General features: G+C 31.9%; 6 protein-coding genes across 8 annotated transcripts; 2 read left to right on the top strand and 4 right to left on the bottom strand.

Moving 5' to 3' along the window:
* The first annotated feature begins 5,867 nt into the window (after nucleotides 1–5,867).
* Nucleotides 5,868–11,362, top strand: LOC132936110 (receptor expression-enhancing protein 1-like). The gene is made up of 6 exons (XM_061002797.1): nucleotides 5,868–6,800; nucleotides 6,910–6,982; nucleotides 8,746–8,825; nucleotides 8,894–9,014; nucleotides 9,090–9,200; nucleotides 10,247–11,362. The coding sequence occupies exons 1-6, from the start codon at nucleotides 6,769–6,771 to the stop codon at nucleotides 10,499–10,501; spliced, it is 672 nt and encodes a 223-aa protein (XP_060858780.1). The 5' UTR covers nucleotides 5,868–6,768; the 3' UTR covers nucleotides 10,502–11,362.
* An 8,154-nt stretch (nucleotides 11,363–19,516) lies between these two features.
* On the bottom strand, nucleotides 19,517–20,122 carry LOC132953597 (uncharacterized). Its single transcript, XM_061025977.1, has one exon. The coding sequence runs from the start codon at nucleotides 20,120–20,122 to the stop codon at nucleotides 19,517–19,519; it is 606 nt and encodes a 201-aa protein (XP_060881960.1).
* Nucleotides 20,123–22,599: 2,477 nt separating this feature from the next.
* LOC132935746 (U-scoloptoxin(05)-Cw1a-like) lies at nucleotides 22,600–25,023 on the bottom strand. The gene is made up of 3 exons (XM_061002360.1): nucleotides 24,465–25,023; nucleotides 24,221–24,376; nucleotides 22,600–24,150 (listed from the first exon to the last, which is right to left on the bottom strand). The coding sequence occupies exons 1-3, from the start codon at nucleotides 24,526–24,528 to the stop codon at nucleotides 23,945–23,947; spliced, it is 426 nt and encodes a 141-aa protein (XP_060858343.1). The 5' UTR covers nucleotides 24,529–25,023; the 3' UTR covers nucleotides 22,600–23,944.
* Nucleotides 25,024–34,440: 9,417 nt separating this feature from the next.
* Nucleotides 34,441–87,704, bottom strand: LOC132935104 (homeobox protein OTX1-like). 3 transcript variants are annotated; one of them, XM_061001562.1, is made up of 7 exons: nucleotides 87,595–87,704; nucleotides 64,087–64,128; nucleotides 57,197–57,486; nucleotides 45,554–45,708; nucleotides 40,604–41,012; nucleotides 39,595–39,896; nucleotides 34,441–38,647 (listed from the first exon to the last, which is right to left on the bottom strand). In XM_061001562.1, the coding sequence occupies exons 1-7, from the start codon at nucleotides 87,621–87,623 to the stop codon at nucleotides 38,564–38,566; spliced, it is 1,311 nt and encodes a 436-aa protein (XP_060857545.1). In that variant the 5' UTR covers nucleotides 87,624–87,704; the 3' UTR covers nucleotides 34,441–38,563. The 3 variants fall into 3 exon arrangements, with proteins under 3 accessions (XP_060857545.1, XP_060857548.1, XP_060857546.1); XM_061001565.1 differs by lacking the exon at nucleotides 87,595–87,704 and adding an exon at nucleotides 74,055–74,587; XM_061001563.1 differs by lacking the exon at nucleotides 87,595–87,704 and adding an exon at nucleotides 69,080–69,322.
* On the top strand, nucleotides 78,162–81,420 carry LOC132934890 (uncharacterized). Its single transcript, XM_061001292.1, has 2 exons — nucleotides 78,162–78,236; nucleotides 80,193–81,420. Exon 2 carries the CDS (start codon nucleotides 80,320–80,322, stop codon nucleotides 80,824–80,826), a length of 507 nt encoding a protein of 168 aa, XP_060857275.1. The 5' UTR covers nucleotides 78,162–78,236; nucleotides 80,193–80,319; the 3' UTR covers nucleotides 80,827–81,420.
* On the bottom strand, nucleotides 81,479–82,020 carry LOC132934891 (uncharacterized). Its single transcript, XM_061001293.1, has one exon. The coding sequence runs from the start codon at nucleotides 81,795–81,797 to the stop codon at nucleotides 81,489–81,491; it is 309 nt and encodes a 102-aa protein (XP_060857276.1). The 5' UTR covers nucleotides 81,798–82,020; the 3' UTR covers nucleotides 81,479–81,488.
* Nucleotides 87,705–144,179: the final 56,475 nt, after the last annotated feature.

Genomic DNA, 144,179 nt, shown 5'->3' with positions numbered 1-144,179 from the left:
ATAAATACAATAAATAAAAACTTTTTAACCGTCTATGTAATGTTTTTGTTACTGTGACACAATATTGATTATTGCTCAAATTACCTATATTATTGTTTTTTTGTTAATTAAAAAAAATTGAAGTAAACAAAAAAGCTAATCATTCGTTGTAGTTTTAGAAATATTTTAAATTTAAAATCATCACAGTAGCCCACATACAGTTAAACTATATAACTTAAGTATTCAAAATATGTTAAACAAATATGATTCCTTACCGAATTGCTAAATTTGTACATATAATTATGGTATAACGCAATGTATGGTTTTAATGATGATTCGTAGTAATTTTTTGTCCCTATAACTTTAACAAAATTCAACCAACCTTAGTCTCAGCATATAACTTAAGACAAATCAAAAGTTATTTAATACACCAACTCCTAAATCTTTTCGTTCAACTAACATATCAACAGATAGTTTCCAACAAAGTGTATCTGAAGATAAATCCAGCACATCAACCGACTTGAGAGTTGCTATAAAAAAACCTTCCAGCACCAACAGCAAACACAAAATTAATATGGCGTGTTATCATTTTTGGTCCATGCCGCAATCGGTTGATTTTTGATTCATACCATTCTGTATATGCACAGCTCAGTTAGTGTCTTTCAAATAAGACACATTTCATTTGAATTCAACAATAACACAGAGAAAACTGAACCGGAGAAGGTGTAGCAGATAAATGTCAATCTCATAAATTTCTGAAAAGGATACAATTTAAAAACATAAAGTAAGTAATTAAATACAATATCCTTTCACATATAATCATCCAAACTAATATACGATTGTATTGCACATTCACTCAAATTTTATTTTTGAATTAACTTTTTAACATTCAACTAATTTTATCACAAGTCACTTGTAAAGATCAATTTAATTATGATATTTGTGCATTGTGAAAAATCCATTGATAAACACACTAGGGTAGATCGAAGCAATATTTATTTTGAATTTAGTTATAAAGCTCTAGGCTTAATAGTTAGAGACCCATAACACAAGATTCTAAATACTAATCAAATATAATGGAATGTTCCATTGTTACATCTATACAAGTTCTATAAAAATTTCAGTTCAGTCTTACCATGCAGGATTGTAATATTACGCATCGTCATGGTTGAATATTAATGTCAGTACATTGTGCGCAAGTAATGAGTTTAACCTAAAAGATATATGCAAATTCAAATAATTTAAAGAAACCACATAAATACAATAAATAAAAACTTTTTAACCGTCTATGTAATGTTTTTGTTACTGTGACACAATATTGATTATTGCTCAAATTACCTATATTATTGTTTTTTTGTTAATTAAAAAAAATTGAAGTAAACAAAAAAGCTAATCATTCGTTGTAGTTTTAGAAATATTTTAAATTTAAAATCATCACAGTAGCCCACATACAGTTAAACTATATAACTTTAGTATTCAAAATATGTTAAACAAATATGATTCCTTACCGAATTGCTAAATTTGTACATATAATTATGGTATAACGCAATGTATGGTTTTAATGATGATTCGTAGTAATTTTTTGTCCCTATAACTTTAACAAAATTTAACTGACTATTATTTTTCAGGTAGCACAAGCCACACAGCGTTGGCTCAGTTGGTGTCGTATTAGAAGTACTTTGTATGAAAATAGTGCAGGAGTTTTTGACCGCAGCTTGTGGGTACTGAAGAATGGCGTCTGGTATCCATATGCCATGCTTCAATACAGCGATCAAAAACTTCTGCACTATTTAAATATAAGGCATATTTAGTTCCACAAATTCAACCAACCTTAGTCTCAGCATATAACTTAAGACAAATCAAAAGTTATTTAATACACCAACTCCTAAATCTTTTCGTTCAACTAACATATCAACAGATAGTTTCCAACAAAGTGTATCTGAAGATAAATCCAGCACATCAACCGACTTGAGAGTTGCTATAAAAAAACCTTCCAGCACCAACAGCAAACACAAAATTAATATGGCGTGTTATCATTTTTGGTCCATGCCGCAATCGGTTGATTTTTGATTCATACCATTCTGTATATGCACAGCTCAGTTAGTGTCTTTCAAATAAGACACATTTCATTTGAATTCAACAATAACACAGAGAAAACTAAATTGGATACCAACTTGTAACGTTATTTATGAGTTTTGAAAACTTTATTGGTAAACTTACTAGGGTCGTTCAAAGCAATTATTAATATAAACTTCTTTTCTGTTTATGTTACGTTTTTGTTACTGATCAAAAATATTTAATATTGTTCAAATTACCTATAATAGTCATTATTGTTAATTTATTATCATATATTATGATTATAATATTTTAATAATATATTAACGAAAAAAGTATTTAGGACTCCTAGGTGTAGATTTTCAAACACATTCTAGTATACAAATACAAAATACTGTGGTAACAATACAAATGCTTATTAAATAGTTATTTAAATATGAAAAAATATATTTATTAGTACAATTTTATTGTCTTGGTAAGCTAACAAAAAATTTAAATTAAATTATTTTGACAATAGATTATCTTTCTGAGACCAAAATGTCAAGTAAATTTTGTTTTTCAGTATGGGACCCTTTAAGAAAACGGATCCATGGGCTTTTGATGTCACAGGCCAATACTGGGAGTTAGGTAAAGTTACTATTTAATATTTGAGTTTAAACATGGAGAAATATTATTGTCTTTTGGTGCATAATATTTCAAAAATGCTGATTTTACTATTTAAAGTATTTGCAGTATAGTTTTTATGTTAAACTGTAATACAAAGTACAAAAATAAATATTAGGGAAACTATATAAAATAAATAGAATATGGTGGTAACCAGACAATGATTTTGATTATTAAAAATGTGAATGACATTAAAATGTATGTGTAAGTAGCAGTGTTTTGCAATTTCCTCATAAAATGGAATTCGTTCTGTTCCTTGTTCCACAAAAAAAAATTATTGTTCCTTCGAAAAATAAACAAGTTCTTTTTTTAGTTCCAAATAAAATAAAAATTCTAATTTAATCATTTATGTTTTTTTTTTCATATGTATACTTCTGTATTTTTTAACTATAATTTATACCTAGAAGTAAGTACTTACATATTTTATAATTCTAGTTTGAGATTGTCTCCAAATTGTTGGCTAGGTACTCATTAGTTATTTCTATCATAAGCGTGCGTGCAGGGGGGGCCAGGTGGGCTATTGCCTACCCTGCGAGATGTACCGAAATTAGTATACATAGTAACACATGATCTAAACATCACGATTTTTGATTTTTTTAAATCATAAAACATTAATAGTTAGGTAGGTGAAAAAAAACATTGATACTCAATGATAATAAATAATTATAAATTAAATGTCTTTAAAAATAAATTGATAACATATTACCATTATAGATTGCGAAATTGTATTTATTTAAAATTTAAAACTGTGTTGACAATTAAAATATTTCTTTTTTAATTTTTAAAAAATATGTATCTGTTTTTTATCATATGAATGATTTGTGCCTTAAATAGTGGGTGATTATGAGTAAGTAAATTAAGGTTCACGTTTCTTAATCTTTATTGACTTAGCCCACCCTGCCTCAAATGTCTGCGCACGCCTATGATTTCTATTTAAATACTAAGTAGGTTAATTATTAGAGAATGGGTAATAATTTAAATTTGAAAAGTAAATATATAATATAAAATATGGAACAAAGAGATGAGACATACATTGATTAAATGTCAGGGTGACCTTAATGTTAAATTTTCGGTTCGGTTCCATAATCTGTTTTTAAACTTTATTTGCGATAAGCATTAAATCAAGCTATGTTCAACAAACGGTTATAGATATAACGTTATAATTTAAATGGTTCACTGAACATTTTACTAAAAAAAAGGTTAAAATTATTTATTTTTTTTTGAAAATTTTGCCAAAAAAATGTTAAAAAATTTAAAGTTCTTGAATGATTAAACATTGTTAAGTTATTCGTTCTTGTAAATTTAATCAGAAGAACGTTTTGAAATAATATGTTCTTTTACATTTGATCAGAAGAACGTGTGACAGTAATACGTTCGAATTGTTGAATTGCTATAATATGTTAACCATTGTAAGACAGACACAATAAGGGCAGGCGCTAAATAAAATAGGTAATATTTTGTTAAAGTATGCCATTTATATTTACATAAATATAAGATTATATTTTAATCAATGGGCATACTAATATACTACGCAGAATGTGCAAATAAAATCAAAAAATAGCTAGAACTTTAAGAATGCAATGGAATTTAAAATATGTGAAATTATATTTTATATAGTTATAAAATATTATTTTATAGGTGACTATTACATTTATAATTAAGTCTACACCATTAAGAGAATCAGTGCCAGTTTTTAATATGTTATACAATTCTATAAAATTCGAAAATTGTATTTTGTATTTTAGCTGCCACTTGCCAGTAATAATACTTTTCTACTAATCTTCTGCCAGATACCTATTTAGGAATCAGTACTGTGTACTATATTAACAAAAATAACCACAGAAAAAACTTTCAGGCCTCATAGAATTGTCGGATATTGATAACTGTTTCTTTTTATCTGAAAGAAGACAACTTTCTTCGAACCGCATTGAACTCAGATATTTTATTGTATTCCAAATGGTATAAAATACTATATAAAAAAAATACTGGTTGTTTTTTTTCAAAGACATTATAATGGTTGTGATTAAAATATTCAAAAACATAGTTTAATGTGGTTTATATTCTGCAGGGTAATATTACCCTCTATTATAAAAAAAAATCAAATTTAGTTGATTCTATAGGACAAGATCACTATTTGCATGGTGTGTTTGTGAGGACAAAATTACTTTAGCACTGGGCGACTTAATCCTTTGTTAACTCAAAATGTCTATGATAATAACTTTTGAGTTTTAACATATACACTGAACTAGGCAGGAAATATAATTAAATTATACAATTTCAGTATACAATGTATTAAACCAGTCATTAATATTAACAACTCAATTGATCATAACTCATAGCCAATAGGTTTGAATCATATAGTGCTTTTCTTTAATTTAAAAAATATATATTTACAATCTTTACGACAAGGTATAAAATAAATAAGTGGTGACATAAAATAACATTAATTGTAGAGTAGGAAGGATCCCAGCAGTGCCACCTGACAAGAAATATAATATAGTACCTACATAATAAGTAATAACTAATATGGTATAGGTACATCTACTATCTGAGCAATTGTGATTAAAACATTTGGGACTTTAGAGTTATGGATCAGCTAAATTATCAGTCATAAAAAAAAACAATATTTGTTAAATAAAATACTTAATACCTACTTATTAGAGTTTTTTTTTGAAAATACAAGACAATTTATTAATTATATTCAGTTAGTTTTTGCCGTGTCAAAGTTTGTAAAGCATCTTAAGCGATCTGAAGTCAGTCTTATGTACTATACGTCTATAATCTAATGTTGTTATTATTTTAACAAATGTAGAAAGTAACACAGACGTTAGCTGTTTTTATTATAATATTATTACGAATTGTTAATTGTCATTTATTTTATTAAAAAATTAGAAATTACAATACACCTTTAAAATTTATATCAAAAGTGTTCAACCAGCAAGCAGTGCTTTCCAAAAAAAGTGGATGACAATTGAGTTTGAAAACAACTTTAACTCCGTATGCGCAACTGCAAAGTTGAGTCGACTGAGTCAATTAGTGTTGACATCAGTTTACTATTTAGTAAGTGTTTCTCAATTTCTCATTATTCTCAGTTGTCAGTAGTATATAATTATTTTAGTATTTTACTAACAGACGTACTATAATATATTATTCATATCACGATTAATGATATTATCACGGACAAGATACGTCGCCAAGGTGTATTGATACACCAGCTGCTGCTGCTTGCCCGTCGCATAGATATTATCATTGAACTGGAACGCTCACAGTATCACTAATGTAAATAAATCCGAGCGAGTGTGTTAGAAAGAGATAGAGAATACTCCATAAATGGAATCGACGACCGTCAATTTCAGATTTTGGTGCTTTCTGAGCAATGGATATTGTAACGAATCGGTCTTATCACAAACAAATTGATGTATATAATATGTAATATATATATTATGATAAGACCTCTGCTAGAATGAGAGACAAATAGTCTTTCTCTCTTACCCATTCCGGCATGCTACCCTCTACATTGTTATTATAGCCATGGCCTATCCATTCTTCAATATCTACGGTCCGTCGTGGATATTATGAAGATATCACGATAAGAAAAAATTACTATCAAACGAGAATACACCAAAACCATACTCTTACCTTACTCCGTTTAAATGTTTAAGGTCCATGACCAAAACAATAGCAGTGATAGTTAATGATAGGTAGCCAATAGGATTATTACGTTTTTTTTTCCTTGGACACAAATTATTACGTGAGTAGATCGTGTTTGCTCGTGGATCATTATGTTTGGAAATCCATTGCCTTATATAGTGATAGAAACGTATAGAATGTAGGAATAATTGTTATGTAGTATATAGTACATAATAATAATATGTAACAATTTAATTTCTTGATCGTTAACAATAAATAATAATGAATTAAACTGTATACCTAAATGTAAAAATGAATCTGAACAACTCGTTGTTAGGCAGGTCCATAAACAACGTTATCTTCTGAAACAAGCAACAAAAATTTGACAAACAGTTAGTTAATCTATGTTCTTACTAAATTATTCATACAGTTTTATACAATATGATTCCAGGAGCTGTGTGTAAAGCATTAACGTAAGTCAATTTTGAAACAATTAGTTATTAATTATTGTTAATATAATTTTTTTTCTTATATATATAATAGGTATATATTAATATGTAAATATATCATTGTTATTTATAGACTTTTATTTGGTGTAATGTATCCAGCATATGCATCATACAAGACGGTGAAAAACAAAAATGTGAAAAATTATGTAAGATAATGTTTAATATACACTTAACTTACGAGCAGGGCTTAACTTATTTGGAAGGTCTATTTATTTTGTTATCTTAATTAATTAAATTAATTTAAAAACATATACCTATTAAAAAAACTATAATTTACTGATGGCTTAAGAGGACGTGATACCCGCATGTATTGACTCCATCTTACAAGTGCGTAACATAGCAAATTGTATGCTCAGCAAAACACGTGTAGCTCTGTTAGTTTTAATAGTAGAGTGAATTAACCTCTTATAAAATCTAAAGGTAAGATTTTTATCCAAGCAACCTCATGAGCTTTTCGTTATATTTTAATTTTAAAGCGAGTTATGAGTATTTTAAGATGTATATACAATTTACAATTTTAAAATACTCATAACTCACTTTAAAATTAAAATATAATAAAAAGTCCATGAGGTTGCCTAAACAATAATCTTACCTTTAGATTTTATAAGAGGTCAATTCAATCTAATTTTTAAACTAACAGAGCTACACATGGTCTGTTGAGCGTAAAATTTCCTATGTCACGCACTTGTAAGACAGAGACAACACATGCGGGTATCACATCCTCTTAAATATGTTTTTATGTAGGTATTTACAGAGTAATTACTCAAGCATGCGCATTGCTCATTCCTATTTTTTTCCTTTAATAAATTATTTTATTCAAATTCTGATTTAAAAAATGTCTACACACTGATTGAATAAAGACTATATTTTCATTCTCTATAACCTCTCTTTATTATTATAAGCATGTGCACAAGTGGTGGGGGGGGGGGGGGCAGCTACTCCTTCTGTGAGCTATACTTTTTGAAATATAAGGCAATCTTATATCTTGAACCATGGCTGATATTAATCATAAAATTCATTAACTGAAATTATCTTTAAAAATATAAAAATAATTAACAAGGACAATGTTACCAAAAATCTACTTCCAGCAAAGTCTGCCCATGCCTTAGTTTATTATTAAGAGGGCGCTATACCTGCATATTAAGTTATCGTCGTCTTACAAATGTAAAACATGGCAAAAACTGTTATGGGAAGCTAAGAACCACTCAAGTACTCAGAAACAACTCATTCGAATTTAGATTTAGATGCGTCAACAATTTCAAAAAAATCATCACATTAACAATTCAGAGTAAAAGAGTGATCCTTTTTTTTTTAAATATATCTTTACATTGTTATGTTTTATCCAACTTCTTGAATTAAATAAAAATTTTCTTCAGTATTTAAAAAAATGGTATTCAATTGTAATTTAAAACTCCAAAAATCAAATATTTTGAATTAACGCATTATTGAGGGGGGAATGAGTTGATTTACCATGTATAGGTAAGGTTTGGTTATTAGCTAATATATTTCATAATAGAATATGAATATATTAGAAATTACTTAACCACTCCTAGTTTTGTCAATAAATGGCTTTTACAATATACTTGTACGCACTATAATTATACTTAATAATCACAAGTTACTGAATTTCTATGTTTTTACTAACATTATGCATCTTAATTTGAGCATGACATTCTGATATCACATTCTTCAATAAATCAGTTTACATACACTACAGTTTTTATTATATTTAAATTCAGACTGAGGTTACAAAATATTCAAGTTATAATATTCAAATTTTACAAAAGAATTATGGTTTGTCAGAAAATACAATGCTAAATTTCTTAAATATGTCCCAAGTAACCCGGTATTAGAAGTATTTTATTTTAGAATTGTTTAAAATAATGAAAGTACATATTTTTGATTATAGGTTAAGTGGATGATGTATTGGATAGTTTTTGCAGCATTCATTTGTATCGAAAGCTTAACTGATATATTCCTTGAATTTTGGTAATGTATTTTCATTTTAACTTGTTGGATTAAAACTAAAACAAAATGTTTACCTCATGTGATTAAAGGTTCCCATTTTATTATGATATTAAATTGCTCGTGCTGTTATGGATTTCTTGTCCATTTACAAAAGGTTCAACAATTCTATACAAACAACTAGTACATCCAACTTTGTTAAAAAAAGAAACGGTAACAAGAATGATTAAAATTTTAAAATATAAAACCATTTGTCAATTATATATTATGGTTATTTATTGTTTACAGGATATTGATGAATTTTTGGTCAATGTTAAATCACGTACCTACAATGCTTTAGCATCAACCGCCAAACAAACATTTCAAATGACAGCTGCAATTGTTGCCCAGCACACAGTAGTAAATATTCAATATACATTATACAAAATAGGAAATATATGACCAAAAAAATCAGATCAACTTAATATTATTATGTAACATTATAGTGGACTTTAAATTGCAAAATAACTTGTATGTTTGTATCATTATCAGCACCTGAATACTCTGGTTTTTTATTTTTACGGCCTCGAGTGTTTTTATAAATTGGCCCGCCAACTACAAAAGGTTTGACCACCCTGGTTCAGATAAACAAAATTGTAGTCAATTTTATTTAATTTCTCTTAAGTTAACTCAATAGTCAATAATATTTTTTGCCATAAACTTATTATTTTTATTGTACTAGTCATAATATCTACTATGATTTAGCATACCTACTTATTCAATTTAATTAGAAAGTAGACTCTCTATTACACATAATTGTTTCAGGTTATTTCTTGCTCATTAGTAAAAGTCATGTAAGTTGCATATTTTTCATTTATTCTTAGAATATCTCAAGAAAGATACAAATTTGTTTCACGCTTTTCTGATGTCAAGTACTCAATTTTTAATTTTTATTACTAATTTTCCTATGTTTAAAATGTGGAGCTATTAAACTAATTAAAAATTGTAATTCTATTTTTAGATATGTTCTCATGTAATTTATGAATGGAAATTAACACATTTCCTTGACATTTTTTCTACATTATCGGATGTCTATAGAATAAACTATACAGCCATCATATTATACTGAATCAAATTTTATTTTTCAAATTATAATTTATTTTATCAATGAATGGCTAAATAGGTATCGCCAAACAGGCAATTTACTGTACAATTTGATTTTAAAGACAATTTAAATGTTTCTTTTTTTTCTTTTTTCTTTATTTTGCATATTTTCCAATTTTTAATGTTATTTGAAACTTATTTTTAGCTTTTATAATATTATTTTATTATTTGAATTAATTGTGGTTTTATACAAAAATATAGTCAATGGTTATATTAAAATATAAACAAACCATCTAGAATAAATTATAAATACTAGTATTTAAAATCAATGGTACTAGTTATATTTACTTTTTATTCTATAGGTTGGGCGTATGCCTATGGTTCTTCAACAAATGGTTACATTGGACAACGAATATTTACCACAAAATCCAGCTGCTGTCATAAGAAAAGTAAAAAAAAAGAAACCAGAAACCATTATTATAGAAGATACTGTATCCGATTCATCTTCTGACTCATTGCCAATAGAATCTACTATTGTAGTTGAAGATGTGCCCATTCAGAGGCCTAAACGTAGTAAAGTGCAATATCAACAAAAATCTAGTAAAATTAATAAATAAGAGACGGTAATTTATAATTACCATGCTATGTTCCATTACAAAAATATCTTGTCATAACAATAAATCTTTTTAACATGTACCAAAAATATATCACAGCCCAAGACAATATTGCACGGTTTTTTTAATTTTCACTTCCACAAGTTGTAAGTTTGTAACCACTAAAGTTTTCCATTTTTTTTTTTTTTTTAATTATTAGTTTATTTCAACATATTTACATTTTTGATGTTGAACAAAATAATGTTTTAATACTGTAGAAACCTATTATTTTATAATTTACTATATTCTTATCATACATTTACTAATTTAGTTATAAGATATAATCTGTGACATAAATAATTAATAAAATAGAAAGACAAAATATATAAAAGACTAACAAATAAAGGGTATATAATCAATAATCATAATATTATGTTGCTCACACTACAGTTGTTTCCTTATATAACGGTGCTACTTATAAGTTAATTTATGTTTAGAAATAATCTTTATTTTTAGTAGGTAATTTCATCTCATTTATAAATATTGAAAAATATATAACTAATTAAATTGTTTTTCCATCAAGTATTATTTGGAATCTCCTTTATACTAAGTATTATTTTGAAAATGTTAAAACTATTGTTTAAGAATACATTTAAATTTTGTAAAAATTATATTTATTTTTGAAAGTATTATCTTATAAATAACATGTTTTTTTTATCTAGTCACAAACACCATCACAAAATAAATATTATACATAATCTGTGCTAAGACTTTAATTATATTATTTACATTAGTTTAGTAATTTTAGACAAAATCAAACGTTATTGTTATTGTTACTGATTTGTATATTTTATTAATATATTCATATTTATTACGGTGACAAAATGTTTTGTTGGTAATTTATTTAGTTTTACCTATTAAAATTTAAAATTAATTTTAATTTATAAAGTAAAATCCTAGTGATTTGATTATTGTCATTATTAATCATCATTTAAAATAAAGGTAATTTAAAAATGACTATAATGGCTAGGCATATAATCATAATTCTTAATAATTTATAGAGACAAAGAGGTTTAAATATTTCAATACACTTTTTGCATAGTGTGTGGTGTTGTTACTATTCCAGAATATTCCACATTTTTAATATTTTTGTAATTTTGTTGCAATATTTTTTCAGTGTGATCACCTGGATAGAAGAATTATGTAGCAATTTATTAATGGTTGTTAATTGAATGTATACCTATAGTATTTTAGTGAAATACATCAGTTTACCGAATAACTTATAGCTGGTGTATACTATATTACAGAGAAGATAACATAGTTAAAAAATAATAAAAATATTGAAATATTATTTTTTTGGAGATTACTTTGATAATCAATTTTACTTAGGTGAAAATACTTTGCTCCACCATCAGTAACTTATCCAAACTTTATCCTGGGAATCTACACATACACATCAAAAACTGTAAGTTTTTTTACGATAAATCAGTTTTTAAGTGAGTTATTCGTGTAAAATAAATGTAAATTAAAAATGCTCATAACTCACTTAAAAATTGAATTATCTATAATAATCGTCCGTTTCGCAGTGAGGCGCTCGTGGTAACCAACGTAACCCAGCCGTACAGCAGGCTTTGACTAATAGCTAGATTGTTGATTTACAAATACCAATTTGATTCTACAGCTTGAAAAAGTAAATTGTTCCACTGTGCACAACGTGGCTTGTGGCCGCGCACCGTATTCATTCGTAACGTTCCGGTTAACTACAAAGTATGTCAATACTCGCATCACGCTAAAATTTTATTTTGATTTTCCGCTCATTTTTTTCATTCACCTTCAAGGACGAATTTGTATTGTTATAATTAATTATAATCGGTGTTATTGTTAATCTCATATCGTTAATGTGTAGGTGTATTATAGGTACATAGGGATACTTTTTTCAAAGCATGTTGCAAGTATCTTATAGATTAATGTTGAACTATTTGTAGCTATGTAAGTTCCCAAAAATATTATGTAAAATTAAGTTAACTGTACTTTGCTCACATCTGTTAATATCTTAACATTTTTATCAATAGATTATTATTAAAATGAAATTTATTGAAGGCTTTAATATATTAACTTAAAAAGGTGGGCAAGTGGACATCCACTCTGCTGTACAGTAGGTTACTAGTGGGTCACTGTATAATGGATGGTATTAAATTTGAATTCGATGATATAATATCATTGTATAAGAAAAATTGAAATATGAAATTGTTCGTAAACAGCTCAAAACAAGTCAAAATATTTTGAACATTTTATTTAGTATAAGAATTGATAAAATAAACAAAATAAGAAAAATGCTACACGAGAAATCGAGTAAATATCCAATGTTGTAAAAATTTGAATTTCAAACGCTCATAAAGATTTAATTTGACTTTCTTATAAAAAATTTTTTTTTTTGATGAAGGATTATAATCTTATAAGGAATCTTGTATTACATTTTTAAATCTTAGATTTAAAAAGAAAACTTTTTATGAATTTCTAACTAAAAATAATTTGCAAAATTTCGTGTTTTTTCCGTATTTTGTCAATATTTGAACAGCATTTAAATGCTTATAAAAAAAACTGTAACTAAGGATTTCTAATATTTTTTAAACGTCATTGTAACAACATAGTAGGAGCTTTGTATTAAATTTTCAAGCTTTTTTACCTAACAAATAAACTTTTATTGACATTCATAGAAAAAAAACCTAAAAAAGTTGGAAACTAAGTATATCTGTAAACAGCTCAAAACAAGTCAAAACATTTTGAAAATTTTTTCATGTATAGAAAAGGCTAGTATAAACATTCAGTGAAAATTTCATGTATTTATAATCATTTAATTTAAAGTTACACTAAAAGCCAAAATCGATTTTGTCAAAAACCGATTTTACGTAAAAATTCCCGTTTTTCCTTAATTTTTATTTTGTTTTTCCAGGCACTTTTGAAAACTATTGAGAATATTTGACCTCCCAAAAGTACCAACTAGATTCACTTTGCCATCGAACAAGATACTGAAGTTGAAAGTCGAAGCATTATTTCGACTACTAATCGTGTACACAGACCCAAAAATAAAAAAAAAAAATAAAAAAACACACATCATTGTAAAATCAATACATTCATCGGTCCGCTCAGAATCTAAAATTAATTTAATATAGCCTATATTATGTTGGGTTTCGAATGTACACTATATGTACTACACTACTACTCGGTATAACATTTGCTCGATATCTGAATTTCTAAAAATGTATTTTTATTTTAGTATTTATTTATATAAATCTATCAAAAATTAGATACTATACCTATAACTTCAAATATAGATGGTGACAAATGATGTGTCATTATTGTTATTTATACGTAGTTAAGCATACCTTTTTGCATTTATATTTTATACTATGGTTCAGACTTCAGTTCTGTGTTACTCGTATATGTTTTGTTTATTAGGACGAAGGGTATATTTATTTCGTTGGGCTTTTTGCCTTTTTTTTTTACTGACTACTATTTGAACTACCTACTTACTGATATTAAACATTTCCAGTGTTGGGTAAATTACTTTCAAAATGTAATGAAATTACGTTACTCGTTACTTCAAATGTTTTCATTTAAATTTAATTTGCATTACCTAAAATTATTTTTATCACGTTACATTACTTTTTCATTTAAAGTAGTGCGTTACAAATAACGTTACTTTTTTATTTTTTGTAACAGTTATTATTTTTTTTTTTTGAACCATAATAATATTCAATTCATTTGATTCAATTATTATGTATATATTTTACAATCATAGACTTAGTGATAATAGACCTATTATGTACAAATGTACAATCATCTCACCTGTATGGCTATATTGTCATAAGTCATAAATCATTTTAATTATATTTATATTTAAACCAAACTCTTTTATTTCTGCTAATAAAGCGATAAAATGTATTCCCATTTAATACAATTTTTTCCTGATTATTATTACTATATATTAACCGATTGGGATTTTTTTAATTACCTACGCCCCTGATTGTATATGTAATAATTATAACCACTCAGCTCCCTAAAAAATGTATAGTTATGGGCGTTATGGCCACGAATTATGATATATTTTAAGTCGTGCTATGCTTAACTAGTGATAATTTGGCCCATAGTGAAAATAATTTGTATATACTACATACGCCACTGCTACCCAACACTGTGCATTTCTATTTATTTTGCTAATAAATAATTATAATAATTATTAGGGTAATTTTTGATCATTTTGTCCATTAATGTAAAATTAATATATAGAAAAGTATTAGTTGTGTAAACATTCAAATAACATTAGAAAATATATAATATATTACATAATAATATTAATATAAAATGTCCACAATGTTTATGTTTAAATTACCTACCCTTTTGAACTATAAGTTTTCCATGTTTTGTTTGGTGCGAAACGGTTTGTACCGTTCACTATAATTGCCGCCCGGTCGATACAATAACAATGTTATCAATGTTGTAGGCTAAACAGTAAACCACGACCGTTGTCTTCTTATTTAAATAAAATGCTCGTTCCGTTTTCTTGAGTTTCATAAAATATAAAGATAAAGATTTACTTTATCTGTTATCATGACATCATGTTGAGTTCTAAGTTTTTGCAATTTGCATCGTTACGGTTTCAGTTCCTCCAAAAGTTCAATGTTTCAAGTAGGTTTATGTCTTATGTGGTAGAGTTGTACCGTACCTTCGTTCGAAAGTTCATGTGTGTGATTTATTGCTCTTCAGTTGGTTTCCTATGTAAGTATGATACCTATTCTGATCGCTTTCTGCCACCCATCAAGCACCTTCTATATTATGTTTCATTGTTCCTGTGTTGCCGTCAGTCAAAAACCATGTTGTCTGTGAATTGTATTGTGTATCGTCTGCCCTGCTAATATTTTTTCCCTTTTCTAGGGTGGTCGAATTATCAGAAATTGTGCGTGAATCAAAGTGTTTTGTGAACCTTGTGACGGCAGTATCAAACTCAACGCTCCAGTGACCAGCGTTCCCGTCTTGGCTGCATCATTGTTCTTTGGCCTGTTTCGTGTTGATGTCAGTGACTGTGGCTGGGTGGTCACACTCAGGCGAGATTATTGTTGTTATTGTATCATTGTTATTATTATAACCATGTCCCCCGGTGCGGGTAGTGTTGAGATGAAATGTGAGTATTGGTCAACCAAGTATTTATAATATTATTTTTACTAATCATATTAATGGCTGGTGGGTGAGCTTAGGTAGTTACCTTCTGGGCAGTTCTGGCGTCTGCAGGCTGATATTAATATTATTTCTATATCTATTTTTACCTATTGAATTGAGCTAACTCGTTATCATATTTTTATTGTTCTCAATATCAGATATCTGACCCATTGTACCTTGTATATTATATTATATAGTATAATTATTATCATTTTTCTATATTACTTATTATATTTATTATTCTAATTAAATCTGCAATATAATTTCAAAGAATCATAACAAGAAATGCTTGTTTCAATTAAGAAATTGTCTAGGTATGCCGTGAATGTTATAAGTTTATATTTATGATTAATATTAATGCAGAAAATACATTTTTAAAAATTGTTTTCTTGTACACAGTAGTAGATTCATAAGTATACATTTAATTTGTCGTTGAAAGTTTGAAACATATTTTTATATATTTCTTAGGTTGAATAGGATACTTTTTACTTAATCTAAAACAAGAAAATATTGGTCTATTTTACCTTTTCAGTGTTCTACTATTTATGCTCTGCAACCAGTGTATGCTATGTAAATTAGAATATATTTAGGTTGACCTAACCTAACTTTTTTTTATTCAGCTGGATTTTTCTTATTGATGTATATTTCATAAGGGACCATTTAAAATATGTACTTGTTTTTCTGGCCAACATTCAATTAGAGCAGTGTTTCTCAACCAGTGTTATGCGGAAAGTACGCTAAGAAAATACTAAACAATAAACTACTACAGTAAATTTAAAAAACCCTAAACTTCTATGATTTTGAAATTTTATTATATGTGATACATATATACAATTTCGGTATTCACATAATGTTAGTTAGAATACGTATAATTATTAATTATATGTGTAAAAAAAAACTTGTAGTTCAGAAATATATTTTAACTAAATTAATAATTATTTTTGAGGTACTATTTATTGCAATATTAATATATTTATTATATGCTAAATGATATATGTGAAATGTCATAATCTTCAATTCTGGTGGTTTGTAATTTGTCTAAAAAAGCATTATTTTTGCCTAAATTAGAAAAAACAGAAAACGGTACATATACCTCAATGTTACAGTAGGGGAACGTACAACTAGCGTGGTTAGTTCGTCATTACACTGTTTTTAGTCACGCTCTAAGATTTGTGTTCCAACCTGAGTAGATAACCGTCATATTAACTCTTGTTTTCATGATCATGATATTTTATTTATAATGACCAGGGCTGTGAATTTAATACACTAAAAAACCTTAAAAATGCAATAAAATATGCACATAAAATGCAAAAAGTGCAATATAAAATACCAAGAATTATAGTATAAAATTTTTTATGTATTTATTTTGTTAAAATAATAAAACAAACTTTAATATATTTATTTACGGGTACCTTATTCATATTTAATCTTTACTATTGCATTGGACAAAAAAAAAAAAAAACAAAAAAATGTTTTTCAAATATGTCAATTGGCAGAATTTGATTAAAAATACCAAAAAATGACCTAAAAAATTAAAAACTTCAAAAAATGCAAAATAAAAGTTTCATAAATGGATTTGTAGTTGAATAATTCAAATTATGTACTTACAAAGCTACAATCACCCAAAAATAATGCACTTTCCTACAAATTCATAGCCCTAATAATGATTATTGTATAAAACTATTTCCAACATTTTTTTAGAAATTATTTTCAATGATCATTCCAGAATTGGTATTATTTGTTCAAATATTTAAATTAATAGATTTGCACTTATAATTTAGTAAAACTATCTAAAAAATGAAATATAACTGAGGTAACAAGCTATAGACAGTATAATAGATCAAGCTCAGATTGCTTTGATATAATGGATTTTTTTTCTTCCTATTTTAATCATGATTATGGTGATATAACTATGACAAATGAAATGTTTTTAACTTTTATATATATTAGAAAAAAAATTTATATTATAAAATATATTCAATATAACATAATATATTATACAACAAAAATAAATATTAGATAAAATTAAATTTAAGTAGTCCTAAATACATCATTCTTATTTTAAATAAACAATATACAGTTTTATCAAAATATATTTGCACCATAAACCATTTGCATTTACCGTTGCACCCGCATGACATTGTGTTGTCTCCGTCTTACACACGAACAACATTACAAAATTTTGTTCGCTAATTTCAATAGGGTGCTGCTAGTTTTTATATTAGAGCGAATTGACCTATTATCAAACACGATCCCGGGTTGGCGTTAGTAGTAGGGCCCGTCAGGCCGCCGCCGACCTGTGATCGTCACTAGTGCATATTGAATATTTGCTTAAAAATAATTCGGCTATAGAGGCACCGCTATATTATTTATCACGGCCATACCAAAAGCCAATTATTGCAGTTGATTTCTGTTTCCTGCTTTTTTTTTAAGTGAGTTATGAGTATGCAATACAATAATATTTGAAAATGCTCATAATGCTAATAAGTAATAACTATTTATAACTCAGTAGTCGGTAGGTACTTATTACTCGCATGTAAGCATCCTGTAATAGTCAAAAATAACATTAGCAATACATAACCCCTTAAAATTTAATGTTTGCAAAAACTCGAATTTAAGGTGTTCAATATAGGCAATTTGAATGATGTTTGAGAAGTATTAAAAATTTAAATATTAAATATATTTTAAAACAACCCTATTTAGAGTATATTAAAAGTGGTGCCGTGTCAAATGGTTGTTGCAAAGTAATGTTATTTTATGGAGAAACAGTTTCGCAAAAAAATATATGATAACCACTCTAATGGCATTGATGATGACTTTCAAATTATATTGACTGTATTACATTATATTATATATTTATTTGTTTATATTTTCTGTTGTCAAATTTTTATTTTAGATTACCAATTACTTATACAAGTATCGTCCAAGATTAGAATATTATTATTTTGGAATGGACATACTCAACTTCAATATACAACAAAGTCGCGATCACAGTATTCCAAGCTACAAGCAATTTGAAAAATATTGTGGGACCAAAAAGTAAAAATATAGATAATGAACAAGATTTGTTGAGATCATGAAGCCAGTTAATGTAAGTTAAATAACATTTTAAATAATAATATACTGTACAGATTACTTTCTTCCTTTTGTTATATTTAGTTAATTGATAAATTGAAGCAGTACACAACTTGGAACGATATAGAGCTATTGATAGGTGCATTGTTTGAGAAACACGAATATCACACAATGGTTAGCCCAACAATGAGGTGTATCATTAGAAAACAGTTTATAAGAACTAGAATAATTTGCAGATAGATATTTCTATGATTTACCAAAAGTATTCATCGAATGTAAGTACAACTGAATTATTTTTAATGAATGGACTTCATTTTAACCAACTTTTTAAATTTAAGATCAATTGGCAGAAATTAGAAACGTGACCAGTGCAACACAATGATGCAGAAACGAGTATTTTTAAAACCTACAACTCCCGATTAGCAGCTTTGTAATTCCTATGTAAATATATTGAAAAAACAGTATTATAGTCGGGGACACGAAAAGTGGCGAGTGACCGACGCGATCCAAGCGGTTAAATCGTCTAATGGGTTCTTAAACAGCCAATACTAATTCCGCGCTTTTTTAAAAATATTTTCATATTATTTATAATAATAAAAACCAAAACAACAAAATCGTACTAAAAAATTTAATTTAAAAACATCTTATCATTTTATATGCTTATGTTATATATTTACAAATTATTATTTTTACAAAATACTATAAACAACATATATACAATTTTAATTTACCTAATTAAAGTCGAAATTAGTTACCAAATATGTCTTCATCATTATCTGTGTCTTCATCATCATTTGAATCACTATCACCTGGTAATATGGTCAATATAATAGGTTCTAATATGGCATCCCTGTGAACTTCTTTTTCATAGTCTTGCGATTGAATAGTTTCTGCATGTCGTACACATTTCTCCCAGTCTTGTACAGTCACTGAATCTAACGCTTCATGAGTCAAACGTTCAACGTCTACCATCTTGAAAGTGTTATTTTTTTTGGTAACTTCATTTTTAACTTGAGCCCAAATCAACTCAATAGCGTTATACTGGCAGTGATAGGGAGGAAGTCGTATCACCTCATGACCTCTTTCTAATGACAACTGATCAAGGAGATACAATTTTTCACGTGGCATTATATTTTTCACCTTCATTTTGAGTTCGGCTAATGTTTCTAGATTACTGTAGGGAATATTTTTATCTTTAAGCCATTTTTGTACATCCGATTTTCTAGAACTACTCTTAGGATAATTTTCAGCCAAGGTCGAATGATATGAAGCGTTATCCATAACAATAATAGAGGGCTCTTCAAGATGATTGAGTAATTCAAGAAACCACTCTTTATACACGTCAGCATTCATTTGGTTATGGTAGTCTGTAGTATTACCAGTGTTACTACGAAAAACTAATTTTGAATCCTTAATAAAACCGTAGCGGGCGCATCCTGCGTGACATACAATCAGTTGACCACCCTTGCCAATTGGAACCTTTAATCCTTCCGTGCCTTCATTGTTCTGCCAAATAATGGATCGTGAGTGATTTTGATTAACCCAAGTCTCATCAACATAAACAACAGGGCGACTATTGTTATTTTTACGCAGTGTGCAGGTGGGGGTACATGCTATGGTATTTCATTGTACATTTAGTATAAAAACAACCCCTCTTTCCCCACACAATGCAAGGGAAAATAACAGCTGCAACAAACCATAGACCTATATAACAGGTCTATGCAACAAACAACCTGAAAGCCATAGAATAAAAACAGTAACCTTATTTTTTTTATGATGTGTACAATGCACAAAATGTTACGCTGCGCGCGCGAAATACGCCGCATGTTGAGAACCACCGACCGTAGGCCGGGTGTGGGTTGGGGTACAGTCGAGGTCACACGCCACTTTTCGTGTCCCCGACTATAGGTAATAATATAATAATAATTATCTTCTATATAATATAATATATTATATATTAATAAAAATCAAATTCTGTTTAAGAGGATGTCAGTGCACTATTTGTTTTCTCTCTCTGACCTATGTGCCACATAGAATGCATTAACACAGAATCATTTTTTCTATGTTTTTATGTTATCTTAGAGTAACATCAACCATTACAAAAATGATAGAGAATAATATTTTTGAGAGAATAACATATCGGTTTTATATTGTATTGTTGTTTGACTTTGTATTTAACATTCAAAATAAACAAAAAAAATGTTGTAAATTTAAATTATATTTAAATTGTTCTGAGACAATATTTAGACAAATTGATATGTCATTCCCTCAAAAATATTATTCTCTCTCTTTTTTACAATGGGTGATTTTACTCTGAGATTTCTTTAACATAGAAAAAATGATTCTGCGTAAATGCGTTTTGTCTATGTTGCGCGTGGGCCAGAGAGAGAAAACAAATAGTGCGCTGACATTCTCTTAATTCTGGCTAAATTTATTTTTTTTTATGTTCGTAATTGTCAGGATAAGACTTGTAAGAAAGAAAAATTTAGGAAATTCCGCTGGAAAAGTAAGAAATTAAGATGAATGTAAAATACAACAGTGCCACCACCTGTCCAACAAAATATAAGTTAAAAATACACCAATGGCGTAATATTATTTTTTTTTTGTATTTTTTTGTTTATTATAGGGCTGCTATTGGTTACAAAAAACAAAATAGCTATTATAATTTTAATTTTACTAATTTTAGACCTATATTTTATAATTTATCAAAAAAATCAAAATTACTGTTTTAAAAATCTTAAATGGAGATTAAGATGGGATAAACGATGACCATTAATTAAAGGAAATCGGTTTATTTCAATATATTATAATGGTAGCATATAATTTAAAATAATATTAGTCATTAATAGATTTAAAAAAAGTCAAGGGCACAATATATCTAGCTTTTATGTTAAAGCCATAATAATGTTCTTTATGTTAAAAAAAAAAGAAAATTATTACCTACTATACCTTTAAGTTTACGTATTAGGTGGTTAGGTTAGGGGGTTAGGTGGTACTACCCAGTATATGTGAAATGTTATGATTAATGTGTTAAAAATGAATCAAATTTTTAAGTTAAACTTAAATTTTATTGTATTTTTTGATCATAGTGATAGTGATTTTAGAGACTTACCCCAATATCTTTGAATAATCAATATCAATAAATCTAAACAACACTAATTATTTAATAATGAAAAATGCCAAGTGGAAGTATTAAAACCAAGACTTCATTTTGGTTATGTTCAAGTAAGAACATAAATAATATTATTAAACAGAGTTACATACTTACGTAGTACCTATGTATTCAAGGATAGCAATTATATTTTTAATAACAAAGGCAAACATTTTTTTTTAATATTATAATTTATGGTGCAAGACTTAATATATAAAAAAAAAAAAATGTTTTTCAATTTTCCTTACAGAATCTAAAAGTAAATATTTAAATGAGGTTTGATATATTATAACTTTTAACTTTGTTAAGAATATTTTTAGTTGTTATAGTTAAAATTATGGAATAAATTAAATAATTAAGTATATTTTTATTTTTATTATAGATATTTTATTCAGATTAACATGACATCAATAGATACTGTATTATGAAAAATGATGAAAAAATACATGGTTGTACTTCAAACTCAATCAAGATACCCAAACATCAGATTCATGTTACACTGGAGGTCTAATATATTTCAATTTTAAAGATAGCTTATCCATAAGGAGTTAAGATAATGAAAGATTAATAACTTTGGATACTGATTTTTTTTGGACTCTTTAGAATAAGATAGTAAAAGATAGAGAAAAATGTACATTTTAGTTGATAAAAAAAATCATATAATTTAATTTAATGATACAACAGTATAAAAATACATGGTTAATTTAAAATGTAATATAAACTTTAATTTGGTTCAATCACACAATTGGATGGATTGGTTGTATTACATTATTATTTATTACAATATGCATATAAAAATTATTATTTCTAATGATGAACTAACATAAATGTATAAAATGTATATATCTATCCTTATTTTAATTTGAACAAATTAAATAAAAGAACTATCATAAACTATTACGACTATTAACAATAAATTATTATTATTATTAATATTATTTCAAATTCCTAAAAAAGAAAAAGAAATATAAGATAAATGTATTTCTGAATTTGACATTTGTATATAATTTGTAATGTTATAAAAATGTTATTCATAACAAATAATATAATATACTGTTAAAATTTCCTTAATGGAATTGTTCTTTTCATAAAGTGAATATCCACACTTCATGAAACCATATTGTGTAATAATACATTTTTTACACAATATGATTGGTTACTTTTATGAAATGGATAGTCGTTCTGTACATTATATATGGATAACATTTTATTAAATAAATATTTTTTGACATTATGAAAATTATTAATAGATTTATTCATCACTATTGCAAAATACTATAACTGCATGACAATATTAATACAAATGATAATTTTTTTTTTACATTTTATTGCTATATAGCTAAAAATTACTATAAAATGAATAGAGTTCTGAATGGTTCCTTTAAACATAATAATAAATGAAAACAAAAATGCAATAATAAATAAAATTTTAGTATAAAGTATTATTGGTTAAATTCATTTTTGATCTTTTGAAAGAAATAATTTAAAAATTACTTAATAACAAATAAAAATAATTAAATTAAACTTAAGACTTATTTTCTAGATAAAAGTAAAAATAAATTAGTTCTAATATTAATAATATAATGTGTAAAATTAATAATTATTTTATTTGATTAATAATATATTGCAGTTTTGGGATTCTGAAAATGGCAAATAAATTAGACAATGTGGACATCCATTTCATGAAATTTTATCCTTATTATTTTTTTAAAAAAAAATGTATTATTCACAATATGGATTTTTTTTCATTAAATGGATGTGACTTATTATTATAATGTATAATATATATTTGATCAGATCATACCAAATGTAAGTAATGTTTGTTTTTCACAACTATATGTGCTTATTTTAAAATATATGAATATCAAGAGGTAGAATATTTAAAATTGTAGAATGCATTTGAGCATCTATAATCAATTTATATAAAATAATGAATAACAATTATGATAGTTAAAATGTACTATAAGTAACCTACTCATATCAGTATAAATAAGATTATTCTGGTACTGTTATTGTAATAATGTCTAAAATGACAGATTTCTAAACCACTGAATAATAGATAGATTTTTTAAATATCTAAATAACTTTAGTTCCCTTGGACCATTACAGCCATCAGAATCACAAGTATAAATACATGTTCGATATTCTACTACATCACCTGGCCGTTTAAGATATTTGCAGTAATTTCCTAAATTATGAGATGAACAGTAACGAGTAACTCCGAGTCCTCCTATAATAAATAAAAATTACAATCAATTATCAAATAATATTTTTTTACAAAATAATAAGATCATAGTTACCTCTGTGTAGGCCTATCTGTGTCACACAATAAGCGGCATCGTTAATACTTGTACAGGGTTGGGGACGTAGGCTGTCTGAATCTTCCATATTTTCTGTACAAAGAAATTGATGGTTGATGTCGGTACTGTTGCATTGAAAACATGATATACATACAGCTGGACAACAATAAAAAAATTGTTCATATTGTGTTTAATACCACACATTAAATCTAACAAGCCTTAAAATATTCAGTGTAATATTTACCAGTCCTTATGGTGGAAATAAATGCGATAAGAACTAATAGAAAAAATGTATTTGGATTAACCATAATTTAAAAATAAAATCAAATACAAAAATATAATTTTAACACAACGTAAACAGTTTTCAAATGTCAAAAACCAAAATTTTAAATAGGTACTTATATGGTTTTGGTTAGATCTATTCAACTACCATTGAATATAAGTACTAAAAAGTAAATTCTTGAACTATATATACCTACAACAGTATAGAAAAATTTAGGTATCTTTAGGTAAAACTAAAAGTGAGAATAAATAGGTAACAAAGAAACAAAAAAAAAACAAAAAGGTACCAATTCCCATAAAAATTGAGAGACAAAAGAAAACATTAAGAAGGTAATCTCCAAGACAATGTATTGTATGATAAAGTCATGGAAAAGACGGTCAGTACCAATGGAAGAATAGTTAATTAAAATCACAAATCTTACAAAATTCGTGATTCAAATACAGGTGGATATAGGATTTTAGACGGGTTTTTTGCCAAACACACTATTGTATCGTCTTTTGTCACCTTTAGTTTTCAATCGACATACCCCCTAGCTTTAACCATTTTCTTTTCCTCGGGTGATTTTCTGTCTTTGTCTAACACACGCGCAACTTAGTATTTTGGACGTGTTTTTTGCCAAACATAGTAATTCATCTTATGAAGCGATAATAATTCTAAAAAAAGATTTGAATTTTTCTTCAAGTTAACTTGAAATCGTCTTTCCCACATTTTTGATTTTTTGATTTTAAGTTCTCCAAAAATTGAAATACGTAAATGTTTAATTACTCTATTTTAATATAACGTTTTTAGGAACGTGGGGGATAATATCAAAGATATGAGAAAGACGATTTCAAGTAGAGAAATTCAAATCTGTTTTTAGAATTCTTATCGCTTCATAAGATCAATTACTATGTTTGGCAAAAAACACGTCCAAAATACTAAGTTGCGCGTGTGTTAGACAAAGACAGAAAATCACCCGAGGAAAAGAAAATGGTTAAAGCTAGATGGGTATATAGATTGAAAACTGAAGGTGACAAAAGACGATACAAAGCAAGGTTAGTTGCAAAAGGTTGACTAGACAACTAGGCTTTGATTAAAATGAAGCTTATGCCCCTATAGCAAACATAATCACAATAATAATATTGTTATGTGTTGCTAGTCATCAAAATTTAAATTGTACAATTGTAGGTACCTACATGACGTGTCAGCTTGATGTAAAAACAGCCTTTCTCAATAGGCACTTGAGGGCTGAGGAGACCTGCACATGGGGCAGCCTCAAAGGTTTTTTGAGAGCTCATCTTTATTGTTTGGTGATTATACATAAAGATATTTACGGGCTCAAACAACTATGGCAGTCATAGTATTGTCGCAGGCTACGAAATCCTAAAAGCATGCTAACATCAGATGTTATGTAGCCTATGTTATGTTACCTACGAATTATTAGAAACCATACGGCAGTGTAATAAGTATCTTGGCTATTGCCAAAACAACATCGGATGGTCACAATTCCACGAATCCAAAAAATCTGCGAAACCATAAAATAGTTATGCGCAGGCTTCTGAAAAGTCATGGCCATAGTAAAGTTCTTTAAGCTAAACGATATTAACTAGTATTCACTGATTAATATTCACAATCGCGAACCCAGCTATCCGCATTTTAACGAGAACAACAACCTAACACGACAACAGTCGCAATGACAAATTCCTTTGGACACGATGAGTGCTACGAGCTCCGGTCCAGGACAGGACAATAGAATGAGAACACCACTTAGCTATAGCCGTTGAAACCTAAGTACCTTCTCGTCAAGCAACTTTTTACACTTTTATAATTATTGCTTATTTTAAAATGGAAATACCTACACTGTAATTTTTTTTTCTTCTACATTTTATTAAAAACCACAATCATCAGCTGTATCACAGGCAGTCGGCATACATCAGTATTTATTTATATCATTTATACAGAAATCGAGTATTTTTATTTTTAATTCAAACTTTAGTAACTTTTTATATATTAATGACATCCAAAAATGTGAAAAATAATGAAACTACGACAAAAATATCATTATTTTCTGTATCGTGCAAAACAAGTTTCACATACAATTTATATAGACGCCTTCTGAATGACTGCCAACTATTTTTAGGAGCTGAGAAGATTATATAGATACAATATTGTAATAAAAACGGCGTGTAATAAAATATGTGTGTTCGCGAGCGTGTGATAAATTGATAGATTTTTATTACAATGTATCAGTTGACCAAATTTGGTAAAAATAATTTAGAAAACGATAAGGAATTATTTCTATATTATTTCGTTTATTCGAGAACGGTCTTTCGACCTTTTTTTCTCTTATTCAACAAAAATTACTATGCATATCAAAATATATTTTCAATAAATAATCTAATCAATATTGTGAGTATGTCAAATCGAATTTCAATGACGTGAAAACTGTTTATAAATTGTTCTGCAAACTCTTTTAGCTGTTGTGTCACCGTCAAGACCGTCGTAATCTCTTCGACGTCAATACAAACGACTGTCACAGTGTCACTTCATCTTAGTGTTGATTTTTGGAAAAGATAGGAAACTGCCATCGCTAATAAATTCTGTCATATATAATGGATCACGGATAAATTCAAGCTATTTTCTGTGAAAATAAAATGTTATCGTTACTCAGCTGGAATATAAATTACAAAATTGTTACAACCCAAAATTCCAAGCAAACAAGAACACTTTAAATAGTTACAATAACTAATAAATATTATAAATGAGTAAACCCACATAAACACCAATTATAAACACTAACATTAATATTGGATAGCTATTAATAAAAAAATAACATTAAGTACCTACCTAGATAACCAACATAAAAATTGAAGGTAAATATTATGTTGATTTAATGTCAAAAACATAATTTTTAATAAAAAAAATATTTTCATGGTGACAGTAAGTCTTTTGAACCAACTATAGGTATACAAAATGTCAGATAACAAAATTAAATATTGGGACAAAATCCCCGTATGATCAATCAAAATCCTCACAAATTGCTACAAATATTAATTGTATTAGCTTATAAAAGTGTCGATAAAACTGTATTGTTATGTATACCATTTTTGCTGGTAGCACGTATGCAGACCTAGTCTTGTTACTAAATAGAACTATTTAAGTAACTTAAGCTGTTTAAGTACATATACCTATCGGCTATCGGAATAATGATGATAACATTGTAATCACAGATTACAAATAGTTACATCTTACGTCTTGATATGAATACCTAGCGCACAATTTTCAAATAGTATAGGCAACCAAACTGACTCAACTACTTATTAATTGTCGTGCTAAAAAAAATATCAAGAACCTTTCAATTAAATTTACTGATAAAAATAAAAAATAATTATAATCTGAATTAGTAAAACAAATATATTTTGTACTACTTAAGAAGTCTTGTGGCGATACAAACATCTGTTTTTTTAAATAAGAACCCACTTTTTTTTACTGTACCTAAATTTTTTAGTGGATCATTTTTTTTGTAATGTTGTTGTACCTAATTCAAAATTCGAACGAGTAGTTTCTTAGTTATTAAATGTTTGTACTAAGGATAATAGTCCTTAAAAACTATTTTGCATTAATATAAAATAGACGTGAAATTGGATCTAGTATTTAAACTAGTAACAAAATCTTATAGATGCACTGTTATTATCTATAATATAATTTATAGTTGAATAGGGGTGTTCTCAGTTGAAAAACAAAAGTTTGTATATCTCCACTGGACCTTCCTTAAGTTGTACAGAAAATCTCAGGAATTTTAAAATATGGTTTAAAATATAGGTAGGTATTTAAAAATTCAAAGTCAGATTTTGAAAATAACTGCATTATTGAGGAAAAAAGGGGTGAGCATGTATTGTGAACCACTTTGTACATAATCAAATTTCATATTTAAAACAGAAAATTAATAAAAATTGAACTTTCTAATAAACTTTTTTTTTGTTTAAGGTAGAAATATCACATATGTGTGAGTATTCTTCTATTAACATTTTTGCTAATGTCGCCTATGACAAAAAAACTTTTATGCATTTCTAACTGAAAAATAATTTGCACATTTTCTGGCTTTTGAACTAAAAATTCGCATTTTCCTTAATTTTTGTTTCGTTTTTTTTATGACGCTTTTGAAATTTACTGCAAATTTTCAACTTAAATCTCACTAACTAGATTCACATTTCTATCAGAAAAGATGCTGATACAGAAAATCTGAGCAATTTTTTGTCCCAAAAGTTGATGATCTACAGGAAAAAAAACACACATCATTGTAAAATCATTACAGTCTTTCGCTATGATTGGAATCTAAAATACGAAAACAGTAATTAAAACTTTGCAACTGTCTGAATGCCTATATCTATACGTAGGTTTATTAATCGGTATATATGGTAAGAGGGATAAGTCATATTTAATATATTACATAAAAAAATGTACTATAATACTTATACTTATATACCTAATAACCATAACTAGTGTTAGTGACCAGTGACTTTCCAATTATAATTATACAATTACCACACTGAACATACCTAGGATTTTTTTTACAAGTATCATCCAGGTAGGTACTAACAAGTTGTAAGTTGTAACATATTAATATAAGACTTAAAAACAGTTAAGGGGGCTCCTTAGTGGCTATTGTTTAAGGGGCCACATTTAGGCAATCTCTTTTACGCCACCCGAGATCGTTGTGTAAAGGTCGTAAATGATTATTATTTATTAATATGAGTGTACAGTGTGTGGATTTCTAATGACTCGGCTGCGGGCGGACGAGGCAACTACATTCTATAGCACACGTACGCGCATGCACATATTGCACTCTAGAACAATATTGCCAAAACACAAAATGGTCAAAATTCATAGTTTCGAGTAAAAGCGATTTGAAGTTTAAATCTAAGATATTTTAAAGAGTTCTTTGCATTCTTTGTCATCGTAGATACCTAGAAAATATTTTTGTACTCACGCGAGTACGAGACAATGAATAACGCCAATAGGCTGGCGAAAATTTAACATTCTACATGCTTCTAGACTTCTAGTAATCCAATTTAAATTTTGAATAAATATTTAATTCGTTAAGTTATTACTGCAGTCCAGTCATTAAAATATTAGCTGAACAGCTAAAAATATAGTTTTAATTGGATAACATTAATTATTAGTAAAAAGGTTTTGAATCTCTTGTATCAATGGAATTTATTTTGAAGCGAATAAGAGATGGAATTTAGGACAATTGGACCCCTAATATTTAAACTAGGTATATAGAGATCGTGAAAACAAAAATGCATGTCTCCCCTTCTATACAGGAGGATTTACATTAGTTTTTACTAGGCTTTTTTAAAGTCTAGAAAAATTCTTAAGGAGTCTAAAATAAAATTATTTGCTATAAAATGAACATCTTCGGTTGATTTACCAGCGATGAATTCATAATATTGATTATTCGAAAAAAATGGTTATTTTATAAAAATTCCCTAACACTTGAACTTTAATGCATTTTTCAAATATTTTGGAAAAAGTCTATCTATATAATAATATATAATAAGCCGGTCTATAATTAGAACTAATACTCTTATCACCTGATTTGTTAATAGCCAATATTCCACAATTTTTAAAAGAAAATGGATATTTGCCAAAGGAAATTGAATTGTTAAATATTATTGATAGGGGATAAGAGATAGTTGAAAAAGTATTTTTTAATAATGCATTTGTTAATTATTTTGTGACGTGGGATGTCAAGTGTTTAATTTTTATTAGGTAAATCTGTATTTCCATAGTTGTATTAAAGGAGTTAAGAAAATATAATTGTTAATATGGCAATTAATTGAATAAATTAATTTATTAATAATATAAATTCATTAATTTACTAACTTCTCAAAACGGTTCTCATAAATGCTATTTTCAATGATACTTCCTAGGCCTAACCTAACCTTCAACAAAAAAAAGAATTAAGCTCATTTGCTATATTATTATCTTCATTATTTACTATAAGGTTTCCTTCACTATTCAAAATGTCAGTAAAATGATTTGTTTTTTGTTTAATTTTGCCTGAAGTACTTACGGTACCTATGTAGAAGAAGCCTCAATGATTTCATTAATTTTATCATAAAATTGATCAATATCTTTGTTAGATAAAATCACAGTCCAATTTTCAGTCTTTGCTAAGGAACTCATGTAATTAAAATTTAGAATTTTTTTTGTGCTTGTTTTATACATGTTATCACAATAATTATCATTATTACTTAGATTTGGGAAATTTATATTAATTATTGTTGGAAAATAATTGGTTTTACATACCTATATGTATGGATTAATATTTTCAGTATAACTCGCTGCTTAACAAATATAATATGATTCAAACAAGATTTAAAATCATTGAAAATGCTCGTGTAATTTTTAACGCAATAGATTAACCCACAAAAAGCTAATAAATTAGGATAGTCATTACTCATTATTAATGCATTGAATTCAATTATATTAATATTGATATTGCCACTTAGAAGTTATAAGCGTGGTATCTACCATTGTCCATTTAAACGCCAAGTTTCAAAGGAATTTCTTAAATTATTTAAAAATATTTTAACATTATCACTATAGGCCAATTAGTTTTATTTATTGATCATAATATTTAATTATTAGTTCCATTGAGTTAAATGTTAATATTATATTTTTTTTACAGCTAGTTAAAAAATAAAGGTCATTTTAACATAAAATAATATAGATAAGCAAAATGATATAGGTATTTGATTTACCTAATGAATGAATTTGTTGATAACCATTTAAACTTATGGTTTTTTTTTTTAAAGCCACGTCTCATGATTACGTCTAAAGATAATACTCAATCTATTCTGAATCGTTTTTAAGTATACTTACTAAATTATCAAAATGTGCATTTATATTTTTTACCGTTAATTGAAAAAAAAATCTAAAATCTAAAAATAGAATTGTTACACTGATTTCAATTTCAACGCATTTAAATCATTGTTTTTATCGATTTTTTGATAGGATCTATAATCCATATTATATAGGTAGTGATGTGGAACTGTGAGAGGGTTATAGTATTGGCAATAATGAGTAATGACTAATGAGTTAAACTATAGTTAAGGGCGAAATTAGTAGAATTTATTTAGTTAAATATTTTGGTACGTACCCATACATGTATACTGTATTCTACATTTATTGATTTTTTATATTTGTAAGTTATAGGTACCTACTAAGTCAGTAGGGTATACGTGTTTTTTATTACATTATGCATGTACGCATAATTTATTATTTCTTAACCGTAATAATGTTCAATACAATATGATATTTATATATAATATATAGATATAGTGTATTATAATAGTATAATATTATACGATCAAACTAATTGCGAAAAAAAAAACAAAATTTGGAACACAGTTCATGTCTTTGAAAAAGAAGGACCGATTCTAACGTACACATATGTTATACACATATGTCATATATATTATAATATTGTTTTTAATATAAGAATATTATACAACTTGCAAATAATATTATCTATAATTTATGTTTTTATAATAATATAGATACTAAAAAAAAAAATGTCGTTACCATTTGCTTAATAAAATATTTATATAACAATATATAGGTACATATGTATGGAGAAATTGGTATTCTTCATTTATTGATTTTTAAAGGTGAGCAAGTTAATGAAAATAATTAACTGCTTGCAAGTTGAGTTAATTCAATTAAATTGCTTTCAGTTTAGTTAAAAGCTTACAAAAAATAAAATTTAACTAGATAAGTTTAAAGTTAAGATAGAAAATAAAATTAACTTATCTCAGTTAAAAAAAAGTTAATTTTTTTCAAGGTACAATATTTTTAAGTCATAAACTGCTATAGTATTTGGTATACTCATACATTTACCAAGACGTTTAACACGCTATGTAAAAATTAGATTATTATAATATATAATTCGAAAATAAATGACCAAAATCGAAAAGAGTCGACGAATCGGTATTGTGTAGTTGATTACGCATGAATCGAAAAGAAAATTAACTTAACTGCACGACAATGATAATTAACTATAAAAAGTTAAGTTACAACAATAAACATTTAAACTGAATAAGTTAATAAGTTAAAAACAAAAATAAATAACTAGTTAAGTTAATGCCCACCTTTGTTGATTTTTATATTAGTTATAGGTACCTGCTTAGTCAGTATAGGGTATACGTATATTGTTGAATATTGCATATTTTGTTTATTTTGTTTTTTAATACTATTAATACAACGTGTTATTTACATTCATCATAATATGTAGGTATAGACGTATATAGTAACGTAGTGATTATTTTAAAGGTAAACACTGATTATTTCAAAAAGTTTTAACTGTTTTGCAAATATTTCATTTCATATAATTTTTAAAAGCAATTATATCTTTGAGTTTTTTACTTTTTTGAACGACATCATACATTTTTATTCTTTAGTTTCATAATCCAAGCCAGAATATTTTTACGAGAATTAAAAATCGAACTTTGAGCGAGCAATTGATTTGTTATAAGTTATAACTTTAAACACTTATAACTTATAAGTATTTAAAGTCTAGATGAATGATGTGCTGAATGGGTGACTAAATATTATTAGGTACCGAAAATAACGTTGGTATTCATGCCTGCCCTCGATATAATAAGGGTTCCGGTCCAAATCTATTTCTGGTTTAATGTTTATGGACATAAATCCTAGTTTGTTGACTATAATATGGTGGAAACTGCTGGACCATGACGATTGTAAAAAGGTTAAGAACCTCTCATCTAAAACAGTTTGTAGTACTAGCAGTTTTTTTATTTAATGTTATTGCTGTCAACGCTCCCACTTCCCAATACAGTATTTGAAAAAATGCCGTGACCTTTTTTTTAAAAACACTAATTACAAACATAAAACAAAATTTTTTTAAAAATATTACATTTTCCTGGGTTGGAAAGATTGTTTTAGATTCACCGAAATCACCGTATAACCGATAGTATAATATTGACACTGTGGTAGTAAACAAATATCGGGTATCGGTATCGACATTTTGAATACCCCCAGCCCTAGACTATTATTTGGGGGGGGGGCGGGGTACTCCTGTGCCACTCGACTTCGCTATACTATAATCAATAAATATCTACTTCTATAATAGTATACTTTTGTTTTGATTGAAGTATTATTACAACCATACCACGACAACCTATAAATCGTTTTTCAACAATTTATAACGTACAAATCTTGACAGACGACACTCGAGTATTCTAAAAAATTGTTACATGTTCAACAATTTAATTTCAGAATGCTGTAATAATTGGCGTTCTTCGGTCGGAACATGGATTATATTATTATTATTTCGATAATAATAATAACTGTTTATAATATAATTTATAAACGTATATAATATTATTATTAAATTCATTTTTTGAGTAGACTAGTAGAATAGAAAAAGGCTGTACCACCAATAAAACATTTTTTATAGTTCATCTGATATAATAATATTGCACTTAGTAGGTACCTACGTATATAGTCTGTGTTGAATCGGAAAAATATTAAATGAGGTGGGAGGATGTAAAAATATAAAAATAATTTGCATACCCAAATATTCAAATATTTTATTGATTAGCATTATTATATAGGTAGTAGGGGTACGCTAAAATATTTTTTTAAATAATAGGCCCTCCGTTCCACCGTGTCTCCTCTTATTCAATTCAAGCATTGGTCTAGGTAGTTAATAATATTATATACTATTGTAAGTATGTCTCTTTTTACCGTCGATTATATAATTAACAAACCGTATTATATAATATACTAATGATCGAATGCCGTTTTCTATATTATATTTACCAATCTGTAGCTACACAATTAATAATAATATTTTGTATTATACTATTATTATATTTACAAATAGGGTTTGTAATATACACAGGTACAACGTTTATATTATGGTAGATTGAGTTTTTATTTTACACTATAAAATAATTTGCATAATTTATTATTTCTTAACTGTAATAATGTACAATATAATATGATATTTATATATAATATATAGATATAGTGTATTATAATAATATAATGTTATACGATCAAACTAATTGCGAAAAAAAAAAACAAAATTTGGAACACAGTTCGTGTCTTTGAAAAAGAAAGACCGATTCTAACGTACACATATTTTATACACATATATATTATAATATTGTTTTCAATATAAGAATATTATACAACTTGCAAATAATTATCTAAAATTTATGTTTTTTATAATAATATAGATACTAAAAAAAAAAAAGATTTCGTTACCATTTGCTTAATACAATATTTATATAATAATATATACCTATGTATGGAGAAATGTATACAACATTTATTATTATTATTTACACATAAACAAACATTTTTTTTTTTATAATTTTTTTTCTCCGATTCAATATTTACATGATAATTTCGAGTAATAAACAACACCGCCCTCGCGTAATCGTCATTAATAACGGGTGAGCACGTAGGCCCGATGGGCGGGTGGGCACAAATCCACCACTGAAATGTTTTTTTTTTATATAATAATATAATATAATAAAATGAAAAACAAGATTTAATATAATAAGAAATATTTTAAACGCTTGATTGAAAATTCGATTTAAACTATCAAAACAAAAACATTGCATAACTACCTACCGAGTTTGTTAAAGATATTGTTAAAAAGTAATTTGAAGAATGAAAATAATATGTACCTTTACAGATTCTTTCGAAAATAAATATAATGTATGAGTTTTTAACGGAGTTATACGTGTGGCTATTAATGCTGGATGCAACTATATTCAACCAGAGTCCTTTCTATTACTAATCACGACACTGACCGAGTTCCTAATAAGGTAGAAACGTGTTTTTTCCACATACCCACCTGTTATAATGATTTGTAACAAAATATTTGTTATATTATTAATTGCATGGTAAATTGTTTCCGATATTATTGAACGTAAATAATTGATGACCCAAATAGTCATTTGATTTCGAATCGAAGATCGATTAAAAATCTCGAAACTAATGGAGACGAAATATTTTTTGGTACAGAACTAAACGCGCGGCTTTGAACGCTGTCTAATAAAATATATGAAATATTATTGTAAAGGCGACGGAGGAATAAAAAAAAAATAATACAGATATACGAGAAGGAACATTCGACGAGTATAGGTACGTCAGCCCGATTGTTTTTGAAAAGATTACGCGTTACACACATCTGGTATTATTGTCCGTCCATTTTCGATGATAGGCCTGCGAGTTTGGGCAGGGGCGCTGTTTTGGAGAGCGTGGAGTTTTGGCGGATATAAGGGTTCGCTTATAGGGGGGAGAGGGGCTTGGCTAAACCCTTCAAAATAAAAAAAAATATCGCTCCCCAAATTCACACCGTATATAATATGTACATGTATATAATAATAATAATAATAATAATAATGATAATAATAATAATAATAGTGATAATAATAATAAAACACAAAAAATTTAAAAAAATTGTTTTATCGAATGTTGTTTATTTATAAGATTTAGAATCCGACCTACAAACACCGATATAATTTTGTCTGAACAAAAATACACAATTGTTAGTTTCCAAAAAAATATTATTAAAAATACTTTTTTGGCTTATATATTTTTAAAATTCTATACTTTATAGACAGTTTGATCATCTTGATAGTTCAGAAAACTAGATCTATGAAATGAACGAAACTTGAAGATAAAGATAAAAAACTCTTATTGCAAAAGACATTTCAGTAGACGTATAAATAGATTAGGTATGAACTAATATGCTATATAATATTTAAATATATTAAAATGTTCTTAACAATCGAACATCTAAGAATTTTGATACTCTCAACTTTCTAATAAAATGTCTATACCTAATATCCATGAATATATGATTGTAGAGCGGACTCTAATTATTTCATTTTTGTGAACTTTGAAATTCGATATAACAACATTCAAAAAAACTTTGCAAACAGCCGTATTGGTTATTTGGTTAGGAATTTGAAAAATGATTATGATGACTTGGGCTGGTATAAGCGACTATAAATCAAATTATATACTTGTGGCCTGTGCCACCTATCTTATTACACAAAATTTATTTTGTTTAAACACGCATGTCATTTTGAATTCGCCAACTACCCTTGTAGAAAAACTAGTCACTTTTGCCACATAGTCCACCCCCATAAATACGCTCTTACAGGCGCGGTACGTCATTCAGGTGACTTATTTTCCCTGTAGCCCGGATATGCAAAACAATCATTGAGCAACATCATTGATGAGTTGACTATGTATATCAATATTTCCCTACTCGCAATCTGTGGCAATTAAAGGATGGAAAAATTAATTTTTACTGATTATTAGTTAAGATGTGACAACGATATTTTCTAATAGCTGTGCTTTTTAACCTTTTTATCGTACGCTGCAAATCCCTCGGAAAGCAAAAGTGGGTCGCTTATTAAGTGTTCAGATCCCTATTGAAAATCTGAAACCGCGCCCCTGGCTTGTCGTATCGTCATATTATTATATTAGCGTGTGTACATCCTCTCGCGTTCGGTTTAACATCCGACAATAACATAATATACGATCATGTACATACGATGGTTTATGGGCGTGGCCGAGGGGTGGTCGCGTATTGTGCCGGGGGATTATGCAATTTCATAATAAATCATCGGTTATCGACTTGCTCGTAAATAATCGATCGAACAATCGGCAAAAATCTAATAATCGAATGAAATAAAATTTCTTATACATAGTACGCATTATTGGTAGGTATCTATATGTTATTATTTAATCGATACACGTAACAAAAGTTAAATGAATACATTGCTATAACGGTTTTTATTATACTGTTACATTGGAGATACGTGTTCTTCTATTGGTAAAATATTTTTATTTACACGATTTCGGAACTAGTCTAGGATTTATTGGCACATAAATGCAAATAAACTTTAATTGCCGGTTATTCGGTTATCGTTTTGATCGGTTATAAGAATATTTTAGATCGTCTACCATTGGCGAAAGTCCCCCGGGGTGCTTGGGAGGCTTAGATTAATGTTAAAAATATTAGCTCCTTTGAAATTTTAATAGACTACCGCCTATGTCGTCTACGCGGTAAATTAAATCCGAAATTCTTCGATCTGCAGATTAATGTGGCTCGTGCAAGTTGACGAATGACCAACGCGTATAGAAGAAGGTTAAGTACAATAACAGTTTGTATCGAAAATTAACAAGTTTAACGAGATCACTGAAGATTTATTTTACACACGACATTTGCATTACTATTATAAGCGCAGTGAAACCTCTGAGGAAAAAAATTAATAGATTTACCTGAAACCTTTACTTTTACTAAAATTCTTAAATAAGTTGACGTTTACACGAAACGTGTATAATATTGTGTGCTTGTGTGGCAAAACTCTTTTAGTAATAAGATTACTGTTTGAACCATATCTAATTGAAATTTGAAACCATCTTATCAATATTGGTACCTATAGCGTATGTGAGAGTGGCTTCACTGCACTACGTAATTATTACACGTCATTTATACACGTAACCGTTTACACACACACACATTTTATATTAAATACGACAACATAATTATTATATTATTTTACCGAACCATAGCTGTTCTAGTTGATCATCTACGACGCGTTATAATTTACTCCTGATCGTCGATACATCGATCGGTGAACCGGTGCAGTAAACGAGCACGCATCCACACTGAATATACAATATTTAAGTCATTATAATATTATTATTTTATCATAATTTTATTCTAAGGACGTCTGACGTGCGCGCTCGAGTCGAAAATTTAATTTAAAACGATGTCAGCCTATTTATTTTTCATATTGTACAATCTTTGTGTGGTTTTCAGGAAGCTGTTGGTCATGACGTGTCCCCGCCGTCGTCCTCGGCATCAGCCCGAATATGATAATTTATTTACATGCACTTATGTATAGGCCGCCCCGCGAAAAGATACATCTCTGCCGGCCGCGGATGACGGGCGGCAGCTTCGCGGGAAGACGTAGGCGGCGGCGTGCAACAGCCCTGGCCCTGGTTCCAGTTGTTTACTTGCGTTCCCAGCCCGCCGAGTTGTAAAACCACGACGACGCGTCTTCGCGCTTCACCCAAGCCGACTCCGAACCGTTCTCCTGCGAACACAAAACAAAACACGACCGCTGTTACAACGATGACATACTTTAAATTATAAAATAATATTATGACTGACGATAATCGCGGACACCGCGGCGGTAGACTCGCATATTATACACTCGACGATAATGTATAGAGGCGATATCTCGAGGACGCTATGTGAAATTATAAGTTTGACGAAGAAAGACTTCGAAATCGATCCCGCAACGATATATTATTATTGTCATCTCCAAGGCGCCTATGCAATATCGTCTGTGTCAACTGTGCCGCCATGTTCGACAAATTATTTGTTAAACGCTTCTCGTTATTACGTTAATATAAGCAGACATAACGAGTACAGGCGGATGGATTTACTCTACTATATAGCCTCCCCGATTAGTTGCACATCGTATTTGTTTTATGCATATTTTCACGCGACGTGGTGTTAAACATCACCGCTACTACCCTGCAACCCTTCACCCCTGATCGAGATTGGTTTTCCTTTAGGCATACATCACAGCACCCTTATTCGGTCACCCCAACCACTGTGTACACATGGCGTTCGAGAGATTTAGATTTTACCCTCCCCGAAGTCACTACTTTTTACTCCGTTGAATAATTGCGTGTACGGCTGAATGGTAGAATGTATATTTAACGCCATAATAATCGTGGTTTATTTCCGAAGGGCACTACCGAGTTACTTTGAATCTCAAATTGGAGGGCCAGAGGCTCAGAAAACTAATTTCAAATATTAAACACGCTGTAACATTGCTGACTAAATTTTCTGTTCTAAAAAAATAAAAAAAAACCAGAAAAATCCTAAATAAACGATTGACTGGGGGGGCCCATGGTATATCAACTTAAGTGAAATCGCCTAAACATAAACGAAATTCTACTGTGAAACTACACAAACGAAATTACGAGTTGAAATAAAAATATTATAATAAACTAATTCACGCCAACTCACGGCTGTTTGATGCGACGACATTGTCGGCGGTGGTGCCAGATAGTCCATGTTCGAGTAGTAACCGCCGTAGTTCTGGTGATGATGCGCCGCCGCGTGATGGTGGTGCGGATGGTGATGATGCGGTTGGTGATGGTGGTGATGAGACGAATAACAGTTGCCACCGGTGCTGCCGTTGGTCGAGTAACCTCCGCTGGAGCCTACTGGAGACGACCTGGTGCTGTGATGGTGCAAGTCCACCAGTCCCGGCGGTGGTTCCGTGATGGCGGGGCTCCATATCGATCCCGGCGTATTACCTCCACCGCCTGTGTGATAATAAAAAATTCAAAACGTAACTATAGTGAACTTTTTAAACTTTTTACTTTAGTGAAGTTACTATCGAGAAAATAAAACGATCGACGGAGGAAGAAAAACAATACATATACATATACATATTATATAGTGTATATTATTTTATGGTGAAGAAGGCAAGACCGAAGAAGAAACGGTTGCAGAGAGAAAAAATAAATACAAATTCGACACAAACTTGGAATGTTGGCAATAGTTTTATAACCCGTTAAAACGTATAGGTAAAACCTAAATAAACGTGACGTTTAAATCCCTCATCGTGCTTAAATATATATTTGTACTGAGGCCGCGTGCAAGGATATAGGCGGATATCAATGACCCTACAATAAGTCCCCGGGGCGTCACTATATTACAGTAGCACACGCAGGCCCCTTCTACGCCACCCACTTTTCGAATTGTAAACTCACCACGCGCATTAAAACTAAATTGATGGCACGCCTATACGATAATATTGTTGTTCCTGCAACACACGGGACTTATATTATGCTGTTCTGGGGAACGCGTATAATAAGAAAAAAGGTCCCCACGCACAACACCTCGCCCTTGTTCCCTCGAGGATATGGTCAACGCCTATTGCAAAGGTCACGTGGCTTCTAAGAGCTAAACAAGTGTGTGGGTGGGCCGTTGTGACGGTCGAGAGCCGTATTATAATTTGAGTGCTTACCGGAACTCGGGAGGTACACGGCAGACGGCGGTTGTGGCGGCGTGCCGCTCAGTATCGGCTTGATGTACGACGATCCACCGCCGGGCGGCGACTGTCGACTGGACGACAGCGACGTGCCGGTGGACACGGGCGAGTTGCCGGCCGTCGAACTCGTCACGCCGCCCCCGCCCACACCGCCGACACCGCCGTTTATCGTCGGCGACATTTTGTTGTTGTTGTTGACGGGCGCGTTGCCGCCGCCGCCGCCGCCGCCGCCGGACGATTTCCCCGAAGATTTCTGGCCGTTGTTGCCGGCCGAGTTGTTGTTCCTCGACGACGCCGTCTTGTCCGCTCCAGTGCCGTTGTGGTGCTGCTGCTGGTTCTGTTTCACCTGTTGCCGGCATTTAGCCCTCCGGTTCTTGAACCACACCTGAAAAACATCATCACACCCATTATAGTTACATCTGTATATATATCACAATAATATTGTACGGAGGTTTAAACCGAAATTCGGGTATAATATGAGATGGCACCTATACCGGCTATAATATTGATACAATAATAATATGATACTCGAGGGGCGTATTCTGCTTTCTTTTTATTTAGATACCCTCGCGAAGTATTCAGCGCACGCGTTTAATCGAGATACTGTAGACTGGGGAAATTTTAATACTTTCAAAACTGTAATAATTAGTTCGTACGAAGCTAATGAAACAATACTAAGCCAATGCTGTTTTGATGTTAAAACAATAATAATATATTTGAGGATACAATTTATCAGATTTTTGTTTCGGTCGCAGAGGAAAGATACCCGATGTACGCTCCCAGAATCTGCAGAAGTACCTACCTAATACGTCTATCATACCCTATCTACACCACTGCCGGGTTCTGAACAATAATTGTTCATTAAAATATATTTAATATTTTAATGAAAAACTTGATACTTAGGTATGTTTCATACATACAACTCATTTACGCGTGGTGAAATTTTGGACAAGTCAACTCGTAACCACTGCATATTGTCATTAAGTTATATCTTCCATTTTTTGATTTTTATTTCAACGCTAAACAATCTATACCTAGCATAAGTGATGACATATTGAAAATGGTAATAAGTAAGAACACTTAAACAGCTTATTTCGATACATTTGAGTTGGTAGCTACCTATTCTTATTGAATGATGAACTAGCGTGTATAACGATTCACGATACAGTGGTCGAGGAACATACTTGCTGTCATTATACTTTAGGTATAACGCAAAAATGACACCACAGGAAACATCCCTGATGGAAATCGACCTTATAAGAACACGGGCAGTATTTTATAGGTGTACGACGCTTTTCCACGAAACGACTCAACTCCAACGGCACTGCGGCGGCAGAGGATTATCACGCTGTAGGTATATATAATAATATATGCGCGTATCAATTTCGTGGAGTTCGTCGCGAAGCCGTATACACGATGACCGATGCGTAGCGTTGTGTAAACATACAAAAAAAACTTTGGCCGTTTTCCGCCGCCACCGCCTCCACCAAGTCCTATCCTCAGCGTATCGATTTTATTTCCAACGTCGGCGTTAACCTAGTTTCTTTGTCTGTTGTGCGCTAACGAAAAAATTCACCGGCACGCACCGAGCTTACTATAATATAAGCCGTTATAACTTAGGGGAGAGGATGAAACAAAATGAAATCGGCCGATTGTAATATTATATTATATGTATAGGTACACATAATTAGTGCGACAACCTCTAAAAGAATGTTGTGAATTGTATTAGTTTTACTTTTTTTGTTTATATAACTTTATGTGCGACGAGTCATCAATACATCGTAATATGCATGCAATTTTGAAATATTCTAATTAAATGTTTATAATCGCCCTATAATAGCTTAGTAAATATTCGGCAAAACAAATCTGTCATCCATACGGGCGAGTACTAATAAAAATCGAAACGAACGAAACTCAATAAAATATATAATAGTACCTACTAGTTGGTACCTAATACCTATAGATAAATTTATTTCCACTTTTTAAAACCACTGAAATTGTATTTGAATGATAAACTGCGATGACACTGACAATACCTATTGGCATGACGCGTGAAAATATGAACTTTGAGTTACCGCAGTTTGCAGTCAAAATAGTTTATAGTTAATATACTATAATTTATTATTATTATATAAGTATAGTGCGCAACGATAGTAAACGCTGATCTCGCGGAGTCTGGATTTCGCTTAAAGTTGCAGTAAGTTATATGATATACCGACGAGTGCTATATACCTACTGAAAAAATGGTCGACGGAAAAGCCTATATCGATTCTACTCCGAGTTATTATATTGTAGTATAATTGACGAGCAAGAATGACGACACTGCAAAAGTACGGCTTGGTATAGGTAAATCGACATGAAAGTACTTTTTTGCGTGCGCACGCTCGGCCAACTCGCGAATGACGGCCTCACACGCGATCGGTCGTGCACCCAAGAGCCAACTTACTATACTTATATTAATATTAACCGGCCGAGTGGCGTCGGCGAGAGATGCTTCGTTCGAAATCCGTACACGTCATGGTGTGTATAATAATAATAATAATAATAATACGATATAAAAATATATCACATGTAATTATTGTTATACACTCAGCTCTCTGCATAATACAATATATTGAATTTATTGTCGTCTTGAACTGTATTGTAATGCAGCAGCGATCGCATTTATTATGCTATACACGCATCATAATCGTCGTAAAGAAAAACGTCCGCGTACGCGCATATGCGGTATTCTTATACATAATATTATAATATACGTCATATATTATATCATATTGTATGAGCTCGGGACGGCGACGAATATTTTACGAAGACAATTTATTCCGGGAGCTATCCCTTTTCGCGGCGGCGGCGGCGGTTCGCTTTATATAATATGTATAACAGCGGCGGCGGGCGGAAAACGTGACCTCGCACGAGATGCATTGGTTTTACGACCGTGTACTAACCAATACGTGCGCGAACGGATGCGTTTTTATCACGACATTATAATAATAATAATAATAATACTACGAATATTCGGTCGTCGTTAATAATATAATATAATATAATGTAATATAGGTATTGTGTAAGGTACGCGGCGGAGGGTATGCACCGGGATATTATGGTATATAGTAGCCGGTGAACTGTATATAGTACCTACCCACGCCTATTATAATATTATTAAGCAGTCGGCGGGCCGCGCGTACGTATTGTTCCGTGTCACGAACGCGCCTCGCCGCCGCGGCCGGGCAGAGCGGGTACCGAATTCAATATTATTATTATTTCGTCTGAAAACCGGACCGAAGCTTAGGTATGTGGTTGCCGCACGGTCGGTGGGGACAGCGAGAGAAAGAGAGAGAGGCGGGCGGACGGAGAGAGAAGAGAGACCATGACCGGTTTGCGCAGAAATAACAAAAACCGCACTGCAAAGCTACATAATAATAATATATTATTGGTAGGTACACCTCCAAACGAAATATCGATCGCGAAAAATTGGCTGGCCGTCGAACTCGCGACTTTGTATTCGCAATATTTTGTTCAAATTATTAATTGCGATGACGGCGATGACGCGAATCGTGCTGTGTTTTATATTATAATCATACAAATCGTCTTCTAGGGAATCCAAAACAGCTATAGTGGTCTGGTCCGATCAAATGCTGTAGGTACTGCAGTATCTCGACTTTTAAGTACGGACGGACTCGACCGTAAGACTAAACATTAATACATTTTCGAAGTAAACATAATCGGCCGTCAGATTTGTGTATTTGGCTCAAAAAAGTTATCGCAAAGATCACTAATCTTCTCAGCGCAGAATAACCAAACCTATAACGAACTCATCAGTGGCTAATATTATATTGTTAAAATAATACTGTTGGCCAAAGAAAGCCTAATCGGTTGTCCTCGGTCGGCTTTGTCGTACTTTACGGTATAAAAGCATGTCTGGAGCGGGGAAAAGCAAAAGTTTAGTGATGATGGTGGGGGGGATTGGCTACAATGGCGACGTATAACCGACGGGGCAGATAACACCGTCATTTTTCGCCGGAAGTGTGCGTGGCGGCGATTATTCGCGAGCTCACTCAAAGTGCACCCGTGGCGACTGTTGGAAGGGGTGGTTAGAATTGGGGTAGGAGGCGGGATTAACCAACAACGGACGTACTGTATATATACAAAGTGTCGGGAAGGACGACGAGAGTTATCCTCCCCAAGCGACGCACGCGCACCACCATAAAGTACATACCGCGGTGGAGGGTGGGGGCTCTTCTATATTCAGCCGCAGCAGTCTGGGGTTATTCGGCCGCGCGCGCACCGCCCCAATCGCCCATTGCTACGGCCTTTATCGTTTTCACGAGTAAAGGGGTCGAGAGGGTGGAATTGTGGTGGCGACAAAGTCCCGTAACCGACAGACATTATTTTCACCGCTAACTATACTGTTTAGAGGATTTTGGAATTTGTTTTATTCGTCAACCTAATCTCGGATAATGCCAATGCTCAGTTAGTATCTACTGATTTCTCCACGCCTATCCCATATCAAATGCGACAAAATTCATGTTCACATTCCCGAGGATTATTCGTCTCATATTTGTTTTCGATTAATGGATAGATTAAGTTATTTGGTAAGGCTCGAAATACTTGGGCAGACATCAAGTATGTCATACCACTCAAATATATATTATTTTAATGATATTTCTTGGAACATGAGCATTTTTACTTAGATATACTGACCGATGAACTTCTATACAATAATATAATGTAAACGATAAGACAAAAACAGTAAGTATTATGTACATGGTCCCTTAATTCGACCAGTATTTACCATTTTTTTTTTCGAGTTCTTGGCTTTTTAGAATATTGCCCCCTATCCATCCTTCAAAATTCTAAGACCCTGTCTTAGCCGAGCCGCAATGATAAACCATTGACAAATAACATGTAACCAAACAAATAAATTACCTGTACTCTGGATTCGGGCAAGTTGATCTTCAGGGCAACCTCTTCGCGCATGAATATGTCTGGATATCGAGTCTTGGCGAACAATGTTTCCAGCACGTCCAACTGCGTCCGGGTGAATGTGGTTCGTTCACGTCGCTGTTTTCTCGGGTTGCCGACTGCATAATATAAAAACAAAAAGCACTCATTATTTACGACTCCAACGATATATATAATAATATAATGTAATATATTATTATATTATGATAACACTCAAAACAAAAATCAAATTTATTAAGTGCACCGCAGTAACGCTTACAGTCACGAGCCCTGCCCCCTCCTTTCAAAAGAAGGATTTGGGTTTGTGATTTTATATTTATTTTAAAATAAAGTATGAAATCCAAAACGGAAAAAAAAATAATAATTAAGAATTATATTGATTTAAAGTAGCTGGTAGGTACTTATAAAATAATATTACGTTTTACGATGAAACTTATTAAAAATCTAGAAGACCGGTGTCACATATATTTACAACTTACAAAGCATTAATTGCAATGGTGAATCCCGAGCCCATCCAAATATTAATAAAATTTCAATCTTAAATTATTAATAAAAGCAATAAACAACGTTTCAAAATAAAAACGCTTTACATCTACTACATAATAAATTAATAAGTAATGTTGTAATAACTAAAAAGCATAATCTGTATTTATAGTAATAACAAATAACAAAATTATGAGCGACATCTAAAAAAAATAATGATTATTGATTAATTCTATTTTTCCTATATAATTGACCTATTCTATATTAAAATTATTGCTAATAAATATCCAGAGAAATTAACTGCTGTAAAATCTACTCGGTAGTTTTAAAATAAAAAAAAATAAAAAAAAAATAATAATAATAAAAATAAAATATTATTGTTAGCTTTTTGGTATATACATATGAATATTATTTGTTCATATTATTCTTTTTCTTATTTTTACTTTTTTTGGTTGATTCTATTTTATTAGCATTTTAAAATAAAAATAAAATATTTACTTTACAAATCATTTATTAGTAACGTACTTATTGTGTTGTAATACAATTATTCGATTTTGTAGAAATATGACGCGATTCCACGCTAAACTGTAAAGAAGGAAACGTAGGTAGGTATTTAATAAATCGCCAAGCATAAAATACACAATATCCAAGTTCTAATATCCAAACAAGAGCCCCCATGGTGCGATGGTGCGAATTAAGTGGAATTATGTGGTATTTATACACTTATTTAATCGAAAACAATTCCAAATACTCAAATCAACCAGTAATTGAGAGTATTTCAATTTAAATTATTATAACCTACCTACATATTAATAATCTTTCAACAAAACTTGAGTTTTAAGTTATACACAATCTACACAATATAATATAAATGTACGATACGCGTATGTTGTGAATAATTTAATAAAATAAATAATATAATAAACAAAACAAATATTCAATACCTGGCACAATGGGCGCATTGCTATCAAGAATAGGATACATATTTTTATCATAATATAAACAAATATTAAATTTTATATAATTTTATATTATAAATTTTAGTTGTTCTTCATTAATACTTTTCTTGTTTTAATCGTATAGTTTGGAATTATAATATAATAAGCCATAAAAGTAATACCTTAATACTACAATCCTTCTATCAAAATAATAAATTCAAACTATATTGGCCAATATCCTTATACAAATCTTTAAATTTATTTTTGAACTGTGCTGAGAAGAGTACCTATGCGTATTTACGGTACGGGCGATCGGAAATTATAAACAATTGAGATGGACAAATTTGTTCAAAAAATTTTTTAATAAAAAAAAAAAACAAAATAAGAGCGTCACAAACAATAACTACATGTCATTATGACGACATCATCGCCTTGCAGCTTCGCTATATTTTGCAAGACGGACCATATAATCACGACGGACTGACGTTTTATAAAAAATTGTACGCATATAGGTATCCATATATATCCGTGTACCCATATATCATAGCTTCGCTATATTTTGCAAGACGGACTGACGTTTTATAAAAAATTGTACGCATATAGGTACCCATATATCTATACAGCCCGGCTCGTGTATATAACAGCATTATACGCTGCAACTATTTATTAAATTACACGCGTATTGCGTTCCGGTGCTGCAGTGGTTGTCGGGGAGGATAGGGTTAATAAGGTTACGCGGCGGCGGCATTTGGGGTAGTATAACTTTAACGTACTCGCTTCCCCCTCCCCCCCCCCCACCGAAGCCGAAAACCGACGATCCTGGTCGAAGCGACGTGCGTATAGATATTATATCGCATTATCCTTTCGGTTTTATACGCGATTCGCCCCGGGCCGAGTGATGTCGTCCGTCCATCCGGAATAAATCAATCGGTCTGCACTCGGCCCGACTTTTGCCGTTTCCGCCAGCCGCACGTAATATAATAACGACGTAATTTATTATATTTGTCGTCGTCGAGTTCAAAGGGCAGCGGGGCGGGTAATGATCGGGTTTATTGGATTCGATGCGGTTAAAGAGTCAAAGAGCCCGCGGATAATGCGATTTACAAACAGTGCGTTAACCGCCGTTTATTTTCCCGTGAAAAGTGATTGGGCGAAGGCGGTTTTCCTTCGTTGCGAGTCGATACGAAAAAATGAAATAGAAAGAAGAAGAAAAATCGACCGAGTTTTTACTTTCGCAATACGTCTTTATAATAAACGGTCGGGAAACATTAATTGGTTTGCGCGCCTGCCGATTCGGGAGCCGGGTTCCACGAAATCGAACGTTATAGAAAAACGAAAAGAAAAAAGGCGCATGTAAAAATCGATATATTATGATAAGCGAACTCTGTTTCTTCGTATGTAACCGTAAACATCAAACGAACGACACCACATAAATATTTCTGTAAGACATGTTTTCAAAATGATCTTATCTCTTCAGATCGTCTCGCTTGATAAAATATGTATAAGCAACAAACCCCAAAATTGCTACTGCGTGCCACATGTCTACTAGCATTTATCTGTGCACGTGCAGTACGGGCAAAAATACGCCCAGATAATATAGGTCATCGGAGTCCGGTATACACACGATTTGTGTTTACCAAAGGGTACATAATCACCCGAAGCAGCGCCGATAACGAAATCGGTTAAAACGAAAATAATTAATCACTCACAATCGTAACACCATATTGAAAATGTTGTCCACTACCAATTATCATAGCCATGTGTGCCCCACATGTCATAATATAGGAAATATGCAAACATCGAGGACCACCTCTGTGCAATGCAACCGATACTAATGTCTTTCTTGAAATATTGTAAAACAACACCCACATGAGCAATTAGTTTGTATTTATTTTCTTAAATTTCTAATATTATTATTGTTGACGTTAATGACGGTTTGACCATATGATAGTTGCTTCTTCTGTACACGCAACCCAGATATATCTTCGCCTCGAATTTTGTTCTTGAATTCCTTCCGCCAAGGAGAGCACACTTTAAGGCAATACTACGCGGGCCACGGTAGATCGACGATTTTAATAAGTTTATATTGTACGCATGAATTATTGATATAAACTATAAGGGCGTGACAAATATAATAATAATAAAACAAATAATATATTGTGTAAGTACGTAAGTACTTCGGAAGGTACGTTAAGTTTTTCCTATTTTAAATATATTATTCTGTATTTATCGAGTATCGACTATCCAAACTATAAAGTACCTTGTATAAAATAATTATTATTATTGTTCGTCGACGAGAGCATGAACGTTAACGACCACTCCGTGGGGTTCTATTATACGTATCATGAATGTTATTCACATTATACTATATTATATTATTATAGGTATGATGTATAAGTACCTCCTATGTATATATTTTTTTTCGTAAATACGGTCTTCGTTTGTTTCTTACATATCCCTTCTTATTTCTAATATATAATATTATAACTCTTACTCTCACAACAAAAACCACCAGTCCTTTACTATATGGGGACTCGTTAAATGGTTGACACCTATCGTCCTTCTCTTCGTGTTCAATATTACACACTCCTATTTTCAGACCCTTAGAGATTATATGATTCGTAAGTAAACCGAAACTTTTTTACATCGTATTGTTGTTAAATAATAAAAGATTAAATTCAAACGCATCGCATTTCACACGATAAAACATCGGTCGATATACATGACATGGTCGAAACAACATTATGTCCGATTGTCCCTCGAATTTTGGTAAAATCGTGCAGCAATCGCAATTGGATTCTACGTATTTTACAAGAGATGAGTATGCAGTATATACTACATTACTACGGGACCGTTATTTCGTTATTATTATATGAATTTATGATTTGATAATATAATACGATACACAACCTAGGTTTATGTGTTTATTGTGTTACATCGTATGCAGCAGGTATACGTAAAATATGTTTATTTCGGTTATAGAGTGCAGTGCGGCGGACTAAATTATAATATTATACATTGTATTATGTTTGCCCGAGCGCGTTATTATTGTTTCACATCGACTACGACGACTGACGAGAAGATAGTATGTAAAAAGCCATACAATAGTCGTTGAAAATATTAGGTCACCGTCGTCGTAATCGGTACGAACGATGGGAATCAAATTACGATGACGTGGGTAAAACACAGCCGTTTTCCCTATAGTGCGTTAGTTACCTACATGTATACATTTATATTATAGTAGCTATCATACTATAGTGGTGTAGTATTGATAAAATATACATATAATAAGTAATAACGAATTCGAGGGGTGTCTACGATTTATATTCAAAAAATTGGAAATAAAAATAAAAATAATTATATTTATATAAGACTTGTGCCTTATATGAGCATAAACATGGGCTTTCTATCTATGTGAAGTCGCTAATAGATCTAAAATACGAAACACAAATTTTAATAAGTCTGAGCTGAGCGTGCCATAACCCATGAAACGCGTTTTGAAATATTAAATATAGATACATAGGTACAAAAACTAATATTTTCTTCTGGGTAAGCCAGCGCTTGCAAACGTTATAATAACGTTACGATTATAACGTTATAATTGACAAAAAAAACGATTGAAATATTTGTAAACGTAATTATAACTGAAAGCGATAGTCAAAAATAATTAAATACCGCAAAACAAAACATAACGATAAAAAAAAAATATATTATATATTATCATTTAACAAAACATAACGGAAAACGAAATATTTTAAAATCTGTTTATTTAATAGTCTATTGGTTTCGTAGAAACATTTATTTCACGCAAACAACCTAAGAATTGATTATATATTATATTCCGTATCCGGGCCATTACCCATTTAGTTATTATTTTTTAATTTAATAGGGATTAACACTATTTTGAGTAACGATAAACGCAAAACTTGTAAAACGTTTTAATTCTGAATAACGACAAACGCAAATCTTGGATAACGTTTTAATTCTGAATAACGATAAACGCAAAAGTTGAATAACGTTTTGACTTTTAATTCTAAATAACGATAAACCCAAACATTGTGTAACGTTTTAATTGTAAATAACATAAAACGGTTTTTTTTTTCAAATGCAAGTCCTGGGGTAAACGCAAAATTTTGAAAAATTGTATATTTACATTATTTAAAGCGCACATTCATTATCCACTAATAAACATTACTATGCCATTAGTTTATTTATTTATATTTTTTTTTTATTGAACATTTAAGCTTTGACAGCATAGGTCATTAGCTTTTAAGATATATATAATTAAAATATATAAACTTTTGAAGAGAAAAAAGAAATTTTTACAATATTAGTGGCTTATTTCTAATCAGTTTTTTTTTTCTAATTTTGATGCCTTAAGGAATGATGTGATATTTTCTGGTAGGCAGTCGGGACCGATAATCTCGTACTAGCTATTAGTTTAATACAATATAGATACCCAATTAAAGCTATTATAACAATAGCAATATAATTTATTAGATAAGATTTTTTGCTATTATATCATTAGCATGCGTTAAAAATCACTTAAAAATCTAAGTTATATATTATACGGATCGAGCCAGTATTATATTATGGTATTAATTTGTTTTTTTTTTTAAACTCACTTGTGGTTTACCTATATAATGTATATAATATAGTAATATAGCAATATTATATACAGTGTATAGTGTTGGTAATCGTTTTATTTTTGGTTTAGCGGTCTCCGTCGAATAACAAATTGTTATATTGTATGTAATATTATTTTCGAACCGTATCGTGTACGGCGTTCATATGAAATATATATGTTGGATCAGTATTGTTACACACGGTGCACCCCATGACTTATAAGTTATTGTGCTGTACGCTTGTTAGATAAATTGACATTTTTTCTGACCAAAATTAAATTATTGAAAAAAAATCCAAGTTATTTTATTTTATCTCGTAATATTTATTTTACGCTCGTCTAATATATTTATACCTATATTAGTGTGTTAGTTTTTTTAGCGTATTTTAAAATGTTGATACCATGTGTAAATATAATTTATTTTACTCATAGATACCTGATTGTTATTTAGTTATAACTTAAAGTATATTAATGCTCGGATTTGTATGTTCTCCCTATTGATTTATAAAACCAAATTATATAAAAAAAAAAAATATATGGTATAAGTACTAGGTATAGGTATAATAATTACGCTAAATGGTTTATAAATTGAAATATTTACATTTTAAGAAATTAACTATAATGTAAATCCTAAACATTTTGAAAATAAACGATATACGTGAAATACATCATAATAATATAGGTGTACCCACTATATTATTTGTTATATGCATATAATATTTCAGTCGTTCATGATATTCGGTGGGTTTGTATAAAGTCTTGTACACTTTGTACTACATTTTATTGTAACACATAACATGCAGACGGTTTTACCTATATATATTATATACATCATACTTACAATAATATCATTGTGAAGACAGATGACTCACTCGTAAATAAATATATATATAGGTATATAATATTATAGGTATTTTCCATACATTTGGTCAGTTTTTGTTCATTCACTAAGCTGAATATTGTACTACGATTTCATCAGAACCGTGAATATTAAGAGCGGTGTCGTTTGACACATCAGACAAAATGGTGCAAGATTCTAATAAATCAAGATTTTTGAAGCCGAGCAATTTATTATTTTATAACGGCTTCATTGATCGTGCGCCTATTTACAACATTATAAGGGGACTGAAAGCGGCAATTTACATTTAAGGTTGTGTGTGTGTGTGTGTAGTCAATCTTGTATTGTGCGTGTATTACGCTTACGCGGCGTGTTTGTTGTACGAAAAGTAAACGATTGTTTGTGAGAGTAAATCAGTGTGTGGCCCACACATAATATGTGCGAACAAACACATGTCACATGATAAGAGTTTAGGTACCGCAGTAGAATATTACAATAATCTGTTTCCTACACACGAGCGACGAGTCAGACCCATAAACCCTTATAAAATTATGACTTCTCGGAATATCATTATTCGTTTTAACTCCGTGAAAATATCTGAGTAGGTAGATATATATATATACAAGTAGATCATTCTCTTTTTTAGGTTCCACGACGGTATCGTGGTAGTACGGTTTTGATTGTGTGTAGTTTTTTTTTTAATTTTTGGATTTAATCGAAATAAATATTTATTTATTTTATTATATTCACTTGTTGATACCAAATATTATGCTTAAACATATTGTGTATTTTTCTACTCGAAACAACGAAAATCAATTTCTACAATAATCTAAAAGATAAGCAAAATTAAAATTCGATTGTTTGAAGTAGCTGTAACTTTGTCAGGCCTATATAAGCTTTTATAGGTCTGAATAGTAAAAAAAATATATCACTTCAGAATAAAAAATCTATTGATATCTATAATTGTTTTTCTTATTTAATGATCATGTAGGTATATATACTGTTTTATAGAAATCATATATTTGTATGATACCTACGCTTGTACATAACATACAACTACCAGACTCGTTGAGTATTTTATAATAACGTTATTTAAACACTCATTATTATCTACTTTGTAAACTTTTGTAATACCTTTCAAGCGATTCGTATTTTACAATATTAAACATATTTTTCTATACACATTCGTTACGATAATGATAAAAAAAATATACCGTTTAATTTATAAATTTGTGTGGAACGAATAAAGGAATATTTACAGCATTCTACACAGTATACTATAGGTACCTATACTACAATACGTAGTGGTACCTATTTAATATAAGTTTTCTCAGTGTATAATAGGTATACTGCTGTAGTGCATACATGTTTGTTATTCTTATATTCTTATGTATTTGAAAGTGTTCTATATAAAGGTATTTTTTAACAGTTAAATGTCAACTACTACCTTGTTGCTGCAATACGAATACAACATACATACATACATACATACATACATACATACATACATACATACATACATACATACGTACATACATACATACATACATAAATACATACGTACTTACATACATATACACAGTACATACATACATACATACATACCTATTATACACACACACGTAGCACACACAAACTATAATAAAATATTATTATTATATTATATAGTCCCAATACCGCGACCGTGCTTCATTCCCTTATATTGTATCATATAGGTGGTATAATGGTCGGGATTCGACATTTTGATCGCGGGGCGTAAGAGATTTGGCAATTTGGCATACCAACACGACCTATATATATTGTAATGTACCTATATATGTATACATTGCACGTAGGTACAAACACGATCTACCCGAGATGACATAATATACTGGGTGGATACACATATTATGGGGTGCAGTGATATAATAAGGGGCAATCGTTCCGAACCACACATTTTTTCTTCACATTGTATAATATAAAAGATTTCTTGTTGAATTAGATTTACAGAAAATAAAAATACACCATTATTATTGCGTATGGTGTCACAGTATGAAATATTATAAAATAGTGGTAGGTATACCTATTCAATAAGTCTATTCAGGTCGGAACTGTAACGCTGTTTGTCGCTATATTTGTACAGAAGCAAACTGTTCAATAAACGGTTAATGGTGTATACAGTATACTACACACACTCACATATATATATATAATAGGGCAGGGTTGGGGAGACGCAAAGGTTTATTTCTTCATTCATTCTCAAAAATATTACTAGTTATTAATAATATTTTAAAAGTACCTACTGTATACTCGACCCGTGATGATACATTTAAGATAATCATTTAGGTATCAACTTTTAAGATTTAAGCAATTTGCAATTGTTCTTTGGTCACCCGCATTCATCATGAAGTACAATTAATTTGTCGACCGATGGTCATTACTCATTAGTGAAACGACCTATTATGAAACTTGATATGGTAATGACATTATCTGTGTTGGTATGTGGTATTGTATGGGTTTGTATACCATAATTCATTTTTTAAGTGAGTTATGAGCATTTTTTATTTACGCTATATTATATACACAAAACATCATGAAAAACAGATACAAACAGATCATTTTCTTATCGTCAAGACCCATTCTAATTTTTAAACTAACGAAGATACAAGTGATCTGCTGAGCGTAAATTTGCGATGTTACGCAATTATTGTAAAAAGCAGACATAAATGCCAATGTAGCTGTATGTCCTCTTAACTGAAAGCCTGAAAAATCCTATTTCCTGTACGTGCCAACTTATATGATAAGTGATAACCACAATACATTTTATATGCCATCGAGAACAATAAATAACGACTATTATTAAAATTATAAATATATAATATATATAATTATATTATTATTATTATTATTATTTATAATTATTTATTATAATTATTGACTTTTTCAAAGAAGCCTTATCGACGCAAAAATTGACGAAGGGCTATGGAAACATTTTATAATATTATTTTAATATTTACGAAATCATTAAAATATTAGGTATCTTTAGAATATTTACTTATAGAACTTCACCAAAATTAAAGTTTTAAGAAATAATAGATACATAGTATAATACGATTTTATATATTTAAGCATTTTTGAAAAAATGTTCTCAAGCAAATCGGTTCATTATACGTTGATGCGAATATACCTAGTCATTTAAATCATAATTTAATAAACCATTATAATACTGATTGCTTTTTTTCGATACTCGTAAATACAGTGTACCTATACCTACTGTGTATGCTACCTGAGTTGGACAACATTTCTATGATTAACCGATGAGAAATAATTGCATTAATTATTTAAAATTAATAAATTTCAGTAAATATTTCAAAAAAATCATGCATGAAGGATTTAATATTATTATTAAATATTCAATTATTAAATAAAATAAAATAAATATACATTCGTTGAATTTGTCAATATTCAAAAGGTAGGTACAATGATTAAAATGATATATTTGTGTACATTTATGTATGTTATTTGTTAAAATAAATTAAATGGAGCTACGAAAAAAACCATTGAGTTAAAATAATCGTATTATTCTATTATTGCGCAGTCCACAGTAGTTGTGTAGCTTTATTTTTATTATTTGTAAAGTATAAATTTGTAATTACTATTTTATTGTATTAAAGAGACCCATATATAGGCAACGATAATGAATATTTGTCGAAATGTATGAATTTAAAACTATTGATACAACCCTTGGAAAATTCAAACAACCGGTGAATCGTAGTCGACACAGGACACAAAACACACAAACACACACACACACACACACACACACACACACACACACACACACACACGGCGGAAACCCGCGACCACCTACCTAAATCAAGTGAACAGAATGTACCAAATTCCGTTGAGAATAGTGAGAATAATGAGAAGACGCAATGAGCCCCGACTACCGCTGGGCGTAACAATATGGCATTTAAACTGTATGGGTACATATTACTAACCACCGCGCGAGGGTATGAATAGTCCCGCGACCCCATAAATAATTTGTAAAAACCGTTTCGCGTGAAAAATAGCCACTCGGGCTGTACACTGCAGTCTCGGTTAAGAAACAAAATGCATTTGCTCACGCGGCAGGCGCAGAAACATTATAACGCCCCGTTTGCCGGGTCAGGGCGTTTTTATATTTTATTTTTGTTCATATTATATTATCGGTGTTATAAAATAAAAAAAAGTTGCTATAAGCCCGAGTGGTCTTCCTTTTTGCGCGAAACGGTTACTGGCAGGCGTGGACTGGCTGGGATGCTGGGATGCTAAAGCATCCCTTGCCCTAAAATATATTTGCCTAATATTATTTATTATATATTTAAAGACTCTAGACACCTAATGATCAGCAGATCGTAACCAACCTACGATTATTAGTACTCTATAATATTGTACAAATTTGATTGAACGTTTGTTGTAACTTGGTACTTATTTACGTTTTTAACGTATATTCAATATTTTTTTAAAACAAAATAAAATATATTAACATTTTATAAATAATCTACATGTTTTAAATTCGCCCCAACAATGTTTGTTATTTGCCCTTTAAATTGTGTAGCATCCCGTGCCCTATTTTACCAGTCCGCGCATGGTTACTGGACAGACAGCAACGTATGTGCCACGGTATAATAACATCATTACGTACGCACGATAAAATATTGTACGTTATATTTATTTTGTCGATATTTTAACGTTATGCTTACGGTGATTGAACAGGGACAACGTGGTGGAATGATGGTGGTGGTAGTTCTGACCGGCCGCCGTTGGGTAACAGCCCATGCTGGTCTGCAACGAGTCCATCAGACCGATGCTGTTGACGGCGGCGTACGGCGAAGACGCCGCCGAGTTCTTGAGGTGGTACGCGGCGGCGGCGGCCTGCATGGACGAGCCTAGTGACGGCGGCGCGCCGCCCGAGCCACCCGCGGCGGCGAACGCTGCGGCCGCGGCAGTAGCAGGGAAACCGCCCAACTCCCCGCCGCTCTCCTGGCTGCATCTGTTCGGGTGGAAAGAAAAACAGAAAAAAAAATGCGAAAAGCAAACGATTAATAAAAACCAGTGTTTTTACAACAAAAATAATATAGTTTATGACAATAATATTACGATGATGGTACGAAGAAAAGAAAAAAAAAACCAAAAAAAAAAACTATAATATTAAAATATAATAATAATAATAATAATAATATATACGTATATAGATATTGTAGCGGTGGCACTGCGAAGTAAAATCATTGGTGGTTTAAAAAGTGTGTACAAAAAAGTATGTAAAAAGCCGAGACATAAAATATAAAACCCGGCTTGAGACGACACATATATATATTATATTATATCGTATACGGTGTGAGAGGGAACATTAAAACGTTTACATAATATTATAAGAACGCACGCGTAGGTATTATATATATATTGTGTAAAACGTTTTGTACACACAAATACATAATAACCTCACTTTAGTACAAACCAATTTTTCAAAACCGTTTCAGGAAGTACATATTAATATTATATAGTTTATAATTATCTATTTGAACACTAAGATTATGTATACTGTTATACATGGTATTTGGGTACCTAATAATAATATTGTAATTATATAATTGTTGGTACCTACATCAATAAACATGGAATTATATTTTAACATTTCGTTGAAGTTCGTAGTACTGAACTATAGAGAGACCGAAACGCCAAATTACGTCGGACACTTCTCAAATCCGTCATTCATTCATGACGAAAATCTCATTATTTTCTCGTCACTGCAGCTCGTCAATAGATGGTTCTTGTCTTCTTATATACCTATATTTTACACGTCCCCGTTTCTAATTAGAGAGAGGAAGTGATCTTCAATTTTCACTTTGACATTAAAATATTTTAGATTTGCACCACTGTAGTAGACTATCGAAGTTAAAATGATATTATGCTCGACTGATTTCCAACACAAGACGCTTGTAAATATAGCTGGTTGGTCATTTTCTTCAGAATAATTTGACATTTTAATCAACCAATACAAGTGTATCTTTTTCATGTTATTTCCCTACAAGTTTCTCCTGATTTTTGTTATAGTCGAAGTTCTTCAGTTCATTTTACATTTTTACCTCTTATTATCTACCGATCGATCTGCACATTAGATCCATCGACGACTTCACCATTCAATTTGTAATTGTTTTAGGTCATGTCAGCATAATTGGAAAATAATAACGAGACTGCCGAACAACTAAACAGTAACGAAATTTTATTTTATTCTTCCTTGTGCGTGAAAAAATGATGAGTGTAATGGAGTATCTAATATTACTTATTATTTAAAGTGAATAGTTAATGACAAAACTGGTACGCAGTGTACAAAAAAATAAGAACGATTGCCAATACCGAACATTTTACATCTATATATTATTATACAACATAAGTTAGCTCGCTATAACAAAGCACTTGAATGCTATAATTTACTCATAACAGGTACGTAAATGACTATAAACTGCTAATAAAAATACAATAGGTATTATAATAGTATATTCAGAAGATGCGGAGAAATCATTTAAATGCGTGGGGTACGAGAGATTCTTCCGAACGCAGTAACTATCTATCTCAAACAATGGGACACACATCATCATAAGATTTCACTCGATCCGGGATATAGACGGACCAATAAAGGAACTCCACCAGGTCTCGAGTGCAACACAGACTTGCATCATGTAACTTGACCTTCAAATTAAGAAAATCTATCCAGGTACCAACTTTCATTAAACGCGTTACATTTTTATGTTTATTTCACTAATTATATTTGATTTTAATGTATTTAAATTTAAATGATCTATTAGTTGTATTGTACTGCTTAAACCATGCAAATCGATAATATTATTATATTACTATAAATTAAAACATAAATAAAATAAGAGTATCACACGGGAACAACTTGTTAGCAAATGCATAGGACGATCAGCTTTTTACGCATAATCCACATCGGGCTTAGTTCGAAGACACATCTTTATCCTCCGATATGGATTAGCGGCAGCTGATTTTACCATAATAACATTACGATTTTATTTTACATTACCGTTATTACTACGTGTTCAAACGACGCACAACGCATCTAAGACGAAAAATAATATAATAGTTGACGCCACTGATTCGGCGCTAAAACGTCATCAGCAGCCACGCGGGTATACAAAGAAGGTATAGTATTATAATATACTGTAAGAAGAAACTAAAAATTGACATTTACGTATACACCTCGGTATACACTGTCTTTGTTACTAGTTATTTTTATGCAGTAATTTGCAATTGTATTATTATTGGTATACCTATTAAATATTCGAGCTTTCGCGTACAAAATGAATAAGATCGTAAAACACTCAGCTCAGATGATTTTATTAAGTAGGTAATAATAATAAAAATAATAAACGCATAAAAATAAAGTTTGCGAAATAGATAAATGGTCATAATATAAAACAAATCTGGTATAGATACGATTTGTATTATTTTATGCGTACCTACCTATAATAGGAATAAACAATGCAACAGCACTATATTTTAATAGTTACATAATTGGTATATGTATAGGTAAATTGTATAATTTATTGCGATGGACAAATAAATATGATTTTAAAATCTAAGTTTTTTTGTCAGTGATCGTACACCAATTATATAAATTATTAGAACTAAAACTTGAATGCACTACAAAAATTCAGTATAAATAAACAATGAAGATGCACTAAAAAATTTAAATTTAAAAACTATAAAAATCTATCAAGTATTATTGAAAAAAATCTATTCTATTAATTATTTTAGTTAGTTTTAAAAAATAAAATAATATTTCATTCATTAAGGTGAAAGTTTACAAATAAAAAATTAAGTATTTAACTTAAATAGGTAAATAGGTAGCTTAACACTAAAAAATTAGACAGACTGTGTAAAATATTTCAAATAAAAATATAATTAATTAAGCAGTACAACGTAGGTATACATATTATTATACAGAACGGGTAAAATATTTACAAGACAATAAATTAAAAAAATATTCATAAAATAAGTTTAAAAAGTTTAGTTGATGATTATAAATACCTATCAAAAAACGGAAAACCGGCTTGGAATAAAAATTGCAAGATAAAAGTTTTAAAATTGAATTCGTTGGTACCTAATTCAAACTCTGCAGTATTAAGAAAGCTATGTTTTCAATAATTTTACATTTTCCTACAAAATCACAACCCTTCTATAATTATTATATTATGCATTATTTAAATTGTTTTTATAATTCTAGACTTATGATATGTGCAAAATCTAATACAGTTTACGAGTAGAAAACTCAGTACCATCCTCGCGCATTTTTATTGTTATTATTATATAAGTGTTTGGAAAAATTAAATTATCTTAACAAAATATATACGAAACAATACTTCTGTATACAGTTTTAACTTTGACGTATCATATAATAACATTAGTCGAAAATATTTACTGCGAACGTGAAGTCGAATTAATAAAGAACGAACAAATAAACTGTATAGGTACCCGTGCGATTGCGCAGTATAGTTATTGAAAGGACCTAGAAAAAACCGCTCGGATTAATTTATACCCAGGTAAAATGAATACATTTGATCCGAGGAACGGATATCGGCAAAGGCGACGATTAGGTGAATTTGGACGGTGTATATTATTGTTTTATACGGTATATACAGTACAAACGGGACTTTTGAACGATCGGGATTATGGGAGTTTGAAATCGCCGCGCCGCTGCCGCCAATGTGTCTGCGTGAACGAAAAGCGAGGGCGACCGTCCGACTGTATAATATCATCACAACGTGCATCATATGGACAATATTATAGTAGGTAATATCTGCCTACTATTACCCATACCTGCCTTAACCGTACGCGATACTTCTCGATGGGCGGCACAAGTCATGGGTACGATGTACATAATATATTGGACGTATATAATATTATATATATATGTATATGCAATAACATATAACATTATAATGTACGGACAAACATATAGTTGCGTGCGTGTGCGGTGGTCATTGTTCGCGCCGAAAGCGTACGTGTCTTTTCCGGTATTCGGCCGACGGCGGGTATAAGGGCCCCGTCTGTATATGCACAGTCGTACTCCTCCGACAAAACGGGTGTTTTTACATGTACCCAACTTACATATCTATATATACCTATCGTATATATATACGTATATTTGTACATAATATACAGGTACAGTATAATATAAGTATTTATCTGTATAATATTATATTATGTGTACATAATATGACGCAGGAGCTCGTGGACCTGCGGCGCTGCAGTCAGCATCCTGACGACGGTCGGTCGGTCTTTTTTCTTCTTGTTATTATTATTCTTCGTCTTCTTTTTCTCTTCCAGTGCCAAGGTCCCCCCGCCACTCCAACACCCACCCACCCGCAGTAGGTACAACTGTCTAGTGTATACTGCAGAGAAACTCTACCTTATAGTGTGTGTGTGTGTGTGTTTATATTATTTTTTATTATGTATAGTTCACCCGCTGAATCGTGCACACACAATAGTTGGATATATATATATATATATGTCGGTTTTTTACGACCACCGGAACTGTTGGTTAGGTTACCCGGTTTATGGTTACTATAGGTATATTACCTGCACGTTATTATTACAATTGTCGCATAATATATAGATCAAGAATATAGGCTCGCCGACAAATAGACCGGCGCTATATATTAGGTACATAATATACGTGTCATGTGCGGGACGTGATTATCTATATATCCGTCATCGCGTGTAGGCGCTATTATTGCCATTGTATGCTGTGATTTGTTTTTTTCCCCGTGTACATCTGATCCAGATCATGGCCTGATCACAATGACTCAGTTAACCAAAAGTCATATATTGTTATATTTTTTTTCGCTGGATCATTAATTGTATTCTTCTGATTTTTTTTTCAACGGTTCTTGGCGAATTGAAACCGAAAATATTCGATTTTGAATAGATTCAGTTTTTTTTTAATACACATAAGTGCATAGAAATTGATGTGTGTATTAACGTTACGATAAGTAGAACTCGGATATCACGGGGGAAGGTCAGCAGCTTATTGTGCTAATTTTTCTGTCTCATTATAACGTAGACAACAATAATTAATACCATAATAATTCCAACTTAAGAGATTATATTCATAGAGCATAATCGCGCCGATAAAACAATTAAAACGCTTAATATAGTTTAGGAAACATTACGCACAAGTACCTGACAAGGATTTTCTCGTTTTATTTTCACTCTAATTATCGCCATCAAATGGCTTTTCTTTGACAACATTCAAACATTACAATAATGTTTTGAAGTACCGATTTTCCAAGAAAGTCCATAGACTCTATAACTATATTATACAAAATGATGAAGGTTTCTGACGTTCCGACCAACTTTTACATCTGTTCGAAAATAGGAAATCTCAGAATTTCTTTCACTAGTAAATTGTACTTGATATTTATGAGTCGTCGTCTTATAGTCTGCTGTAGTACACAAACATGTCATTTAACATATATGTAGGTACGCGATATGATATGATTGTACTGTTGGGTCGGCCCGGGTCCTAGACCTAGTGGCGGGGCATATTCATTGTCACACTATATTGTATAAGATATTGTTATATTATTGTTGGAAGAAGGACCGATCGTCCGAATCTCAGCCGACGGTTTTTTTTTGTACAGGGCACGTACGAGCACGACGAACGACAATAAACCTCAGTTTACGTTTATTATTATTATTATTATTGGTAAATGTATTATCATCATTATTATTATTTGAAAAACACTCAGGTTTGAACGAAATGCGTCTTTTACATACGATCAATAATAATAATAATAATAATATTGTATTTTATTATACGTTACCGACAATGGCAATATAATATAATAATACATTACCACGGCGACAGTAAAATAACAAGAGCACATCGGTGGGTACCGGATTTCGAGAGAATAATCTTGAGACACAACGGGAGAAATTTAAAAATCGGATGTTTACAACAAAAATATCGTCATACCTATTTACGAAGGGATAAAAACCTTACCTACCACCGCCCTTAGGTATTACACGCACTGCTCTCATGGTCACCGCCGACCATAATTATTATTGTTGATGTTATTCACGTGTACAAAATGTACAACATAGTCAATATAGGAAGGCAGGGTATTGGTTTGCACCATATATACGTAACCTGATATAATATAATACTGGATTCCGCGTTATTACGTCGTATATGTGCTAAACAAGACCGAACAATCGACGATACACATAATACATATACCAACGCTTATATTCAATGATGTTATGTTATACTTACGGGCAGCACCAAACCGACTTTGGCACGAGTGTCGCATACTTGCCACCGATACGTCGCAAAACGTACGCGAAAAATAATGATAATTATTGCAACGCACGATAATATAGAAATAATATACGGTCGATGGGTATACACTTCGTAGTTTGTACCATCGCGATCGTAGGCATGCATATTTATGTTAAACACAACATACGGGTTTAGGGGTACGTATTGTTCGTGTGTACATATACGATATTATAATATTGTATATGCGCAGACGGAAAAAATAATATTTAACACGGCTACAAAACTTACCCAGATGACAGGCTATTTGGCCACATAAGATGTCGATGACACCTGTAACAGAACAAAAAAAAAACTGTTAGTATACATATTATAGCAAAGAAGATGATCTCGCGCCATTTCAAACGTCCTATTTATTAAACATCTAACTAGCGATTTTAATGTACGCACAGACGATGGTTGAATTTCATCTAAGTCATACTGTATCACGTGCGCGCCGCGCTTGTACGATACAAATCAAAAATAATGATAATTTAATATGGTATATCATTAATATATTACAATTAGTTCAATATTGCTAAAAGACCTATTTCGTGTTCGTCGACCCACTGCGACACACTGCATTCGACCAACGAACACGTCGATACTTGCAGCACTCTGTAAGACAGTGTGCTCGCTGCAGCAGTATATAGGTACGCAGACACGTCGCTTTCGAGTATAAAAGTCGAGTACTCGTGCTGTAGGCACGCGGCGATTATGTAGGTATTACACTACTACCTATTATTATACCATAGATTTACAACTAGAGGTACTACACACTACTACACTAATACTACGAAAACAATATACAACCACTTTATGTACCTATTATAATATTATACTATATAGTATATACGTATAATATTATATAGGTAATATACAATAAACACGTACGTCAATCGCTGTACGATGACGTCAATGAGAGCGGTCGCAGTCGAGTGCCGTGCGATAATATAGTTCAATAATATAGTATAGTTCGCTAATACAATATAACACGATATAATATAATAATTAATACATAATGATATATGTAATAGGTACGCCGAGCAGACCGCCGGTGAGTGGACACCACGACACCGGCAGCAGCCATTGCCGTTAAGCTACGACTCGACGATAGCAATATAACAATAATATGTCTATACATAATGTATATGCACTATGCCCACGTTCTCGGCTACTTAATATAATATAATGTATAAAAGGTGTGCGTACCTATACAGTACATATGCCTAATATGTGTGCCCCGGCCCGATTGTTTGCTTAGTTCGAAACGTTTAGCGGGTGTTGCCGCTGTCCGATGTGTCGAATGTACATCATCGTCGCGATATTAAGGTACGAGAGATGAAATAAACTTGTCGACGAGTGGGCGGGTAGGGAGAACGGCCTTACATGTACGTTGCAGGGAACGTTATTATCACGAAAAACACTACAAATTCACTGGGGCGACTCGGGTATTGTCCTGCGTGTACACGAGTACCTGTCACCGAGCAGGACCTTCTCGGAACGCATATTTGGAAAAAAAAAAATAGAGATTTTTATTTGATTTTAACGCGGTCGTTTCATCTGTATATTATGGTGTACAAAGAGATTCCGGTGTCCGGCTATTGGCGTGTCACGCGTTTTCGACACCTGCGGCAACGACGTCGCCGACATAAATGCTATATAAAGCATCAATATAATATTATAATGCTCTTGGAGACGATTTGGCAAAGCATTTCGCGGTCTCGGGACGAAAAAGAGTTCTTTTGTACTGTTCATATTTTCTAATATTGTGACACGTTTCCGGTGCAGACATTTTCAGATTACGACGATTTTTACAACGGGTTAGTTATATTATAATGAAAATACACCCAAAGTTTAGTTGACAGTCGGAACAAGTACAAAGGTAATATTCATCACAAGTCGTATTTCGAAAGCTTTGAACAGTTTTTAAACATTTGCTTTAACATTGTGAACCCATCATGCTTATAAAACTTGTGAAAGAACAAAAAACGTTACGGAATAGATATATAGGTAGGTATACTGTAATGTAGATATTATAAATAATATGTTATACCTTCATTTACACAGGTAGTATATAATATATATATATATTCGAGTGTTTTGTATAATAGGTACATGTGTGTGATATGTCAACAATCGGTATTAACAATGCTCGGTGTTTTTGATAGTGGTTTGAGTGTCGACGCGGTTTATCGCCGAGGTGCTCGAGTATTGTGCCTATAACTTTCGAGAGGACAGCAAACACGGAAAATATGATTGTTATCAGACTCTGATAACGCGAAATTATTTCATACGAAGTGCATCACGATGATGACGGCGACCGCTGCGGATATATATTTTAAAATATTATTGGCATTACATCATGCAGAAGACCGCTAAAAACTCAACTAGAATTAACTACTGACTACTGACCGTACATCGACGGTACTTTTGTAATCGATTTTTGACCGATGTCGTCGACGAGGTATAGATATAATAGGTATTTATATAAGGGAGATATAGTAGCGATTATAGGACGTGTATATGAAATATATAATTATAAAATAATAAAGCACATCCACACAATCCATGTAGTCAGGTATATGTCCTTTATATTATAGGACTGGTTAGAGTTGTGTATACTTTCCATTAAAATACCTACTGCTCGCCCGCGCGGTTGGGGAGCAGAGAGGATTTCCTAACCAGGGATTCGGGACCGGCGTTTCTTGTATACATTTTACTCCATCAATAAACGATGCGATCAGTGAACGGGAGGAATATAATATAACATACCACCGTGAAAGCGGTCCTATTTAAATATTCCAGAAGAGTTTCTCGGTATATACCTATATAATATAAAAGAGGGGAAAAAACACGCGGAAAACCAAAGCTTTGTACTTTCGCTCGTAAATTCGCCATCGTCGTACCTACCAGCTGCAGCCGCAGTAAACAATATTGTATACATATTGTATAGATATAGCTACGAGTATTTGCACGATATCTACGGGCAGTCGAAAGTGATGAATAATAATAAGAAAAACACGGGAGACCGAGTTCGCGGCGAACGGCGCGCGCTCATGCGAGGAACGCGATTATAATAATTTTTCCCGCATTAACACGTACACTGCAAGTAAAAGGTACCGCCCAGGGTATTTATTTATTTTTTTTTTTGTTTTTAAACAGGTTTTCGTTGTTTAAAACGGAATTTTTGTTTCAGAAAAAGTAGAAACGCGAATTTTAACAACCCCGCGTGGACTTGATAATATACATCGCTTGTGCGCTCTTGTGCGGCCGCCATCACGATGCCGCCATAGCGTCGACTGACTGCGCGAACCGGTGGCGGGGGGAGTGTGGCAGGGGGACAGGCGCGAGAGGGGAAATTTTCCCTTGCATATACTCGTGTATATAGGAGCTATTGTCGTTGTTATTGTTTCGTTTCGGTTTTTTCTTTTTTAAACCGGCCCCCTAGTTTTAGAAAAAAAAAATTAGCCTTCTAAGCAGCTGCTATTTACACGCCAACAATGGGTTCGCGCATTATATTATATTGTACATACATATAATATATGATGTGATGATCGGCAACGCGGGGGAAAACGCTCGTGAATAACTTCTCGTCGAACGCGCGCGCGTCATACATAATAATATAATATATTATTTTTATTATTATTATTATTATTATTATTATTATCACAGGCCTCAGTGGCGGTAACGGTTTGGGTGCGCGCGTTGTATAATAGGTTACCTACATAGCAGTTAAATTTTAAGTTCACCGCCAATGCAGGCAGGGATAATAAATATATTATAATATATAAGCGAACCAATACCGACGATGGCTATATATAATATATACTTACCATATACATACGGAACCAGCTACCCGCGGGGGTTCGTTTTGATTTTTTCCACGCCGTATAGTACCGATAGTATAATATATATAATGCCGTAAACTGCAGTAGAGCAACCTATTTTTGTATATAGTCGAACATGATATAGGTCGTAACCTATACTTAGGTACTCGACGCCACGTACTTTATTATAGGTATATTATTATTATCATCATCATCGTAATCATAATTATTTACACTGAAATCGGGAAAAAATGATACATTATAATAGGAAGGTACTTCTATACACACGTGTTCATAATAAAGCACGCGTTTTAATTTGTTTTCATTTCCAACTGCCCTCCTTATAATATACATACATATTGTATAGAATAAATATAATCGTATAATATATAACGTATAACTTATAAGTTATAAGTATTGCTTCAAAATTGTTAGTTGTTGGGTAACTAGGATATCTGTTGCAGGTATTTCTGTGGTTCGTATACCTTAGAATGTCCGTGTCAAGAAATTGCAACGAGAAGACGTAGGTAGGAGTATAATATATTATTATTTATTATAATACTTGGGGAGGGTAATAATTTTTTACACACGAATCGCAGAATGGGACCTTATACATATATTCATTTTTTTGCGTGAAGCTCTTGTGGGTATATACAATTTAATCTAGCTACTTAAAGTTTACCATCCTTATATATAAAATCCTTATAAATTATAAACATACCATTATACATTAGGTTTATATTATATTATTATATTGTACAATTGTATAAAATAATGCAATAAAAAATTAAAAACGATACGATTATAATATGCTTGTGTGCTCATATAGCTACTGTTCTAAAACCGATATTTTGTTACTAAAATGGTACCTAGGTATATCGAATAACTCACCAATGTACATATTATTATATACTAAAAAAGTAAAGTCATACGTTTCTATATAATGATACAGGCCCTGCTAATGTCAACTATGAGGGAAAAGTTATTATTATTATTGTCCCCGTTGTGTTGTTTATAATTGTGTGCACAAAAGCTGCGAAACGCCTAGTCCCCCCCTCCCCCCAACAGATTTTCATCGCACGACCCTGGCGCGTTCATTCGTATACGGCTCGTGAATAATACGTATCTGCTTCATGCATAAATTATCGCGATCCGGGCGCAATGGTACATAATATACACTCGGCGTAACCCTTATTTTTTTTTACCTGCGCAGCGGCACACAAAAGGGACGTACACGTATGGGGCGGTTCGGAAAGGGTTGATTCTCGCTCGTAGGGGGGGGGGGGAGAATTAGAGACCAAAAAAAAAAAAACCGTCGCCGTTTATACAATATATAATAATAATGGCAATTTATAACGGTCGGGGGAAATGAAATTAATATTTTTAAATAGAATTAAAAATTAATTAACACTTACAACATTACGCCGCTACGTTCACGGATACCGGCAGCTGCATATATATTATGTTATACTACGATTAGTTGTGTCGGGAAGTTATCGACGACTGCACTGTTCGAACTTTGACGCGGCTGAGAAGTATAAAAATATCATGTAACAATATAATATTATTATAGACGACGGACAACGGTTGATCGAGTAATGGATACAGCTGCTATAATAATGGATGACGTGTCGAGCGCGTGCCCCTTCGACGACCACCACAAGACTCGAGGCGAATACTACGCGCGATAAGTGACAACATCGGTATATATATTATATTATACAGTCCCGTCGTCGTTTCGCAACACTATAGTCTATCTCCCCCCCCCCCCCCCTTCCACCATTCCCCTCTGAACACGACACACACTGCTATATTATTATGTTCTGCCTCGCGTGGCGGCGGTGTCGTTATCGGTCGCCGTTTTTCGAGATAATTTCGGCCCGCAATCTCAACTACCTACGCTCTAATACCGCATAATGACAGTATATGACATTTATTAACATTATACCAACAATCGAGCTATTTGAACGCGGTACAAACACTTGTAACGTCGAGGGGAACAACACGCACACGTCAAGACGTTCGACCCGCCACAACCGTCGTCGAGATAAAATAATTAGCTACGGGCGACGTCCGCCGCTTGTATTATGCTCGTGTTGCCATCGAGTGCTAACGACCACAAGTCAAAAGTAATAGGCTGAGGAATGAGGATGTACATTTTTCTATGGGGAAAAAATGTAACTACCTATATAGGTGGTGTTTTTGCGGAGTCTCAACTGCTTAAACGAGATAATACAGCTTTGGAAAACGTGATTCATGATTATACTGCAGTAAAATAGAAATATTATACCATATAATATAGGTAGGTGTTATTTTGGCACCATCACATCATTTTTACCTGATGAAGCATAATAATTTTTTAAATGTATAAGATCAAGTTCATACATCATAAAAATATAAAATGTATACATAAGTGTGCTTCGGGAAATCCATGATTAAATAAAAAATTTAAGTAAGGTTTTATTTTATATGCGGTGAAATACTGAAATCATGTATCGTACAAATATATGTAACAAAACATTATCTAGACCATAACATGACATTAAATTGAATTTAGGTACTCATATAATATACATAATATTATATGAATATTTAATAAGAGAAGTATGTGGCATTACGCTCAAAGTAAAGGGCGTAAAGTAAACGGAATGTCAACGATATGAACAGGATCGACGAATGGTCGGTTAGTATATAATATGTACCTATCTAATATAATCTATATTATATATAAAAATATAATATCATCGAGTACAATATAATATTATACTCAATGATAATATTATTATTAAATAGATACAAAATCTCCTATAAAATAGTTACATACAACTAATTAAAATTATTTATTGGCTAATTGGATTTGTTCTGATTATAATATGTAATTTTCGCCAGCTTTCAACAAATTATATTTCTAAGAATCAATAATATAATCATTTTCTCGTAATTAATTTTTTTTTTAATACAACACATTTACCTAATTATCTATTACAAATTGTTTATGTTGTGAGAAGTCTGACTGAAGTACTTTTAAAAATGATCAAACATAAATTATCTAATATAATAAGTACTCATATTTATGTAGGCAAAAGTAAGTAATGGTTTTATTTTGTATTTTCGCAAATCTACGGTTCTAGGTATACGCCTCCATAATATTATCATGTAACAAGAACATACGAATGACAAATATATATCACGGGGAATAAAGACAGGGCAGACTGGCTAGGGTGGAGGGTGGGTGATCCCCGCCAGGGCTGGCCAAAAATTTGGGCTGCTTGAATACATTTGGGCCGATAACTTATAAATATTTTATTATTTGCCTAAAATTGGGCCAAATTTTCAGTTTCCTCGGGATCAATTTTTATTCCTTGTCCGACCCTGAAAAAAGAGTATGGGTAGGTAATATAGACAAGTTTCGAATTATATAATAATGGGTGTATTAATTTCAATATTCGTGACAATTTTCTTAATTTACTTTTTCGTTTTAAACGTTTGTGTCATCAACAAAACCGTTTGCGACGCGCGTGCTATGTATAGAAAATATTAGAAACCACTGCCGTCACTATGGTGCACCGTTAATGAGACCTTATTATAATAGAACCTTATTATTTACGTACATAATAATTATTATTATAGACTTGCGGGGCGGAAACATTGTCGTCGTCGGATGCGGTCGTGGCATAATATTTAAAGCGGAATTCGCAACGGCGGCGGACAACAACGGACGACGATTGTTTATGATTATTATTATTATTATTGTTGTTATATATACCGTTCGATAGGCGATAATTAATGTTATTTTTTAGATTTCATTAATTATTTATACCTATGTATATTTTTACAACGCATCCGGCCAGACGAGGTGGGGTTCTACCATACCTGCTGCAGGTTGCAATATAGACTAGTCATAACAGCAGCAGCAGGAATATTCTTATCATGAAATTACTTCCGCTAATGTCGTTCGGCTTCTGATGGCACGCGCTTCTGCAGATAAGCAGCTGAAATCGCTGCTGAGTATAAATACGACGGCCACACTGAAAGCAATTTACAATTTTCCGCGGACTGGTGTCAAGTTTAACAATCTTATTTATCGCAATTCACAATAAAAATGTGACTTCCTATATATGAGGTACCACACACCACACATACGCACATATAAATACTGCAGTAGATATCTATATTTACAGATTGTTTACTAACAGAGATTAAAAAATATATACATATGTGGGTACCGATTATTATTGTCCATCGTAAACAAACCCTTAAAGTAGATTACGATTTTTATTTTGTTGATCTTAAGCATCGACAACTAGGCTATTAGCGTTTTGTAGGAGGGTAATGTTGGTTGAGGAACACGTGTATGGGAGAAGAGGATTCGTCACTAAAAACCCGGGTGGTCACCAGTCCAGGAACTAGCGACGCCGGACGATGCTTGACCTCATAACACGTTAGTGACTGAAGCCAACCACTGAGCCACACCAGGCCCCAAGAGGCTATTATTATAATATCATCAGTATTGGGACCGAATTTCAATGCAAAGTGCATTATTTTTTGGGTTTTCTAAGACAATCCATTCCAATTACTTAATTCGTTTAATGTAATAGATACTACACTGACTTTAATTAATTAATTTTCATATACCTACATCCGACATACCAAATTTCAATGCTCTATTTATGAATATGATAATGTCTTTATATATCTACAGCGATTACTGGATTTAGTATCCTACCGGGTCTTACTCAAACAAATAACCACTAATTAGTAATTGGTCAGTAAGAGTTACATTACAATCGCGAATATTTTGAGTGGGTTTATTACAGTAGGTTCTGTTTATTTATTGTGCATGCATTATTATTTAAGTTCGGTATTTTGTTTTTGTATTATATTATTATTTGTTAGTTTGGATAAAGAAGCGTTAAAAACGCTTAAATTTAAACCACCGTCCATTGTTTTCTTCTCGTTTGCATGCCTATTAAAACATATCGGTTATTTTAAGCATTATTGCGTTGAAGGCATTTTTATGGTTATTTTTAAAAAATTTTATTTTTTATGGTTTTAGAATCCGGGCTTTACAGCCCTAGACATCAGTTATCGCCATTTATACATAGTTAACGTAAAAACTTACGTTGGTATATATTTTATTAAATGTCGATTTCAATATTTTTAGTTTCGTTAAGTCCTACCTATACCTACCTAACTTTCAATGATTATACAATATTCAAAGAAAAATATATTATTTTTGCATTAATTTCGACGCTATTCACACACAGCATTTGGGAAATGTGATTGTTTTGTGAATATTTTAAAGTAATTAAATAATGAATATTTTACTAATAATATTTTATAAATATTTTCTTCTCATTATATCAAAATATTGTACTATAATATGATTGCATAAAAATGTTGACTTAATATTTTTACAAAGTTTCCGTAAAAATGTTCTTAAAACATATATAATTAAAATATTTTGTAAATGTTTTTGTAAAATATTTTCAAAAATATGAACTTCTTGGCCAAAGAATATAACTAGTATATTACGTAACTATTTACGTAAATTTTTAGAATATTTTGACAACTATATTATTTTCCTGACAATATTTTTTAGGAAAAAGTTTTATGCTGTATGGGTTGCGAGCCGTAAAACTTGGCAGATATTGTATAGTGATCAAGTACAAGCTGCACTAGAATAAAATAACTGGAATGAAGTTTTGAAAACGCATCATTACAGACATTTTATAGTTGGAAGTTTTTGTATCTATATTATGACATTTTATGATTTAGGTATTATATCCATTATAGTAGTTCTATTCTATATTATCGACCATCGTGTTATTTACTACTTAGGCAGGTACTACAAAATCTTATCATATAGAATAAAAAAATTTCGTTAAATTTAATGAATACTTGGAGAGTTATTATAGGTGTATTATTATTTTGAATAATGAAAGAAATACCATACAGTTCAATACAGAGATCAAATACTTAAAATGGAGCAGCGACAATAGCGGTCTTATAATATGTATATATTATACAATATATACGAGTATGTATGTAAATTGCATGTATCGGTGTAGGTACCTACTTCAGAATGCCAAAAGTTCAGTTTAACTGGTAGGTAGGTACCTACCCATTTAATGTTACAGACACATAAAAATAAGTCTCCGTTTGGTAAATTGTTACTGAAAAACGTGCGAAACAAGTTTTTTAATCGATGCGTCGTTACGAGACCGACGACCCCCCCCCCCCCCTTGTACACTACATATTATTATAACATGGTGTATAATGTACCCACTAAGTTTGTGTACCAAGTTTTAGTTATTACAATATGATAATAATATACCCATAGGTTCCTAACGACCGCTGTATTACGATATTATAAGCCTGACGACTCACCCCGTACAGTTTGCAGTCGTCGGTCAGATGTTCAGTCGGAACGGCTGCGGCGGCGGTGGTCGCGACTACTAGTCCTAGGCGAATCGGTGGCGGCAGACTGCGGCGGCACGGAAGTGACTCGGCGGCGGCGACGTCGGCGGCCGACCACGGCGGCGTGACTACAGCGCCGTGCTGCAGTTGACATCGGCTGACGACGCGGCGGCGGACAAACGGGAGCTGTCTCGGTCCGTCTGTATGCTTGTTTCGTGTACAACAACGGATTATGGGCCGGTGCGGTTAAGAGGAACAACGGCGCGTCGTACGCAGTCGAGTGGCGGCGAACACGGAATTATTATACGATTGTTGCTGTGTCTTATCGTTTTAAAATATTTTTTACTCTAAAAATAATTTAATATAATATTGTAATAACGAAAACGATCGAACGAATCACCGTCTCATATGACGCGCGGCAACGACGGACGGCGACAACAACTACGACGACGACGACGACGACGACGTGATTCTTCGGACCGATCGCTGTAAACACTGCTCCCCGTAATGCGGTTTGCTGCTGCTGCTGTTCTGCGGCAGCGGTGGCGGCGGTGATTGCGCCCTATCGGCCGAATCCGGTACTACGCGACCAACGCCTCGACGGGCGGGGGGCGGAGCGCACGACGCTGGCCGGCCGGTGCGCGTCCGGTGAGGCGGCGGTGGCGGTTCCATGCACCGCGTGCGCGGATCCGATGGGGCTGCTGTAATATACGCGCGTGGTTCACCTGGTGCTGCCGCCGCCGTCCTTTGCCCCCTCACCACCGCAGCGACAGTCGGCGCACCAACGGCCGGACCAATCGTGGAGCTCGGCCACGCCCACCACGCCGCACAACACCATCCGTAAATAATAGTAATAATAACAAATAATAATAGTGATGGTAAAAAAATGGAAAAATCAAAAATTCTCGAAAGAAGCGTCCCAAAAGAGAAATTGATATATATGATTATATATATGACGATAATAATATTATAATAGTATCTATATGATACACGTAATACACAGGTATATAAAACGTATATAATGCTGGTTCCTGATGTGTGCAGTTGAATATTATATTGCAGGCGTGCATGTATATCATTATTATTGTATTACATAATATACCGTGGTATATAAGATAGGTATATTATGTGTGATGCTGCGTATATTGGAATAAACATAATATATTATATCAGGTACCTATCTGCATCACTATATGTGGTATCTATATAATGTACTATATAAACATACCAATATTATATACCTACGTTTAATTTTGTTATTTTAACTGCATATTGTATGTATAGGTACCTGCGGCATGCGACATTTTATACACATTATATTATAGCCTGTTCGATACATAATATTATATTTTATTGTTTTTATACCGTTGATATTATATATAGGGAAACGTGTTTTGTGTTTTGAAGCTCGTTTCTGCACATGGACTCGTTTCGTATAGGCACGCGAATCAGTTTACTGCACCGGTACGTTTAGGTATATAGTATTAATAGTTCGACGAGGGAAAAGTGCCATTGTCGTAGAGTGGCTTTTTTATGAACTTATATATACCATAATGTAAATCGAAACGCAATAACGCATGCGAATGATAATATAGGTACGCGTCCATGTGTGAAACGGCCTTATTCCATGTCCTGGCCTCGTGTATAATTTATATAGGTACAAATATACAAGGTAGCTTGTATACACTGTAGATAAACACCGTGATGGAATGGTATAAACCAATATATACCTATACAATAAATTGTATTTTATTTACGATTATGACGATGATAATTATAAAGTTATACATAATATGTATATGATAAATAATTACCTATAAGTATATATATACAACGCAACCTGCTGCACTTTTTTATTTTTTTTTTTCATAAAAATTAATTTTATTCAATATTGTTTTTGCATATTGAGCCGACTATTACACACTAATTTTACTATTTAGTTCTACTGCAATTGCAGCACAATTTCCAATTTTGGGCTGTATATATATAATATAGGTATTTACCTATACTTATCACACAACTATATAATATATAGACTATAGATAGGTATACGTATTATATGCTTTTTTCATAAACATCCCTTTAGTTCTTATATAGACATATTATATAATAGCGTACCTATGTATAATATATTAATAGGTATATATAATAAATAATAATTAATAATATTTATAGGTAGCTACTGTAGTGAGTCGACACAATAATATATGGGTTTCTTATAATTTGTTTTATTATTATACTTAAACGCATATATAGGTACGTTTTTGTGCATTCGATAATCCATGGTTTATCATTATATATACAACATTTTATAGTTTGATGAAAATAGTATGTTTAAATATATGGTACTGCCAAAGTTACAAAACCCATAGACCTGGTTCGGTAGGTAAATATTTAAAAAAAAACTCAAACATAAATCGGGAAATAATTGACCAGCTATATAGGTGCAGGATGCAGGATGCAGGATGTCTATAATGCGATTGATATAATACGGTTGCAAGTTGCAACTGAATTATGGAATATATAATAATATATATGATATACATAGCCACTGGTGCACTGCACATAATAAACCATTTCATTCATTTCAATCCACCACGCATGAAATCGTCTGTTCTAATGTAGATACCTATATAATAGTTTAAAACGTTCTATTAGGAATAATATATTGACTATGCATGTATAAAAAAGAAAAAAAAACACGCATTTTAGTCGGTAGAAATATTACTATATAATATATCTATTATATGTATATTATTATTGTTGAAGGTAGGTATATGTATAATATAAACCTATCTACCTACTTTTATACCATCACATTATTTCCACGCAGAAAGCCGCAGCTGCATCGAAACGATTAATATCATAATCGTCAAGATAAAAGGAAAAAAACAAAAACAACAACCGTCGTATAATAGGGTCTACAGTCGTCAAATCGTGATTATTATTATTTCTCAGTTTTTTTATTATTATTATTATTATTATTATTGTTTTCGTATACCGGCTGCTGCAGACGCGACGATGCTTAACCAAACAACAACGTCGAATATAATGTAATATATGTATATAGGTTTGCTCACGGTATAGTAATAAATAATAATAGTACCTGCATGTACGCATATATACCTATACATATAATAAATAAATATTCGAGCGCATCGCAGCAGCTATATAACATTATATTATATTATGATAAAATAATGATGTTCGTATAAGGTATATCACGGTGAAAAAATACCTACCGTTTACATATATACTCCCCCGTTAACATATATAATATGCATTATATTTTATTCTCAAACGAAAATTTAAAAAACCGTGGAAATAAAGACATCATAATATAATATTTATATATACGAGAAGAAAATTTTGCCAACATAATATATATGAGCCACAGCCTCGGGCGCTGTATACCTACGAGGGAAAAGATCCTCGTTTTCGAGTGGTGATACCGAGATTCAATGCACGTGTATACCTATATATATATTATATACATAACGACGAGGACGAGAGATCAAACGCGTTAATCCCTCAAGTATATACATATTATATATGTATAGCGAGAGAAAGACCTCGGGCGGTAGTACCTATATATATATATTATATATACACATGGCTAGTGGCAGTACAACCCCCGCGGAAAACCCTTTTCGTTGCCGTATACTTTTAATACCTATATATATATATATATATACACGCGCACTTGTAAAACGCGGACAATAAGAACAAATTGTGCGCATTTTTTTTTATGCGAGAAAACGCGCGTAATTATACACTATTACCTATATTGCGTATAGTATATGTATTATAATATATACATATATATATACAGGGCGGTCCTGCACCATGCTCACCCCGTTTTCTCATTTGACTAACACTGCTTCGCAGGAAAACGGGAAAACGTGGTGGGCCATAACGCCATATTATACACGTATTATATAATATATTATTACCCACATTTGTATCTGGAAGATTTGACGATTTGACAGTTATTTATGTCATATTTTCCAGACAATATTATAGCCTAAATAGGTACTACAGAGCGTATAGAACTTTTAATATTAAAAGTGGTTCTGCTGCTACAAAAATAAAGAAAAAATACCACTTTGCTAATTTGTTATCGTTTTTGACACCAAATTTAGATAGAAGAAGGTAAATTTAATATAATATGTAAAACCAGATTTATCAATTGGCTATTTAGAATTGTTTAAAAAAAAATGTGTATCAGATTTAAATTTTAGATTCTGATGAATGTATTAATTTTACAATTATGCGTTTTATTTTTTTTTTTTTGTGTTCGTGTCATCACCACTTGGTACTTTGGGGGGGGGGGGGGTCAACAATAAAAAGGTGGTTAAGTGGATGTCGCTCTGCTGTACAGTAGGTTACAAGTGAGTCACTGTAACGGATTGTGTTAAATTTGAATCCAAAGATATTTATTTTGAATTGCTTTTAGTTTTTTTTTTTTTTTTTTAGATGAAAGTAGACAAACTTATGATACATCTTTTATTAATCTAAGAATTAATAAAAAGAAATAAAAGAAAATTTTTTATGAATTTCTAACTAAAAAAAAAAATGTAAATTATCGTTATTTTTACGTATTTTGTCAAAATTTGAATTTAAAATGCTTAGAAAAAAAAATTGTGACTACAGATTTTTAATATTTTTAATCTGCCTTTGAAAAAATTTAATAGGAGCCTTCTATTAAATGTTCAAGAATTTTCACCCAACAAATACAATTTTATTAATATTTATAGAAAAAAAAAATTTCATGGATCTACAGCTAGTCCTTTCTTTTAGAGTTACACCAAAAACGATTTTCTGTAAAAATTTACGTTTTTTCCTTAATTTTTCATTTGTTTTTCCCGACGATTTTGAAAATTACTGGGAATTTTAAATTTTGACCTCCCCAATAGGTACACCAACTAGACTTAATTTATAGACATTAAAAACTTTCAATTATTTTAGTTTTATATTCTATATAAATTTAAATAAAATTGTATTCGATGAGTAAGGAAGGTCGGAAATTTAATGCAACGTTCCTGATAAGTTGTTTTAATAAAATATGAAACATTTTAAATATCTATATATTCATGATTTTTTTTATCAAAATTTCAAAAAAATTGAAATTATTTGTAGTTAATAAATTATAAAATGTTCTAAAAACTATCGTCGTAATATCTCAATTTTTCATTAATTATTGTGTTTGTTTTTCTGACGCTTTTTTAAAATACTGGTAATTTTTTACTATTGACCCCCCTCCTAAAGTACCAAGTAGATTAAATTTCCTAACAGAAAATCTGCTGCTGTAGGAAATTGAATCATTTCGTTTCGTGATTACAGACACAAACAATTTTTTATAAATTAATATAACACGCATCATTGTAAAATCAATACATTAATCTAAAATTTTATATACGTTTAGTGTTATAGTGTCTATATAAGTTATTAAAAAAAAAATAAAATTAAAAACATTGATTATAACAAAAGTTATTTAATTTGTCAGTTGTTTCTAGTAAACTATATACAAATGTAATTTATATATGTTTATAGGTAGGTTACAAGCCTGGGGATAGAGGAGTTAAAAAGTTAAATTTAAATTAAAAGTTAAGTTAATTTTACCTTTTTAAAATTTAATTTTCATTAACTTAATTTTTAACTTAACTGATATTTATTGATATAAACTTAATAAATAACGCTAGTTTTTATTATTTTAAACCATATAACTGGCTTTTTATAAAATAAAAAAAAAAATGTAAAAAAATGAATTGAAGTTAATAAATAATAAGTTAATTGTCAGTTTTCATATAACTTTTGACTTACCTGAGTTTAAAAAAAAATTAAGATAACTTTTAACTTAAAATGTGTTATATCAACTTCACTTAATCAGTTAAAAATTATGATTAACTTGCCCAGGCTTGGTAGTTGGTTAGGTATAATATGTATTTACTTTGTTCTGGTTTAAAGTATTAAAATATTAATTTTATCTTTTGCTTAAATTGTTGATGTAGTTATTATCAAATTATAAAGCTTTTTTGTAATATAAGTACTATTTAATTTCAATAATTTCCCAATAAAATATTTACAATTTTTGATTTATTTAAATAGTACCTCAGGAAATTTTATAAACGACACACAAAACGTATCAGATGCTCAGGTTTCGGATACAGATGAAGTGGTTGAAGATCATGAGAATACATTATTAGACCAAGAACACCCATCACAGCAACTGGATATGTCCTTAAGCGCACAGAACACCCCACCGAGTACTTCAAAAAAAAATAAAAAAAATCCAAAAATGACTATTTTTCAGAGCAAACTATTGGATCACTTGGAAAAACAAGAATTAACTGACGCGGATGAACTTTTTTTGAAATCTTTACTTCCTCAAGTAAAACAATTAAGTGATGGTAAAAAATTAGAATTTAAAATGTACGTACTTAAATTTTTTCAAAATGAATCTTATCCACAAAATAATAATTATTCCTATCAAACTCCAATATTTAATCCTCAGAATAATGCTCAATATTTTCATTCCGGGTATTTAAATTCATACCAACATCAACAAGCGTCTTCCTCACACAGTTCTATAGATACACTACACCACAACATATATCCTGCACCAATTCCAAATCAATGTCCTCAACTACCTTCTTCTGAAAACATATCTGCACCTTATCAACCAAAGCAACAACATTTTCCTCTGCATAATCCCCAAGATGGCAACCATCATCAAATGTAAATGACAATTTACGTATTTTAAAAAGTGATAATAATTTGTTTTTTTTTATTTATTTTAAGAAGCTTATAAAAGTTAAACAGTTATTTTTATTATTTGTTATTACCTATAAATGGTACTAGTTTTTATATTTTATATACTTAACAATTTATAATTTTTTAGTTTTTTAAACAGTTAATACATTTTCTTTCTTTTGTATTTAGAAGTTAATTAAAAAAGAATACATCTTTTCATAACGTATAGGTGTTCTTATTTATATTTGAATTATAATAAAAAATTACAGCCCACAGGTATGTATACAAAGTTCAACATAGTACTTTTGGTGATATTAATACGTGTAATCACGTTTATAACGGTCCTACGTTAATTTTGTCCATATAGAAAATATGTAAAACTTTTTTTTTTAAATATGTACCTATATTGTATGTATGTGATATATTTATATATATTATATATTTGTATCAGTTTTATATGTTATAAAATTAAGCACCTAAGTACTTATTTGTATTGACTATTGAGTCATTATACCTATTAATTATTATGTTATTATTATTAACAAATGTATTTAGTTATATAAGGTTAGCGAGAGACTTTAATACTAAAGGTATAACTTTTACTATTTTATAATTTCAAACAATTTAAGGTAAAAAATATATTTTATCGACTTACCTTATAGTCACCGTCAGTCTAACCTCCGGACTTAAAGGATTACGCATGTTAGTAACTTCTTTAGTTAAATGTTGACGAATCTTAGCCAAGAGTTCATCGAATGACCTAACCGACATTCGATAATACTCGAAAAACTTTTCTGGGTGCTTTCGTATATTTCCATAAAATTCTAAAAAGTTATTATTTTTTTCTCTATCAGAATTTAAGGGATGTACCCAGTATCTTCGTTTTGAAGTAGTAGGTTCATCCAATTCTCCAGCAGCTTCTGCCGCACACAACACTTTCAACAATCTTTTATTGGACATGGTATATACTATCGACCTTCTGATACCAAGTCTAGATTGAAACTAAATTAATTTTTCATTCTAAATTAATTTTGAGTTCCCAAATTTAGACTTGATATATTAGAAAATTTTAAAAATATACCTAACGCATCCGGTCACAACGCAATGCAACGCATCGTGTGGCCCGATATGTTATTGCGGCGTCACCGCAATTTATTTTAACGCATGCGGCAAGAACGCGTCGTGTGGCCCGAGCCTTAACGCATAACAATGTATTCAATCGCGTCGTATAGTGCACATGCGTATATTGTGTACCTATTGGCTATTATAATAATATTATTATACTCACTCTGTCACTGCACCAGTGACGTACCTAACTATACAGCACTTTTCTAGCTCTTACGACTATATAATATACAGGTGAGTATATTATTATATTTTCTGTTGTCGTTATATTAATGTACGCACATAACAATACCGTCGATTGCTGCTGCAGGTAATCGTGTACCTGTATCATAAATCGGTTTCGCATCGGCGTGGCAACCGCACGCGCTGGCTCGCACAGTCATCGCCGGACGATTTGTCACCCGGCGCGTAGGTGCGTTTAATACCGCGGGATACCCGTCGCAGTCGCGGTCCCCCGAGATGTTATTTTTACTATTATGTACAACTCGCGACTTGATGGATTGCCGTCCGGGGACGTATCGTTTTTTGACGTCGATAATATAATATTATATACCTGTCCATACAATATATATATATTATATTATAATGTGCAGCCGAGTCACCCGCTCATCGGCACGTATGGATCGTCGTTGCCGCGGCGTAAGATCGTCATCGTATATTTTAGATCGTCGTCGTCGTCGTACCTTACATCATAAGGTACGCACCCACCTCACGTGTATATACCTGCGTGTCGGTACCGTTGCAGAGCACCCGCGCGCGACCCCATCGATTTACGGGCGTTTGTTTCTCCGAATGTTTTTTGGTATCTTACAATTATAATAATAATAATAATAATAATAATAATTTGATATTATACATGTGCCCCGCCGACGTATATACGCATTTATCGATCGATAATCGCGTCAAAAATTATGATACAGCTACTTTGAATGCTATACGCGTATACACGCGTTACGTTCCCATGAGCGGGGTGCACCGTGCAGGTTTCGGGTGTGCATATTATTATTATGTACATAGGTATATTACACACGTAATAATAATATATCAACTATATACGAGGTAGCGGCAGTTGGGAGATACGCGACGGCGGTGGAGGCAGACACTAATCGCTCGGGCCCGGGATCGATTAGGTACAGATAACGCGCGCGTGATTTATTATCCGCGTGTGCACGCCGCCGCTGCGATGTTGTTTAGGTATACTGTACATATTATTATTGTTATTATTACTATTACTATTATATTATTGTACAGTCGGGTGTCCAGGAACGAAATCATTCAAACTCGCGCACAACGAATATGTTATAATATGAATAAATATTAGATAGTATATATTATTATTATATATACGTGTTTATATTATAATAAAATATATACGGCGAAGGGGAGTCGCCGATGTGTATACAGATAGACGTGCGTATAATATACATCTCGGTGCGGAAAACAATGACATTTCAATTTGTACGCGTGGTATACGCGCGGGTGAACGACGGGTGAATCCGATTCATAAATTAGGATTAAAACCGGTGGCTGCGGGTCAGCGGGGACCGACCGTCGACCCCCCCCCCCCCCCCATTCAGTGACCCGCTAGCTGAAGCTCAAGCCCGTCCGCGTTCCCCCTATGGCCCGCGTATCGTTGTTTTTATATATTACTATCGCCGGACGGTTAGGCTATATCTATTGTAATAATATATACAAATTATAATACGTGCACCGTGTATGATAATAATATTATGGATGTATATTTTTTATTTTACCGATCAGGTACAGCCAGGAGTTTCGGTCAGGATTACACGGTTCACACACAGACAGACACACACTCACACTCACACATATACTGTCGTGTGGGCGTGTGACGTAGATATACCTTACTGTGCAGCGCATATATGTATATTATAATAATAATAATACATAGGTACCTACGCGTATGTATGGGGAAGACTGCACGCCGCCACTGCAGCGGGTGTGTATATATAGGACGGAGACCCGCCACCGTCTTCGGTTAAATCCTTTTATCCGAAACGTTTATCGATTTCTTACACCCGAAAAAAAGCCGACGAGAAGTATAGCGAGGAAGAGCAACAACTTTGATCGTCGCATACATATTTTATACATACCTATACGTCTTGTCTGTTGTATTATGCATTACCACATGTACCTACGTGCCCGCGACTGCATCATAGCTTATAGGCATATATAATGTTGTACTTATACATTTATAATATACACGACGAACCACGAAACGTTTTTAACGCTTCAGACTTCACTTCCGTGCGGGCTGCTATATTGTGTTGTATATGCGTCTAAACTCTACAGGACACCGTTTTTAGGAAGAGGGGGCATCCGGACAATTGTTTTTTTTTCACTTTTTTAGGCCTTAGTGGGTCTGAACAAAATTAAACTTTTACATCAACATTCTCATCAAATATATAGGCACTCTTTCAGACAGTATTGTACTTATGCTATACTTAGGCGTATACAAACTTATACCTATACCCGATGATAATATCAATCATTATACCATTTATACCATAGACATTATCCATGGGTAAATACTTTCAAAATTATTATATTTCAAAGATTATATCATAGAGCCACGAAAACATACATTAAAAAACGTAACGTGATGTCAGACACTTTCAAGAGGCCCGAGAAGTTGAAAAATTGGTCCACATTATATTATTAATGTCGAAGTTAGCACATATTGAAAATAGTAATAGGAATGTATTGTATACATGTATCATCATCACACACATTGTATATTATGATGTGTAACATTATAATTTAAAAATAAACTGCCTATTCACGAATCTAATTTATATTTATTGCAGTTGTAATAATGTGCAGAATGTGTAATATTATTAGATAATATTATTATAGCCCTGTCGTCCGGCACTCGCAGAAGTTACGTTGCCTACGGTTAATTACTCGCTGGGCAAAAACTGCGACGGAAAATATAATTCAATTTTAAATGTACAATGAAATCGAATAACTATTGAAATAGCTATAATATAATATAGTAATCACGTATGTATGAAAAATTAAATTATAATAACTTAATTGTGTTACGCCAAGACTATGGTTGGTGAGATTTAATATAAGTGGTATCTATAAATATCTTATATTATAAATTGTATAATGTCATGTAGTTTGGTATTCCTATACTTATTAGGATAGGGCTGTATGCGTGGCGTTATCTGTCACATTTCGCACACTGTTTTCCACTACATTTTTCACTGCATCGTCCATATAATATGGGGTATATCCGTCATAGCGTATTTCACTCAAATATAAAAGAATAAATATAGGTACTGTATTCTACGAAAAACTCCATTGGAATTCGCTTAGGACGTTAGGTTAGAGTAGATTCTTTAGGGTGGTAGGATTGCTGCAAGGAAAATTTCTCCACGGGCAATCATGAAGTGCACTTGCCAAAAAAAAAAAGGTTGGATTCTCTATTGGAGGGGACATTTTCTGATGCTATACTTGGATTTTTAATTTTTTATAGTACATATTTGAAATAGATATGCTGGATATGAACCATTGATAACTTCAAGCTTAAAGCACCTAAACAATATCTTCGATTATTATTTATACTTTGATAAATACTATGCCTAGTGGTTAGTGAAGCTAAATATAATTGTGGTATATCGTAATAAATATTTGTATTTGATTATTTAAGCATATAATAATAAATTATAAGACTAATAAAAATGTATGAATATTATATAACTATTATTAATTTATGGAGTACCTACCTTTATGTTAAATAATAATTTATATTAGTATCCATGACGCATGCGTATAATTTACTTTTGTATACTACCTATATAGGTATAGATATGTCTAAAACATTTTTTCCACATCTCCCTGCGTCTGCCCTTCCCTGCGAGTAAGATTATTAGGCATAGTGAAGACACGCAGTACGTATATAAAATTCATGGTATATTCGTACTGAATAGTCAATAGTATAGGTGATATATATTATATACTGTTTCTCTGTTGGGTCAAAAGTATTTGGCTGGCAGTGCCACCCTGCATATTCGACACCGCGAGCATATATCGAGATATCGCGAAAGTATGGAAAAGTACAGTCGGTTTTGGCCGTCCGTCAAAGAAATCTAATCCCACTTGAGAGTACACACACACATATGAATAGTATAATAATTAAAGTTTTTTTTTTCTTATCGATTATTATAGCCGCAGCGTCGAAGCCGTACAATCACACAGTGTAACTTCCACAGCGCGGTCAACTCGCACGCGGCAGTATACCTATAATATAATATAATAATACAGTTCATATGTATAAAATGTGGTCGTGGGGCTTCTTCAGTTGTATATGTGTACATCGTAGAATATTATATCCGTCTATAATATACACTGAATTGTAGGAGAAACGATAGCGAATAGTGCTACTATGTATATGACACGTATAAATATAACATTCCTCTTAGCTATTGTATGCACCCTTGCCACCCGTGGCGATTTTCGTAAGACTTAGGGTACCTGCAAATCTTTAACGAAACGCCGGCAACGCGAAATACCTCTGCGCGCGTATAAAAAAAAATAATATGTGCACAGCATTGTCATCACCAGAACTGTATATACAAAGGCATAGTTAAAAAACCAAACGACAAATTGAAAAGATGAATATAAGTAATAACAAACATATTATATACATTTATTGTGTGGCATTTTCAAAGGAAGAGCTCTTTAATTTGAACTTTTGTTACATAATTTGCTAAATTACACTATAAAAAAATATAAATGTATAATTCAGTATTCTGTATGCCTAATATTATGCTTTTATAGTTATAGCTATATAGGCTGTATAATATTAATAATATAATCACATATAAGTACCTAGTTCATCAAACTATTTGTGAACTAGACAACCGACAAATTGTGGTATACCTAGTATATATAGCGGTACCTAGAAAGTATATTTTGAGTAGTAAAATAACTATGGACATATTATGGCCACAGAGACCTGCGGCAGATAATCTATTTAACCAAAACCATATTGTATACAATATATGGTATACGTATTTATACAACATAATATAAATTAGGCACGCCAAATTGCATTTGATAACGTTACTTATATACGCGTACCACGTACCTATATATATTTAAATTAATTAATAATTTATTATAGATAATATTGTTTGGCTATTGATATAAATTCATGGTCCACGCATACATATACCATGGGCTTATGCGTTGCTATGGATATCGACTCAGAGTACTTTAAAGCATAGGGTAGGTTAACCTAGCTGCAACGTTGAGTATGGTGTAGCGTGAAACTTGGTGACTTAGGTCTATTCGTGGCCCCCTTAAGAGTACGCCACACCCTAAATAATATGTTGACTTTTGACTTCGTCTTATAAACAAAGCAACATTTTATAATCACAATGATCCATTTTACTCTGGTGTTTTTAAAAGTAGGTATAGAGTGAATTGGCCTTTTATACAATTTAAAGGTATAAGATTATCATCTAGGTCCTAGGATATCTTGGAGGCTTTTATTTACATTTTAACTATGATAAACAAGTTATGTAATTAAAAATTAACAAAAAATTTACAGTTTGAAAAATTGTGCATTTGGATTTTTAGTACTAAGTAATATACTTGCCTTTGTTCCATGGTGGTGCCGTTAAACATGACGATTGATGCCGTATTTGTAACTGTATAATATTATAGTCATATGCGTATTATAATATTACTGGTGTAAGTCAATGGGGCGTATTCTCCGTCCTGAAGCACAATAGCCACTGAAAAAAATACGGTGACTTTTCGATCTCTGAAAAAAAAAAAAAAATCCTATATAATTTTATCTAAGATTCCGAACGGAGTAATCAATCATATATTGATTTTATAATGAGCATATTTTGGAAATTGTGTTTGTTTTTTGATATAGGTTTGATATGTACTTCAAACTTTTTGCCATTTATCATAATATATTAGTTTCTATTAACGCTAACATTTTAAAAACATTTAGACTAATTTTAAAATAATTATTTCACAAACTTATTCATATACCTATATGTGATGATTTTGTTGACGATTCAAGTTATTTACCTACCGGCCATGTTATTATTTATAAAAAGTTATTTTTTTTTTAGTTTATATGTTTTAAAAATATTTTATCAATATCAAATATCATTAGACAATGAAGCCGACACGGTGTATTCCTGCTCACAATCGTTTTTCCAATTTAACTCATCAATTAGTCATTCCCAGATTCCCTATAGGGAATACTCATTATACTCATTACAGTAACTTACTCAGTGACAAGGTGTATTCGAGGTAAACCTACTGTATATAGCAGAGCTACTTCCCCGATTTTTCATCATTATAGCATGTGTAATGTATATAAATTGTAATCGTATAAAGTGGGTATAATATCGCCAATACCAGCGAAACACCCCTTCGAGTCATCATTACAACACTCGAGCCTATAATATCCTATTATACAGTAGTCAGTATTATATATTTATATACGTATAGGTACAAAATATACAAATAAAATATCATTATATATGATAGTATTATTATCATTATTTCTTTGTAGTTTGTATTTAAGTGATGGTAATATATTGTTTGTGAAACATTGCAGCTATCACGTGTATGACGTGTACCTTTATATAATAAATAAGAATATATATATATATGTGATATAACAATCCATACCATATATTATACTAATATACTGCACTGCACTTATATATTATATTGATTTAACATAGGCGTATACGTATTTCGTACGAGTGTACGACACACATAGTAGGCATATGTATATAAATTGCATAGTTATACATATATATTATTATGTGTGACGTACCACGTAGATACCTACCTATATAATATATTGCAGACGACTGTAATATAATATGCCCATATCATTGTTGTGTAAATCTTTTCGTTCACAAAATATATAAAATTATTTTACAACGTTTTATTAACGCTGCAGGGTACTATCAGTGAGGTGGGTGTGGGTGAGATGGGGTGAAATTAATTTGTCACCAAAAGTTGAAAAGCGTACAGCATGATAATATACCTATTGTATATAAGTATAGGTTTTACAATAATTACAAATTTCATCTGTAACACCTGTGGCGTATAATACGACTGATGACAGTCTAACATCATATTAAAAACTGAACGCCATAATTCCCGCAAATTGTTCTCTCTCTCCGCCTATCAGTCCATACCCAACACAGAATACAATCAATCTATTCAAACACTTCAAACTTTCAAACTTTTATCATAACAGTTTAAACTTGTTAAGTCATTTACGCATAGTCTTAATACGCATACCACATTAGAACAAATTTAATATAATTATTATGTCTAAATATCACGTAGGTACCTATATACATACTATATTATAACAGTTATATTATAGCTGAATATAAAATAACATATTGACGAGCCAGAATTCAGATTTAATGATATGAATTGAAATAGTGATAAATACATAATTAAGGATTTTAAAATAATATCGCTTGACATTTTACATGTTATACTCATTGCAATGGTATCTACTATAAAGTGTTATTATCAAGGCTACACTAAAAATTTAAAATTAAAAAATATGCAAAATTAACTTAATACAATTATTTTTCAATTCTGAATAAAAAATAAATATTTGTTTGATAAACATTTTTATTGAAAGAATTTATGTACAATAATCTTTTTATTTAAATATCTTGTTCAAATATCATAATATATGTACGTATAAATATATAAAGCTATTAATGTATCAAATTTGGATATACATTTTCCACAAAATAATATATGCAATTAAGACTTAAAAATACAATTATAATAAACCTACATTTGCAAACATAATAATATGCAACACACCTAAAATTATATATTTAGAACGGTTATACTTACTTCTAGAATCAAATTTCCATCGCACATTATCACTAATTTCAGAATGAAATATTTTATCGATATACAAAATCATTAGACTCACACAGCCCTGGTTATTACTTATAACTTTAAAGGTTATAGCTTATTAGTGTTACGCCGAAATAGTTATATTCTTTAATACACACTACAGTAACGAATAAGCTGATTACAATATATAGATGTATACAACTGACTATATAATACGGTACCTATAATAATGTTTCTATATAATATGAGTTTATATAAATATTTTTTCAAATACTTGAACTGCAAGAATGATTTTTTTCATAGAGTTTAAACGCATATGGCTATATGATAATAATATAATTGTTATAAATGTTATAATTCATTTGTAAGAGACGATTGACTATAATCGCCCACAATCTGGGGAATGGTTTGCCTTAATAACATAATGCGTGTGTCTGCTCTTGAGGGTAAAAGCACCGCGGCTCAGTAAAACGTTTCATCTGGATCCTCGAAACAATACAATTTAATACATTTTTAACAAGTTCAAACTAAACCTAAGTCGGTACATCGGTAATCAAAACATCATTTTACAATAGATGTATTGACTTTTAGTTTTGTGACACGATATGGGAGGCAATTCGGGAATTATGAAACCAAATTGCATATAGTATACCTACGCTCGAATCAGCAGTTAATTCAGAGGTGATTCGATAGTAAAAAAAAAGATCAGTTCTACATAGATTTGGGCGGCAATCAGTGCGCGCTGCACCGCGTTTCCGTTTTCGTCGGAAAACAATAAAACCACTGCAGACCGTATAATAACAATATAATATAAAACGTATTATTTTAATTTATATAATTCATTTTCCGGCGACGGCGCAGACATATCATTCTCATCATCTATGGCTTGTATATACGCGCGCATGTAATACTATTATAATGGACCATATGTCGCCGCAACAGTTGTAAGCTCCGAGTGTGTGTATTATGTATGTACGACCGAAATATAATATTAAGTAATATATTATTATGTGCACACGATTTCTATTAGTATACTCTTTCGCTGCAGCGGTTAAGTCCGCGGTATGACCCTCGCCGATGTACCGGCCGCCGACGGTAATTCGATACTCCTCGTCGCGGCATAACCAATTGGGAATACGCCGCACCCGCACATTATGATGATGATGATGATAATATATAATATTATATACCCTCCGACTCGAGTCATATATATATATATATTATTATTATGTACGTCATACTTTATAGTGTGTATGCGATGCGTTTACGTGCAGTCTGTATAATATGTGATGCCTATATATATATAAATATATATTATTACTTATATACTTTACAGTACATGCGATGCGTTTATGTGCAGTCCGTATATTATGATGCCCATGTATATACTACGTGTATATAATATTATGTATAGCGAGTACGACGATAATAATACGGTAAAATTATATATATATATTATAATATTGTGCGCGGACTCGACCGATGTTGTGCTAATTGCGGGGCGAAATATAATCCCGCGCATTACGGCGGCGGCGAGGGGAAAAAAACACGGCTAAGCTATATATATATATATTGTATGCGTATTATACACATTATTATTATTATACATTATAATTTATATTATATTATTATAATATCGTTATCACGTCGTCGTCGTCGTCGTCGTCGTCGTCGCTAATTGATTTGCCGTGAACCGAAACAAAACTATTTAATAATGCGGCAAATATCGTCGTACGATAATAATAATTAATAATGATAATATGAAGCGCGCGTACAATCATTAATATAGTATTTATTTTTTTTTATCAAGAAAAACAATCAGCGGCTGCTGTGGCCATCGAACGTGTAAATTAACTATATTAAGCCACACGGATTACGAAATGGTTAATAATGGTAAATAATTATAAGTATAACGGATAGATAAAGATGATGAATTATAGTTAGTTTAGAGGTTTATTATGGTTGTGATAACATTATGTTGTTGTATGGTTTGTGCTGATGTCCGTCACAGCAGGTTGATAATATGTTACCGATAGAAATAATTGGCTGAGCTTGATGATATCGGTTGGTTGGGGGCTTAATACGATATTATTGAAAACTTATAACATTATGTACCTTATACTTATGATCGTCACCGTTGTTTGGCCGGTCGAACAGATGAGGTCGCCCCCGAACGCGCTATTTGTTTCCCCGCCAACGTTGCTGCGGAGAGTATAGGAAAAATAATAAAAACTTACGTGTGCGCTTGTGTCGGTATGTATGTGTGTGTGTGTGCGTGTTGTAGGTACGAGCGAGCGCGTGTGAGTGTGTGTGTGTGTGGAGAGAGAAATATATTGATCCCAACGGCGGCAGCCATTTTGTTACCACACTTGCACACACGCGCGCATTCCCGAACACACATCTACGACGACGACGAAGACGACGATGAAAGAGGTTTTCCGGTGGCGGTGAGCCGGAAAAACTTCTCTGCAGAAACGCTTCCCATTTTCCGGCGCACCACAAGGCACGACATATATAATAATATATAATATGTATCATAACAATATAGTTTAATATATATTATATATAATACCACTGCTCCGGGCGTGACGTATAATATACCTAGGTATAATAGTATACCATAATATCATACTTATGCACGTGCGACACGATATGTTTTCGGAGCCGTTATGTACATTATTGTATAATATAATACGGCGTATATGATTGTTGGTGTATAATAATAATAATAATAATAATAATAATAATATAGTTGCTATTCGTTTCATTTTTCCTCGTATATTTTTCCCGGAAAACTCATCTCCGCCGTCGTATTTACTGCTATACCGCGTATAGTAATGCATACACCTATCCTCGTTACACATATATGAGCATATAATATAGGATGAAGCCGCGCCGGATCCGCAGCAGCTGTCACTATAAACCTTTTTTCCTCCGAGCATATAATACACACGTATACATATATATTGTAGGCGCTGCCATAAAGCGTAATATATTATTAAACGAATACTTTTGTTTTTATTTTGTTCACCCGCATTCGGCCGAAATTCCGAACGCACGTCTTCTAGACTTAATGGCGATGTAAATGTTCGCGAGTGTGTTCCTTAGCTTCAGCAGAAAGGCTACGACGCAGTTGCAGTGAATTTTCGCCAGCAGTCGAGCGTGAACAGTAGAAATCGTTGTGTTCAGTGGCCTCAGCATGTCGCTGTAGAAAGTATATTAACTATACATATAATATTAGTACCAAATTATATTATTATTATTGTTTCTCTGAGTTATTCACTTATTCACATTGTATACACATTTTGCACGATGGTAAATATCGATATCCAAACGTTTTATTAAAAAAATCGAAATTTAAAAATATTCATTTTAACCTCATTATTTATGACATTCTTACTCTGATACACCGACTCGACAAATAAATTCTATACTTGTTATAATACGTAGTCAGTATGACATACCTAAGTAATTTGGAATAAAATAAAAAAAGGCATTTTTTCTCAATGAAATCCTTCCCTTGTAATATATTAGTTAGTATTATTAATATACCTTACCGTCTACAATGAATGTATAAAGTAAAAATTCTGAAAGATAAAAATAAATATTTTAACAAGGTAGCTTTTAAAAATATTTGTTGCTTTAAAATGTATTGTATAGGTATCAGAGATAAAAATGTAATGTTTGATATTTTTATATCGATTTAGTTGAAAAGTATGGAATTATTTTCGTGGCTTAATTTAACAAAAAAAAATTACAAATAATATTTAAATAATACTATGTAGTTGTAATTATTTATAGTGAGCTTTTGCAGTAGCTTCAATATTTTTAGTTTTAGATTAATATTATGAACTAAAACATAAAATTTAAGGATAAAGTATATAATATAACAAAAAAAATAAACAAAAATATTTCATGACTACCATTGCAGTCCTTAATATATATAATTATGTTCCTATATAACTTAAATATACCTATATACCTATACTATAAATATATGTATAATGTTATTACTTATTAGTGATTATAATTGGTGGTTTTTACTAGACTATATAGACTATAGGTAGTATATGCATTAGCGATAATAGGTAGGTACATTTACAAACTGATAACTATAGGTACATTGTACACATATATTATATATACGTTTATAATCACATTGTTATTTCAATTTTGAGATTAATATCCGCTCGTTAACGCCGTCTGAGTGCAGATATATTATAGGTACGATCGAAACAATGATACATCTAAGTTATGACAATTATCTTAGGTACTTAGAGAGAGATAAACGTGTATAAATATGACTATATTATGCTATAGGTATAATGTTTATGTATAAATGTATTATTATACGTATTAACTATATAGGTATATGTAATTTTACAGTATTTCAAGTTTATAAACATTATACAGTTCTTATTTTTTGAATTACAACAAAAAAACAAAATTGATTTTGTCGAAAACTGATAGGTATAGCGTAAATATTGCTATTATTTTTATGAGTTTTTCCCAATTGAGAAAAGTAAGGGAATTATTTTACTTTTGACCCTCAAAGTTGCCCAACTAGATCCAATTTGCTGCCCGAAACCACCCTCGAAATTGACAATGATGCATTTTTCTACTATAAAAATTGAAAAGTGTAACTTGTTGGACACCCAAAAAAACATTCATCATTGTAAAACCAATACATTTATTGCTCCGCTCAGAATCTATTATCTAATAATTTATACACATACACAATTCATCCAAATAATTTAGTTACCGAAAAGTATAATAATTTTAAATACCTATCCGGAATGAATAGTATGAGAAATATTAGAAAACTCATATGATCATACGTAGCTTATACATACAAAACAGTGTAATACCATAAAATTATGATAAAATATACAATAATTTTATTTTTGAACCTAAATGAGCTTTTTTAATTTAAAGATTCCGGGTCAAGTCCCGCGGTATTTTATTTATTAAAATAACGGTTTCGGTTCTGGTTCTAAATATTTTAAAGGTTCCGGTTTCAGAACTGGTTCTATTAGGTTCGGTTCCAGTCCCTGGCTATATGACACAACTACTGGACTTTATTGAAATACATTCAGGTATAATAATGTCACCGGTGGACGATCGGACTGAACCTGTGCGGCGTCGACGACAGTTTCGTGTGAAATCCCTCGTGTTATTATTGCGACCCCGCAGGGTTAGCTCGTTCGATAAATAAATTATTTCACTCGTCGCTCGTCCGCCCATCAGCGTATGAGCTTAGGAAAACGAACACGCGCCGAGTACATTGCTACACACTGCACACGCGGAACCGTATACACAGGTGCACCGCCGCCGCTGCCGTCGGTACCGACTTGGAGTAAACGTTATAATAATAATAATATATACATTTTTCAAACATTTTTATTTCATTTTTAATCCTTCGTCGTCGTTATAATATTATTATTATAATCCAACCACCACGGATACATCAATTACGAGCGCGCGCGCGCGTATATAAGTTATCATTATTGTATTATATATTTTACACGATGTGTATATCATATCGTGCGTTTATAATATATTATATATAATAACAATATTTGTCTTCTATTTATAAATTATAATATATAATATGTATGTGCGCGCACGACGTTATTAAAATAATATTTATTCACTGTATTATAATAGGAGAGGTACACGTTGTTGGATGTAACATATTATTATATTTTATATTATATATATATAATATTGGAACGATCGTAACGCGTGGTTTATAGAAAACAGAGGCTGGTTGGTGGAAACGAGGGGAACTCAGAGCCTGGAGAAGGCGATATAATCGCGTATATAGTTGTCACGAGGCGGCGATTCGTTATTATAATACTATACACAGTTAAATGTATACAGTAATAATATGATGTATATTGTTTTTCATGGGTGCCTACTTACTTGCTTTATGTTTTTATCGTTTCGTCTATTCCGTGAGCATGATGAACCTAGGTCCTGATGCCATACATATTATACAATATTATTATGATTAACGACCGTGTCCAGTAGGTGCAACTATATAGAGATTTTTTATTTTAGTCCGCTAGAAATATCTAACGCTTGAAGCGCTTAGACGGAGTTAGATTCTATATATGTTTACAGAATACGAATTGGACACACGTCGTTAACTGACCAGTACCTGATGAAGAGGGGCGGTCGGTCTTCCCTCCTATACGTGCTATATTTGTGGTACACCTCTCACAATCAAACACATCATATCAGAATGCCTTTTTTTTGAAACGGATAAATGGGAAGCAGGAGTGCCAAAATATATTCCCTCAGAAACCATTTATCCGGACAACATAAAAAACACAATTACCTATGTAATTAAGACCAATAAATTAAATCAATCTTTTGTGACATGTAACTTATAGATCAATACTAATGTAATTTAAGATGAAATGTGAACCCTTGCATAGTTGATGCACCCAATGGACTTAGACGCCGAGGCTTTAATAAGTTAATTAAAAAAAAAAAAAAAAAATGTTTACTTGTGTAAGATTTATAGCATTTATAATATTGCAACTGGCTGGTGCACCGCACTGGTCACGGCTTGACATAACTCGTAAGTCGCCTTAATAGTATAAGAATAACATAACAATATTACATCAGATAAAAGTAAAATTCGTTTTTCCGACGTGTGCGAAAAACAAAATGCATACACACACACATGCACAAACGTACAATGTATAATGTCATATATTTTGATTTAAACCATACGGTCGTGGCTACTAATAGCTGCTACTGCCTACTTGTAACTGCGGCCAACTACTGCCACGCTACTCTCGCAGTAATCGTGTGTACATATAAATCATTTTATTTGTTTTACGCGTCAATCGGCTGCCGCGGGTCGCTCGGTTTAGCGTACTGCACGTCTGCCCGCGATAATCCACCGCGGGAAAAAAAGCCAAGTTGTATTATGGTTGTTGTCGTTATTATTGTTGTTGTTGTTGTTGTTGTTGTTACGAGCGGCGGCGGCGACGGCGGTATTAAGAGGATATCAAAATATTTTTGGCCACGGCGAGACCTACATATATATATATTATATAATAATTTATATTTAACCGCGGGTACTGCGCGAGCGTTGCAGGTTTTATGGTGCATTATCCTCGAGCTCAGCTCTCGCGACTGTACACCGCGATTTACCGAAATTTAACTACTTATAAGGATTTCGTCGCATACTATACAGCCGACACCGCCGTTAAGAGGATTGGGTAAAGGTGTACGGGCGCGTGCAAAGCAATTTAGTGACGCCGCCGCCGAAATCGAATTACACACTTAAACTACACTAGTCCAATTACACGTCGTCGCGCACGCACGTGTCGCGGCACGATCATCCGCTCCAGCGTGTGTGTGGTGTGGGATGTGCCTATAGGGTATTAAATAAAATTATTAATTACTCGACCACCGCGCTGCGTCCGCAACCGCCCCGTATAATTCCCGGAGCACACCTATACATTATTATAACGGTTATAATACCAATTTTATGATATGATATATATATATAGGTAGGTATGTGGAGCTCAAGACCTTTACAGTTTTTCGCAGTTCATGTATATAGTGCGTATTATACGATGTCATCATACACGCGCGGGTGTCGGTCATTGTCGGTAGTGTTTGAAGGATGAAATATTTAATTTTGAAATATTTAATTTTGAAATATTTCACAAATACGTGAAACATTGAAATTTTTTTTAACACAATTTATTTATTTTTTTAACACGAAGTTTAGTGTTTTAAATTCTAATGTAAGAATTCAGTAGGTATACAATACACATATTGTATACTATTGTATACCTATACGTCTTGTATCATTTAAACATTAAAATATTTAAAAATTTTGAATACCATTTTAAATGTATAATACCAAAGGTTAGGTATTATACAATTATGAAAGTAATTTATGACAATTATATGTAAATATAAAACTTATTTAAAAATTAAACAATATCAAAATACTGATAATATTTTACACATTTGAAATACTAAATTTTTTTAAATTTCTTGAAATTTTCAAACACTAGTCATCTGAATGAGTCCACTATACACGTATTATATTTAGGTTAGGTATCTATATATACCTAAATATAATACATTCGGGTCGAGGCTAGATTTAGGTATGAGCTGGTTCCTATACATATGAGGCACCTTGCTGCTTCAGACCAGAACAATATTTATGAGACCTCAAATAAAAAATATGACGAGCAAAAATTAAATGTAAAAATAATAGCATATTATAAAAACAATAATTAGATTTACAGGTATACAGTAATTGGAACTCTTATTCTTTATATTTTCAAAATTGTTTTCATTTGAATAAACAGATATATTACCTACCTATATTAGTTACGTCTTATAATTTAAAATAATACAAATTTATTACGCTTTAGTGTAATTTATTTAATTTGTTAATATTTCAATATCAATTAAGTTCTTTCTATATTATTTTTATTTTATGGTACCTATATAAACTGTAAAATAATTATAAAACTGTGGAGACTCCTGGTCTGTCTTCAATATGATCTCAATCCCCTTAAATCCACCCTTTCATTTACCTTATTCTATATATTTTATCACGTTATAACCATAAATATTATACTAGGTATACAGGTAAATTGTAATTGCGTATTGCAGAACCATGATATTATAATTTTGTGCCCCATATATAAGATAATCACCCCTTCACATATATATATATGTATTATGTATGGCGTAAGTACAGCGTCATCGAATATGCCCGAATATATCTGTGCCCGGGGCGCATAGGCACCCTTACACCCCACATGTCCATCACGATTGGCCCTGCAGGTTTAATTTAAAACTCGTTTTCTAAATTTTTTTACATCGATATAGGTAGGTACAATATAATATAATATATTATATAAGCATCATGCGCCTAAAAATAACAATGTCCCATACCAGTATATCCCTCTGGGTCTGACACAACCGTGTGCTTATTTGCTCGTTGAAGTTGAAACTCGTAGCATGTCATCATTATTGTAGAAATGCAATCTGTTATTGTATCGATAATATTATTATTAGACTTATACAAATAGCTGGCGTGGCATACTATACTGGCCGATAATCCTTGAGAACTTACAGTTATCGACCGTTATTTTGTCGATAAATGCAGTTGTTGTGTTATGCACATTATCAATATAAGAACAGTGGCAATATTATTACAATTTACAGGAATAGCATTACAGAAAACAAAAAGAATACGAAATTTGGGAAACTCTTACAAACTAAGCTTTCACGAGCTTATACAATTAGTGGATACTATACACATCTAATAATTTATTTTTCATGAAGGTATCAGGTACATAATATAGTACGTACTACCTATAAGTCATAACCTTCAATTGATGTTTTAAAATTTCATGGAATTTATTTTCTCGAAATATTTCGTGAAAAAGGAAAATATTGTATTGTATCTAAAAGTGTATATGTTCATAAACTAACAGCAACAGAACATTTTTAAAAGTTGGTTTATTGAAAAAAAATAATGTAATTACGAGGAGTGAAAGTTTCCAACACGTTAGCATTGCGTGCAATTGCGAACCTATAGACTTGCAGGAATTACAAAAAGCGGATCAGGAATTTACAGGAATTGAAATAGTAAATAGTAAATATTTGCATGAAAAAAATTGAAAAACTTATGGTGGAAGGGGGAGGGGAGTACTTACATAATTTTAAATTTGATAATGATATTGTTAGACTGCGCTGCAATATATATAGATAACTGCGATATCTTGTCATATATACTTCTTCATTTTTATTATTTTTTTTTTTTACTATTCAGGGCGTTTAAATCATTTTCAACAAAATCGCTGTTGTACGCTCCCCTAACTACATTATTATTATTATTTTTATTATTGTTGTTGTTTTTATTATATTATAATAATATATAACTATATTATGTGCGAGGTCGGCGGCGGCAGTTGCGCACCGTCGCGAGGAAATAATTAATAATAAAACGGGTGCTCTATGTACCTACGTTTTAGAAACGGATATTCAACACATATACCTATATACAGTATAGTATGTACATACATATTCGCTTATATAATATATATACGCGAAAATGGATGCGCGCTGCACACCCACACGAGACCCACTTCTCCCCCCGCACCCTCCGACAGCCCGTCGCTAATACTTTGAGTAAATACGCCGCCGTGTGACACACGCGCTAGCGCTCGCGCGAACTCACACACACAAACGCGCTCACTCGCATATATATATGCGAGTATACAAAGAGAATCGTTTATTTTAGCTGCGGACCTTTTGTGTACCGGTATAGTTGTAAAATCACTGTATCCAGTACACACACACAGATGCGTTTAATACGCGTATATGGGTGTGCGTGTGTGTGTGCGAGTGCGTACCGGCTGCAAACGGCGACGACCATTATTTTTTATTTATTTATATATATATATTTTTTTTTTCGCCGGCGCGAAACGACACGGGGGAATTCGTACAAACACACACACACAAACACATATATACGTCTGTGTGTGTGTGTGTGTGTGTGTGTGTGTATAAAGCGCAGAGTTTTTATTTTTTTATTTATTTTTTTTACATTATTAATGTTGTTATTTTTTACTGCCACTCGGGGATCCCTAAGCTCCCGCCGCCGCCGCCGTTGTACTCGCCTCCGGTAAACGGAGGCGATGCGTGCGTGTATAATATAACTTGGTACTATTGGTGTATATGTGTACTTACTAACCACTAGGTACACACTGTATACACACCGTTATTCCTGAACAATAATAATATAATATAATATATTTATATTTATATGCCACTGCGTCTGTAGATTCGTAAGATAATTATTGCAGGATTCCACCACCGCCGCAGCTTCCCTGTACGATATTATAATATTATTATAAAATGACCTGGTCCGAATCTCGGGTATCGAGTTAAAGTATTGATAACCGTTTACTTCTGTAAAATATATTATATATATAGTTTCGGAAAATCAGTTCCCTTATTATTGGTGAATTTTCATCGAATATTGTATCTATAAAATGCTAATACCTATATATATATATATAGATATTTGGTGAAAATGTCAAGTGTCTAAACTCTAAAGGTAATATTTTTTGAATTACAACGATAAACAAAATCCAGTACTTCTGTGAAATATTACCATTTCTCTGGGGAGCTTTGTTAGTTTTTTTCAATTATTATGAAAATTCCTACAGGAATTTCCTACTTTCAATACTCCAAATTACAGTACTACCCCCACAATATGTACTAGAAACTATATAATATTATCAATATTGAAGATTGATCCAAAGGTGTGCCGCGTGCGTACTGCACATACATTAGCATTGTATGTGAAATTTCTTCTAAAAACAAAAATCCAATTAAATTTGTCATTAAAGTATCAATTTTTTTTAAGTTCCTTCAAAAATTGATATATTTATTGACTTCATTTCAAGTCGACGTTTTGCCTGTACAATAGGTTTGATGCTAGTACTCGTCTATACTTCTTTAATTATTATTTCTTCGACCAGTTTTTGAAAACGAAATTTTAATTTTTTCTAATATTGAATTCTTAAGTGTAAAAAGGCATTTCAAGGGGATATAAATAGTACTTTTCCAAATTCCAAGAGTCTACGAGTTTTTATTGACATACCCTACAACAGTAAAACCCCGTTCGCATGCCTATATAGGATCGAAACAATCTTTCTACTATTTATCAATCTTGATGTGTTGAGACAAAATACATAGATATAATCGTATATAAGAGAAAAAAATTAAAACACATTATTGTAAAACCAATACTTTTGTTGCTCCTCTCAGAATCATATTGTATCTATGCCATATACATAATATGTTATTTACCACGTACGTCAAACAATATTATATAGAATATAATAAATTATATAGGGCATATGAGTATACCTATGATATATATATAATAATATTATGTAGTATACTCGTATACGATTATTAGGTATACTGTATATTGTGTAATTTTAAAGTAATTATTTCATGAATTGTATAATATACTGTTTATTTAATTATTATCCATATGTAACTATGTAAGCATATATAAATTATATGATATATACCTATTGATGTATTATTATTGTATGTTTGATTTAAAAAATATATTAAATTATAAAGTATTTATTTATTTAATATTTTATGGGACAAGTCCTTTACTATACCTCCGGTCATACAGATTCATACAATAATAATAATAATAATACATACTATAATAATCTAGAACAACCAAAAAATAAAATATACTAGTATTTAGGCTAAGTACAAGACTAATGTAAATTTTATTTGACAATATTACTTTGGGAACCATTTATGAATGTTTCCGGATGCAATTCACTCGAACGGATACGTTTACTTGACTTTGTACCCAATTCATATGCCCTCCATATATTTTGTTATATCTAATACTAAATTTGGTAGCCCATACAAAACCTTTTTGAAAGTGATGATAGTTGTACATTAATTTCGCTAAGTCTTATTGTAGTCATCGTCAGATTTTCTATCTCCCTATATTTTTATTTTAAGGAGGGCTTTTGGGATTCAAATTTCACCGTTTATAAAAGGATCTTGGTTGACTGAGTTGTAGTGCGCGTTGTTTGGTTCATTTCAAAAAATTATTTAGGTGTTTTGGAACACCTATAGGTATTAATATATTAATCAAAATGTTTCACTGTAATAACTATATGCTGAAATAACTTCCAAATGAATGCAAAAAAAGACTATGCGACTTTTCACACGTATATAATATTATTCCATGTACAATAAAAAACATGGGCAAATGCCAAAAAAAGTATTTGTAAATTGTAAACATTGCTCTTTGAATTTAATTATATCCGCTGTCTCACTTCTCTCTCTTAAGTGGTGTGTTATCTTTTAATTACGTTACGAATAATGGTAAATCATCCCACGATTCTGATCCCAGCTAGTTAGCGGTTATTTATGGCTTATTATGGCTTTATAAGTCAATACTATGAGACGAGTGTTTTGTTTTCATCGGTACTGTAAGATAATACTATACTATAAATTATAAATTATAATATAAATTATATACTGAGTAGAAACAGTGCAGTTGGTAGGCCAACTCCAATCGTTTGTTTTTATTATTTATTTGTTCGAGTGTTTGTGCAGTAATATGGAAAAAATTAAAACTAAAATCCCGTCAATTGCCTTTAGGTGAGTACCTACAGGATTTCGATTTCTGCTTTACACGATAGTATTATTATTGTTCACGCGTTGGTCCCACCGGTGTTGTCGGTGTATAGATGCGCGCAACGACAACGTCGACGACCACAACAATAGGTGCGGGTAATAAAAATATAATATAATCACGGATACACACCTACATCGCATACACACATAATAATATATTACCTATACCTATTATATATATATTAACAATAATATCATAATAATGACGTACAGTATAATAATATCGCAAGTATATATTATGCAACACATCGACGAGTGACGACGACGACCTACAGACGAGAGTGAGTTGTACACAGATGTGGCGGGCAGTGGCGGCTTACGTACAGCGAACAGTTGTTCGTACATACGCGCGCGGTCATTAACGAGAAAACCTCCGCCGCCGGAACCCTCTCGGGGATTCGCGCGGTACATATGCCCCAGTGCGCGTGCGCGCGATCGGCGGTGCGGGGGTGGCGGCGGCGGCGGCGGCCAGTGCAGTGCGGCAGCAGTACTTCAAAGTTTAGATTAGACACACGGCGGGCCGAGCACCGCACAAGACGCGATTTTCCGGCACGTTGGTTTTGAATGCCGAAAAAGGGATCGTCTCCCGCCCGCGCCCGCCGCACAACCCCCCGCGACGAGCCGCGCGGACTTTTCTCTATGGCACTTGCGTACGCGGTTTAGCGGTGCGGTTTTCTCTCTCTCTCTTTCTTTTTAATAATAAAGCTCCCCACACACACACACACACACATATATATATATATATACGAGTCCACACGCACACACGCACGCACGCATTGGCGGAGCAATGAATTTCTAATAAAATATATACGCTATATACATGGTATATAATATATATTATATTTTATTACACACTGTTGTGCGCTCTCGACCGCGATTAGGGGAAAGTGTATATATATAATATGTACTACGCGCGTATAACGTTACACAGAGGGAACGAGGCGGAAAAAAAAGCCACTACACTATTATAGATTGCAGTATGCCCCTATATCGAATGCCGAAGGTACCTACACACACACATGCAAACCTAACCACACGTCACGCGTATATATAATAATATACGAACATAATAATATATAGATTTGCGGTGTGGGTGTGTGGGTGTGTGTGTGTGTATTCTTGACGCGGCGGCGATGAAAAGGATTTGCGGCTATAATTCGGCGCGCGGGGGAGGTGCGCGGTGCATTACGTGCGGTTTGACAGAGTCCCGCCGCCGAACAAATCCCTGTAGGATTTCCGATATTAATTTACCGGCCCTCTCTCTTGTATTGTACACGAATTTTTGCCCCACGTGGACTTTCCACTGCTAATGGCGTTTGTCGATTTATTCTTTTTCCCAAAACCGTACGAAAAACGGTATTCCGCACCCCGCGGCGCGGCGGCGGCAGAAGACGGATATCTCCTAACCAGCGGCGTCGTCGGCGTTGGAGTCCCGTGGCGACTGGCGGGCTATATACATGATGACATAATAGCCCAAGATTAAAAAAATATATTATATATATCTTACACCAAAACCAGTGTGACATTGGCGCCAATATAGAATTGTATACCTGATAGATATAAAAACAAAATATCGTTTGCGCCAAATTTATAATATATAAATGTAAGTATACATAGCCATATAGGTAACTATTATTAAAGTACCATACATAAACAGAAAATCTTTTTTACAATGTGCCACAGCTAGTATTATGTACATAGTTTTTTGTAAATTATAACTATAAGAACTAAAAATCATCAAGATCGAGTGAAATAAGAAATAATAATAATATGTAATGTAGTTTATATTATGTATATTATCAGAGGACACTATATATACAACTGCAAATTCAAACATAGCAATTAGCAAACTGTATGTTCTGCAATGATATCTGTTTAACTCAGCTATGTTTAATATTAGAGTAAATTGACCTATTACTACATTTAGAAGTAAAAATATTATCTAGCGAATGTAGTTGGTTTGTTTTTTATATTTTACTTTTAAAGCAAGTTATAAGCATTTTATAAAATGTACAAATAATTTACAATTTTAATTTAAAATGCTTAAATTATATTACTGCCAGTTTTGATGAGTCCGCTCAATTATTTGCTCAATTTTTTTCCTGTGTATACTCACCTTCTGCCTCACATACTAACATGAATATGAATTATGACGCTGTAAATATAAATTCTAATTTAAATCTATCTTCGTGGTGTATTAGTGAGGAAGAAATTTTCGATGCTTTCCATTTGCTTAATGCATAATATAGTATACTCCTCACTCCTGATGATGTGCCTCCTATTATATTAAAGGGCAAAAGTATCATTACTTAACCACTGCATAAACTATTTAATTTGTCTATGTCAATGGCCACCTTTCCAATATGTTGTAAAAAATCGTATATTCTTCTTATATTTTTCAAAGTGGCTATAAAAGTAATGTTATTAACTATAGACCGATTTCTAAATTGTCAATTATCCCAAACCTATTTGAGACTATTATTTCTAAAAATCTATCTAAATTATTGTCTAATTATATCTGTATTTGTTCTAACCAACATGGTGTTCGTCCTAAAAAATCAGTTTTTATGAACTTACTCACTTAACCCACTAATATTATCTCGTACATCGAAAATTTGAAAACAGATGTCAAATTTATACAGTTTATACTGATTTTAGTAAATTTTTTGATAGAGTAAACCATGATTTGCTTATAATCAAGCTTCAAAGATTTGGTCTGCATAATAATTTCCTTAATTGGTTAAATTCATACCTTATTGATTAACCTTACTGTCAATTGTCACATTTAATTTCAAAATGTATTCATGTTTATCTGGAGTATCTCAGAGCTCGCACTTGGGGACTATATTGTTCATTATTTTCATAAATGATCTACCATCTGTTTTTAATTCGTAAATGTTCGCCAATGACACTCAATTTTATTCAATTTTTAATACGATACAATGAATCTCCAAGAGAATTGAGATAGGTTTACCACATGGTGTCACAAAAAGTTGTTACCAGTAAATATTAATAAATGCAATGCTACCTCTTTTACTAAAAAAATATTCTTAAGTTTTTAATTAAAAATAAAATTAAAAATATTGCTAATAATCGAGTGGATTCAGTTAGAGATTCGGGTGTTCTTTTTTCCTGTAATTTGTCTTTTTCTTTTAATACTAACATAGTAAGTTATTAATAAAGCGTTTAAAATGCTTCGTTTCATATTAAGGAATACTAGAGAATTAAAAAATATTCAAGCACTAAAAATGCTCTATTGCTCCCTTGTTGGATCTAATTTAAAGTTTGGATCATTGATATGGGGCCATAATTCGACCGATCAACTGATTGACAATGTTCAATATAAATTGAAACAATAAATCAATTGCTTTCCATTTAAATTTACCGATCTCCACAGACTCAATGTCAATAGTAGCAGACTCTATTTATATTCAGCCTTGTAAGGTTAGACGTAAGCTATCTGACATAAAAAAAATTTGTATCGATTCTTTTTTCCCGAGAGCGCTTACGCAATGTAACCTAATTTGTAATGATGTTTATTTTCTTTTTATGTCTTGTGAATGTATTATAACAAAAGCTTTGTCTTTTTTTTCAAAATAAAACCATTTATTATGCCTTTCAAAACATTTTGTTCAGTACTTACTGAATTTAAACCAAAATTATATATTGTATACATTTATTTTTTTCTGTTTTTGGTTGTTTAGATTATTATTTTATATCTTTATTTGTAAAAGGCTTGTCCCGTAAAAAAATGTTAATAAATAAATATTTTTGCAATGTTTGGCGTCGGAGACAACGCATGTGGGTATAGCGTCCTCTGAAGTTATAACCTACCTATATTATATTAGGTTATATTATAGACCTCTTACGAATTTCCGGTTGATTAAGATATTGTTAGTTTATTGGCGATAATATAATAGAACTCTGGTCGCTTTGGATTCAATATGATATACCTGGAAAAAAACACAATATTATGTACCCAGGGGGTCGCAATTTTGGTGCTTTATTGTACTGTTTATTTCTATTTTCGTCTTTACCACTGTATCTGCTGCGGGTTTGGCCGAAATGTCAATCACCGCTGACGCAGTGGGCGTCGTCTGATTACGGTCCAAAGTAACCTTTTTACGTATCCCGATTGTGACCTGAACATAGTAGGTAGGAAATATTATTTTCAGTGGTTATTAAAACGAAATAAATATATCGATAGCATGCAATACAAATTTTGATATAAATAGTTAGAAAAATGTATACAAATCGAATTTCAAAAATTAAAAAAAACAACTAATTTTGAGTTTGTAGAAATAATGAGTTATAAAAATTTACTTAGAATGACATTATAATATCATTTCATTTTTACTCGACTATTTATTGACTTGAATTTATATAATATTAGTAATTTATATATTATTAATTTGGTCCATAAAAAATTATTATCCTATTATGAGTGATTATTGTTGTATAACATTTTTGTTGTAAGTTATGAGTATTTTAATATTATTGCTATGTTTGTTTTCATATTTAGTTTCATATTTATTTTGATTCATATATTTTTTGATTGTAAAAATTATTTGCATTATATGAATTGGATTATTTATATACTATTTAATATTTATGATGCATTTTAATGAAAATATTTATGTTTATAAAACTTTGTTTTTACTTTACCCATATATAACTATTTTCAAGGCTGGGCATTAACGAGTTAAAAAATTAAAGTTAAGTTAAAAATTTAATTTAATTTAAACTTTTTAACTTAACTAGTTCCTTTTGTCTTTCATTAACTTAACTGTTAACTTACTAAATTTCTTTCCTAATTAATGTGAAATTAACGAGTCAATTTTTCATTTTAAGAAGTAAGTTAAGTTAATTTATTTTGTTTTTAATTTTATAATATTTCACTATTTCAGTCTATTTTGTTTTCATGTCAACAAATATGTATCGTAAATTGTTTAAAGTTAAAAATGTATATCATTCGAATCTAACTTATATTGAAGTACTGTATGAAGTATAAACACTATATCCTATAATTTAGTTTTGGGTTGGAAAAAAATTAAGTACGCTATAAGCGTTGTATAAACAAATAGTTAACCTATAGTTAAATTAACTTTTAACTTTTAACTTTTTGTTATTGATGCATATTAACTTAACTTAACTAAGTTAAAAAAAATTATTAGCTTGCCCAGCCTTGACTATTTTATTAACTATACGTTTTTTTGCAAACCGATGTAACGCAATCCGGATCCTCATATTTCGGGCAGAATACGACTACCTGCCTGAATTCGGGCCGCAATCGGGCAGATTCCGGACGCAGCGGGTGCAAAGATTCCGGGTAATCGGGAAACGTGCGGCACAACTGCGCAAGTATATGATTAATTGCAGCTCGTATACCGATATAATGACGGCGGCAACAATGCATCAAAATTTGATATTGTGCACAGCGCTGTGTGAAACGGTGACGACAATGGGCATAGTTGTACAATATATATAGAGGTGTACGTCCGGGTCCATTGTCGAATTTCGGTTTTGTGTAATATATGTTTATGGCTCGGCACGCAAACTCACTTGCTAGCTGGTCGCTCGCTCACCACTGTCGCGCTACCACGTACGGTTTTTTTTTTTTTATATTTTATTTTATCATTATTACTATTATCTGTTATTATTATTATATTTTTTTAACGGTACCTCCGTCCGTTTCGTTTCGTTTCGTTATTGTTGGAATTAAATTTATCGGTGGCTTACCGCGGACGGGCAGCCGAACCGCACAACAATGAGCGGCGGGAAAAAGGAACCGAAACGCGCGCGCGCGCACACACACACGCACATCGCCGCCGCGGTTGTTACTTATTATATTATGCGTACAGTGTACACATATTATTATTATTATTATTATTACAGACAGACGTTCGGTACAGGTACGGAGGAGTAAAATACACAAGCGAGTAAAAAAAAATAATAAAAGGGAATAACTCGGTTATACGGTCGTATAGTAATATATACACACGTCGGCGACCATATAGGTATATAAATATATAATATACGAATATTATTGTAACTATTATATATTACACTAATAATATGTTTTATAATAGGTACGTACGTATATATTGTGTACGCGGTGTGGCCGGTCGCCGTTTCCTAAATAATAATATTAATAATATTATAATATAGTTACACGCATATATACACCCGTCGTATATATTAATATATTATTATATAAGTTACCGTGTACAGTATAATATTATAATTTTATATTATTATGCAGATACGGCTGTGGAACGCGTACCTATACAGTGTGGCGTTTGATGGGCTTCTCCGTGGCCGGGCGTATATTATGTGTGCTGTGCACCGCACTGATGCAGTGCATTTACGCGCATCGTATAATATTTCAGATTATTTCCGTTATGTCTAATAATTTTTTCCCCGCTATTTATTACACGGCGTTTCGAAAGATATATTTTAGTTAATCTGTCCACGTGCCTATATAGGTATAATACTACTATCGGTATAAATTGATTTTTTAATTATTATTTTTTGTTGCTGATCGGTGCAATTAAATTCCACGACCGTACTGTACATTTTACTATATATTCTATATGTCTATACTTGATACAACTTTTTAAATTCCAGTTACTAATTTTCTAAATAATTTGCGAAAAATATTATTTTTGTGTATAGTAGGTATAGGCTCTAAAATTTTATTAGAACCGTAATAATGAGTGCTTTTCCTAGGATATAAGTATATAAATATAACGAAATATTTTTTTGGTTTCCACTAATGAGTAAATCACATTTCTTGAACAGGTGTTGGAAGATAACGCCAAACTAGGTCTTATATTAATTTGGTAGTAGTGCAGGTGTCATAGATAGTTAGATATAAGAATTTGGAACCCGTTCGTGTTATACACATTTTATCAGATAATTTGTGTTTTCATAATTATGTTTAAATAATAAATATGTCTAAGTGGATTGCATATTATATCGTTATAAGCTTAGTATATATGTTTAGGTGTAACGTGTAAGAATGATTATTTTTCAACAAATATTATAGTTAATTTATAGTCATTCTTTCATCATAATTTAGTTACAATAAAATAAACAAGTTAAGTATATTGTACATACTTATTGTACCTATTAAAATCAGTATTATGTGCAGAATGCACAAGCTCGAAAGTTGCAACTACATGAACAAGGTTTTTATTTATTATCAGCTTAACTATCAGTACAAACCTCGTACCTATATTAGTAATTCCTACAATAATTAATATTCTTAAAAAAACATTTTAGATGAAAATTACGTTAATACCTATTTAATGCAATATTGCAATCATTAAAATTTTGAAACCTCTGACAACATGATATTTATATCTATTAAAAAAAATTAACTCAATAATATACTTATTACAATTTTACACTTTTGAGAACTGCTGCAGATTGCAGTAGCTTAACCTACAACCAATATCAGTTAGTCAGGTCAATTACGACGCATTGAAGTTACATATTACATTTCACCTAAGAATTTTATTGAGGTAAAAACGTTTGTAAAATATGTGATGTATAATGTTAAATTCGTTCTATACCATTTTGGTATAGGTACCTACTCAACTTAATGTCGACCCCACCTAGCTATAAGAGATGCACGATTGATGTAAACGGTGTGCAAACGATGAATAATAAAATTATATAGGAATACTACATGCCTATTATATGTAAAGTATACAGACTCAAAGTGATCAAGACGGTCGTGTGAATTAATCGATAAAACAAAAACCACTACCCCTTGTGTACACATAATTATTGAAATATCATCATATTATGCCATCGTGTCTAAATGTTACATATTACATTTCACCTAAGAAACGTGTTGAGATAAAAACGTTTGTAAAATATGTGATAAGTGTATAATTTGAAATTCGTTCTATACCATTTTGGTATTGGTACTTACTCAACTTAATGTCAACCCCACTTAGTTATAAAAGATGCACGATTGCTGTAAACGGTGTGCATACGATGAATAATACAATTATATAGGAATACTATACATGCCTATTATATGTCAAGAATCCAGATACAATGTGATCAAGACGGTCGAAACGAACGACCAGTGTGAATTAATCGATAAAACAAAAACCACTACCTGTCGTGTACACATTATTATTATAATATCATCATATTATGCCATCGTGTCTAAATGTTACACGTTTAATATTTTAGCGCAAAACGTGCAATCGTATATAATTTATGGGTTGTGGTGTATCTCCTGGTCTTTTTTTCCTCATCAGGGAGCGATTGCTGGTTCGTACATACACATGCGTATTACATTAGTATTTAATAAGCATTGAAGTTACATTTAACCTAAGAAACTTGTCGAGGTAAAAACGTTTATAAAATATGTGATCAAGACGGTCAAAACAAACGACCAGTGCGAATTAATCGATAAAACGAAAACCACCCCTCGTGTACATATTATTATTATTATATCATCATATTATGCCATCGTGTCTAAATGTTTCACGTTTAATATTTTAACGCAAAACGTGCAATCGTATATAAAGGTGGGGTAGTTGTGTAACTCGTTGCGCCTGGTTTTTTTTTTCTCATCAGGGAGGGATTGCTGGCTCGTACCTATATACATGCGTATTACGCAGCACGATAATATTATATGTGTATATAACTGGCGTGATGGCGCGGGTCGGGATTCTAGCGGGGAAGGGGAGCGGGGGAAATATAATATTATGACGAAAGAGAAAATTAATATAATATAGCAACGGCGGCGGCCCTCACAACGCGCCGCGCGAAGGTATTACGGCTCGCAGTCGAACGGACGCCGTAATGGGAAAATTACCGTAGCGTGGCGGCGGTGCAGGAGCGTACCCGAAAATTTACCGCGCGGGATGGCACGTTGACGGGGGAGGAACGTTCGAAAATCCCAGAGCTGCGCGCCCTACTCCTCCTGCCGCGAACGAAACGATATAGTCTGATGTGAGCGACGCGCGGAGAGTAGTGACCGCCGTCGTCGTCGTCGTCGTCGTCGTCGTCGGTTATCATCGGCACCGCAAGCGAAACAATAGTATCCGCCGCCGGCTGCGCAAGATTTCGCAGCCGCCGCCGCTGTTTTTTAGAATTGCATTTTTCCCACGCGACAGTCGCATAATGTCGTCGACGACGAGGACGACGTATTATTATTATTAATATTACTCATACATAATAACGTAGCCGCGACGAGAGAATATATATTATTATTATTGTGTACACAGTCGTCATAAATATTTCGTGGTAAGTTGAGGAGAAAACTCGGCGGCAGCGGTGGAAACAGTGAAGAGCGGGAAGAGAATGGAAAAAAAAAACGACGACGCGAAATGTTTCCGTGGAAACGATGGTCGCCGCCGCCGCCGTACCTATCCGCAACATCCGCTCACTATAATATACCTATGCACAGCGGCGGCGGCGGACGATGTAGTCGAGAAAAGGGAAAGAGTCGCGTGCATCGCCGCCGCCGCCAGGTTCTCTCTCGTTTTTGCCATTATTTTTTGTTTTGCTTCCTATACTACCACGGATGGGTGCAGCTATGTCATGTACACGTCATCTCTGCTCGCCGCCCCGTCACCGCTATCCTAGGCTGAAAAATACTATTGGAATTATAGTTATGTACCGCGGTACTCTTATGATGGGCTAGAAGGATAAAAGGGGGTCGGGGGTTGGAAGGCCCCCTCCCCCCCCAATGACTGCTGTACAGCGCCCACCCATTCCCTTTAAGAGCCTGAAGACTTTACACACATTTACAACTTTTTAGAGGTTTATTGTAATATACCATATCATTCAGCCTATTTTTGGATATGTGTACCTATGCGTACTGCGGTCACCATATCATTTATGGCTACGTGGTAAGGTTAGGTGGTTTCAATTTTGAAATGAGGAGTTTATGTTGAAAAAATTAGTGATTTGAACTCGTTACTGTTGTAGTCGTACTTCAGCGCTGCTGGTGTGCAGAATAAATATAACCGTAAAAACATCGACGGAGACAATGTGAGATCCGGTCTGCACGCGATGCGATACTATCTGTAATATTGTATTACAAAATATATATTTGTATACCATATAGGTATACCGTATACAGTCGACGTGGACCACGGAGAGAGGCGTGTCTTGCACGTGTCTCGAGAACGAGTCGGTGGCGGACACTCCCTTACTGCATTGTCTTAACCTCGTCCCCACCGTGTCGACCAACTGTATATAGGTACTATATGTATATATATTATATTTTTGTATTATTATATACCGTTGACGTGGTAATGTAATATAATTATTATAAATTGGTTTCCGATCGACTACCCTATATAATATATAGAGCACTGTAGAATGCCCTTTGAGTGATAACTCATATTATAGGTGAATATAGTATACATGCATACAATTTTTAACAGAAAAAATCCACCAAATACCGATCGCTATTGTTGTCAATTACAGCTGTAGTACGAGTACCTTACATTATGAGTTATGACGTCATGACGTTTTGTTCAATACCTATTCGTTTTTTGTGAGGTTTCAATTATTGTTTTCTAATCACTTCTTCTGCAAGCGAGCCGTTTTAGCTTTCAATACTAATTAGTATCTAATAAGCTCTTGAATGTGGGCTTATTTAGTTGAATGTGACTGTCCGATGGTCTATGTACCCTGCAGCAGACGATCGACTGGTTGTTGATGACAAAACACCATATTATAGTGATCAAGCCCAAGTGACCTTCATCAGTGAACCAATATATGATATAGATTTGCAATGCATTTAGAGCTTTTTACTGTCAAAAATATATAGTTTAGGACAAAAGATATTCATGGGTATGAGGTATGAAATTTTAATTATTGTAAAACATTAAATATCGCTCCGCTCATGCCTCTTGATATAATTAATAGTATTTTATTAGGTATACGTGGTGCGCGATTCTATAAACGAGCAACGTGCAATATTATGTGAAATTTGTATTTTGTATATTTTTTGTCCATTGTCATACTAACATCTCTCTGGAACTATAAAAACCGAAGCCATATAGAGTACCGTTCTCAGCATAATATTATGTTTGATACGAAATCGTAAATTATTTTCAGTTGCAATATCAGCTAGTAGCTGCATATGATAAAATATTATTATATAGGTATGGACATATACAGTCGTTTACCAATATCTTTGCATAGTGTTCCATTTTATCTATCTATAAGAAATAAGATTTCTGATTACAAGATAAACAGATTACACAGGCTATTATCAACCATATAAACAGCTCGATAATTGAAAAACTGATGCAGCTATATACTTAACATTTTTATCATAAATTGAAGTTACAATGTTACATCAATACAAATATACAACATCAGACGCTTCGACAAAAAAAATACGTATATCTATATTATTATATAATATTAATTTGTATTTAAATTTATTTTTAGAGTATACTATAGACTATAGTAGTGTAGTGAGTGGGTCATGGTTCACATATATTGTGCACAAACAAGTATTTTTGTTCAGTCAAAAGATTTATTTAAATATTTTCAGTTATATTATTTTTAATATAAATCTACGTACTTACCACCTTACAAGATTCGTAAATCTAAAATATTAAGGTTATGTTTCCAATCGTTTTTTAGGGGGGGGGGTAATGCTGCTTATATTTGTAGTTATTGTGAAACTCAGAACTCTCCAGTATTTCATCTTGGAGTTTGGGATATAATATATATACGTGTGCTTGCGCAGTTAACGATAACGCTCATAATTGTTTTCTATTTCCTTATGAAAATCGGCACGAAAATCCCGGGAAAACCCCATCGTTGGGTATCGCCGACGTGATTTCGATGCGCGATTCGCCGCGTGGTATGCGACGCCACGACGTAATCCATCCAACATAAAATATACATATATATATACCTACCCTAATGTATATATAATATAATGACTACGACGACGACGAGGCATTATCTGCTCTGCTGCTGTACATAATTGTGTTAAAACTCACCCCTCGGCTATTTCGAACGAATAAAAACGCCAATACCGAAAACGGATTTCCGTCCCTTTATTCATATAATTCGATTATTATTACTCCGTTGCAGTGTTTGAGTGCGCCTTCAAATGTATATAACGTACATAATTTGTTTGATAATATAATATATAACAGTATGTACGGTGTTTTCGTTTTATGTAATTTGCACGCTGATGGTATTAGATTTAAACGAATTTTCCGCGGTCATGAATCCGTGGCAATGGGTTAGGGTAACCCGAGACCTTTGCCGTCGATTGGCTTCTTTCGTCAATGCCACCACGTGCACGTCGTACGACAGTAGTTGTAAAGTCGTAGGTATAGGTATATGTGGCTATACATATTATTACGTTATATTATAATAATATATGGTATGGTCGTCGTATTTGTTTCATCACGGCCAGCGGTGGTGGCGGCTGCAAATCGAATTATAATTCGACGGCGAAAATATCGATTTGTCGCCGCGTCCGCGTCTACAATAATAATAATAATATAATGTCGCTTACTATAGGCACGCGGTGCAGGTGTGTAGTAGGTCATGTGTGATGTAACGATTCTACCGCTGAACTCGCGAGCTTGGCGTATATATTTTTAATTAAATATACACACACACGATTGCAATCCTCGCTGAATAATAATAGAAAAATTCGAAATGAAAACGCGCACGGCACGAGCTGAGTATAAGTCAAATACATGACGACAATCCGGCTTTCCGTACATATATATAATAGCGATCTGCCCCCGTCAAATTGCAGCTTATGCTGCTCCCCGAGGGTAGGAAAATTATTATTATTAGGTACCGTGCGAAGACCACAGAAAATCCCGCCGAGTAACTACTTTTCCTTTCATGCAAAGTTAAAAAGTCATCGTACCTCGTAGTATATAAAGCCTTCTCGAAAAAATTGTCAACGTTTAATGATAAACCAATATTGTCGGTTTCATATTTTATCGACTGGTTCAGTCATTCAGGGGTTCTATATTGATTTTAAAATGTTGGCACGCCACGGTTCAGGAGTAGACAATTCGCTTCAATTTTCAACATAGATTGTAATATATTTGGTATCAATTTTTATCTAGTTGTTACTTTGGACTTCGCGAATTTCTAGTTTTTTCTAAATTGGGAGAAACTTACATCAATAGCGGAATAACAGGAATATTTGCGCAAGTTTTCAACAAAATCAATTTGTTTGTTAGAAAAAGTTCAGAAAAAAACTCCGTGGAGACTTGAAATTAGACCTAATATTAGACGGTTCTAGAGATGATATAATCAAATACATTAAAAAATGTCAAAAATACATAAACTATTTTATGATTGTTTGAAGTTCAAGTTGGTAATTACGAATTTAAAATAATGATTTTTATCAATAATTTTATTGGTGGTATATTATAGTAATAATTAGTAATTATGGCATTATATAATAAATAATAATTAGTAGATATTTTGTTGTAATTTGTAAATATTATAAGTCTTAAAACTAATAGTTTTAACTGTTCATATCGTTAGGTATAGGTATATTATTATTATTTTCTATACACAATGTAATTTTTCAAAATGTTTAAGACTTATTTTTTAATGTACCTGTTTATATCACGGACCAATTCATACCTATCTTTTAATACGGCACTGCGTTGTTTTTAACTTATAAAACATAATAATATGCTGTATTATTTATCAAACAGTAGTTAAATTTTTCGAAGGCTTTAACCAATACTGAATTAAGAAAATAATAAAAAGTTAATACAACCATTTCACATTAGTAATTTTAATATGTAATGCCATAAACTATTCTTAAACTATGCGAAGTGACTAAGGAGAGTATATAATAAGAAATTAATTAAATAGGGATAATAATGTAAGATGGGCCCCAATTCTAGACAAAATTATGGATAATAGATAAAGACTAAATATGGTTTGGTTGGCTATGTCATGAGAAGAGGTGACTCCGAGGCAACGAAAGTGGCTATGTATGTGGAAAGAAGAATAAGAATGTTTTTGCGGCCGTGATGAAAAAATAACTTTGCGTCAACAGTCAAATATTTGTAAGTAGCAATCGAATCAGAATTCCAATTAGAATCATTTTTTTAATGTCATTATAGGATTTTAATATCACAAAAACACATAGATACCTATATAGTTACGGTCCATATTCCGCGACTAGGTCGATTAAAAGGTAGGTAATTACTAATTACTACTAATTATTACCATATTATAACTATAATCGTAACTCATAAGGTGACAAGGTAATTATAATTTTGTAATACAAATGAGCAAAACAGTAATTGTTTATATAAAAATAATTTAGTTTTCGACATTGTACCATTTGATGTTGTTGGGTTACAGACTAAAAAAATTTAACACTTTTCATTAGGTACACAAGATTTGGATTTCAGAATATTATTGTTATAAAACTATATCATGTTTTAGTTTTCGATACTTTTCGTTTAGAATTGTGCAAAGCTATTTATTTATTTACACTGCAGTGTACCTATCTACGCCTTAACTATAGATATATGCATATTGTTTTAAAATTCATGTTATAGTTTTAAAGACATAATAATTGCTCATTGGAATTTTATTGCAGTAATTAATATAATTAATGGTAAACATTTAAAAATAATAATACCGTTTATCTATTAGTTATGCATTATGATAGTATAATAACGTATAACATCAAACGACATCGGAATGCTGGATGAAATCTGAACATAAATATTTGTAATTATTTGTATAGTCTGCGGGTAAATAAATGAATTATGAGTTTTTCAAAAAGTATAAAAACAATCAATGTCATTATTTATTTGCGTCATAAAATCCTACTACAATATTGTCATATTGGCATATACGTTGTAGTATATAAAATAATAATAATTAGTAATTACTATATGTGTATAAATGTATATGTCATATATTGATATAATATGAGTCTTTGTGTCTTCTCAGTCATCTGGGCAGTCCTTGAAACTATATAATATGTTTTAGTAATATTAGATCAATAAAATGATTCCGAGCAAATAATATTGTATTTAATATGCAGGGAGATCGACTGTGAACAAATTCAGTATTTCAGTATCCGTGTATGGAATTAAAATCATTCTTCAATTGAATTTAATACCCATTGCCTCCATCGACTCGCTGTGAGACAGTGTGAGTATATAATATTAACTGCAATACCTAAGTTGTTTCCCTTTAATTAAATCGAATACGAGTTTACGCGTTATATAGTTCACTATACAATATTATATACTACATTATGTATACCTTTTTTTTTATCGATAATATTACTTTGAGTTACTTCAAACGAGTAAGAACTTGGTATTTTATTGTTTGAGAAAAGAGAAGAAAAAAATCATCAAGTACTTACTTTTATAACTATAGGAAAAGTCATAATTGAAGACACGTATATACTGCAGCACGTCACTCATCGTGTTTGTCCATGTCCATTACTTTTTTCTCTTTTTCTTACTATTTAATAACCACCTAATTATTCATCAGTGTCCAAGAAAAAATGTAAAAGATGTATAATAATATATACTTATATGATATGTATTATTTAAAATGTGTATAATATGTTGAAAATAGTAAGTACCTAATTATATTTAATCTATAATAGTTGTATGTAATTTTTTAGTTGATAAATGTATTTTTATTTAAATCCAGAAAAATATTTCAACTATCTCCAACAAAAAAATATTATTTTATATCTAAAATATTTCAAAAAATTAATTAAAAAATATATTATGTATCGCTAACATTTAGTAAAATAAGGTACCCATTCTTTGTCTCCAATACTATTAAAGAATTTTACATTTTAGTAATTTAACTCGAATTTATACATTTCAAAAAATATATCTAGTATGAAGATACTTTTTTAAGAATTTTGCAGCCTATTCCTGACTATGGTATTTAAAAACTTCAAATCACTATTTTCTAAATTTTAGAAAATGAAAAAACCACATAGTTTTATTTTGTAAGTAGTATATTTTCTAAAAATTTAAACTTATTCAACGACTCATAAAAAAGTACTGTCGATGACAATTATTCAATTTCAATGAAAATGCTTTTTTTAAAGTGAGCAATAAAGTTGTAAAGGTATGATACTAATTTTTATATATATTATTATAGGTAGGTAATTAAAAATAATTATTAGTATAATGATGAAATTTAAATTTAAAAATACTAATTTCTACAATTATGAATTAATTAATATTAGTAAGTGTGACAGAAAATTTGTTATATACAATTCTAAACAAAAAAATTTAACATATTCTTGATTTTCAGATAGTTTGGTTTCAGTGTTCTCAATTTTCTAGAAAATGACAATTTAAAATAATAAAAATATTGGATATTATTCACTAATATAATACCACTTAGTATATATTATACATTATACACACAACAATAATTTATGTATCATTTATTAATATTCTACAAAACTTGTTGTGAATTTGTATATGTTAATTGTTTGGTTAATGTACCTACTTATACTTATCTATCGTTATTCATTATTATTCGATTTACATTTAAGTCACACAAGCGTCACAAGCTTACAGGACTCAATGCCATTCCAACTATTCCATACATATATTACCCAACTTCAAGTACAAGCTTGACAATACTAGGCTTATTCGTCGTAATTCCAATACATGCGAACTTGTCAATTTTAAACTTAGGGAATTCCATGTTATGCCAAAGGTTTTAAACAATTCAATCGAAAAATAAATATTGCTTTTAGCTAGTAGCTAGCTATGTATGAATATTTTTTAATAACGAAGAACCAATTATGTAGAGAAAATATAAAAAATTGATAAATGTATTGTATGAACTATGTTGATGACATTTGCATCTATTTTTTGGAACATTATAGACGGTACAATTTTCTAGCTTAAAATATATTTCAAATGTTTCAATAACAAAAAAATCTTTTCGAAAAAACCACGACTGTATTACAACAACTTAACGTATGTTTATAAACTGTATATTTTAATTTAACATCATTAAAATAATAATGTTATTAACTTTAGCAGTTTTAGTGATTTTTAAGTAGATATTCAAGTCGTTAATATATAACAATTTTTATAGGGCACTTTTTGTGTTTTGTATGTCATAAATGCATATTTTTATATAGGTTTTTAGTGTGGGCACATCCGGGCCCTATTTATAACTATTAATTAAGTAAGTACCTACCTAATATTTAAAAAAAATATGTTATGTTTTGCATAATTATTTTTGCAAAAAACTGTGCTCAATAAAAGAATTTTTCATATTTTTATTTTGAAACAAGTTATATGAATTTGATAAAATTAACTATTTGTGTACTGATATAACTTATTTAAAAAAAACTACGTTCGAGTACAGTTTAAATTCTACAGTTTAAATCTTAAGCTGTTGGTCATCTTATAGAATATAATATCACGTTTAGCCTATAAATGTCACTTAGGCCTTTTCGCCTTTCCCCGGTGGTGAATCGATGTGCGGATGTTTAGAATTTCACAATAATGACAAATACTGAAAGCCAGGTTTAAGCTACAGGGGGCCCAGAGCAAAGAAAACTTTGGGCTTTGGTGCTTAGAATTGCAAAATACTATTGGTTAGCTATACTAATGAAATAACCAATGGTCGTATACTAGGATAGTTAGATACCTGCACACATTTAGAACTGTGAAGTGCAATTTGGACACACTAAAGTCATTAAAGACTATTAACATCGCGGTGAGTACACTGGCCTTTAAACTATATAGTGAATAGTGCTTAGAGAGAGAAACCTGCGAATGAAATAGCTGAGAGAGATAAAACTATGCGTTTGCCGTTTGGGATGTTACAGGGTTTTCTCACTCAATCACTCACACTATCTCGTATCAGTGGTGGATCTAGGACTTTTGAAGAGGGGGGGGGGGGTTGTTCCATGTAGCCCCTTCTCCCCATTTGCGCACATTTCAAAGACATTTAACTACATATGTTGCCACGCTGTACATAACCTGCGTTTACCTAAGTATTCGAATTAGTAATTACCGATAGTGAACAATTATTATACTCATACAACATTTTCCTTTACCCTTTATAAGACTTAGGACTCTCTGTTTAACCATATTCTGGTGTCATAGACTGGCCGGTTTAAAAACGTTTCTTGAGCTATTTAATTTAGCATAGATTCCTTAAATTTTCACAACGAAAAAGAGAAAAATTTTTAACTATATTATAAATTTATAACTATATAATATCAAGGGATTTATTCAATAAGAAATTATAAAATTTTCATAATATCTTTCAACTTTTTGAAAATGTTGATGAATATTTTCATGAAATTTTTCACAATACAAAATTGTCATGAAAATGTACATATTCCTAATTCAAACATTGCATACACAAAATGACGCCATAGCCACCACGACAATTGATTAAGCAGTCACGACCCATATACAATTTTGTACTTCTTAAAACCAACATTTTTATTTTAGAATAACAATATGTATTATTTTTTTTTATTAAAATTACACTTTCTTTGGGCCAAGAGACCCTAAAGAATATGTGGCCCGGTGTAAGTACCTTTAACGCCTCCATAATCATGCGATAAATTCACATATTATCATAAATTATTATTATTACGCCGTTCTCTGCGTTTTCTTCACTCACATTGTTCGAATTTTCTTCCAATGATTTTCGAATTCATCAATAATTATATTATACTCTCTAAGCTAAATCATCATTGTTATTACGATGGCGTTATGAACAACAGTCCGGCGGTATTCCACCAGTGTGCTCTCTGAGACTGATGTGAGGCGGGGAGAGGAGCACCCGACGACGACGACGGCGACACGACTGCTGCAGCAGGTCCGCCGCCGCGGCGGCCAATAATCATCGACCCGACGCGAAACGGCGCGGCGGCACGTGCGCCGCCGGGCACGTGCGGCGCGTATATTATACTATTTTTCAATTTTCACCGCAATCCGCTCGCGATGGCTTCCGCGGTGGCCGTTTCGGCGGCGCGCGGGCGACCGAGCGCGCACACAAAAGACTTTTCCGCGGCGTGCGTGCGCGAAATAACTCGCCGATTTCATTACCGGCTGCGCCACCGCTTATTTATTATTATTATTATTATCATTATTACTATTTATTTATTTTTTCTTCCAAACGAAAGACCCGCCGCGTTTTAATACCCGAGGGACTCGAACGCCGCCGCCGCTTAGGTAATTGGCCGGGGCCCGCGCGCGTGCACGAAAACTAATGATGGTACACAACACGCACCGGGGCGGGGCAGGGGGTTCGGATATCATAATATATAATATATATATATATAGATAAATCAAACGCAACATCGTCGTCGTCGCCGTCGTTGCCGTTTTATGTATACACGCGTTTTTATTATTATTATTATTATTAATATTAGTAATATTATATTACTTAATAATTGAAACGAGATGAAATCGTTTGCGGTTTTTTTTTTCCTTTCCTCTAGGGTTACAACACCACCCCACTGTATATACAGACTGACAAACGCGGTACGAGCCTTATGCACCACGCACGTGATATATATTATTACATAAATTAATAATGCGTATGACCCCCCCCCCCCCCATCATTGTCATACGATGATGCACATATTATTATCTGATGACGGAAACCGTAGAAAAACACATTTCGCATTCGCCTGGACCAGAGAAATAACTGCTGCATTTAGGGTAGGTATTCAATGCAAAAATCCGAAAAACTCGTTGTATTATATTATGTATATAGGTCAAGGTAATGGATGCGCCCAATTTGAATTTGATGATAAATCATTGTACCTATGCTAAATACAGGACCACATTAGAGTCTGCAATATAACATATCATGTAAAGGGGCCGATAATAGTATTTATGTTGTTGCTGAAATAAAAAACGAAACAAAAATATATATAAATAAAAAATGTAAATACTTGAGATACTAATTATAATACTTATTATAAATAATACTAATTCAGAAGTATGCGATGGTGCAAAAAAAAATTAATAACATCAGGACAGAAGAACTAAATCAGTGTTTCTCAAAGTGGGCGATATCGCCCCCTTGGGGGCGCTAGAGCTATCCAGGGGGGCAATGGAAGTTACAAGCTTAATTGGGGGGGCATTTAATTAAAAAAAGGGGGTGGTGACAGTTTCACCTGTCGTTATCGCAATAACAGAAATATCGTACGTGATCCAAATTATCTGAATTGTGTATTTTGTATTTTTAGATTAATCGTTCGTCGTCTATCGACATTCGTTGATAATCTGTCGTTTAGCGATAACAGAAACAACCTACGTGATCTAAATTATCTGAATTATTTTTGTATTTAGCACACTCGCGAATGCCGACCTTATTCGTAATAAACGATTTGAGGATATTCTTAAAATGGACATCCCCAAATGGGTTTTAGATCCATTTTCAAATAAAGAAACCATAGATTCTACGAAATTAGAAGAAGAATTGATAGAAGTAACTACAAATGAGGAATTAAAATTAAAGTTCAAGGAAGGTTACCATGTATTCTGGCTACAAAAGTAGATACCTATAATTTATCCTGGATTGTGGGCTGTTGTACAAACATTTTTGATCGCATTCCCATCAGCCTACTTGGTTGAACGCGGATTTAGTGCAATAACCAATCTACTCACTAAAAAAAGACAACAGTTACAAATAACTAATCGTGGGGACTTAAGAATGCTGCTTACGAAAATCGAACCTAATATCAACGAACTTCTAGCAAAACACTAACCACATCCATCTCAATAAGATATTTTTTTTCATTTGTACCTATACATTATATATATTTATAAACAAATTTCATAAATTTCATTTTTCATTGCATACTTTTGTAACAATATTTTTTTTGCCATTGAGTGGTAAAGATAAAAAGTTTGGGAAACACTGATCTAAATGAATGTTTAAAAAATAGTTTAAGTTGTCTGTGTTTCAAAAATAGTCATCAATCATCTTAAAACCGTGTTTGACATAATTAAATGTATAAAAGATACAAACATAATATGGAAACATTTTTCACAAATGTTGATATGGTTTTAATACTGTAACAGTATGTGTAATTGTTTGGCTTTTAACTATATACAATACTAGCTGATCCCGTGCACTTCGTTGCCCTTTAAATGTACCAACTCTATATGAGTCAAACTTTGTTCAGTTGGTTATTTAAAATTCGGTGTATGGTATTCAAAATTTACCTTAACTTTTCTGATGCCCGGAATAAAAATTCTGATTTGCAGCAGTACATTATCAGGTAGGCAATCTAGTGCTGTTTGTTCGTAAGTGTATGATTTTACTCTAAAGTATCAAAGTTATACCAAGTTTGTCATTCTTACTTACGGTAAATCCTACCTACGGTGGATTAATATAATCCATTAATACAAAATCCTATCCTAATCGTACTAAAATCCGATGAATAAAAAAAAAAAATTAACTCTTTTTAAATTAGTCTATCTTCTTCCCAGAGGTCTTATATACCCACAAACATTCATTTATATATATATCTAACTATATAAATGTGAAATGAAAAATCTCTGTACAGGCTAAACTCTGGAACTACTTATCAGATCTTCTTGATTTTTATTTTTAAACGAATGAGTATTTCACGAGGAAGGTTTCTATGAAAGAACATTTTAGGAAAATCCACCAGAAAAGTAAGAAATTTGGATGTAAAAAATACAACAGTGGCGCCAGAATCTGTCCAGAAAAAAATAAACTAAATAATAAAATAAAAATTTAGTTTATTGTAGCAGATTAAAATAATAATAGTGCATTATATTATATTGGTTGCTATTGGTTAATCGGGCATGTTTGTTGATTTGTATTATTATACACTATTATTATTTTAATAATTAGTTTTATTTCACATTTATATAGTTGGATATAAAATAATATATGACGTAACGTCATAGAATGGTGCAAAATAATTTCTAAAAGCATGTGATTTTGTAAAATGTTGATTTACCTCAAATATTTATAATTCACATTTAATCATGCCTATATATTATATTATTGTTGATATTTTTAAATGATTGCATCATAAACTACTTACAGGGGACTTTGTAAGTTGGATCACATTTTCAAGATTTTCGATCAACAAAAAATGACTTTATCGAAATAAATCGATAAACTAAAAAAGAAGACATATCAAATGTCTATAGATAGCTCAGTTATTATTATTCTATGAATTATATAAGAAAAGCACGCTACTCGATATTTTTCTTCTACGAGGGCGACATATGAATTAAATATATTTTTTGTTAATAAGTAACCATGACAACGAAAAAGTTAGAAAAATTAAATATCTATACCCAGCCCAAAAACTTATAATATATTATGTTAAAAAAATGTTAAACAAATGGTTGCGTGAAGTTTCTAGTTATTTAACGTTAGTTCTTACCAATTATAAAAAAAAGCATTGGAGATAATCTTTTTAATAATGATTATTGACTATATTATTTGACGTTTACTACTGCATAAGTGTTTTGAACTCGCTTATAACTTCTTATAGACTTTATTTCCAAGGCCATTTTTTTAGGAAAAAAAGTACTCTCAAGCGGATATAAATGGACCATTTTTGGAGTTACCGAGTACGCAGTGGCACACATGGACGATGAGCGACGGCATATATTACCTATTTTGCTTCACATAAATTGAATTTTATTTTATATCTATTTAGCTGAAATTATATAACTGTACAATTTATTCATTATTCGTTATTTTTATTTTATGAATATATACCTAACTTGTATATATTTTTTTTGTATTGTTATTTACAGTAGTCACTCGATAATTATAATTCGAAATTCAGGAGACCGAGTTAAAAATTCGATTTATAGAGGTTTTCGGTTTATCGAGTGTTCGAATAATCGAGGGAAAACAAATTAATTCGAATTAAAGAGAGGTGAAAAATTGTATGTGTTACATTTATTTATTATATATACATATTAAAGTTTAGATTAGGTAGGTAAGGTACGATAACATGTATAAACTACGATAATATTTAACCACCGTCGTTATTAGTTTCATTACGAGTACGTCAAATAGGTGCTAGATTGTATATAATATTTATATGTACATACATATGGACTTACATTTTATAATCGCATTTAAGGAAATTCGAATTATAGAGGTTCGTGGAAAAAAATTCTAATTGTAGAGTGTGTCCCACCGACAGACATTTCGAATTATCGAGGGAACCGGAACACATATATTTTCTTTTAATTATAGAGGTTTTCTCACGGGACTCAGCGTTTAGTTTGATTTATGGAGTTTTTTGAATTGTCGAGGTTCGAATTATCGAGTGATTACTACTGTATTTATTTAGGTAGGTACGTCTTATATTATATTATAGGATTATGTGTAACACAAATTATTACATTTTATTAATATACGAAGCTTGAAGTAGGTTCCACAATAAATGTTAATCAAATAAAACAATCATTTAGAATGTTTACAATAGGCACCTACAGAGAATAATAATAATTTAGAATCTAAAAACAGAAGATGGAGAATGGCATTCAGTTTAATAAAAATCATCTATCTAAAATCCAATCGAATCATGATTATAATTCTAAAATATTCATTATAGTTCATGAAATCAAACAGATACAATATTGATATATTATTACATAAGGTAATACATAAAAAAAAAATGTTATTATATTTTTATTTGGTGATAATCTATTGAAACGCAATCTATTTATATATGAAATAAATTGTTGTTCGTTAGTCCCTCTATAAATCAAAAACGGCTTGATCTTATTTAATTTTTGTTTTGTTTGCTTTAATACAGGAGTGGTAAGAAAAATAATAGCAAACATCCTAATGAAAATCTAAAAAAAAATTCAAAATTTTGTATGTGATTTTCCTATGGACAAAGAGCTGTCATCTGTTCCTAATAAATGGCAGTGTAAGGTAATCCATTGTTTTCTTCCAAATCAATGTAACAACAAATGCCAACACTAAAATAATTGTTTTCCTGACGCTATTTTTTCGCCCGTTGTCTGCTAAAAACTGGAAGTGATGCGGTCGCCCGATCAATGGAACTAACAATTATATTATGATTAACACTGATTTTGGTGAAGATATTACCATACTATTATACCTATTACGGATTATAACATTGAGTGTTTATTTAGTGTGTGTGCACTGCACATATATATTTATATATATATATATAAAATTGAATATATATGTCTGCTTGTTTATCCTTTATGCATTCCTACTCCATTCATTCGATCGCCATTAAATAAAGATAAGATGTAACGGGGACGCTGTGTATCATTTATACATTTTTTTACTAGTTCCCCGTAACAGATCCACCTCCCACCGGCCTGATAATTGATAAGCTTTCAATCGTCAATAGGACATCGACCATATCGTGTTGATAATATACAGAGTGTATGCTGTTCTTAAAAAAATGTAAGAGTTTTCGAGTTATTTAGTTCAGTGGTTGAGAGTATTTTTAAGGTAATACGAGTGTGTGGATACTACATAATACTGTCACTCGTCAGAAACTAAAAAGTTAGCTTATAAAACGAAAAATAAGTAAAGTGTTTATATTATATAATCAAAAATGAATATGCATTAACCAAAAGAATGCCCTTTTTGTCCCCCCTCCATAAATATGCCACTGGGATAAAATAAGAAATCAGCTGCTCCTATAGTGGCGTGATGAAGGGGATAATCGAAAGTCGGCAGCCTTAGAGTATTTTAAGGGGTGGTTTGTAAAGGCGAATGGATTAATCATTTAGTACTAACTAGTATTTTAGTATTTACTACGACAGGTAGTTATACTTATGACAGTTAATGCCTTTATCGGGTTTTGGGAGGGTGTGTGGAACATTAGACTAATCTCTGAAGAATGTTCGCCACACCACCACTAAGGCACAGCATAATTTATGTATTCGCGCTCGCGTTTTCATTCTTTATATTTCCTGACTTCTCACCAAACGGCAAACACTGTCCGAATTGATGAAGTATAACACTGTTGAACAGCAGTGTTCATACCAATTACTGAAAATATAAACTCGTTAATTTTTAAAAATGAATACAACAACGTTTGCGATTCTATTAACACCTACTCTTACTGTCCTTCGATCGTATAATATATGGTATATTAGACCAGGGGTCTCCAACCTACGGCTAGCCAAGCTAATTAATGTTTTGAAAATAACATATTAGTTTTTATTGATTTTAATTTATTTTATTTTTGGCGTTACCTATTCATAACAACTTACAATAGTCATACTCCATATATTGTAACACTAACTAATAATCGAAAAACTCGTCGATCACACTTATCTGACTTGCATTGTACTCGGAAGTTACGTGATGGTTAGATATAAGATACGATCGACTTTTTCCGTTATGATAGTAACGCTATCGAGCATGTGATCGCCGGGTTTTTCTAACTGCGCAAGTCCACTGTAATATATTGGTACAATATTGAATCAGATTTTATAATTATTGCAGTTTAGTGTTGTTTCTTATCGAGTGTTGTGCTCTGTACTGTATTTGGTATTAAATATGAGTTTAAGTAAAAGACGGAAAGTCGACACGAAGTGCCGTGTTTTTAATGAAAAGTGGAATAATGACTACTTCTTCATTGACCAAAATAATTTTGCTTTATGTGTTATTTGTAAGGAAAGGGTTGTTGTTTTGAAAGAATATAATATTCGTAGACATTTTGAAACCTTCACGCATCTACATATAACGAGCTATCTGGTAAACTACGATCACGCAAGTTTGAAATCTTAAGACAAAATTTACTAGCTCAACAGTAAAATTTACAAATCAGTCACGTCAAAATGAATATCGTGTAAAAGCAATTTTCCAAGTAGCTCGTACTCTGGCGATAGCCAAAAAACCTTGTACTGATGATAAAATTGTAAAGGAGTGCATTTTGAAGACAATCGAAGAGATTTGTACCGATAAAATCAATTTATTCACCGGTGTTAGCTTGTCAGCGAATACAATTGCGTGACGTGTCACAGATCTCGGAAATGATATTGTTCGTCAGTTAAAAGATACTGCTAAAAGTTTTAAAATTTTAAATATTTTTCAATTGCTTTGGATGAATCTACCGACACTTCAGACTCAGCGCGGGTGCTTTTATTCGTTCGCGGAGTCAATGAATCTTTTGAAACGGCCGAAGAATTTGCCTCCGTCCACTCTATGAAAGATACATGTATGCTGGTAATGACATTTTTCTGAAGGTAAAAGAATCTATTTTTGCTTTGGGTCTTGATTTAAAAATTTTAAAAGGCGTAATTATTTTAATAGGTATAAGGTAATAATAATGGATATAATATAATATTATATTATATAATGTACATCATTCAGTACCTAGCTACTACGCGAGCACAGATATCCGCCATTATATCATATAAGTATATGCAATATGAATATTAGAATCTATATAGATGTTTTTGTTCTCGCTTGCGTTTACGGTGGGAACGTACCTACCTATATATAAATATATATAAAAAAAAACGTAATAATAATAATGCCTGCGTATAAAATAATACAAAATAATATACCAAAGTGGGCGAGTCGCACAAAGAAAAACGTATGCCGCCGACGTAGTGCTCCGGGCAATGTCTTTCCAGTGGTTTTTTTTCTTCTGAGGGAATGAGAGGAGATTTCGGCGGGTCTAACCATACTTATAGCTGGTATACACACATGCGCGAGCGCATATAATAATATATAAAATGAGGTTATACCATAGGTATATACGACGTTTGATCCTCGCCCCCCGGGCGCGTGTTCGACTGTGCCGGGTGATGATCACCATCTCTTTCGGCGGATTTATGCGACGTAGACACACAATCATCCGCGGGCGCGACTCCGCCAAAACGGTCCTCGATGAAACGTCGTCGAAACACCCCTCGCGACCTATACACACAGACAGACACACACACACACTCACACACCCACCCACCCATACACCTACAGTGATTTCATTATTATTAAATTATAATAATGAAACAAAATAATGATGCACGAGGGCGTTTACGATGTATTATATTGAAATAATATGCTATATGCGTCTATAATATAGATAGGTAAGTAGGTAGGTACTACAACAGCTAGGTATACAGTATCGTTTTGTCGATATTTATTAGGCAAAAAGTCCGAATAAACGGAAGGTCCGTAAGTCTGGCGGCAATGAAGAACATTAGGTACAGAATTATAAAAGTCTAGCATATCCTATATTGTCTACCTGCAACTGGATATGATGAAGGATTAATTTTGTACGATGGTTTTCGTTATATCGCTGATGTAAAAGATTTCTTATTTGTGTTGAACATTTTTCTTTAAATCCTGAAAATTGTCGATTAGGTATATGCTATATAAGAGTAAAAAATATACATATTAATTATTGTTAAATTAACAATAATAATAATAACAATGACTAAAAACAAAACATTTAAGTGTGTAGGTAATTTATGATAAAAAATAATAAAATATTTATTTTAAAGTTTTAAACACCAATATTTTATTCGGTATTTTTTTACCATTTACCTGATTCGTCGTTTAGATTTCAAATAGTTAAAATAGCTAGTGATGACGTCGGGATCTGTCAAGTAACGTAGATAAACGTATAATTTCATATCGTACAATTTATCTTATAATGAGACAATCTATTTAATCAATCGCTTCTGCATAGTGAGTAGGCAAGTATGAAGTATCGACAGTTTACCCTCTTGGACATTTTTTTTCCAATGTGCAGTTTTCACTGCAGCTGCACTTAAGTGTTATAGACCAATTTAATAATAATACGACTTACAGCATAAATAAAATATCCACATCAATATTCAATTTAAAAATATTTTTTGTTACTTGATGGCCAGGTGGGTATGTTAAACTAAAGCAAGATTACAGATAGTGAGAACTGATGGCGTTTATTAAGCAGCTTGTTGACGTAATGACGTATTAGAGGTAGGCATAATTAAATAATAAACGAGCAGAGTAAAATTATTTTAGTTGTTATCTATTAGTTTATTTATATGAATCCAAACAAAAAACATAATATTTAAAAAGTATATTATATTATGCTGTGCTAGGAGGCTAACAAACTTAAAGCCACCTCTTAAAAAAAAAAAATGTTTACTGACTTTCAACTTTTTACATTGAAAAAAATAACATTTTATTGAATATTATATTACCTTTTTTTTATTCATAGATAATTTGAAATCCGAAAAATTCCACTGTAGGTAACTATATAATATATGTGAATATTATAATTTAAGTACCTACCTATAGTCAAAAATGGATCTCTCCGTGTGCCTAAATTTATTTCTGGTGGATGCCTTTGTTTATAATATTATCATACCTACTTCCATATTTTACCATTTCGTAAAATCAATATCCAGGCTTATAAATTCCTATAATATAATATGCAAACTTCGACGATACTTATACTTATTTTGGTCACTTTCAACCTAGGTACTATCAACGCTACTATCAACGCAGAAATGAAATACGTCATGTACTAGGTTATGATGAATGTTTATTAACGAAGTACAAAAATACAATGTTATAATTTATGGTGTAAAAGAGTGGTGTTACGCCTCTAATATAGAATTTAAACTGTGAGTGGTATTACGACCTGACTCTGAATGTCCCTAAACCGTCTGATGGTTATAGCTCAACCCGTACTGTATAATCGTCTGACGAGTTCTTGTCCTGGGCTTCTATATATATGATTGAGTCCTTTGGAGTGGGTGGTCGTATGGTCGTATGGCCACTATGGCTAAGCTTGGTCATGAGACAGAGTTCGGGTCTCGTATTTGGTATGCTGGTCGACTCGTATCCTTCGTATGGGTGTTGGCTTTCCAGGAAAGATACGTATGACAACACCTTCTATAGTTTAATTGTTTTCACTACGCTTTTGCAACGACCTCCACATGTTATACTATACTAATTGCCTTATTAGTTATATTGTCAAATATTATTAGAAACGTGCGGTGCTGTACATAGTTAATATATGATTACTTAATACGTGAGTACGTAACAGTACTATACAGTGGTGGATCTAAAATGTTGTTTTGCGCCCACTGTCTTTTTTTAAGTTTTACCACATAAATATACAAAAACACCCCAATTTATTAATCTAGATGCTAGGCCAATGGGGGGGAGGGGGCTTCTACCCCCCTTAAATCCACCACTGCTACTATACCTATCTAGTATCTATATAATAAATTTCAATTATATGTATATTACCTTTTTTGTAACATGATTCTGTGCGTTAAATTTATTAAATTTTATTTATTTATGTTACAAATTTTACAATATTATACACATATAACAAACAAAATACAATAAATCTATAGAAAAACAAATGCTATACAGAAAGCTTCACATAATGTACAACAGCTAATTTCATAGTGTTCAGTGTTCATCCACAAATATATTTACAATCTCCACATGTGATATACATATTATTGGATATCTAAGTTGAAACAATTATAAAAAATAAATTACCCCCGAATATCAGGGGTAGGTACGTAAATAATAAATAAAAATAGATTTATCCTATTTAATTATTTAAAACATTTAACAACTCTAATTAAAATATCTCAATTGTATATTTTTATAAGGTATGATATATAAATATTAATTTTTTTATATTTATTTTATTTAAATATGTTTCAGCAAATTAATGTTATTAGAAGTGTAATAACATTTAATATGATACAGCGTATGACATTTAAGTAATTAATGATATAATACTAATGTTTACAAAGCAATTAAGATAACAGCTATTAGATTTACAATAAAGCAAGGGCATTAAATATAGATAACGATAATTTTAATGAGGTTTGTAGATAAGAAATTTGATATTGAAATTAATGATCATTATGGGAAGTTTGTTGTGAGTTTCTTTAAAAGGATGATAAGTAGAGAGATTAAAGGGCTTAATAAGGTTTTGAAATCGTACAAAATTCTTGACATTGAAGTATTGGATGTTGGATGGGCGGCTGTTATGCTAGCGTATGATGGAACGGACGAGGTTAGGTGCATTTCCCCTATTGGATACGTAAAGACGTGTGGGGATGTGTTGTGTTTGCCGGTTTATTAATGGATTCTTTCGTTTTTTGTATATTATAATATGATATTTGTATGCTACATGTGCACAAGATAATAGTGCATATCTAACCAGAAGAGTACGATCTTTGGTGCACTTATCAGTGTAATATTATCTTTTCCGCTTTAAACACACATTGACTGCAATATAGTTACGCGTATGGCCATATGCTCCACATGTGTACCATTGGGACGGACTATTTTGCGTGTGGTTTTCGATAACCACAGCAGAGTTTAGCACTGTATTCATATGGAGGTTTTGGTTATTTTCCTTAAGGGCAACGTGTTCAACGTGGAACAGCGTAGTGAAGGCCAAAGAGTGATATAAAGGCGCAACTTGGGTTAAAATTCTGGGTGGCAACAGATTGATATAGTGATTATTCTTTTTGATATTAACCACGTGCATGGACAAGTGTCATAGTCCGGCCAGGGCGTTTGAAGTATCGGTTAAAATTGTAGAATGATGGAGATTTATAATTAGGTACTACTTTGTGTTGGTGTTTGCAGTGCGACCGAAAAGAGTGGAATTCTGCATCGGTATCGCTTTTATGCAATACATTATTATACTATTCTAGGTTATGTGGTTCTTTGGCAAAACTATTATAGGAATAATTGTATATTTGTGTGGACTTAGGCGACACATTGTTAGTACCTTTAAGTGTTATTAGTTTTGTAGTGGATCACATATGTGGGACGCTGTTACATATAGGTACTAGGTATAAACTAAGAAGTATAAACATAATTAATAATTAATATTGATAATAAGGAAGAAGGCTTACTATACATATTAAATCATCCAGATACACATATTGTATACAACTGTTAATATATATACACCCACAATGTTAAGTTCGATAGTTACCGAACAACAGCAGCCCACACACTAAGAAACTCCGGATGTCTATATCACTCGTAAATTTTTCGTTATATTGTATTTAATATTTAATTAAAAACTGTGTAATCATAATAAAACATATCAACTGAAACTTAGTATTTAAACTATATTTTCTGAAACTCCTGAGTTACGGTTAAAATATAATTCAAAAGGCTCTGAAAACCCTCACTGAATTACCTATATAATATAACAGGTTCCCTAACCCCGTCACAGAATCATATTGAATATTAAGAAAGTGGCAAAGTTCTTTAAAATATTTTTAAAATATTATTCAGTGTACAGTATTTTCTAATTTTTATGACAGCCAAAAAAAAAATGTACTGTTGTAACACAGGACCTACCTAGCTGTCGCTACTTTAATGATCTTTATTTTTAAATAATATTAATTGTTTTTAAAGCTTTATAAGTTTGATTTTTTCGCTGATGATGGCTATATTTGAAAACTACTTCAATTGATGATTGCATATAGTTAGAAAATTATTTGGACAGTGTTGTGGAATGGTTCAACTAGGTTGACCTTTCGCCAATATATTGCTAAATGTAAAATAATGACCTACGAGTTTATCTCGTGTTTACTGCTTTATGTTTCTGATCTTGGTTTCAAATTTACTTAATTTCTAAATCCTATAGACCACAAATTGAAACCATATATATTAGGTTGTAAGACATTAAAAGTTATAGGTTTTGGAATGAGACTTTCTAAAGAATTCCAGCTTCAAGTGTCGTTGTTAACTTTATTGTTAACTGGTGCGTCCAATCTTGTCATCACCGTATCATTATTATTATTATTATTATTATTCGTAATAATAATAATATGACACGCCGGCCGGTCGAAAATAACATTTTCCAAAAGAATAATATTGTTGTATATGTAATCTACAGATCATATACTTTATGGATATAGCTACAACCGTGATTATATATAGACTTGTATTTTTTAATAAATATATTTTTTCAAAATTGATATGCCATCATAATATTTCTTCTAACTTATTATAATATTAATATAATATGTTATATGTAACAAACTGCAACCATTTAAAAAAACAAAAAAAATTTTCTTTTTTCGAAAGCTGAATAAAGATTATGTATGAGGTACCCTTCTAGCAATCTATAGCCTATAGAAGTTGAACAATATTGAGCTATAAACACTCTCTATAAGTTTCAAGTAATCTATTGATATAAATTTTATTGAAAACGATCCAGTCGTATTTTGAGGCTACTAATTTCGGATGAACCAACATCCAATTTTAGTTGTATAATCCTATTTTGCCCGTGAAAAAATGAAAAAAAATACAAAATGTATATTATATATAAACATTTAAGTGTGTCTTGGTTTTGGTGTACCTACCTAGCTCAGTTCAGAGACAAACTTGCGTCACTTTCCGAACTAATTCGACCATGATGAACAGTTAATTTGTGGTTGATATCACTTGCGGAATAAATAGAACGTGCACATCAAACTACTCTATAAACATTTTTGATATCTCCAAGAACAATTTGAAATTTTCACAAATTCGGTTAAGTAGTTTTTGAGTACCTACCTAGTACCTACCTACCTATGTAATAGCTACAAATATAAATTCAACTTACATATTTGTTTTAAGATATAATTTCTTTATTTAAAACCATAAAGTTTATATAACGTGTTATATGATACCTCATCTGCCCAAGTAACTAATGGTAACTATTTATATACAAAAATAATAATAATTTCTACTAATTATTTCTTATCAATAACAAGTAGCAACCATTTATAAACAAAAATTTCCATCGTTCATCTCAAAATCCCTGTGGAGCCCGGTTTGGGCCTATCGGGTCTAATTATGAACCTAAATCATTCAAGGCCCTTCTCAAGCACACAGAAAAATTGTCATCAAAATCGGTGCAGCCGTTTAGGAGAAGTTTAAATACTTACAAATGGACAGAAGAAATATATATATATATATATATATATACATATATCAAGATAGCTATAGAAAACTAAATACCATGAATATTTAATAATAATTGAGATTCATCAAAATCGAGCTTTTTTGATATACACAGGATAGGCCAACTCCACGTACGTCGTTTATTCATTGCGATCGTTTCCTCATTACCTCCTACTCTCGAACAACATGTTCAAACACGCCGAATTACGTCTGAGCCCTCTCTGCGATGAGAGTGTGCAATACATAATATTAATGAGCTTACATGTCAAAAGAACGTAAGTGAGGAATAAGCCTCGAGCCCGGTAGAGGAATGCAAAGCATCTGTATCGACATTTTAAAATAATGATTTATTTTTTGATAGTGAATTTCAATTGTATTTTTCGAGCTGATATTTATCGCTGATCAAAACTAAGAGAGGTTTTGATCTCACACAATTAAAAATTGTATATTTGGGGGGGGGGGGGGGTACGCCAGCAATTTGCGCCGATTTGCTACCTCACCATATTATTAAAACTATTCAGAAGATCAATTTTTGACATCGTGTAAATACACTTGTATATCGTAGGATTTAATGCGACTTTTGGAAATAATATCATAAATTAAAATATAATACAAGAAATATCTAATTTTTTTTTAGTCCAATCAACTACAAGCTTGTTAGTTTACATTGAATAATTTACATTAGATTATTTATACATTTTGATTTTTGTAACTAAGAGATTAATTTATTAACACCCGAAAACTGTCCGGTTGTTTAACACAGATTTTCTGGTACCTATGTGGAATTCGTTTCTGGCCTCTGGCAATAAATATTATGTTATTTTATGATGATACGGACCGATCGAAACGTTTTGCAATAGAATAGCGGTTGTTCGCTTGGCCTATTCGCCACACATTATAAGCACTGTTTATATTACAGAATATGACATGACGCTCAGACACGTTGTCGAGAAGATGCCTACACATTAAATGTACATAGGCACCTATATCGTATAATAAATTATGAACGATCGCACCGTTCGTAAATGTGCAGCCTTGTGCATCTCTTGTACGCGTATATTATTATATTATACTCATCGTCGTTTCAGCGGTGGCTGCTATTGTATAGTAATGATAATAATAGTAATAATAATAATAATAATATGTTAAAAGGGTCTTTTTATTGTTATTTTTATTATTTATTTTTTTTTTTTTGTCCCGCCACAAAAGGAGACGGGATACGGTAAAAAAGACGGAGCAAACCAGCGGTCGCGTGGTGGTGAACACTTAACCGTATACTCACACATTACTGCGACGTTATATATATATTATATGGTCTTACACACTCGATATCAGATGATATATATATTGCGGTCGCGGGTCTTGAGTGGTTTTCGGGCGTTACACATTTTTTGAACGACCCTCGAAATGCGCGTTCGACGGTCCGTATAAACAGACCGCGACTGTATTATTACACATTATTGTACGCACGTCGGATCGACGCGACGTTATCTCAATGCGTACGCAACAGTAAAACTCCAAGGAATTTGGTATACCATAGAACAAAAAAAAATAAGCGAAAATATATTTTTTCCATCAACTTGCCGAACCGTATACCTATATAATATATTATACTCAAGTGTTATTCTTCTTGTTATATTTTGAAATTTGTATAACGTTTATTGCTATTGAAAATATTGCCAGAAATTATTAAATTTTAGAATTTGGAATTTGCCAAGTCCCGTGGGATGTTAACCCCCTAAAAACCAGATACCTGCGTAAAACAATATTATGAAATCGTTTATAATAAGAAATAAAGTTCAATTAGTGACTCGGGTATGTACTAATAATAACTGTAAATATGCATCCAAGTTCCATCACACTGCAACATATACCTAAACATAATATAATGTATGAACAAAACTATAAAAGTCCCGTCTCATCTGCATTATAAATCTGGACATTTAACAACTGCGCAGAGTTCTTTCGGTACCATATTATATTTTCAAGCCAATTTTCTGAATTTTCAGACAGCCTAACCTGACCAATTTTGAATCCTCACTAATTGTCAAGACTGTCAACATTGCGCCTTGATCTATAGACCATTTGAATCTATAACCATGCAAAATTATTGGAGTGGGGGTGCCAATGAAAAGAACATCATAATAACCGATATAAAATTACAAATGTACCATATAGAAGTACTCTTGGAACCTACAAATTCAGATTATTATACCTGGTTTGTTACTTCAACCGATGTCAATGTAAGGTACCAAACCTATACGACTATACATATATAAAAATGTAATAGATTATAATATGTTATAATAATATCGGAGGAACGACGACGCGAACACATTCTTGGTTGAAATAAATACCACGTGGAATTTCTATGCAGCGTTTTCGTCGTTTTTGTAGGTTTATTTTATAAAAATGCGACAATGGCGAATAAAAAAAGTAAAAATATATATTATGACCACGGTAAGCTTATTGTAGTTGTCACCGTCTTCAATATCTTTGTTTTTTATTTTATTCTTCTACTTTCCGTGAAAGGTATTTTTTTAATCGCCAGCGGTGGACGAGACCGGAAAAAAACGTTTCCGGCGGCAAACGTGAAGAGAAAAAAATAAAAATGTCCACAATCAAGATATACCTACGGCAAAACGGTAAAGGTAAAAAAAACCCCTGACCGAAATCAAATAAAGCAAAACGTTTGGCTAAAATAATAATACAACACAAAATAAGTTGCTTTAACTACGGAATCGCGCAGTGGTGTATTTTAGAGTAATACATTTGTTTAGGGGGGGGGGGGAGCAAAATATAATAAATATTTATTACCTATTGTGTCTAAAAGTATAATGGTGATGGTGAATGAACGCGATTTCTACCCCTAAATTATTTACCAATAATAAATCTATATATATATATATATGTTACAGTTAACACTACATAATATTATATAGCAGTGCGTCCTTGAAGTTTTGTTAAATTAGGAAAAAAATATTATATCTATAACTAGTTAGTACATGTGCACCTACCTATTGATTATTATAATGAGTATATTAATACGTGTAGAGTGATATACCTTCGCCTATACAATATAGATATTTTAACGACTTATAGTTACTGTAATTGCGTATGACACAAACGCACACAGAAAATACCATAACACGCTTGGTATTCGATATTTTTCCTCTACAGGGAAAATCTATGAATCATAAATATATTTTTATTAATAAGTAGGTAACATGACAACAAAAACGTCTGTTTCGCAAGGTCGGTTCTAAATAAAATATCTGTACCAAGCCCAAAAGCATATTTATGTTAAAAATAGTATTCGAGCAAAATGCTATAAAAAAAAAAAAAATGTGTACTAATATACAATAATTTGGAGCTTAAAACAGCTAGGGGCAATACTTCCCAGCCCGCTACTATTGAATTTTGGGGGGAGCACTTGCCCCTCGTCCCCCTCCCAAGAGGACGCCAAGGATACGTGTGCAGGTACTTAACTACTTAACAGTTAACAGTATAATAACTCGCCTGTGCGTATTGAATACCTGAAGGTTTTAGTAATATCGTGGTTTTTATCACTTTTTTTCATACGTATACAACTTCTCTCTCTCTCTATAAATATATATAACAATAATTGTTTTCAATGGCTCGTAAAATCGATAGCGTATTATCCGCCATTCGCATGTGGTTAATAAATAATAATATAATGCGATACCTGCTATACTAAAATATAATATATATTATACATTTATAATCCGAAAACGAATTGCGTTTTATTTAACGATCGATTTCGATTCGATTAATATATATAGGTAGGTTATACAACTGATATCTTGGAAATGTATATATCAACAGAAACCAGAAATATCTAATAAAAATATAAAACTATAGGCCAAAAGCATGCAGGAACTCGCGATTGGTTGCGGGGACACTATTATCTCGCTTCGAAATTATGAAGCAAAGAGTGCAAATGTATTTTTGTCAAACATTTAAATCAAATTATTATTCATTGAAAAAAAAAAAATGTTAAAATATTGAAAACCCACTTGACCGTATAAATTATAAACAAAAATGAATAGGTATTACTTGTATACAACTATTGCAAGGAGTTTCGAGTTTGATTAGGAAACTGATGACAGACAAAACTAAAAGAATTAACACATAATATTATAACTACCATTATATACATTCTCATTTCTCACTTGGCTGGTCGTATAACATTTTGAAATACTCAAATACGTTTACAAAGCGGATGAAATGTCTTTATTTTCTTCTGTAGAGAGTACGAAGAAAACTTATAAGAAACTTTCTATGTACCTATATTATATTCTAAACTATATTATTTTATTATATTACCTATGCAATGGCTTGTAAAATACGTTTTCTTGTCTTAAGAAATAAATTCGTAACAATTTTTCATTAACGATTCCCATATACTTTATAAAAAAAAGCCTCGAAATTATAAACCTAAAAATATTGATAACAAATCAAAGCACTACACATATTTCATATACGTGTACAAATTTAACAAAGTCTGTACTTATTAAAACTCGACTATAGTCTATAGATGATGGATACGAAGTTAATACGTATACGTGTTTTGTAAATCACCTAAAATGTTCGCATATATAAATGTACAATTTGGTATCGGTAGACGAACTGTAACGTTTATATTTATAATTGTTACAGAACTATATTATAATAATGAAAAAATCATATCATAATTTTCACTTACCTAACTATAATATACTAAACTATAATAATAGGTAGGTAGCAAGGGTGGACTGGCTATGGTGGTGGGTGTGCGATCTCTGCCTGGGCCTGTTGACATTTTGGGCTGCATTCCGGACCGATAACTTAAAAAATATTTTATTATTAGCCCAAAATTGGGCCAATTTTTATTCCCAGTCCGCCAATGCAGGTAATAATGTATAAGGTGCATCTTACATGCCCTGGTGTTAAAGACTTGATAGTAATATTTTATGTTTACCTGAGCCGAAAAGACAATTTTAATTTTTTTCGCATGTACAATAATATGCTATAACATAGTTTTTAAAAAGTTATTTCATATTGTTATAGCATAGTTTTTGAAAAGCTCTGTCATATTATTATAGCATAGTTTTTGAAAAGTTGTTTAGTGGTTTTTCGAGTGTATAGTGCAGAACGTGCGTTTCGTATGTATTTGGCAGGCGGTGCTAATTCGGGTATACGTCTCGCCTTATTACCTATACAGGAGGATAAGCGTTTCCCGTCGGGATTATTATCGTCCCCATCGTACGTTTTATTCAAACCCTGAAAAATCATTCAAGGCCGGCTCATTAGATCGCAAAAATATAATAGCCCCTCGCACAAAGGGTCGCTTTATGATAAGATGAGCTGGTTTACCTACGCCAAACGACGAAAAGTTAAAAGATATATTTAACGCACATCGTCTATACATATTATTATGCGCACTATGATATGTGCGCACGTGACACTCATTGCCGGAATAGTATAATGCACAAACATTATAAGTCGTTAAGTGATGTAAACGCCATCATCGCCGCCCGACATCGTTCGCGCATTCACATATTATTATATTACTATCGTCATCATCGCGCACGGGTCATAATAATAATACGATTTAGGTATTGTAAATTGGCAGCGGATTCACCATCACTCGATTTTAATGATTACCTCCTCTATATCCATACCTATATAATGATATAAACATAAAAGAGGGCCGCCGAGAGTCGTTTGTTATATCCGTATATAATATAATATAATATACGGACCGACCGCCCCTCGCTCCCCGCCTCGCGCAAGCGCACGTGCCTCAAAACGGTCGTGCACGTAAATAATATAACAATAATATTATAAACACAACGCGATAATATTATAATGACGAACGCTTCGAGGCTACAGGTAGTATATAGTGGCAGTGAGCAGTAGGTATATAGTATTAGTACGGTACGTGGGGTACTTACCTACCCACGCCCCAGCAGTGCACCGACGGAGAGTTTTCATTTTATAGTCGTCGTTTAAATTGTATAATATCATGTACGTGTACACACACTCACACACACACACACACACACACACACACACCAGGACCCCGATAATATAACATTATGTATTGATAACATTTCGTTTTTCGCGTCTAATTGCCCCCGCGCGCTCCAGAAGATTGCATTACGCCGATAACGACGACTGCGTATATAGCGACAAACGACGAGCGATGGGGAGATTCGCTAGCCGCCCTCGTACACAATATATTATTATATTATACGCATACCCATTACACACTCTTTGTGTAGTACATAACATTATATATATATACATATTATATAGGTATGCACTGTATACGAGCGTATATACATAATATTATTAGAGTATATGTACACCGCCGAGCATAACATTATATCATAGTACACCGTAATCGGATAATCTGCTGCTGCTGCTGCTGCTGCTGCGACAACGACGGCGAGCTGAGGGCAGCGAAAAAAAAAATCGTTCTCGACGTTAGCAGTAATCAGATTTTGTTTCGCCCACGCGTCGCCGCCGGTTTTAATGTTGCACAGTCAAACGCGGAACGACCCCGTCGAAGTCGTTGTTGGCACAGTTCTACAATGATAACATTAATGATGACGACGATACAGCAGTCGGCGTACAACGCGTATTTAATATCACGATATTTATACGATAATATTATTAATATATATATAGTCGCGATGTCAATGCAGGCCTCCCTGTAGCAACCGTCGAGTATAGTACAGTAATAGTGATTATAATACATATAAGTGCACCTGCAGCGGAAATCGGCAGCGATATGTGCATTTATATAGGTACGTAGTTGAGTGTTGTTATAATTGCTGCAGGGTGCTCCAGATGGGTGGCTGGCACTCTCTTTGTGCGCAGACTTTTATCTGCAGCAGGAAACGGCCGTCGATGTTTATCTGCGATTTAATTAGTCTAATGCCCACGCACCCACGGCATCGCACGAAACAATAAAATATATAATAATAATATACAAGCAAGGACTGCTGAAAATGTCTTATGTATTTTTAGCCACGAAACGTTGTATACATTTCGATGGAATACGGCCAGTGGCGTGAATTGGCCTCAATTTCTGGTGGCGCAGAGAAATATTTTAATTTCAGACCCACCACTACTCCAACTTCCCTTAGAAGCTCAAGCCGGAAAATTGTTAACCTAGTGTCCTATAGTTGTATTTAATAATTATTAATATAAAATAACGACCCTAGTTCGACAATTATAATTGTGTACAGTGGCTATAATTGTGTGCACTAAGACACACTTTGTGCACTACAAAATCTCAAAAGTCCACTGCGGAAAATAAAAAAGTGCACCTGCCACCTTAGATTTTATACAGATCAGCTAAGGTTACATGTTCAACCGTACTGTAGATGTAAAATTACAAGAAGACTTTGTTATTTTTAAAATAACGTTTTTGAAAAGAAGATTAATGTAGAAAATATGTTCATTGGTATACTGTATGATTAATTAAGATTAATGTCATATTTGCTATAACTGTATATACATGTTCAATGTTTATATAGGTAGTCTTATTATGAAATAGATAGTATCAGATAATAAATAAGGTACCTACCAAAGAAAAAATTATGAAGGTACCTTATTTATTATCTTAATTATGATTTTTTAGTTGTGGGCATTGTGATAGTGTATAGGTACTTAAATAGTAGGTAGTGTTTGTGAGTGCTAATTTAATTTTGAATAGTTAGTTTTTTATTATTTTAATTATAATTGAGTAAACTACCATGGATAGAACTATAATAACAAAATAAAAATAGATTATACTGTTATGTACGTCTACACAACTAAATAAATGAAACACGCAGTGAGGTAGTTAACCACTATACTTTATTTGAACACTATGTTAATACAAAAATACACGGATTTGTGGAGGCTCTGTTGGACTGACAACGACTGACTCGCCTTGGGCGGGCCCGCTGTGGCTCAAAAGTGCCCATGCAGCGGAATGCCATATACGCCGGCCGTGACCGTTCTTGCGGCGGATACATGGTTACATATATATGTCAAAGAAATGCTTATATTACAAATACTTATATTGCTAATGAAATGGGTTTATAACAATACCGAATATAACTAGAA

Source organism: Metopolophium dirhodum, chromosome 1 (genome assembly GCF_019925205.1).
Source record: "Metopolophium dirhodum isolate CAU chromosome 1, ASM1992520v1, whole genome shotgun sequence".
Classification (NCBI taxonomy): Eukaryota; Metazoa; Arthropoda; class Insecta; order Hemiptera; family Aphididae; genus Metopolophium; species Metopolophium dirhodum.
This window is presented reverse-complemented; position numbering and strand designations above follow the sequence as displayed.

Coding starts and splice junctions, on each gene's coding strand:
- LOC132936110 (XM_061002797.1), top strand. CDS start 6,769: ATGATTCCAGGAGCTGTGTGTAAAGCATTAAC. Junction 6,983..8,745: donor ACAAAAATGTGAAAAATTAT/GTAAGATAATGT, acceptor TTTTGATTATAG/GTTAAGTGGATGATGTATTG. Junction 9,201..10,246: donor TTGTTGCCCAGCACACAGTA/GTAAATATTCAA, acceptor TTTATTCTATAG/GTTGGGCGTATGCCTATGGT.
- LOC132953597 (XM_061025977.1), bottom strand. CDS start 20,122: ATGAATGCTGACGTGTATAAAGAGTGGTTTCTTGAATTACTCAATCAT.
- LOC132935746 (XM_061002360.1), bottom strand. CDS start 24,528: ATGGTTAATCCAAATACATTTTTTCTATTAGTTCTTATCGCATTTATT. Junction 24,377..24,464: donor TATTTCCACCATAAGGACTG/GTAAATATTACA, acceptor ATTGTTGTCCAG/CTGTATGTATATCATGTTTT. Junction 24,151..24,220: donor ACAGATAGGCCTACACAGAG/GTAACTATGATC, acceptor TATTTATTATAG/GAGGACTCGGAGTTACTCGT.
- LOC132934890 (XM_061001292.1), top strand. CDS start 80,320: ATGTCCTTAAGCGCACAGAACACCCCACCGAGTACTTCAAAAAAAAAT.
- LOC132934891 (XM_061001293.1), bottom strand. CDS start 81,797: ATGTCCAATAAAAGATTGTTGAAAGTGTTGTGTGCGGCAGAAGCTGCT.
- LOC132935104 (XM_061001562.1), bottom strand. CDS start 87,623: ATGTTTAACGGCACCACCATGGAACAAAG. Junction 64,129..87,594: donor GGCACCACCATGGAACAAAG/GCAAGTATATTA, acceptor GTTCTGTTACAG/GTGTCATCGACATCTTATGT. Junction 41,013..45,553: donor TGCCCGAATCCAGAGTACAG/GTAATTTATTTG, acceptor GATGTTTTTCAG/GTGTGGTTCAAGAACCGGAG.